Consider the following 144179-nt stretch of genomic DNA (forward strand, 5'->3'; position numbering starts at 1 on the left):
ACCCACCTTCCCTTGCCAGAGAAGTTTCAAAAAAAGCCAGCTAAAATAGAAGGCTTAAATAAGATGCAGAGTCTCGTAACATAATACCCAAAATGTCTAGGTTTCAATCAAATCATTTTTCATACCAAGAACTAGGAAGATCTCAAACTGAACAAGAAAAGGTGTCAACAGATGCTAACACTGACGTGACAAAGACGTTAGAGATGTATGACAAGGATCTTAAAACAGCCATCCTAAATATGCTTCAACAAGGAATCATGAATATGCTTGAAGCAAATTAAAAAATAGAAAGTTGAGAAGAAATATAGAGAGGCTCAGCAAAGGGTAAACAAGCACGAAAAAAGAATCAAATGGAAATTTCAGAACTGAAAAATACAATAAGAGTATAGGGCAATAGAAATTACCCAATCTGAACAATGGAGAGAAAATAGATTGAAAATATAATTAAAGGAAACTTGGGGACATATGGGACTATAACAAATATCTAACATTTATATCACTGGGGTCCCAGAAAAAAGTTTTCTAAATTAATTGGGAGTGATGATAGTAATATCAGATAAAGTGGCTTCAGAACAAAGAAAATTACCAGAAACAGAGAAGGACATTATATAGTGATAAAAAAGTCAGTCCACCAAGAAGATAGCAATTTTAAATGTGTATGCACCAAAAAACACAGCTGCAAAATAGATGAAGCAAAACCTGATAGAACTGAAAGGAAAAAAAAAAGACAAATCCAAATATATATTTGGAGACTTTAACACCCTCTCTCAATAATTGAGAAAGCTATTAGACATAACAATTAGACAGAAAATCAGCAAGAATATTAAAGAGCTTAACAAAAACAACAAACTGGATCTAATTGACATTTATAGAACACTCTACTCAACAACAGCAGAATACACATTCTTTTCAAGTGCCCACAGGATATACACAGATAAACCATTAAAAACCAAAAAAAAAAAAAAAAAAAGCAAACAGACAAAACAAACAACTTCAACAGATTTAAAACAACTGAAATCACAAAGAGTATGCTCGTCAAACACAATGAAGTAAAACTAGAAATCAATAACAGAAAGATAACAGAAAAATCTCTAAATATTTGGAAACTAAAAAACATGCTTCCAAATAATTCATGAGTCAAAGAGATAGTCTCAAGAGGTATCAAAAAGTACATTGAGCTAAGTGAAAATGGAAATAGGGCATATCAAAATTTGTGGCAAAACTAAGGCAGTGCTAAGACAGGAATTTATAGCACTAAGTGCATACATTGGAAAAGAAGAAAAGTCTCAGATCAATAATCAAAGCTCCCACCTCAAGAACTTAGAAAAAGGAGAGCAAAATAAGTCCAAAGCAAGTAGATAGAAGGAAATAATAAAGAGAAGAGGAGAAATAACTATAATTGAAAACAGTAAAACAGTGGAGAAAAATCAATGAAAGAAAGAGCTGGCTCCTTGAAAAGATCAATAAAACTGACAAACTTCTGGCACAACTAACAAAGGGAAGAAGAGAGAATGAGGAATGAAGCCACGGATATCACTACAGACCCTGCAGACATCAAAAGGATAATAAGAGAATACCACAACAACTCTACACACATAAATTGACAACTCCGATAAAATGGATTAATTCTTTGAAAAGAACACACTACCCCCAACTCACCAAATATTAAATAGATCATTTGAATAATCTTAAAACTATTAAGGATATTAAATTCATAATTTAATTTTAGAATGTCCAAAAATGGACTCTCCAGGTTTGGATCACTGGAGAATTCTACCAAACGTTTAAAGAATTAACATCAATTCTCCGCAATCTCTTCCGGAAAATAGAAAAAGAGGAAAAAGTCCTGAACTCATTTTATGAATCTGCTATTACCCTTATACCAAAATCAGGTAAAGATAGTACCAAAAAATTTTTTAAATATAGACACAAAAAGCTTAACAAAATATTAGCAAATAGAATTTGCAGTATATGAAAAGAATTATTCACCATAACCAACTATTGGTCAATATTTGAAAAACAATTACTGAAACCTATTTTAACGGCCTAAAGAAGAAAAATCACAGGATATACCAATTGATGCAAAAAAGGTGTTTGACAAAATTCAACACCCATTCATGTTGAGAACTCCCAGAAAAATAGGAAAGGGGGAAACACCCTCAATTTGATAAAAGTATCTACACGTAATCAACAGCTAACACTATACTTAAAGGTGAAAGCCCAGTGTATGTTTTTCCCCTAAGATTAAAAACAAGACAAGGATGTCTGATCTTTTCCTTCTTATTCAGCACTGTGCTAGAAGTTTTAGCCAGTGCAATAAGGCAAGATAAGGAAATAAAAGACATACAGTCCAGGAAGTAATATAAAATACTGTCAGCATTTGCAGATGACATGATTATGATTTTATACTTTAATAAATTCCAAGGAATCTAAAACATACAAACAAACAAAAAAATTCCAAAAAACAAACCTAAACCTTAGTAAGTATAGGTGAATTCGGCAAGATCACAGGATACAAGATAAACATACAAAAATCAGTTGTATTTTTATATGCTAGCGATGCACACGTGGAAGCAAAAGTTAAAAACAGTGTCATTTAGAAAGACTCAAAACAGAGAAATATTTAAGTATAAATATAGCAAAACATGTATGGGAAAACTATAAAATGTATGCTGAAAACTATAAAATGTTGATGAAATAAATCAAAGATCTAAATAAATGGAAAGACATACTCTGTTCATGGATTGGAAGACTTAACATAATAGGTCAATTTTCCCCAAAATTAATATACAGGTTTAACAAAATTACTATAAAAAGCCAAGTAATGTTTCTTCTGGCTATAGATTAGATTATTTTAAATTTATGTGTAAAGGTAAAGGAATTGAATTAGCTAATGCAATTTTTTAAAAGGAGAGTAAAGTGGGAGAAATCATTCTACCTGATTTGAAGACTTATTATATAACTACAGTAATCAAGACCATATGGTATTGGTGGAGGTATAGACACATAGATCAATGGAGCAGAATAGAAAACCCAGAAATAGACTCACAAATACAGTCAATTGATTCTTGACAGAGGTGCAAAAGCAATTCAGTTGATTTCAACAAATGATACTAAAGCAATTGGACATCCATAGGGAAAAAAATCTCAGCCTAAACCTCACAACTTATATAAAAATTAGCTCAAAACAGATCATGGATTTAAATATTAAATGTAAGACTATAAAACTTTTTGAAAAAAAAAATAGAAGAAAATCTTCAGGGTCTAGAGCCTGGCAAAGGGTTCTTAGATTTGATGCCGAAAATCTAATCCATAAAAGAAAAGATCGATATATTGGATGGATCTTATTAAAATTAAAAAAAAAAATGTTTCTCTGTGAAAGACCCTGTCAATAGGATGAAAGACAAGCTATACACTAGGATAAAATATTGTAAACTATGTATCCAATAAGGACTAGTATCTAGTGAGGAAAAGTATATACGTATTATATATATACACACATATATTATATATATATATTTGAGAAGTTCTGAGAGTATATAAATTATATATAACACCATTATATATACCATTTAATATAATATAATATATATACACATCACCATATGGTAATGGAATGTTCTGTATCTCAGTTGTATCATCATTAATATACTGGTTTTGATATTGTACTATAATTTTGCAAGATGTTTCCATGGGGGAAACTGGGCAAAGGGTACATGGGATCTCTCTGTATCATTTCTTACAAGTGTATGTCAATCCACAATTATCTCAAAATAAACAGTTTAATTTAAAAATAATTGTTTGCAGCATTGCTTGTATTCTCAGGGAAAAACTGGAAACAGCCTTCATGTTCTTAAGAAGGAGAATGGTTGTCTATAATGTCAGCTCCATAAAATGGAATATTATGCAGAACCTAAAGGAAAAAGAAAAAAAATTCTCTCTGACCTGAAAAGCTATGTTGCAGAACTCTTTATATAGCATGGTACCATTTATATTAAAATGCACACACACACAAATAAAATAAAATAAGATAAAATAAAATGCACACACACACAGAGTGTGACTGCTGTGTAAATACACACACCCTGCATTCTCAATGATGGTAATATTACCAAGAAGGGGTTGAAAATTAATTTTTGGGGAGATGTATATATATAAAGCACAGATATACATAGCAGATAAACAGTATATCTACAGTATTAAGATACTTCATGGGGGAGGGGAGATGTGTTTAGTATTTTTTTTAATGTTTAGGAAAAAAAAAAAGAGAGAGAGAAATTCTTTAGGGGGACAATAGTGAAAGAACAAGTTAAGAACTAGCCTAGACCAGCATCTCTCAACCTCAGCACTACTGACATTTTGTGCTAGATAATTCTTCATTGTGTAAGGCTGTCCTGTCATTGTAGGATATTTAGTGGCATCCCTGGCCTCTACCCACTAGATGCCAGTAGCACCAACACCCAGTTGTGACAATCAAAAATGTCTCCAGACGTTGCCAAATGTCCCTGGAAGGCAAAATTGCCTCCGGTTGAGACCTATTAGACAAAGGACTGGAAGTCACAGATCAAACCCCGGCCGTGGGGCACGCAGTGCAGCAGTAGTGATGGATCCGTAGTGCTTTCATTTTTGACCAGAGAATATATTCAGAGCTTACTTGTGTCATTAAAAATTAATTTTTCAAAAATTGCTCTAGCTGGGAAATGCAGTCCTAGAGAGGAGAAGAGACCTGGGCAGCCCTTGGGATTTGGATCTAATCTCAGCCCTTCCCCTCCCTGCTCTGGGACCACCAGCAAGCACCCCCTGTCCCCAGAGAGCCTCTGTTTTCCCCAGCTCCTCTTGCACACACACCCCCATGCTGACACTTTTCACCATGCCCTCCATTCTCCATGCTTTGCGTCCAAACCTCCATGCTCAGGCAGCTCTCTATCAGGATGCTGTCTGCCTCTCCTCTGCCTGGAAAACTCTTACTTATCCCTAAACTCCAGTGTCCTGTCCTCCGGGAAGCGCTCATCACCTCCCACCAGCATTTAAAGGGCTTTCTGCTGTGACGCCACAGAACCATCCCTCCATGCAAGACACACACACCATGCCTGGCTGTTTACAGAGCATGGTGGATATTCCAAATTGACTGCCCCTTCCCATCCACCCCTTGCCACCTTGTTCTCAGCTGGGTTCCTTCGCCCTCTGAATCTGGTTGGTTAAGCAAATATGAGGCAACAGCTAAGGATGGAGTGGGGAGGAGAGTGAGGTGGGTGTTGCGTCTCCGGCTTCCTCCCTGCTGGGCCCCCCCTTTGGTAGTGCCTGAGTTCCTTTTCCTAGGGACACAGCTCTGGCAGGGCTCCAGTAACCACTCCTTCCTCTCATCCTCTGTCCCCTGAGGGTGGTAACGACTCCCCTGGTTCTACACCATCTCTTGTTAGCACCTTAACCTGGTCCCCCACCCTGTGAATCCTCCCTTCACTGAGCCCTCAACAGTTCTCGAAATGTTCCTGACGAGGCCCTGATCTGACACACACATGCATCCCCGAAACTCAACTATGAGCTCCCGGGGCACGAGAGCTGTGTGATTTCATTCTGTTTGATTTTGTTTTTAATCTCAGAACCCCAGTGGTTGGCAGTGATAAGACCTAGAACATGGGCAGGGCTCAGTGAAAGCTCACTGAATAAATGGATGGAAGAATAGATGGATGGATCGACTTACCGATGGATGGAAGGACAAATGGGCAGATGGACAGATGGACCAGTATATGGATGGGAGGACATTCAGACTCTACTTTTGCAAACATTAGTATCAGCTGAAATTCCTTGAGTGCTCACAGCTTGTCAGGCATGGCACCAAGCCTTTTATATATGTTCACTCTACTTCTAGGACCAGCCTATGAGGCAACAGTATCATCATGAGGAAAGAGAAGCTAGGAAAGGTTAGGTCACTTGCTCAAGGTCACAGCTGGGAGGTGACAAGACTAGGATTCGATCCCACCAGCCACCAGGGCCTGCAATCCTGACAACATGGGGATGTTGCTGGGTGACTGAAGGACCCCAACATCTACCACTGTCGCAGGGATGCTCTCCTGTCCCACGCCTGTCCCCCCACCTCCAGGCCCTGGGTGGCCCCTGCTCTTTTCACAGTGGGCCTAGCTTCAGCACGCTTCCTTCCGGGACCACTCCCTACCTCCGTCCACCCTGAGTGTCTCTGAGGATGTCTGGTTTGCACGTGTGGGGCCCAGAGAGGCACCAGGCCCCTTCCACTCCAGCTGGCAAGCCCTTGTTTATCTCTTGAGCAGGCAGGAGCTTTACAGGTCTTTGAGTTTCTGCTCAAAGGAAAAACCTCCTCCCCGGGGAACTGCTGGGCTTATGAAGAACAGCCTGGGGCACTTGCTCGTCCTAGAGGTGAGTTTCATCCTAGAGGTAAAAAGCACCGGCTTAGGAGACACGAGGTATGCTCGGTGATCCTAGCTCTGGAGTGTTGCGCTGGACCCTTCCCCTCTAAGCCTCGGTAAACCAGGACTCCTGGTGCTTTCTGGCTGGACTATGGTGAGGAACAGATAGAAGGTCATCCAGCTAAACTGCACAGGTAATAAAGAGTCATCATCATCACTCCCTCAGCCTGCCTTGTCCACCTGCTCACATTTCCCCAAACATTTCTGCAGAACCGTTTGATTTGGCCATCTCTGTGAGGATTGCCAAGAAGCCTTCCTCCTCATTCGGCAAATTAGGAAATTGAAATACAGAGAGCTTAATAGGCCTGTCAGAGGTCACGCAGCTGGACAGAGGCAGAGCCAGGCTCTAACCCCAGAGATGTCTGCAACTTCCCTGCACCCTGCATCCCCCACTGCACCTGGCCCCTGGCTCAGCTCTGTGGTGGAAGCAGCAGGCGTTCTTTATTTCCTTCATTAGTTATGCATGGCACGTTTGGAGCAGGGCCCTTGGTGATTAAAGCGCCTCGGGACAGAAAAGCCGAGCTGAAACACGAGTGAAACTATTAAAAGAAAAACAAAACAGCAGCATCAACAAGGATGTCTCCAGGCAGAAGCACAGGAGTGCCGCTGAGGACATGACCTCATCCCAGGCGCTCAAGGAGCCTGGTTTTCATCCATTTTGGCTGTGTGACCTTGGACAGGTGAATTAGCCTCTCTGAGCCATAGTGTGCTGGGCCTTGATTTCCAGGGCAGTCGGGAAGTATGTGAAAAGATGTAGGTGAAGCTATAAGCAGAAGACCTGCTACATTATAACTTTAATAAGTAATAGATTTCTGTTCTTCTTTTACATTCTAAAAAGCTATTTTACACACATTTTAGGGAAGGGCAAGCATTCAGGCTCTGCAGCAGGCGGTCTGCAATGCAGCCTGGCTCCAACTCTAACTGTGTGATGGGGGAGAAGGTTATATAACATTTCAAAGTCTCGTTTTCCACGTTCTTTAGATGCGGCTAACAATAACCTCTACCCCTAGACCTGCGAGAAGTTTAAATGTGATACCACATGCAGGGGCTTGTCACAGTGCCTGACACAGGACAAGTACACCACAACTGTTATTCATATTTTCCATCTTCCCAACGTGTCCACTTGGTAGTCGGGATATGTATTATTGCCCCTTTTTGCAGGTGATGGAAGTACGGCTCAGGGAGGTGAAAAAGCTTGACCAGGTCAAAAAGCCAGGAAATGGCAGAGCTGGGACCTCTGCACTGGGGTCCTGACTCTACATCAGTGAAGATCCTGACAAGAACCCTAAGGTTGTTTATTCCACAGGATCCTGTGTTCTTGGTCAGCTCTGCCCAAGCAGAATGGACTGGAAGTCACCTTGTTTAAAAAAAAGAAAAAAAAAAGCTTAGTACACAGCTTTGGGCTGAGCTGGTTTCAAACCCTCTTCATAGCTGTGTGACCGTGGCTGGCACACTTAGCTTCTCTGGGCTTCATTTTTTCTTTTTTAACTTGGCAATATAATTACTGCTTCACTCCTTGGGGTCGACACGAACAGGAAATGAGGATGGGTGTAAAAGTGCCCAGCACCGTGCCAAAGACACAGCGAGGCCTCAGAAAATGCCATCATTCCCTCCTGCCCCCACCAGTGCATCTGTTATTGCCTCCCCTGAGGCTCCTGGCACCAGCTTCATTCCCAGCCAGAGGGACCTGAGCGACTGACAGAACGTGATATTCTGGGTAACAGAGCAGCTTCGTCTCCATCAGCCTGCTCCAGCATCCCAGGAACCTGCCACAGCAGTGTCCTTCCACCTGGTCACTGGCGGCTAACGAGGCCACAAGGGGGGGTGGGAGAGGCCAGTCCAGATGCCCCAGGTCCTGCATCTCTCTTTCTCTCCCTCTGTCTTCCTCCCAACTCTGACTCTTCTTTCATTCCCCTCATCCCCCTTGAAACTTTCAAGGAATCACCCTAAGGCCTCTGATGATGATTCAAAAATTATTAACATCCAGGAAGTACAAGATGATTTAATTCTACAAACTCAGTGGATTCTTGCTCTGATCGAGGGACACTAAGAATACCAAGTTGAATAGGACACGGTCATGCACTTGGGGAGCTCCAGAGAAAAATGATGTATCAACAGAAGTGTACAAAACAGGAGGATGTCCCGTAACAAATAAGATTTATAACAATGGCCATTTATTTATTCGGCTCTTTATATGTGCCCCTGTTGAAGGTCACAGTTCAGGTTCAGAGGGGTTGTGAGTATTGCCCCAGGTCACACAGCCAGGAAGGGATAGAATGGAAATTCAAACCCAAGTCTGTCTGGTCTCAAAACTTGGGCTCCTTCTACTTCATCAAGTTTATCTCTGACTATCCAAAACACAAAAGAAATAGTTGCCATGCAATGTGGAAAGTGAAACAGAGCACAAATGACACAGTGAATGACTTCGCCTGGGGAGGGGGCAGGAAGCCCTACACAGAGCATTCTCACAAGCTGGGTATGGAAGAGTGGTGATTGTGTATGTATTGCTCTGTATCTGTGTCTATATTTCTACTTTTCTATCTCTGTATCTATGTCTATCTATTATCTGGTCTCCCAACATCTAAGCTCCCTGCACTGTGTATGGTGATTATAATTGAATTCACACAGCTGGGGCTGGGAGTTGACTGGTTAATCAAAAAAGTCCATTAGAGCAGGAAATAATTTAAACAACAGAATATCTGCTGCCTGGCTTAGTCTGTTCAGGTTGGTATAACAAAATACCTCATGGGATAGCTTATAAACAACAGAAGTTTATTTCTCACAGTTCTGGAGGCTGGGAAGTCCGAGATCATGGTGTCAGCATAGTCATGTTCTGGTGAAGGTTCCTTTCCTGGGTCATAGCAGCACCTTCCGGCTGTGTCCTTACATGGTAGAAGGGGCTGGGAGCTCTCTGGGGTCTCTTTTATAAGAACACTAATTCCATTCATGAGGGCTCCACCCTCATGACCTAATCACTGTCGCAAGGCCCCACTTTCTAATACCATCACACTGGGCATTAGAATTTCAACATATGAATGGGGGGGGCCTCAGGACTCAAATACTCAGACCCATACTACTGCCTAAACATCTTGTTCTAACTTAAAGCATGTAAATGTACATGTATCTGAACATATTTAGACGGAAGCCTGAGGCCTTTGAGAATAGTCTGTTGATAGAATTCTGCATCTCTTTCTCCATAAACTATAGCCATAATATGTCTCACATTTATACTTCAGGCACCCTCAAAATGAAAGAAGAAAAAGCAACCTGAGTGCCGACACCTTCTGGAATTTTCTGCTTATTTTCCTGACACTTTACAGGTCTCTCACCCACACATAACTGTAAAAAAAATTTTTTTAGCAACTGACCTTTATGGAGTCATTCAACTTCATTCAACTTACTTCTCATAGAAATGGAACTTTCTTCCCTATATTTTACTTGTATTGAACTCCTTATTGTAACTGTGTTATTTAGTTAAATATGATGTGGACTGATAAAGTATGAGTGCACAAAAGAGAAAGTGGTCACTCCTATGAAAGCTAAGTTGAATGCTTTGGAAACGCTCCATAAAAATGAGTGATTTCAAGGTAACAAATACAAATGATTCCTGCTACACTGCAGCTCAACTGGCAGAGCATAAAGACTTGTGTCAACTCAACTGGAGAGTAAGCTATTGGCCTTGACTTTCGCCCGCCACCAGCTTCAGGGAATAGGGAAGAGTCATTTATCGAGGCAGATGGTTAAGTGGAAGCCAGATGGAGACCATTTTGTACTTCTGAGCCCCTTCCCACGGCGTCCATGTAGGGTGGGGACCTGCCCATGTTCTGGCCTGGTCCTTGCCCTCCTTCTCCTCCCAAAAGGAAGGAAAGAACTAGCAAGACCCCGCAAACACTGAACAGCCTAGTTTTACTACTGGGTAGGGCCACTGTGCCGGAAATGGACAGCTCATTGTCACAGCCATCTCTTCTTCTCTCACTTTCAGAGCTCTCCTCTCTTGTCTCCTGTCTCACACTGGTGAGAGGAAGTCGTAAGAGCATATGTTGTGAGAGGATGGAGAGAGAAGAGGATCTGGTAGAAGAGGTGTCTGGGAAGTGGGCAGGCATCAGTCTGTGAAGGTCTTGGATACCAGGCTAAGGCATTTGGACTTTATCTTCCAGGCAATGAGGATTGATTGAGGTTGAATCTGTGCTAAAGAATGGTCACTTGAGCGGTTGACATGGAGAATGGAGAACTGGAGAAGAAAGGAGGCAGGGAGACCACAGAGGAGGCTGCTGCAGTCACCAGGGCAAGAGATGATGAGGCTTAAACTAACATGGGGAGGAAGGTGGGGATGGGGGGGACCATACCATACCTAACAACGGATTAGACATGAGGAATGAAACAGAAAAATCTCTGATGATATCCAGGTTTCTGTCTTGACCAACTGTCACCACCCTGTCCCCAGTAAGATGAGGAAGACAGGAGGAGGATCAGGTTTGCAGTCAGAAAGATGAACGTTTCTGTGTAGACCATTTAATAAGCTTGAGAGGCAGCCAGAAGTTTTCCAGAGACATTCAGACCTACGGAAGAGATGACATCTTAGAAACGGATCGGTTCTAGCTGCTTAAATCAAGTGAAAGTCACACTCTGCCTTGAGGGTATTTGATTGTTCTTACTCAATTCAATAATTGGCAGCAGAACAGGTACAGTGGGAAAAGCCATGGTTGTGAGATCATCCTGATCTGGGTAGAAATTCCTAGCTCTGTTGATATGCATTCCATGAGGCTCTGCGTATGTGCAATTTCGTGTCTCTGAGCCTCTATTTCTTCCTCTATCAAGTGGAAATAAATAAAAATACATCTTCATGGACTATATTGAGAATCAAATGAGATCACGAATGTAAAGCCCCAAGCTAGTACCTAGCACATAGTAGCTGTTCAATAAATGGTGCTAACTAGTAATTAGTAGTGGTATTTTAATTGTAATCTAGAAAATGGCATCTATTATTTTATTAACCCTATAGAAATCAAAGAGTTGTAATTCTAGAGTGGTGGGTCTAGTGACTCCAAGGGGTTTAAGATATTTATTCATCTCAGTTCAACAAGATTTTCCAGGGCTCCCCTGGGTGCTAAAAATTTAGGATGAGCTTCCAGAGTTTGCCATGTTTCTCCCTGCTACACACACACATCCAAGGAGACAGTCACGATCACCAAGGGGGTTCCTCCCAGTTGCGTAAGAGTTCTCAAGGGCTGAGTTAAACAGACATTGCACGCTGGGCACTGGGCACATAGAGAATAGTCATACCAAGCCAGTACCCTGTGGGCTTAGAGCCCAGTGCTGGGCATCAGTGAGTCTGGAATGAGCTTTTTCTCCAGGAACCAGTGTCCACCCCCGCCTCAGGCTCCCTGCCCATGCACAAGGCTTCTAGACCATCTGTGTCCCTGAGAACATGCTGGGCTCCTGACCCAGGCAGCAGCTGGTCCACTACCTGCTGCCCCTGACCAGGCACCTGTCCAACTCTGAGGCAGTGAGGACAGAGAAATAGAATCTGAGAGCTGGGAAGGAACGTGGAAATCATCCAGGGCATGGAATGTGCATCTCACTGAACCTGGAGCCAGAAAAACGTTTGATTTTCAGTGAACTTGGCCCTCTGCAAGCTCTGCAGGTAGAGGCAGGCACTTTTCACTTTGAGCTTGCTTCCTTATCTGTAAAAGGGACAATATTATGTCTCACATATATTAAAATATCTACCTCACAGGGTTATTGTACGGACTGTGTAAGAGATACACTATTAGAACGCTTGATTGGAAATGACAGACATTCATTGAATTCCAACTTAAGGGGAAAAAACAAGGAGGCATTATTGGTTCAAGGTGTAACTGAAAAGTTTGAGTACAACTAACTTCAGAAGCCAGGTTCTCAAATGACATCATCAGAAATCTCTCTCTGTCTGTGTCTCCGTCTCTCTCATGTTTCTATCCCTCTCTGTCCCTCTGTCTCTGTCTCTCTCTTCTACTGTCCTCCAAAATTGCTTTATTTTCAGGTAAACTTTCTCTTGAAGCAGCTCTAGACTTATATTCTACCCGCAGAAAGAGAGTGTTTATTTACCAGTAGTCTTAAGATTGGCCTTTTTGGGGCTTGCTTGGCACATTTTAGATTAAATGTCTACTCTTCAACCAATCACTGTAGCCAGGGAAATACCATATTCCCATCAGCCAAGTTTAAGTAGTGTGTCCAGGTTTGAAACCCTGGATTATGGGTTGGCTCAACTCCACCCAGTTAACAAGGACTGATCATGGAGAAAAAAAGTACCCAAAGGAAAATCAAGATGCTACTATAGATAAAAGGTGGAACGATACTGGACATGTCAAAACAACAGACCAATAGACATGTGTAGGCTTTGTTAATTTTCACCAAATGGGGTTAATTTTCATCCTCATCAGCATCATCATCATTATTATTATCACTGTCATTATTAACATTTTTGTCATCACTGGCATCCTCACAGGTGCATAATAAATCATACCTGTGAGCCATCGCTCCCCATGTAGCCTCTTCTACAACTATTCTGTACCTAGAAGAAGGCTCTTGGCACTCAGACAGGGTTTCTGAGAACGAAAGACTCCCCTGCTTGCCTGTCCCCTGAAACTGTCCAGCCCCTGCTTTCATCTTTCTCCATGTCCTGAGAAGGATCCGCTCCGCATGTGGTCTCTGCTCTCACCCAGCATCAGATACCAGCTTTTACTCTCCTCATATCCTCATAGCTGAGGCCCACTGACCACCACTCTACGGACCCAGTTCTGTTCCAATTCTGGACAAATCAGGACGTTTGAAAGAACCCCAGCCCCATTCTCTAAATCACATCACACACAGTACCACAACATTAGGACTTGTTTTCATCACTGGAATTTATCCTTGGTCCTATATCCTGAGTCCCTAACTGACAATCTGCGTTGGATGAGTATATCAGCAAACTTTTGGTTACAAATACCAGAAAACCTCATTCAAATTGACTTTTAAAAATAAAAGGAATTTATTGACTGATGGGTGTTAAAAAAATTCAGAAGTATTTCAGGCTTCAGGCAAAGCTAGATCCAGCAGCTCAGTGACATTACCAAGGATCTGGTTTCTTTCCCTCTGTTAGCTCTATCTTCTGCAGTGTTGACTTCATCCCAAAGCTGTTACCCTAGTATTCCCAAGGTAGATTCAAGTAGCTTCCTGGGCTGTATGTTCCACTTTTACGGCCAACAGGAAAGAACAGCTCTTTGTCACAGAATTCCTAACATAATTCTAACAGATTAATTCTGATTGTGTCAGCTTAGGTCCAAAGCCCATGCTTGGTTGGCTTAAGAGAACCATGGTGGGGTCAATCCCAAGCAAACCACATGTCTGGAAATTTGGGATCTTATTACCATTAAGGAAGGGGGAATATTGCTGGCCAGCCCTCCGATTATGTCCATTATTGGATATTTTAAAGAGTTGTGCTCAAATTGTACCTGGAGGTGAGCCCAAGCTTTGCCTATATTCTCAGAGACATCCTGCCGTCTCCTTTCACTTAAACTCTCCTTCAGAGTTGGGAGACAATTAGTTGAAATTCTTTATCTTGAGTCTGGGTAAAGCATATATTGAGTTTCTTTGTACTCTTGTTATTTTTCTGTAAGCTTGAAATCATTTCCAAGTAACATTTTTTTAAAAAAATCTATAGTGCATGACCCATGTTTTGCCCCCATAGATAAGATTCGTGTAATCTTGATATTTGCTTTACCTTTGCTGAGGGGATGATAGAAAAGGGGGGTGGGTATTCGACAAAGTTGTTCAGAATGTTGGGCGCACTGGTCTGGGAAGAAACTTCCAAGCTTTGGTTGGTTGGATGTGTATAAAGTAACAAAAAATCAAAGCCTTCCAAACAAAGATTAAGGCATGGGACCTCAAAATAAACACCTCCAAAGTGGAGTCAAAAGTTACTTTAGCAGGGTCGCATCTCCTGTCTCGGTTACCCCATTGCTTCATATGGGATGTGGGTTGATGAAAAGGGGCTGGCTTGTTTTCTCCCTTTCCCAGTGGAAGCGTTTATAGCAATTGTACTGTGCTTGCCTCATCATTTGGGTTGGGGGAGGAGGCATAAAACTTGTCTGTTTAGTTCACCAGTTTTTAGATCAAGAAGAATGGCACTCGAGGAACTGTACGAAGACACTGCAGCTGAGGCGCCTCATCCACACCTGAACCTGATTTAGATGACATGCTTCTAAACCTTGAGCCTGTACCTGACAACGTAATTGATGAGATTTAGGGAAAGTACTAGTAGGAATGAAGGTAATTTACATATGGGGAAAACATAAATAGTTTCTGATTAGGGAGCAGACCATGGTGGTTTTAAAACATGGCCCCCAAATTCTCTGACATTCCTCCCATCGAGAGTTGGATCTATGTCCATTCTCCTTGAATCAAGGCCAAACTTGGTAATTGGTTGAACAAGGGAGGACGGCAAAAGTGGCACTATTTGACATTTGAAGCTAGATGAGAAAAGGCACGCAGCTTCTGCCTGGTTCTCTTGAGATACTCACTTTTGGAATCTAGACAAGAGGAAGGCTGATCAGCCTGTGGCACGGTCAAGTAGAGAGATATTGGGGCACCAACAGTTCTCAATCCCAGCTGAGCTCCCAACTGACCATCAGCACCAACTTGCCAGCCATGTGAGTGAGCGATCTTGGGGGTGAAGTCACCAGCCCCAGTCAAGTATCCCCAGCTAATGCCACATGGAGCAGAGACCAGCCTTCCCCACAAACCCTGCCCAAATTGCAGATTAGTGACCTAAATAGATGATTGCTTCTTATCAAATCACTAGGTTTTGAAGTGGTTTATTATGTAGCAAAAGTAACTGGAACACCATGCAAATGGATGCAAAGGCACTTCAAAAGAGAATAATTTTGGTATCAAAGTATTAAGAGACACCCTTGGGAATATTTTTTTAATCCATGAATATTTGTTCAAAACTAAGCCTCTTGATAAATGTACTGCAAAAGTCAAGTGAAAAATAAAGAAGGTTGTAATGAGCTGTCCAGTTGTACTGAAAAAAACAAAAACCCTTAAATTCAACACTTGATTCAATTCTTGTTTGTCCTTAAAATCAACACATAGCTTCCATTATGACCTGTGTTTTTCTAAATATAAGCTCTTGTTAATTTTATTTCATTTTTAAACTCTTGACAAAGTCCAAATCAAATCTATTATCCTGTATTTACTGCAAAATGGTAGTCCCTACTCGAAGTGGTTCATATTGAATGGGATATTTTTTTCTGGTCCCCAATTATTCTTGGGAAACCAAGATCCTCTTCAACTGCCTTGCCCATACCATGTTATTGTTGTGTCCCTTGGCTACCAGACTTGCGTTTTCCTTAGCACCAGAAGACCCCAATCTTCCAGGATATCCTGCCACTTCCAGCCTGCCCATCCTTCAGTATATGCCCACCTCCTTGTACCCACTGAGAAAGGACATCAGGGACAGCTGTCTCTTTCCACAACCCCACCATGCCCTGAACTACCTCATACCCTGCCTCCCACTCTGCTTTTCCATTTGTCTCCACCTCTTCAGTTCTTTGTCTTTCTTCACTCTCTTCTCTGTGCTGTCCTAAGCTCTCCTCTTCATTCCAGGTGTCTACTTGGATTATACCAGCCTCTTCCAGGGAATAACCCAGACCAATTCCATCCAGTCCCCAACGCCAGTTCACAATGCTGACATTTCTGCCAGATTGGCCCCACTTATCACCAAGAGAAAGAGGTAGCAGTTAACCATGGGTTCTCAAGGAAAATTGAGATTGACAAACAACTTGCCTTGGGGCAAGATCTTGGGACAGGAATCTTGTGAACGGGACTTCACATTAGGAAATTCCAAATCCAACCTTTTTTCATCAGACATTGGGGGCTCATAACCCACTATATAGTGGTTAGAATTCCTTATGTTGAAAGTATCAGAACCTCCAACTCAAACTGGTTTAAACTATAAAGAATTTCTTTTGTCTCACATAACCAAAGAGGGCAGAGGTTGGCCTAGCTTCAGATAAGGCTTGGTTCAGCCTCTCAAGTGATGCCACAAAGAATCCAATTTCATTCCATCTCTCCTCTCTGCCTTCTGCAAAGGTATCTTCATCCTAAAGCTGACTCCTCTCTTGTCAGAGGATATCTGTCAGTATCTCCCAGAATTACTAAATTCACTCACCAACAGCTCCATACAAGTCTCAGAAATGAGTCTTTATTATTATATTAATTCAGCCCCATCAGAGAGACCATAATCCTTCCCCCAACATTCTTCCTGCCCCCTGGTCCCCAATACATACATGTACACACACACACACACACACACACACACACACACACACACACACACACTGAAAAGCATAAAGGGATGTAAAGCAAAAAATAAACACTTGTCCCACCTCTCAGAGAATCCTGGACATATTAGTATATGCTTTTCCACCTTTAAAAAAATATATATATATATACAAGCTAGGTAGAAAGAGATATAGATTATATATATATATATATATATATGTTTGTACACAACAAAAATGTTATACATAGTTTATACTTAACAAAATGTTTACTATATGTTTACTTTTAAACATATAGTAAAATGTTTACTTTTCCTCATATTAATTAATATTCATTTACAATATAATTTCCAATGGTACCATTTAATTCTGTCCCTTGTATCAGCACTTCTTACAGGCTTCCTAACCACCAGTGTTTTTATTTGGAAGCCCTAACCAATGCCTCAGTCTGCTATTGTCAAAAAACTTTAGAAAATTATTGTTAATTTTATTAGTCTTGATAATGGCATTATGGTTAGACTTAAAAGGAAGAAAACCTTTTTATTGGTAAGAGGTACATACTAAGTCAAATGATAAGATTCTAGGACTTGCTTTAAAATATTCCAGGAATAAATAAAAGGCAGGGTGGGGGGAGGTGGAGTGGGCAGGGGGTTAGAGGTTGCTGAACAAGAGAAAAAATATTGAGTCTTATTGGTCCCGGTTGGCTGACTTCAATTATTTCACTGGCTGACCCTTGTGTAACTTCTGTAACCAGGGAGATGAAAGACACTGTTGAGAGACAAGATGAGAAATGAAAGCTACTCTTATGAAGGGGAAAATGGTTGTTGGAAGGCTAAAAATTGACTCCAGACCACAAGTTCCACATACCTCCTGGATAGAGGGTGTGTTAAAGGTACTTAATTGCCCCCAAGGCGGTGATAACAATTTGTGTCTGCACACCTTTTCACATTTCATCCATTACCTCCCTGGAGTCTCACACTTCCTCTTCCTCTGAAAGGTAAATACTAGTAACCCTGTTGTCCATATGAGCAAACTGACATTCAGGCCAAGAACATATGACAGGTCAGCAGTGGAGATGTGACTTGAACTCCTAAATTCTATATTTTTTCATGATAATGCCACTGACTTCTTGCAAGATAAGTTTCTAGAAAACCAAATTCAAACCTGCCCCCAAATGGCAAAACATGGTCCAGGCCTAAGTTTTTGGTCCCCCACTCAGTACACAAATATATCCACTAGGACAGCAAGTTTTATGTTGATGATTCTGAAAACTCTGAATTCCACCATCGGTGAGTCTAGGGGATGATGTGTCCCGCCCTAAGGCTCCCTGACAGCATTACTCTTTCAGTTTCCCTACTTGTTTGGGTACTCCATTGGACTCCAAGGCCTTTCTTCTGTTCTTGCCTTTCTTCATCCAATGTTTATTGAATGTCTACTTAAACCCAAAGTCCTCACCATAACAGTCAAGCTCCCCCACCTCTATTACTCTCACCTCCCCTCCAACCACTTTCCCCTTGCTCACCCCAATCTAGCCAACTGGATCTCCAACTGGATTCCCATTCCTCAGATATGCCAAGCACACTGACACCCCAGGGCCTTTGCAGTCCCTGTTCTATGCCCACATGGCTTGTTCCCTTGCTTTCTTCAAGCTGCTGCTTAAATAGCACCTTATCAGTGAGGCCTTCTCTGACCCACCAGAGAAAATATCAACATCCCCAGCTCCCCCCAGTTCCATCTCTGCTTAAAATTTTTCCATAAAAATGTTCACAACAAATGTCTTACTCATTTATGTGTTTATTGTGTATCTCCCTGCCCTTGAGAAGGTGAGCATTTCAAAGGCAGGGATCATATCTGTTCTGTTCACTGATGAATTTTAAGAAGCTGGAACTATTCTTGGCACATGGTCGGTGCTCAGTAAATATTTGTTGAAATAATGAATGCTATCAATACATCCATCTAGCCATACTCTTTTGCCTTTAGGGTTTTCCAGACGTGGACGATGCCAGTCTAAGTGTCTTCTGATGTCAGAAGACCCAGATGAGACTCTCCAGGGGCATCTCTGCAGAGCCCTTCTTACTCTTCAGGTGCTCCTTTTTCTCCCCCATGGCAGTGGGAGGATGGGGTAGTACCCAGAACACCACTAGCTCTGAAGAAACCCTCTCTCATCCTCCCTTTTAACTTCAACCTTTTTATGCCCGTAAGTATGGCCAAACTTGCTTCAGAATCGGTTAGTATATCTTTCTTGGGTGGACTGGCATCTCATGTTGCCTGGGGGTGCTTGTCACCTATATTTTATTTCTGGACTTTGTAGCCTCAGCTGACGTTGAGCTAGAAACAGGCCATTTTAACACATACAATAGATCGTTGAATTTTCACAAGGACCCTGCAACATAGATGACTTTATCTCCATGTTGCAGATAGGGGAAATGAAGTTCAGAGAGTCCTTCCTCTCTGGTCTCTGAGACTGAGGAAACACTCGTGAAGTAGTCTCTCAGTTGCCCCAGAGAGCTATGGATAATGCTGTCCTCAGCCCCTGGATGCCACCCCTATCCAGTGAGTCAGGGTCTGATTATCTGCTGTTTTCTCTGTAAGACTCTGACTCCCACCCAGTCATTAGAACATTCTCTACCCCCAACCAGGCAGTGCCAGAGAAGTTGCTGACCCTGACCACCTGGACCGTTGTCCACCACTGCAATAAGTAGCTTGGTGGGGAAATAAATGGATTTATTAGCTCAAATGAGGCTTGGGGTTATCTCTGGATTTTCTCTATCCTTATGGCAGACACACTGGAGAGGGGAGGGGCTGTGATTTCAGAAGCCAGAGGAGGGGACCAAGTACCTTTGTGACTTGAATTGTACCAAAGCTTGAGAGTTAAATGGGTTTGGGTTTGCATCCAAGCTCTGTGACCTTGGACAAGTTAATTCACCTCTCTGAGCCTATTACATTTCTCTGTACGAGCAAGCAGAGACACGCTCAGAATGTTCTTCCCCACTAGAAGAAGATTACTCTCAAAGTTCTGGTTTGAAGGATTTTACATACTTTTTTTTTTTTTTTTTTTTTTTTTGCGGTACGCGGGCCTCTCACTGTTGTGGCCTCTCCCGTTGCGGAGCACAGGCTCCGGACGCGTAGGCTCAGCGGCCATGGCTCACGGGACCAGTTGCTCCGCGGCATGTGGGATCTTCACGGACCGGGGCACGAACCCACATCCCCTGTATCGGCAGACGGACTCTCAACCACTGCGCCACCAGGGAAGCCCCCGTTACATACATTTTAATTCTACATGAATTACTTCTAAGCATCTTATCTCCTGTTGCAACCCCTCAGCAACATCTTGAAAGAGCAAACTGAATTACTATTCAAAACAACAACAATAATAATAGCAGCCAACATTTACTGAGCTCTTTTATATACAAGCACTTTACAGGCAGATTACCATTTAATCCTCCCAATAATCCTAAAGCATAGATTCTATTTTATTGTCTCTTTACATATGAGGAAATTTGGTTTATGTGGCTTGCCCAATGTCACAAATTTGGTGAGGGGTAAGACCAGGCCTAGAACCCAAGTTCTATTCCCCAAAACCAAATTTAAATCCTCTGCTAAATGCCTAATTTGCATGTGCCATGAAGTCTGTGGAATATTCTGATATGGGCTAGAAGTGGCTTCATTAGAGTAACTTTTATGCAATCTGATTAAACTATTTTTTTGAGCACTTACTATACTTGTCTCTCTGAGTCCCTGTTTCTTCATCTGTAAACTGGGGGTGATAACACTTCAAATGGCTGTTTTGGATTGAATGAGATATAATAAGTGAATTGAATGAGATATAATAAGTGTTCAAGAGGGCTTTCCTGGTGGCGCAGTGGTTGAGAGTCCGCCTGCCGATACAGGGGACACGGGTTCGTGCCCCGGTCCAGCAGGATCCCACATGCCGCGGAGCGGCTGGGCCCGTGAGCCATGGCCGCTGAGCCTGCGCGTCCGGAGCCTGTGGTCCGCAACGGGAGAGGCCACAACAGTGAGAGGCCCGCGTACCGCAAAAAAAGAAAGAAAGAAAAAAAAAAAAGTGTTCAAGAAATATCAATGTTCCTTCTTTTCCCCTCAAAAATTAATATAAATTGATTTGATGAAATAATGACGCCTGGGATTTTAAGAACATCAATAAAAATAGGAAAATAAGTAAGGTATAAAATTGATAATGTTGGAAATTTTCAGCCTATCTATTCAGTGTGTCACTCAATGCTACAACTTTTGAGATGCTGTGCACTGCACTGACACAAGAGTTGGATGACATGAAAAATAGAGTGGAGAAGGTGTCATTCTCACTGAATCAACAGACATCCATTGTGCCAGTTTCTCCAGCACTGTGGGCTCAGAGGTAAAAGTAATTGACTTGCTCTCATGGAGATTACATTCTGGTGAGAGAAACAGAAAAAAAATTAATGTTTCTAAGAGCAATAAGTGTTATCAAAATCAAAACAAGATAATCATATAGAGTGTAACTTGGGATAAGAGGGGCTATTTTAGAGAATGTAGGCAGCTAAAACTTCCCGGAGAAAACATTTGTACAAATGCCTGAATATTGAGGAATACTCAAGAGCAAGAGGATAAGTGGTGGAATAACAGGATTTGAAAGATAAGTGGGACCAGACAATGTGAAACCTTAAAACCTATGATAGGAAGTCTGGGTTTTATTCTGAGTTCAATAGGAAAGATGTATTAGACGTGTAGGAGGCTAATAACTTGATCTGTTTCATACTTTTAAAAGCCACATTGGACCCAAACAAATATGAACACTTGATTTATGACAAAGACAGCATGCAGAGCAGTGCAGGGGAAAATGATCTTTCTTTTAACATATGGTGCTGTGTCAATTGGGTAGGCATACAGTCAAAAAAAATTAATCTTAAACCCTACTTCCTACCATGCACTAAAATCAGTCCTATAGGGATTGTAAATCTAAATATAAAAGCCAAAGCAATAAAGATGCTAAAAGATAACAAGGAGAATGTTTTCATGAACTTGTATAGACAAAAATTTCTTAAACAGAACACAAAAAGCACTAGCTGTAAAGGAAAAATTGATAAATTGAACTACAGTAAAGTTAGCAACTTTTGTTTGCCGAAAGGTACCATCAAGAGAGGAAAAGGGCAAGCCACAGGCTGGGAGAAGATATTTGCAATATATCTAGCCTTAAAGGATTCTTACCCAGAATATAGAAAGAATTCCTACAAATCAATAAGGAAAAAACAGATATCACCATAGAAAAATTGATAAAAGATATGAACAAGCACTTCACAAAAGAAATTTTCTAAATAGTCATTAAACATGTGGATAAGTACTTCATTAGCCATCAGATAAGTTCAAATTAAAACCACTACATACTCATTACATACATAGAATGGAAAAAAGTCAAAGTAGACTGACAATGCCAAGGGTTGGTGAAGATGTGGGGCAACCAGAACTCTCATACACAGCTTATAAGGCATAAATTTGTATCCTAACTTTGGAGAATTGTATGGAAGTATCTACTAAAGTTGAATATATACACACCTCACCCATTTATTTCATTCATGGGACTATAAAAAAAACTTAGATGTATCAAAAGATCTATACAAAATTTGAAAACCACTCAAAAATCCATCGACAAATTGAGATATAGTCATACAGTGGAATACTACACAGTGATGAAAAGCAGCACGTTGCTGACAAAGGCAACGACGCGAATGAATTCCACAAACATGATATTGAGCAAAAGATACAAAACACATGGCGTATGATTTTTTATATGTCAGCAACACCCATCTGTAGTGTCAGAAGTCAGAAGTGTGGTTACCTATGAGGCAGAGTAAGGGCGGAATAACTGGGACGCCATGAAGGGGACCTATAATGTTGCATTTCACTATCTGGGTGCTGGTTGCACAGTTGTGATCACTTTGTGGTAATTAATCAAACTGTTTCCATGATTTGTGTTCTTTTCTGTATGGGATATATGCTTTAAAAATCACTTTGGGGAACAAGAGTGGAACCAGGGAGATCAGTTAAGAGGCTGTTGTAGTAGCCCAGGCAGAAGAGGATGATGGTGTGTGGGTGAGATGCGATGTGGTGGAGAGGGAAAGAAGTAGACTAATTTAGGATGTATTTTGGTGGAAGAGCTTAAATCATTTGCTGATGGATTGGATGCTGAGGAAAAGGAAGAATTCAACAGTGGCCAGTGACCCAAGCAGCTGCGCAGATGTGGAACACCTGGTCCAGATGAGGAAGACCAGGAAAGAAAACAGCACCATTTAGATGTCTTCATATATTACCTCATTTATTTCCCCACCAACCTTCCTTAGTAGCTATTTTTATCCCCAATTTACAGAGGAGGAAACTGGGGGTCTCAGAGATTAAATTATTTGCCAGGCTTACACAGGTCTGGGAGGAAACAGAATGGGAGGCAGTCAGGTATAACGTTGGAGCCTGCAGACCCAAGCCAAACAGCCAGGGTTTGAAGCCTGCCTCTGTCAGGCAAATCTCTTAACTTCTTTATGCTCCATCTGTAAAGTGGGGATGAGTCATACCTACCTCTCAGGGTTAATATATGTCAAGGGCTATAAAGGGACCTAATATAAGTCAGTGGTCTGTAAGTTAGCCATTATCAGGGTCCATGTGGACTTCCCAGAGGGGTGGAGAAACAGAAGGTAAATAGATTTTAGTTCTTGAGCCAAGACTGAGTTTCATTAGCATGGTGATTGCCCTTTAAAACACTGAAACAAATGATGGCACGTAATGTTATTGCCACATAATAGAGACCATCAGGACCGAATTTCAGGAGCCAAAAGACATAAAGTGCATACAACAGAGGAGATCCTGGCTTCGCTGTGCGCTGGTTGCCTAGGTGCCAGTGTGCTTTTCTGTATGTTGGAGAGGGAAATTGTTGCAATTATTTCAGCAACCATTCTGGATAAGTAAATTCCAGCCTTTTGACGGTGCTCAGGGGTAGGGGGCCATAGGTTTTTACCTTCCAGAGTCAGTAGTTCAAAGAATTCTGCACTCTTGGATTAAGTGATGCTTCCCAACACTTCTCTTTTACTTGAATTATTGCAGCAACCTCTAAACTAGATTCCTCCAATTTCTTCCTCTTCAACACATACTTACTGAGCTCCTACATTGTACCAGCTTCTCTGCTAGGTGCTAGGGAACATTAAGAAAAGCCCCAAAATATAGTGCCCTCACGGAGCGTCACTCTAGAGCCATATTTCTGTTAGGAGAAAGCACTTTGCAGATTGTAAAGGACTTATCCAGTGTTGCTCTTGTGAGATGATCAAGGTGATAATGGCAGTTGTTAAATCAGAGCTCTTGCCTTTCAATTGTTCTCCACTGCCTGTAGGATAAAGGCATACAGCGAAGTCCAAACTGAATTCCAGACTCATTTCCCATCTCTCATCCCTTACACCAGCCTTACTCTCCATTCACACCAAACCACTAGCCGTCCCTTAATTTCCATGCCTCAAGGACCTTGAATATTCCATTCCCTCTGCCTGAAATACTCTATGTTCTGTCTGCCTCGAAACTCCCACTTAATCCTTCAAGATCCAGTTTCCACCTCCTGTAACTCCTCCCCACAGATAGTTTTCATCCCTCCTTCCTCTCTTTCTGCAGCACTCTCTACATGAATGTTTCTTAAAGGGGTTAAGATATTACAGAATGACCTAAGAATCATCTTCAAATCCCAGGCCCATCCCTGCTCACCAGACATTCAGGTTCAGTAGGTCTGGGGTGCATAATCGTTTAAGAACTCGGGCTTTGAGTCAGACAAACTCAGGTTAAGTCCCAGCTCAGCTGTTTACCAGCCTCATGACCTTGGCCAAGTTACTTAACCTCCCTAAGGTTCTGTTAGCTCTGAAAAATGGGGAGAGAAATAGGCAGGAATGATAAGTTGAGACAACATGTGTAAAACACTTAGTATAGTGCCTGATACCTGGGAAAGGCTGGACAAATTGAAGCTGCTATTGAAAAGAAGGTCAGTTTATTCTGACCCTAGCAGCATATCCATTTCTTTTCCAACCCATCCATCTCCAGGTTGAGAACCACTGCTGAATATTCATAAAACTGTATTATGATCCATTGTTTCTGTGCCATGTCTTACTAATGTGAAATCCCGGAGGGCAGAAGCCATGTCTTAGTTCTAGAGCCCCAGTACATAGCACAGTACCAGGAATAGCATCACCACTTACAAGCTGTGTCATCTTGGTCAAATGAGTCTTACTTTTTCGGCTTCAGATATTTTTGATGTTGGGGAGAATAATACCTGCCAGATAAGACTGTTATGAATATCAAATGAGACTTTGGATGTGAAAGTGCTTTCTATGGTATGGAGAAGGGAGTTGTTGTGAAAGGGGGCTGTGATTCAGGCCTGTCATCTCACAGCCACATGTCTATGGCTCTCCACTTCCTCTTCTTCCCCATCCTATGGAATGTCAGTGTGACCTTCTTTCCTTAAACATTCTCAGTTAATTTACACCTAATAGAAGTTTGCACAATGACCTGCACAATAGCTCAAACCTTTCCAAGGGGAATGGGACTATAGATGCATTGGGGTGAGGTAAGTGCCCCTCAGAATGCTAACCGCTGAGAATACTGCATGGAGTAAGACATCCACGATCTTTGCCCTATTAGAGTTTCAATCCCAGCTGAGGGAAAGTCAATGATCAGCAAGAAAACATACTAAGAAAAATGAAATACACAATGTTAAAGAGTAATTCAGAAAGCAAACATTAGATGGCCAGAAAAGGCCTCCTTAGGAGGTGACGTTTGAGCTGAAACCCAAATGACAAGGAAGATTCATCCAGGTGAAGATCAAGGTTATGAGGGTCCCAAACAGAGAAAACAGGAAAAAAAAAATTTTTTTTAAAGCAGCTTGAGGGACTTCCCTGGTAGCTCAGTGGTTAAGAATCCATCTGCCAACGCAGGGGACACGGGTTCAAGCCCTGGTCCAGGAAGATCCCACATGCCGCGGAGCAACTAAGCCCGTGCACCACAACTACTGAGTCTGTGCTCTAGAACCTGCGAGCCACAACTACTGAAGCCTGCGAGCCACAACTACTGAAGCCCCAGTGCCTAGAGCCCGTGCTCTGCAACAAGAGAAGCCAACGCAATGAGAAGCCCGTGCACCACAATGCAGAGTAACCCCCGCTCGCCGCAACTAGAGAAAGCCCACGCACAGCAACCAAGACCCAACGCAGCCAAAAATAAATAAGTAAATTAAAAAAAAAAAAAAAAAAAGCAGCTTGGTACAAAATGGAAGTTACTGTAGGTGGAATTACTGAGTCAAGGGAGAGTTGATGGAAGGCCGCCATGTGGGGCTTTGTAGGCTGTGATTTTTTAAAAATAAATAAATAAATAAATATCTTCCTTTCCTTGCTCATTTGAATATACATTCATACGTTGAATGAATTATATGTTGAATATATATTGAATATATGCATATATATTCAAATGAGCAATCACATGAAGGAAAGGAAGCTACTGTGACTTCTGTTTCTCACATGTACATTCACTCAGCATATATAATTCAATGATTCAACAGTTCTATTGTGCTAGGAGATGGAGATACAAAGATAAAACATGGAAGCAGCTTTTATGAGCCTGGCGACAGAGGATATAGATACGTAAGTAATTACAAAACAATGTGACAAGTAGTCTAGTAAAGGAATTTAGAGGCTGAGGGAGCTTAGAAAAGAGAGTGATTGTGCCTTAAGGGATTAGGGAAATTTTCATTGAAAATGAAGACACTTTTACTTGCAAATAAAGCATAAGTAGTAAGGGGGAAGAATGTTCCAGCCCAAAGGAGCAGCAGGTGCTAAGGCACTGGGGCGCGCCTGTTCAGAAGGAGTGGTCATCTGTCCTGATGGGAACACAGCTGGAGAGGAGGCCCTGGGTCTTCCTGGTAAAGGGTCTTTAAATGGCACACCAAAGAGCTTGCATTTTATTATAGATACACGATATATATGGAAGGTTTAGAAAGCTCTCTCTAGGGAATGATAGATGATGGACTGGAGTTAGGTACTAGAGGCAGTTTGACCACTGAGTGGAGTTTGCAACAGAGCAGGTACAAGATATGCATTTGGTCACTGGTCACAGAAATGGAGAGGGAGGGAGAGATATTTCCAAGGCAGGATGCCCTTTGTCCCTTAAGTAACAGGACCCTGTTAGTCCCCAAACTTCAGGGCAGAAATGACTGTATGGGGAATTCCCCCATGCCTCCCTCTTGGTTTCATACACCTCTGCTGGCGCCCTCTCTCGTCCCCGTCGCCAGCCCCCGCCTCCTTTTTCAGGAAGCTTGGGTCTCCCTGGGAGCGGGTCTGCCCTTGGGGAAGGCCTCTCGGGTCTGTGCCCTGCAGCCCGACTGACATTCGGGTCGGATCGAAGAGGGGCTCGGCGGCCCCTGCGTGCACTTGTGCTAGCCCGGGCAGGAGGGAGCGCCTCTGCGGAGAAGCCCAGGAAGTGGGGGAGGGAGAGACGTGCCAGAATCTCGGTCCCGGGCGCCCTGGTCGGCCGCGGAGGAGCTGCAGCCTCCAACAGGTTCGTAGAACGCGCGCTCGCTCTCTGTCGCTGAGCCGCCACCGCCTCCGCTGGAGCAGGTTCGCCGGAGGCACCCTAGCCATAGGCCCCGCGCTGCGGAGCTCCCTGAGGGCGGCTTCCTCCGCCCTCCTTCCTTCTCCCAGTAGCTCTCAGCTGCCGCCGGCTCTTCCGGGGCGAGGAGGAGGGAACCCCAGGCTCCGTATCGCTTCAGCACCGCCTCAGGGACAGCTCCCGCTCCCAGCGTGGCACCCTCCCCGGGTCAGCACTTGCACAGGCGGACAGCGGCCGCCCGGGCAGCTCCTCTCCTCTTTCGGTTCTGGTTCAGTACCATGGCAGCGGAGGACAGTCCCTGGCCCCCTCTGGCTCCGCTCCCCGCGGCAGCACCGCGGCGGCGGACAGGTCTTTCCGGGCTCCGGCTTCCCAGCGAGCCGCGAACAAAGACAAGGGGCTGGAGCCTCCCGCGCTCCTTGGGAGTGGGTGGTTGACTCGATGGGGGGATTTCGACTTCCCCCAGAGCAGTGTCAGGGGCGAGCTGGGGAGGAGGGGCCTAGTCACATTCGCGCGTCTCTGGCTTAGGTCTGCAGTTCACCAAGGCCTGGCCGTGCAATGGCGGGTCCCAGCTGGAAGTCGGAAAGAGGGTGGGAGGGGAGACAGGCACGGAGGGGTCCCGGGCTGCAGCTGGGCAGGCTAGGCCTAGGCTAGGAGGAAGGAGTGCGCCGCCCCCTTTTTCCTCCAAGCCCCCACCCCTAGCTCAGGACCACGGACTTCCTTCGGAGAACCTAACACAGATGCCTGAGGCTGGCAGCTGCAGTCACTGACTCTGGCTGTCCCCGGAACATCCCTAGAAAGTGTGAGCCTGAGTTTCCGTGGGGGGAGGGGGCCGAGAAACCGCGGGGAAGCCTCACGAAGCCGGCAGCTACATACTCCCCCTCCCTCCTGCCTAGGGTTCCGCCCCCACCTCCAGAGTGAAACCCGCAGGGAAGGAAGGGAGAAGGAGGGGACCTGGACAACAGGTTGTGAACACGGCTGGGCTCTGGGAGGTTGCAAGTAGCAAGCGAAGAGGTTGAGAAGCTGGGAGGTTCCCAAACAGGGAGGCCAGTTCAGAGGTAGGAGACCAAACGTGGAAAGAGGAAACGTTTTCTCTGCTAGCTGAAGCTGGGAGGGCCCTTGGATCACGTGATCCTCTCGCTCACTGATGGTCTCGCCGGGAGATGGGAAGATTGAGCTTAGGGGGCAGAGGTAATGTGCCCAAGGTCACTCAGCAATTTAGTAGCAGAATTGAGCCTAAAGTTCAGGCTCCCAAAACCCTGGACCTGTTATGTAAGATTCATAGATAAGTCTTAAAAATCCCAGATGCGCAGAGGAGTGCAGAGTAGTTTCAGTTCTGAGTCCAAATCTCAGCTCTGTCACTTACTGGCATGTGACCTTGGGAGAGCGACCTTCTGAGAAGACAGGTTAATAGTATCCACTTGCAGTGAGGATTTAACGAAATACCTATGTAATGTAATTAGGGTAGTACCTGGCAAATAATAAGTGCTCAAAAGTAATAGCTACCGTTCCTGTTATTATTCTCTCTGTAAACATGTTCTGAGGACTCTTATGTGCACTGGCTGTGAACTGGGGAGATAGAGAAGTGTCCTGAAAAGGACACAGACCAGCACAGGAAGCAGAAAGGAAAACAACTGCAATATGATGTGATACGTGCTATACTCAAGGTGAGTACACAAGGCTCTGAGATCACAGAGGCAGGAGTGATGAACAGTGAGGGAAGGAGGAATACTACCTTGGACAGATGGAACTGTGTGTAAAGGCCTAGAAGTGTGAAATCACAGCCACCAGGGTGATATCACTGTGCCAGAGGGTCCTCAGGGTGGGGACTATGAAATGAGAGTGGAGAGAAAGCTGGAGTCAGTCTCCAAAGGGCCTTTTGTGATTAAATATTTCAAACACATTTTTTAAAATAGAAAGAATAGTATAATAAAACCCTACGTACCCATCATTCAGCTTCAACAGTTGGCCAATTTTGTTTCATCTATACTCACTCTCGTCACACATACACGTACACACACACAGAGAGACTTATTTTGAAGCAAACCCAAGACATCGTATCATTTCATGCAAAAGGATTTTTAACATCAATAACGACCTCTGCCATTCGAATGCCATTCCACCTTGGAAGTCACTAACTCAAATCATGACCTTCTCTCTTCAATATGTTCTGAACATTCCTGTCCTTAGCAGAAAGTTTTGAGAGAGGCCACACTACGGCGATAAGCCACATGCATTAGAGAAACTATTTCAGAAAAAGCAAAGGGTACGTCAATCCTCAACAGATTTTACCAAGCCAGAATGATCTCCACTACCTACACTGGGGTTAGAGGCCAGTGACTAGTGGCAAGGCTGATCAAAAGACAGATTGAGCCCCATACAGAAAAAGAAAAGTAATCTGAATCATAAGCTCAGGAATATAGAAAGTGTGAAGTCATGGAAATCAATGATTTGGAAATCGTCCAACCCAACAGCTACCTTTTACAGATGAGGGAGACAAGGGTCAGAGATGGGGAGGAACGTATCCAAATGTCCACAGGACCAAGACAGAGTCAAGACTTTGAACTTATAATCAACTGTTCTATTCAGGTCACCATTTTGCCTGGAAGATTAAATGTTAGACTTTCTCAGCCCCTGCACTTGGGATGCCATTTCCTTCCCCATCTCAAAGAAGCTGGAAGGAAGAGACAAAAGTGGTTCTCAAGAGGATGACGATGTGTGGAAGTAGGTCTCTGAGGTACCCTGACAAATTTCCCTTCTATATCCTTTTGCAGAAAGTTGAGGACGGTGGTACCTCTCTTCTGGCTGCTTCACATTAGCAATGGATCTGCAGTCAGACACCCAGACCTTATTTCTGTGCATTTCTGTCCATCCTGCTTGCTTTAACCAGAAGCACGTGAAGCCTTTCTTTTCCCATTTGCCCTGGATTTGGCTACACGTCCTTCTAGGCTACAGACTGCCACTCCTTTGAGGTGTTAAATGAGGCCCAGGCCCTGGCAGGACTCGGAGCTCTTGTACCATCCTGGAGCGTGATGTATCTTCTGTTACTAATGAAATGTGATGGCCGTGATGGGTGTGTGTGCTCCCATTGGGCTCTGGGCACTTCTCAAGTCAGCATTTTTGCTTTTCAGGGATATCCCTGCCTGCAAAGTGGTGAGGACAATATCTAACAAGTTTCATTGAGTCTTAGGGGGACAAATTCAAACGTGTGTAAGAAGTTCTAAGCATCCCTGATAAAGAGAAGTCAGTAGAGAATAGTCAATAAAATTGCTTAATTTCTGAGAGTATGATTGCAGGTAAGACATAGGAAGGTGATAAAGGTAGTGAATTTCAGCTTGTGAAATTCTCTCAGCTTTTAGCCTGAGATGAGACCAATTTAGATAAATTATATTATATTATCTGGGCTTAGTCGAATTGTAGGATCCCAAAGGGACCTTGGAGAGCAATGTAATCTTCCTTCAACACGTACTCATTGAGTGGCTATGATGTCAGGTACTGTTCCAGGTGCTGAACGAGACACTCCAGACCCCTGCTCTCATGGGGTTTACAGACTTGCAGTAGACACTGTCCTTAACAACAATTAAAAGGTAAATATGAAAACATTTAAGTAAACAAACAAACAATAGGGGAAGTCTGTCTGCAATGGTGACATGGAACTGAGGTCCAAATTACAAAAAGTCAGTCACATGTGGATGTGGGGTGAAACATTCCAGGCAGAGGAAATAGCTTTGGCAGAGGCGCTATTGGCTATTGAGAGCCTGGACAGTTTGGGGACAGAGAGGAGGCCAGTGTGACTGGAGCAGAGTGAGTGAGGAGAGTGGCAGCAGACGAGGGCGAGGAGGAGGCAGGGACCAGACCATGCAAAGCCTTTTAAATGCAATGGATTGTCACTGGATGGGTTAATTAAGCAGGTTTGATTTTACAACTGCCTCTGGTTGCTGAATGGAGAGTGGATGATATGGGGATGCTGGGCTGGGCAAGAGCGGGTAGGAAGTGTGAGTTGCAGCCTCCCCCACTGAGGTGTTCATCATCCAGCAGAGAAGACAATACACAAACCAGAACAACAGTATTCCAAGGGAAGGGCTGCTGTGGGGAGACATGTGCAAGGCATTCTGGGAACCAAGAAACAAGAAGAATTCATTCAGCCTGGGAGGCATGAGGGAAGGCTTCCTGGAAATGACCAATGGCTGTTGAATTGTATCTAGAAAAGGAGAGTAGTGGGGCTGGTGTCCAACACAGACAGAGAGGTAACATAGCAGCAGTGGAGTGCATGGAGTGAGAGCCGGGCTGCCTGTGTCCAAATCCCAGCCGGACCATTTAGCAGCTGCGAGCACTTAAGCAAGTTACCTACCTCTCTGTCTCAATGTCCTCATCTTTAAAATGGAGATGTTGAGAATCACAACACATTTCAAGGTGTTTCTGTGAGGATTCAACAACTGAAAATCTGTGAAGCATTTAGACAGCGCCTGGCACTTAGAAAGTGACAAATGAGTGTTGTTTAAATAAACATGGAGCAGAATGGGGGTGGGGGAGCAGGGAGCATGTGCTGAGGAAGGTAGACTAGAGGCCAGCGCTGAGGCGCCTTGAAGATCAGGACAGAGATACCCATCTTGCTTTTTTTTTTTGCAACGAGGGGCCATCAAAGGCTCTTAAGCATGGGGATTAGGGGTAGTGAATAAGCTAAACCCCAAAGGCCCAGAGAGAATAAGGACCTACTCAGAGTCACACAGCCAGTTACTGGACACCGTCATCTGTCTCCCCTACAGATCCATTATGGTAGGAGGGCAAGGGCAGTACGTATTTTGTTCCCCCGTTGCAGCCTCGGGGTTAGAAGAATGCCTAGGATATTCTCAGTAAATATTTATGGAGGCATTGCTGAATCAAGGACCGAATAAGTCAGGGAAAGTCAGAATCCTTGAATATACTCAAGAAGGTCAGTGCATTTTGGATAGCGGAGAAACTGCTCTCAGGAAAATAGATCAAATTCCTGGAGCTGTTGACTGGGGACCTTCCAAACCCTAGCTTCTCCCTCCTGTGACAGAGACACTGCCGCCCACGCTCCTCCAGGTGCCCCCTCAAGCAGCAGCGAGCATTGCTGTGTAGGGTTCAGAAGTTAATCTTGGTAAAGTGCCTGGAAGATGAGAACTGTTCCCCAGACATTCAGCGTGGTAATTGCCGGTGAGAAGAAAATGTATGTCTCCATGGGCAAGAGGCAGGACTTTGTGTTCCACAAAAACCAGCCATTAGAATTCCTGTCTCTGACTTGTCAGATTGCTGGGACGGCCGGGCGGGCAAGTAGGGTCTTGCTGTTCAAGCAGCAGATGACAAGAGACTCAGAGGCGCTCAGATCCAGCTCTCACGTTGCTGACCGCCTACTCCGAGCCAGGCCTGGGACCAGGCGCTTCTCCAAATTGGAGAGAATCCTATAGCCCCAGCACTTCCAAGCTGGGTGATTTTGGGCAAATCCCTGCATTTTCTGAGCTTCAAGTTCATCAGATATAAAATGGGGATAATACAGCCGGCCCGCCTGGGTCATTTTCTTTTGATTCTGACACTGTGGGGTTCGGGTTGTTACCTCGTTTCACAAATGTGGAAACTGAAGCTCAGGGTATGGCTCACTGATCCCTCAATACTCACGGAGCACCTATGATGGGCCAGTAACTATTGCAGGAGCTGGAGAGACAATGAAGAAAAAGATAGACAAGATACAGTCCCATCTCTTGCAGAGCTCACATTCTAGTGGGGAGACAGGAAACAAGCGAGTAAACCAATATAATTCCACCAAGTTATATAAGTGCTAGGAAGGAAATAAAAGAGAAAGTGTGCTAAGGAGGGTCGGGGATACTTACATAAGGCAGGCAGGGGAGACTTGAAGGAAGGGGCATTGAAGCTGACATCTGGATGGGGAGAAGCAGCTGGCCATGAAACACATGTCCAGGCAGAAAGTGCAAAGGTCCTGGAGTAGGAATAAGCCTGACGAGGTCACAGAACAGAAACCTAGTCAGTGAGGGGGAGGGTGGTAGAGAAGAGGACAGAGAGGTTGACCAGGGCCAGAGCAGACAGGGCCTTGAAGACTCATTGAAACAGAGGGGTGACGGAATCTAAATTCTGACTCACTTCCCTCCATCACCACACCAGTAAGGGACCTGATGTGGCAAAGCGCACATCAGAGTGATCTCCTGGACCCCTTCAGGCCCGCAGTCCCTGCTGCCACCTCCAGAGCAGGTCAGCCAACGGGCAAGCAAAGTGATGGATTCCCCCGCTGGGAAATAAATCCATCAGCTGGCTGGCTGTCGGGTGGGCACCACAGTGCCTAGCAGGCAGCATCCTAATGCCATGAGGCAGGAGAGGGAGGGAGAAGATACAGGGCCGGCCAAGAGGAAAATCCCAAGATGGAGAGAAGAGATCCTGATGTGGTCACCTCGTTAAATTTTAAACGGTCAAGTTTTGAAGCCAGGGAGTCTGGCTGAGCTCCTTCCATACATAACCATGTGGGCCCTCCATTTATCTGGAAAATGGGAATAATAATAATAGCAAGTATCCTAATGATTGTTGTGAAGAGCATTGTCGTGCTGAAGATCAGCACAGTGCTTGGCACACAGTAGGTGTTCACTAAATGCTTGTTGCTGGTGGTGGGAGGGGGAGGAAAGTGGGGTTCCATATGTCATTACTGCACACAGCTCACGTGATGAAATAGGTAACATTTGTATAGCTCTTTGCCATTTACAAAGCACTTTCAGTCATACCATTTCACCTGACTCTCAACCCTTTGGCTGAGATAGCATGAGATTTACTTACTTTACAGAGGAAAATAATCTAGGCTCAGAAATGTGCAGTGACTTGTCCAAGTAAGCCAGGATTTAAATTCCTGGAGTCTAACACTAAAATCCATGCCAGCAACAGAGCATCCAACCAATAACCATGGAAAAGATTAAAAACTAGAATAACTGGAATAAGACAATATTAGACTCTAGAGATGGTGCTGTCCAATCTCTTTATTTTACCAAAGGGAAAACTAAGGCCCGGGGAAGGGAAGAGCCTTGACCAAGGTCACAACGACAGAGCACCAGCCCTGGGGTCAGAACCCAGCTCACAAGGTTCCCAGTCCAGGGTCCTGTCCAGTATCCAGACCCACGTCCCTCATCTGATAGGCCTGTCTCCACCTGATCAACCAAGTGTGCCGGCGGCCAGGGGTGCAGGGCTTGTTCCCTGGGCAGGTCTAGTGGACAGGAGGTGTCCCACCTCCTCCTTCCACTCCAGCCCAATCAGAGGACGAGAGTGCAGAGGCTGCAGTTGCCAGGGTGAAGCCTGCAAGTTGCTAGGACAGAGTTTGGGAGCAGTCAGGTGGCAGAGGAGGGCTCAGCTGGGGCCGGGGCTGGGCCAGAGACCAAGACCTGACAGTGCTCTTCTTGGAGCTGAGGGAGGACCCCTAACTCTACAGGGTGGGTCAGTCAAAGGCGAGGTTGACTCTCAACAGACAGCCCCTCATCTCTGCCCTCGACACACCACCTAAGCCAGGAGACCAGGTCGTTTCTCCCTGTATCCTGTAGCTCATCAAACACAAGTCCTGCTGCTTCCTCCTCCCATGCCCCTTAACCCCGTCAGCTCTGGCTCCAGAAGGAGCTCTCTAGAGCACAATGCCAAGCGCTGCAGTGCCCTCCATCACCCTTGGGGTGAAGCCCACACCCTGCTAAATTTAGACCCTGAAACGGGTCCCAACAAACACCCAGCCTCATCTCTTTCCCCAAGGCTCTGGCCAAACCTAATCCTCCGAATGCCTGGGTACACCATGCTCACTCCATGCCTTTGCAGATGCTGTTCCCTCTGCCTGGGAGACCCGTCCTGTTCCGCTGTCCTCTAAGCCTCAGCTCCAGACTCACCCTCTCAGAGAAGCCCACCCTGCTGCCTCCTGGCAGTGAGGCACCTCTGGCCAACCCACCTGAAGGTGGGTGTCACATCAGATTTTAACTATCCACTTTCCTGTTTGCGTCCCCATTAGGCTAAGAGGTTTTTACATCTCACTCCTAGACTTAACCCACGTTACAAATGTGCAAAATCAAGACTTCTCGGAGCCTCCGTGCCCTCCTCTGTGTGATGGGGATTATGACCCTGGCCTTGCCAGGCTAATGGAGTATTAGAGATTTTGGATGTGAAGAGCTTAACACAACACAAGTACACTGAAACTGCTGTCACTGTGCTGTTGTTTACGTCAATACCACTAGCGCCAGCACAAAGGGCTCACTTGTAAACGTCTGCCACATGGGTCCCTCACCTGCTCAGTGAGAATAATCACCACGGCTTGAAAGGGCTCTAGAAAGAGCAAAGCCCCTTTCAAGTGTCAGCATAATAATTCTGATAGTTAACACTCTTGATTCCCACAAGCCCCTAGACCTGTGTCATTCCGACGTGCTCATTCGCTGAACAAAATTTATTAAGTACCTACTATGTGCCAGGCAACATGCTAGCTCTTTGGGACTCAGCAGTAGGTAGACACGAAATACTTAATTGCAACATCTACCTTTCTTTCCTTGCCTTTTTTTTTTTTGAAGTATAGTTGATTTACAATGTTGTGTTAATTTCTGCTGTACAGCAAAGTGACTCAGTTATACACACATATACATTCCTTTTTATATTCTTTTCCATCATGATTTATCCCAGGAGACTGGATAGAGTTCCCTGTGCTCTACAGTAGGACCTTGTTGTTCATCCATTCTAAATGAAAGAGTTTGCATCTACTAACCCCAAACTGCCAGTGAAGGTCAGCCTCCTGACTCGGTACGCGCAGGCCCTTGCCTGAGCCCAGGGAGGCTGCCGTTTGCTCAGAGATGTTCCTGGTAGCCAGCAGGCTCCACCTGCATACCCTCTTCCTCTCCACCTCCCCCGCGTTGCCAGTCTGGAAACAGTAACTCTGCCCTGTTTCCAATCCAGTTGCTGGCTTTAAATTCAAATACTGTCAGCTCCCTCAGAGCAGGGAGCACACCTGCCCTTTTCACTGCTGTGTCACCAGCATTTAGGACGTGCCCTGGCACAGTCATTCAGCCTCTTATGTACTCATTCATTCACTCACTCAACAGATATTTATCAAGTCCTGCTAAGTGCCAGACTCTGGGGAACCAGCGGTGGAGCCCTGCCTCGCTGAGCTCCTATCTTAGTAGAGGGATTGGGGGGCGGAGCAGAAGACCACCAGTCATGGAAAGGGCCTTGAGTCAGCTGATCTGTTGGAATCCCTGACCTGGGGCAAAGCCCCAGGCCCCACCTCCGTTGATGAGATCAGGATCTCCACCTGGTGAGTCACGGTGAGCATGGTTATGGAAGGAAGAGAAAATACTCGAGGCGGAGGTGACAGGCGGTGCTCAGGTCCCCGAGCAAACATTGCAGGTCCCTGCAGTTTCTGAGGCCTTGGCGTCCAGCCAGGAGAGGAGCTGACTGCAGCAGGGTAGAAAGGTGGGGCTGTGGGTGCTCATCTGTCTCCACACTCAGCCCCGTGGGAAACTGAGCAGATCATTTCCCCTCTCGGCACTTGTGTTCTCATCTATAAAATGCGAGTGAAACATTGACCTCATTCTTCCTAACTGTGTGAAAGCAAATGGGGCAAATTTGTCGAGCGCTGCTCGGTCGACAAATATTTACTGGGTACCCGTTGCCTTTTCCGCAATGCTTGGTGCCTCCTAGGAGAAAGCAGAGGACGGTAACTAGGATTTGAGAGGCTACCATATAATAGAAATCTTCACAGACAACATCTTATTTAACACCACCGCCAATAATAATAACACGCACTAAGATGGTGCTTAATTACGACGCTGGTGCTGTTAGTAGCCCCATTTTATACATGAGGCAATTGAGGCTCAGAGAAATGTAATGGATTTCCCCAAAACAAAAATTCAAACCCAGATGTGACTGACAGTAAATCCCATCCATTGACACCAGTCAGAGATCACAGTTAAGCCAGAAAACAGTGCGGTCAGTGGTACCATAGAAGCATTGCCTGAACCAGTGACCAAGATTGGCAACTGCCGTCAGGAGTAGGTGAGGGGGGCCCAGGGGTTGGGTCTCATGCCAAGCAGGGCCCCACCCTGCCCAGCCCTTTGCTGGAATCCAGAGGATCAGTGTGGCCTCAACAGAGTCAAGGGCATGCCCTCAGGGAACAGAGTTGCGGGCATGCCCTCAGGGGGTCTGGGGTTCAGGAAGCCACTCCCCCCGCAGCTCTCTTCCCTCAGCCCTTAACACCCTCTCTCCTCCCCCAGGAAGTTGTGCATCTCTGGCATGCTACCTGCTCTGCTCAGTAACTGAAGTCTCCCCCATCAGAGCTCGGCCAGGAAGCAAAGGTAAGGGTACCACCCACGGTCACACCCATGGGCAGTGTTCAGAGTGCCCCTCACTCCTGGGGAAGGGGGCCATGATATCACTTCCCCTTTGCAGTCGCCAAGAGTACTCCTAAGTGGGAATGAGAAGGGTCAATCTAGCAACTTGTTAGAACGGCATTAGCTTGTGTTACAACAAACCCTTCCCTGTGCATGCTACCTTATCCAGTGATGCTCCCCAAAAGACCTGAGGGATGGATCCCCAGTTTACTGATGAGGAAACTGAAGCACAGAGAGGGGAAACAACTTGCCCGAAGACATACAGCTGGAAGGTGTTTAAGCCTGAATTCCAACCCACTTTTTCTTGTCTCTATCCCCGAGTGGTCTATGCACATTGTAGGTGGTTGGTATTTGTTAGATGAACGAATGAGTGAATTAATGAATTGCCCGAGATCAATGGCAGGGCAGAGCAGGGCTGGAAACTCGCTTTCCTCTCGCTCCCAGTTCCTATGTTTTTCTGCTGAGCTGTGGCTTTCTGCGTTGATGAGGTCAACACTCCCTTCTGCACCCCTACCCCAGGGTCTCAAGCATCTCACGTGTGATGTTCATTACCCCCCCCACCCCGCTGCAGACAAAAAGATGAAAGGTGGACCAGTCAGCCTTGGTTACTCTTCTAGGTGGCCCCCAAGCTTGGATCACACCCAGCATCCCTCATCCATCCACATCGCCTCTTCCCCACCACCCACTACCAGTAATCCAACGTGCATAGTTGTAAACTTGTTTCTTTAAATAAACAGTCTTGAGTTTCATACCAAATAGTCTTTTAAGAGGAGGAACGTCTCCAGGCCACCTCGTATTTAGCATACAGTGAGCCACATATTTGCACAGAGAGAGTGTGTGTGGATATAGAGATCGCCCGATCGCTATAGATATCGTTGCTCATCCAGATGGGAGCTATTTATGATGCTGAGTCACTCGCAGAGAATGCCACTGAGGGATTCCAGGCTGGGCTCAGAGCCCCAGCACCACAGACCTCATGGCTGTTTGCCTCATCCTCACCGTTCACAAATAAGAGAGACAGAGAGAGAGAGTGGTCTCCCATCACAGTGCAGGGACAGAAGGAGATATTTTGGCCACAGTATATGAAGACTTTCTCATAATCAGGTCCTATTTCAAGGATGTCCTTCATCCAGAACACCGCACCCTTTAAGATCATCTAGTCCAATTTCTCCATTGTATAGGAGCAAAAACTGAGATCCAGAGAGGGAAGGAAGTTGCTTAGTGTCACACACAGGTCAATAGCAGATCTGGTCCCAGAGCTCAAATTTTCTGATGGCTATCTGGGGCTCTCTCCCAACCCCCAGCAACCTTCTTTAGCTTCTCTCCAGTGTCATGCCATTTCAGCCCCTCAGGAGCTTCTGTTCTTGGAGACGCTCTTGTTCTTTACTGTTCTTTACAGAAGCTCTTGTTCAGGAGCTTCTGTAAACTTGGAGCTGTCCCTGAGCACTACCTTCCCTGGGCTCCTCTAGGAGCCGAGCTGAGTCTGGCTTGTTTGGGTACCCCCCATGCTTAATGCAGGACCTGCACACACTAGGTTCTCAAAGCTTGTGCACTGGGTGTTATATAAAACCAAACACAGTACCAATTCCTGGGGAACCCTAGTTCTCCATTTGAAAAAGCACCCATTTATCTCCACCCTCTCTTTCTTTTCTCTAAGCCAGTTCTCTATCCATGCAAAAATAGACTCCCTCCCACTCACCACCCATCCCTGCCCAATTCTATAATGAATCAATTTTATTAACAGGCTTTGGGATGGAAACTTAACAAAGGCTTTTTGTGAAAGTCACCCTTTATCTCTGTATATAGTTCACTTCTGAAAGAATTCTGCTAAACTGGTCAAATGGGATTTCGCCTTACATAAAATATTCATTAACCTACTCTTTCCCTCCCTATAGAATGCGTTTGTTAAAGTGATCTCTGTCCATTATGATGGATAGAGATATGGATGTTATTATCCATCTTTATCCATTATTATGGTGATCTCTATCCATTATTATGGATCCTATTCAGTTGTTCTAAGAGACAGTGGGATGAGATGGAAGGGGCCTGGGCTTTGGAATTAGCACTGGGTTACATCCTAGCTGACCTCTTAATAGTTCTTCATCCACAGTGATTGCCGTGAGAATTGAATGATACAATGTCTGTAAGGTATCTTGCACATATAAGTGCTCAATATACGTTTGTGAATGAATGAATTACTCAGGACCCTTGTGACTCATCATATCCTGAAGGGTGAGAGACCAACTAATGCTGCGGTCTGAAGTCTTGAAGTCAGAGAAGTTCAGGAGAGTAGTTTGAGAAGTCTTGTGAAACAGACCCCAGGGAGTAAGCTGCTGTCTCCAGGCCAGAAAGGGATGCTCTTTCTGTGGTCCCTTGTGGAAGGGATTCCCTCAGCTCGAGGAGAATGTGAGAGTTAAATCTAGGTTCCAAATAGAAAACCCCTTGAGAATAAATGTTGTGCCTTGTTAATTGTCAGATTCTAACTTTACCCAAACCAGAGCCTGGCTCAGGTAGTAAGGAATAGACAAAGAGATATGCAGTAAGTATGCATTGAGTTGGGTTGAGTTGAGCTGAGTAGAACTGACTTGTTGACTTGAATTAACTTGAGTTGTTTTGAGTTTACTAATGGACCCAACTCTAGGGTCTACCAAGGGAGAAGCTTCCTAGACCTCAAGCTTAAATTAGACCTGGTCCCACAGCACAGGGGAGACCCTCGTGATGTTCTGGGGACATTCAGAGCCTTCCAAAGATGAAGGCGTCTCAGAGAGGACCAGGACCATAGCCAAGACTGAGAGAAAAGGGTAGCAGTCTTGACTTGGTCAGGGGGCACCACAAGGCTGAACGTCCTTTAGGAATCTTTAAAACTTACTGGAGCTGTGTGGGGATCTTTCCATATTTTTAGGACAACAGATTCTTCTCTTCCGGGCAAACAAAGGACCTTTGGGGGTACACACTTCAGTGGGAGATGGCCTCTAGCTTTGAGGGGGTCAAATAAACTCCACCATGAGGGGAGAAGGCAGGCAGAGGCCAGGAGTTAGGCAGAGCCCCATACTGCAGGTGCTAGCACAGTCATAAACTGGTCCTCCTGTTGGAGTGAGGGCTTGGGGGTCTGAGTGAGGTATGATTCTAACTCTAGATTTTCATCAGGTAGTGGTTGCTAAAGGGAACAGTGATCCAGGAACCATAGTGGGGAATCAGACAAGACCTGTGGCATCACAATATTGAGGTCAGTCAGCACCGCTGGGGCTCACTTTGCTGGCTCCAGCTCAGTCACTGCCCATCACAGGATACAACCAGGCATCCGAGAGAAAAAAGAACGGAGGGTTTAAATGAGATTCAGGTGAGCAGTGGCTGCTCAAACCTTTATTGTATTCATCTGTGTCTGTGTGTATCCCTCTCCCACACAAGTTTGGGAACCCATCAGAGGCACAACATCTATTCTTCTCAGTCCTCCCTGTGCCAAAAACTCTGGGTACAGGTTAGACATCAGTGTTCAGTGAATGAATAATTAGGTCAGAGTAAGGCTTACAGTGGAAGATTTCAAGAGGGAAAGATGGAAAATTTCAAGATTTCAAGGTGGCAAAAGTCCAAAGTAAGGATGTCTAGCCAGAGAAGATAGCATAGATTCAAAACCTGCCCCTCAGCAGTGTGGCTGCAGGGAAAATTGGACTAAATGGAGTCAAGACAGGGTGGTGGAGTGCAGGCTTAAAATAATGTTCCCCAGAGACCCAGACTCCTGAGACAGGCTCTCAGGGGCCATCGTAGGATGAGTTTGAGCAAGAGAAGTTCCCCCAAAACAACCCCATTTAAATTTAAAAGTTGCAATTTTATCTCTTTTATATATTGGATTTCCACACACATTTTCATTTTTAAAGAAATCTTTGGATCGAAAAAATGCATCTGGAAAGCACTAGTGTTGAAATAGCCTAGGCATCTGGAGTTAGGCGGTCTGCATTCAAATCTCAGCCCCAAGGCTTTCCACTTATGGGACTTCAGGAAGGGACCCCTTTGAGCTTCCACATTCTTGTCTATAAACCATCCTTCCAGCAATGTGTGAGCATTAACTAAGATGCTACAGTATTTCCCAAAGGCTGGCATGTGTGTGATTGATGGCGTGCACAGTGGTTTTAGGTGGTATACGGATGAACATTTATCATTTGAATAGCTCACAATTGACGCATGTTAGAAAAACACAAGCAGCACATTAGACTCCATGATTTATGGAAATAATATAGCTTTTCCTTTTAAAATAAAATCCTGTGCTTTTTGAAAGGCAAATTGATTTAAAGAAAAACACTAAGTAAATGAATAGTACTAATACAGCCGAAATCATGAAGGTGGTACATGAATGACTGAAATGTGGGAAAAACTGAGATAACCTGTGTAAAACACGTCTCACAGTGTCTGTCCTTTAGGAAGGGCTCAGAAAGTTTCGTTCTTGTACCCTTCTCTCCATCTTAACTTGCTGGGATGGCTGAGCCTAGAATCAAGCTCATCCCCTGCGGCAAAGTAGAGGCCCAGGCCTGGTCAGTCTGGAATACGGTGTGTGGTGGGCGTGGGGCAGGCAGCAGTGGTCAGTTTGGGGCAGACAGCAGTGGTCAAGGCCAGGAGTGGTCAGGTCCTGGCAGCCAGCTGGCCACAGGATCTTGAAGCAGGCAGAGGCTGCTGAAGCAGCATCCGCAGGCATCAGCCATGAGTGGTCCATGAGATCACTTTGAAGAGCTATTCAGGAACAAGTCAAATACCACTGGGAGAGAGTTACTTCCTTTGTTGGTTGATTCCATCAAGGAGAAAGTCTCAGTTGGAGGTTAGCATCTCCTTGAGGCCCCTCTAATACTTGCTGATCTTCCTTTTCAATACAGAAGCCCAGCCTTCAGTTGGCAAGAGTATCTAGCTAAAAATGAATAACAATGTTGTATTTTCCATGTATTTATTTATTTATTTTTGCGGTACGCGGGCCTCTCACTGTTGCGGCCTCTCCCGTTGCGGAGCACAGGCTCCGGACGCGCAGGTTCAGCGGCCATGGCTCACGGGCCCAGCCGCTCTGCGGCATGTGGGATCTTCCCGGACCGGGGCACGAACCCGTGTCCCCTGCGTCGGCAGGTGGACTCTCAACCACTGCGGCAGCAGGGAAGCCTTCCATGTATTTATTTTTACCATTACCTTCCACGTATAGGACACGATACAGGTGTCCTGTTCATGAGAATGATCTCATGTTCCCTTTTCAAATATATGTATTAAAGATTAAAAAGTGAGTGTGTTACTTTTGTTCAGTATAAAGTGAATAATAGTACAAGCAGGATATGTACATAGAAACAGATAAAGGTGGTCCTTGACCAAGAGGAAATCCATCCTGGCAGAGGCACAGCTCTAGAGAGCCCATGCTGGGCCCACAAGCAGGATGTCTCCCGACTCAGCCACAAGCTTTGGGGCAAGTTTTGTCCTGGGGAGGGCAAACAAGGCCCCATCCTAAGAAAGAGTCAGATTGCTGGGCTCCCAGACCCTGAGCTCCCAGAATGAACTGGAGGTCCGGGGACCAGGGCAGCGACAGGCCAGCAGTCAGTATAGTCAGGCCAGAGGGTGGGTCTGGAAGGGATCCCAGGCCTCTGGTTTCCAGTGAGGTTGGGCCTGCAGAGGATGACCCAGTGGCTCCAGCAGAGAGGGAGGAAGGGGCTGAGGATGAGGAACAGGCAAGGTCTGACCCCACAGAATCTGGTGTGAGCACAAACTAGTCACACCAGCCTTTGAGAGGGGCTGTGTATGAGTTAGGGTGTGTTGGTAGCAAGCAACAGAAACCAAATCTGCCCCACTCAAGCAGAAGCAGGGGTTTTTAAAAGATTATCAGAGAGCACCCAGAATCAAAAGGCGGGCTGGTGGTCAGGCTCAGAAAAGGAGAGAAACCAGAGCAGACCAGGAGTTTGGGAGCAGGAACTGAGGACTTTTTTTTTTTTTCAAAGTTCCTCTTTGGGATACATCAGCCACAACTGTTTTTTCCTCTTTGCCTCAGTCTTCTCATGATTCACAGCCCCAGGAGGAGCACCAGGTAGCCTGGCACATGTCCTTTGTCCTCCTCTTGGCCAACAGAGAGCATGGAGGCTTAATTAGACTCCCTCCAAGTTTGAGCACTGAGGAACGGGTGGTTCCCAGAAAGAAAATCAAGGGGCTGTTACTAAGAGGAAGAGGAATGGATTCTGAGTAGCCGAAACCAGCAAATGTCTACTACAAGGATCTGGGAAGGGGCAGGGAGGTGCAGGCTATGTGGTCCCCTGGGCCTGACTCTCTGGGATCATGACTGGGGCTTCCTTTCTCCCACCCTTGGCTGGACCAGGGTCCATCCCACTCTGGGGCCAGGAGTCAGCTGAGGCACGGGCCTCTCATGCTTCCCGCGAGGGGCTCCTGGATCCTCTCATGGTCTGCTAAAGGGAAGTGGCTGGACAAGCCTGGTCCGTGGCTCTTCAGCCTTTTTGTAGCCAAAAAGGATCTGCTGGGCTGAGAAAGTCTAATGAGAATTGCTCGCTCAGGGCTTGCAAACCCAACTGTCTGCTGGCTGGCAGAGAGCAAATGCATGAGAGTAACTGAGGTGACCTGGAATATGCATGCCTGTCTAAAGGGGATGCAACTGCCAGCTCCAGCCAATCGTTGCCATACAAGCACATGGACCCACCCAGTGTTGATTAATAGCCTGATTTTTTTTAAGTGAAGCCCCAAATCCAGAATTTCATGAGATTCCTCCTTTCTAAATATTGCTAACTACCAGAAAAACATTTTAAATATTGTGCTGACCGAACAGTAGAAACCACCAGTTTGCGGCCATTGGACTAACTCCTATTCATCCACTACAACCCAACTAAGAAGTCACTTCTCAGCTGGGAAGCCTTCTGTGACTTGCCCCTCCCTCTACCTTGCTACCCTTTCTTGAGCCTCCTCTAGACCCTTTATTTTTTCCTGTCACAGTACTGACACTCTGCATTATAAAAATTCATTTGTTTTCATCTGCTGTCTCCTCAAGGATGAGGACACCCACCACGTCTTATGTCTCTTCCCAGCACAGCGCCTGACACATACAAGGTGCTGTGGCATTGCTGAAAGGGGAGCTATGGGGACTGCATTTGTCAAGGTGGCTAGGTTTTTCAATGGTAACAAATCACTCCTGAAATCTCTGTGGCTTAATACAGCAAAGGCTTGTTTCTCTCTCATGTGAAGGCTGCTGTGGGAGCAGCAGCTCTCCAGGCAGCTTCCTTCCAAGCGGTGACTCAGAGATCCAGGCTAGCTCCATCATTAAGGAGCAGGAGAAGAGAGCCAGGGAGAACTCACATCCACTCTTGTATACCTCAGCCTAGAAGTGACACTCATTGGCTCTCTTCACAGCCATTGGCCAGAACTAGTCCCATGACCTGTCTCACTATAAGGGCCTGGAAATATGGGTGGAACACAGCCAGGGCCCATCATTCACAGGAAACTGTGGAACTCTTACAGTCAGCGCATGGAAGAACCTTTTAATTTGTGACATCCAGAAAAGTAGGAAAGAAGTAGGGAGAGAATTTCATTAATTGAGCTTTCTACCTTTTCTCATTTTTTCCAATCAGTAAACACCCGGAAAAGAAAATCAAACTGATGGAAAATAGGGGTCAAATGCTAATGAGCAACCCATTTATAGTGAAATCACACTGGCTCTTTGGTATCTCATTTGAGATCCGTGAGGGCCTGGGAATAATTGCAGCTGCTCAAAGGGTCTCTCTTCTGTGATTAAATGCCAATGCATTCAAGAATCGTGACCCTCGCTGTCACCCTTGGCCAGAAACTCAGCCAAGGTGAGTCAGTGGGCACCCCCAGAGGCTCAGAGACACACATCATGCCTTCTACAGGCTGGGCACAGTACAACCGCAGATGTTTCCTTGGAATGGAATCACAAGACGGTAGACATGCTCTAGAAAGAGGGCAAGCTTGAGAACCAGAAAGACCTGGGTTCAAATTCCAGCTCTTTCCTAATAAGTCAAACTCCTAGCAAGACTCTTCACTTCTCTGAACCTCAGTTTCATCATCTCTAAAATGGGGACAATAGCACCTTCCTCCCAGAACAGCTGTGCACAGTCTATGAGGTTACACGTGTAAGGGGCCTGTTGCTCAGTAGTACCTCAGCTGACATCATTTCTTTTTCCCCACTGGGTTGGAGGGACTGAATCTAACCTCCCACCAATAGCACTCCTGAGTGCAGTCAGCCTGTTCCCATTTGCACGCCTCTGGTGACAAGAAGCTCACTATACACCAGCCCCCTGCCCACCACCCCCAAGCATCCTGCTCCATTTCTGAACCACTCCAATGGTGTTTGTCATGAGAGGATATGATGTCCCCGGGGACTAGAGTTTGAGGGGAAGGTACCTGGCCTAACTCCCCTCTCTGGATAACTTATCACTGCCTCGGCCCCCAGGAGCTATCTGGGGAAATTGAGTGTGGTGAGAATGAAGGCAGTGAGGGGTTCAGAGTAGGGGAATATGTGTCCCTTTCCTGTTTACAGAGAGAGAGGACACAGAAACCCATCACATGGGAGACAGGATCCCAGAGAAGAAAATCTCTGGAAGACTGTCACAGGACAATGATGGGGATCCAGCCTGAGATGAAATGAGGGAAGCTACAGGGGAGCAAATAGGAGCTCAAAATAAGGGCTCCAAAATAATTTATTCTGCAAACATTCACTGTTTGTCCACAGTGCTAGGCCCCATGTGAGCACCGGGGTCAGAGACAAGAATCAGCCATCGGCCCTGATCTTGGGGGAGTGGGGCAGGCATGTGATGATAATGTTAAAACCATAGGGGGGTTGCTGAGATAAAGGGAAGTGTGGAGTGGGGACTGTGAGAGCTTAGAAGAAGGGTACCTAGCCCACCTGGGGATGGGGTGTTTAGGAAAGGATGTCGAGGTGGACAAAAATGGGGAGAAAGGATGCCAGGCAGAGGGGCAGCATGGGCAAAGACACAAAGATGAGAAACAGGGCTTCCCTGGTGGCGCAGTGGTTGAGAGTCCACCTGCTGATGCAGGGGACACGGGTTCGTGCCCTGGTCCGGGAAGATCCCACATGCCGTGGAGCGGCTGGGCCCGTGAGCCGTGGCTGCTGAGCCTGCACGTCCGGAGCCTGTGCTCCGCAACGGGAGAGGCCACAACAGTGAGAGGCCCATGTACCGCAAAAAAAAAAAAAAGATGAGGAACAACCTGGCCTGTGGAAAGACCTACCCACTGTCCTTTACTACTTAAGGCAAAGAGTGATGATGGGGTGATCAGAGCCGGCAGCAGACCTCCTTGAATGACAGCCACAGAGCTGGGACCCTGCCCCCAACCAGGAGGGAGCCATGGAAAAGTGGGAGGCTTTGCAGAAAATTGTTATTGAAATACAATTTACGTTCATAAAAGTGGTCGTATCATATATTTACAGCTCAGTAAATTTTCACAAAGTGAACATACCCCTGTAACCAACCAAGAAACAGACACTTACCAGCATTACACAAAGCCTTTTTTGCTCCCCTTCGCAGTCACCATCCTCCCAAAGGAACCACCATCTCCACTTCTAACGGCATTGCTTAGTTGACTTGTTTTTGAACTTCATGTAAATGAAGTCATGCAGTGTTTTTGTCTGACTTCTTTCAATCAACATTATGGTTGAGATTCTTTCCTATTGTTGCATCATGTTGCATTCTTTCATGGTGTTCATTCTCATTGCTAAATTTTATTCCATTGTGCGTCTGTGCCAAAATCCATTCATTATTCTAGTGCTGATGGACACTGGGGTTGTGTTCAGCTTGGGACTCTCATGAAAAGCGCTACCATGAGGATTCTTGTACATGTCTTTGGATGAACATTTATATACGTTTCTGTTGGGTTTATGCCAAGGAGTAGAATCAATGCATCATAGGGGTTGCAGGTTGCCAGGGGAGAACAAATGTTTTTTTCCAAAATGGTAGTCCCAATTTACACTCCCTACTCTACTGTATGAAAGTTCCAGTAGCTCTCTATATCCTCACCAACATTTGACGTTTTCTGGCTTTTCCATTTTAACCATTCTGGTGATCGTACATGGTTAAAATGGTAGATGTGATTTGCATTTCTCTGATGACTAGTGAGGTTGAATACCTTTTTGTATGCTTGCTGGCCATTTGGACATCATCTTTCCTGAAGTATTTGTTCAAGTTCCTGGGAGGGGAGAGACAACATCTACATTTCATTTCAGAAAGTCATCTTGGGTGGCCAAGTGGGGCAACTGGGATTGTAGAAGTAGGTTCTCTGGGACCTCTGGCTAATACCAATGGCATCTCACTTAGATGCTGGGCTTCCTCTACTTCCTCTGCCTCTGTAGATGCTCATAGCCTCCTTGAGAGGTCAAAATTGTTATCAACATCTCACAGATGAGGTGACTGGGCTTACATGACTTGCCCAAGATCTCACAGTGGTGGCCTCAGACCCTCAGTTCATTTCCTCATCAGTCTCAGACCAGAACAGGAAGCTGTGGGGAAAAAAAATAGAATAGAAAGAAACAGAAAAAAAGGTAAAGAAACAATTACAAAGACATCTATCTCACTCATGTTCCACAAGAGAAAATTCTCCCTCCCTTTCCCCTCTTCCTTCCTCCTCGCATCTCCCCAAAAGTCCAGCAGAGATGAGCGGTCATCAGAAGCCTGGTGTCCGCCAACCCCAATATTGTGTTGGATGCCCAGGAATGTGAAGGGAGGAATCAGGCCAACCTGCGTCAGATCCCGGCCAGCCACTGCTCACTGTGTGGCCCAAGACCAGTCATTTTACCTCCCTTGGCCTGAGGCTTTTGTCTGTTTCAGTAATCCCTTCCTCAGAGCCTTGTGGAGAGGAGTCAGAGAGCCAGCTCCCTGCCTGGCTCAAGGTGGCCCCTGGTTAAGGTGACATATGCTTGTTCCTTCCCTTGACCCTTCCAGGACTGGGGGTGGAGCACCCCATCCTGCCCAGGGCCCAGTCCTTTGGGCTCCTGCCTCCCTCAGTAGGAGGGGGAGCATCCTTTTGTCTCATGCAGCCACAGCTGGCCCCTGGAGAGTTTCCTCACTGCTGGAGAACAGGTGTATCAGGGGCAGGAAGAGTGTCCCTCCCTCCAGGAGCTCCATCTCCCCACAGCTGCCCACACTCAGGCTGACAGCCACACAGTTAGCCCTAGAAGGGCCTTTCTCTTCCCAAGGGCTCTCATCTCAGAGCCCAGACGCCTTTATTTGGGGAGCTTTGCTTGGTAAAGTGCTTTGTCAATGCCACCTCCAAGCAACCCTCCCACCCCACCACACACATGCCACGCAGTGCCATCCTGCCTGTCCTTCCGTTCATAGTGAGCATTCCAGGCACTGTGCTAGGCACTGGGACATGCACAAGGTCTCTGTCCTCATGCAGTTTCCCCTGCAGGAGGAGAGATGGATAATAAAAAGCAGATGGATACAGTAAATAAGATGGTGCCCAGGGCCTTGGAGATGGGAAGGGGGAAGCTTTGATGGAGAAGGGCAGCTGGGTAACCACTCAGTCCCAGAGCAGAGTGGGGAAAGTCACAGGTCTGCTGCCTGCAAGGGTATGTCCTTCTCTGGTTTCGGCTCCAAACTCAACTCCTGGAGGGAAGGGTCACACCGCAGCCACCGCCAACATGTAGCACCGGGAGGTCCTAGCTGCTGCTGACCCCCAACTACTTTGCCCCCTTCCCTCCCTCATTACTGAGCCTGCCTGCTCCTCACAACTGTCTGCCTCTCCTGTCCCCCAGCGGCAGGGAGAGGGGTCACAGGACCTCGTTCTTAATCCACCAGCTTTTCCCCACCCATCCCATAGATTTATCCTGCCAACTCGACTGGATTCAGAGCAAACTGTGTCCTTTCAGGAGGATCCCCCAACAAAGCAACAGAGGTAAGGCCAACTGAGCCCCAGTCAAGGCCAGCAGACCCTCCCAGATCTCCACACCCAGGACTCTCTCTCCATCTCTCCTTCTCAGGCTGTCCCTTCCCTCTGTCTTTTACCCTTTCACTGACTCATTCTTTATCTGTGTGTTTGTCTCTGTCTCATTTCAGTTTTCCCCTCTATCTCCCTGTCACTCTAATTCACATCCTAAATGTACTTGTTATCTGGGCATTAATTTACTTCAAATACTGATTTTTAAAAAATGCATTGAGCCCCTGCTGGGTGCCAGGCATGGAGCAAGGAGCTTGGGTCTAATCAAAGATGAGTAAAGCACAGACTTCCCTGGAAGGGAGATGAGTCATGTGCTTAAATAAGTGAAATGGGGAGGCTGAAAGTGACCGATGTTATAAAGGAGACACTGATGGGAGCTGAAGAGCATCAAGGAGAGGGGTTCCTGGGGACTTCATGGAGGAGGTGACTTTTTAGTCAGACCTTAAAACATGGTCATGCCATGGAAAGTAGGCTGACCATGGGGAGGAAGGTTATCTCCCACAGACTAGTTACTCAGTTCCCTCTCCTCTCAAATCAAAATCCTACTCTCCAGCATCCTTATTATTTAATCTCCAAGGAATCCTGAATATAGTATGGACTTTGTGTCTGAAAGACCTGGGTCTGAGTCTCACTGACTTAACATTCTGAGCTTTCATTTCATCATTTGTAAACAGCCTCCTGGGGTTGTTGTGAAAATCAAATAAGACAAAGGATGTGAAAATGCTTTCCTATTGTTAATGAGGCTCTTTACTACTAATGAGGGCTCTTCTGACTGCAAGCTACAGAAAGCCAACTCAAAATGGCTTAAAGTAAAAAAAAGGAAAAGTCTGACATGGCTTACATCAGGCACACCTGGATCTAGGTTTCAAATGGTGACCTCAAGACTCTTTCTACATCTCTCGACTCTGCTCTCCTGTACCTTGGCGTCACTCTCAGGCAGGCATTCCCCCTCAGAGTGGCAACACAGCAACAACCCTTCCACCAGCTGAGTGACTCCAATGGAAATAGGATACCCCATTCCCAATGGTTCCAGCAAAGTTCTGGGATTGAATCTAAGTGAACTGATTCCTAACCCATACCTATAGCCAGGGCTGGGTCACGTGCTGACCCCTGGAGCTGGTGATGACGTGATCCTCCCACCCAATCCATAAGGACCACAAGTGGGAAGGGAATAGGTCCTCCCAAGAGATGCTGTTATACTGTTACAAGTAGGAGGGGTAATGGGTACAGGGTGTCAATTCACTTAGGTAATAGAGACAAAGAACACAGAGGGAAAGAAGATTTACTCCTTCTTATCTCTCAGGTCTCAGCTTAGTTGTCATCTCCTCCAAAAAGTCTTCTCTGATCCCCCAAGGCTGTATTGGGTACCACCACCACCACCACCACCACCATCCTTGTGCTCCTGCAGCACCTTACACTTCCCTTATCATCATACTCATCACATTTATTAGAACTTTCTATTTACTTATCTGTCTCCTTCACAGTACTCTAAGTATTGGGAAGAAAAACACGGTGCCTGTCTTGCTCTAGCCCTCATGTTGACAAATGTTAGACACTTAGTAAATGGTGGATCGATGGATGGATGAGTGGTTGAATGTAAGGATGATGGATAGATGATTAGATGGTCAGATGAATGAATAATGGATGGATGGTTGAAGTGAATAAATGAACGAGTGGTTGGATGAGAGGATGGATGGATGGATGAGATGATGGATGGATAGATGATTGGTTAGATGGATCAATGGTTTAGGAGAAAACTGGTAAGACCATTTTGGGATGTGCTAGGCCTAGGTTGCCTGTGAGCAGAAAGAGATGTCCCTCAAGCTGTTGACAGATGAACTTGGAGTTCAGGAGAGAGGTCTGGGCTGGAGATAGAGTTTTGAGAGCTATTAGCATGGAGACTGTCATGGAGGCCATGGAAGTGGATGAAGATCACCAGAGAGGAGGCAAACGGTGCATCCAAGGTCACACATCACATAAGTGACACTTGGACTCAGGGCTGTGTGGTGTCAATGTCTGCTCTCATTCCTTCGTTCCAAGGCAAGCTGGCCACTACTTGAAGTGGCAGCACAGAATTACCATCTCTCCTTTCTCCCCTCCCTCCCCCTCCTCAAACCGCTCAGCCAGAAGGGAGCAGCTGCCTGGGAGGACAGAGAGACAGATTATGTAAACTGTGATTGCCACCCACAGGAGGAGGAAGAGAGTGAATAGGTATTGAAATGCGCTTTCAATAATGCATGTCCTCCTCCACAAGGCCTGGGGCTCGGTGGAGGGGAGAAGAGCCTTAAAGGGACAAAGCCTCTGGTCCCTCGCGGCAGCACCCACAGACCCCAACCACACAGTCCTCTACCCCAGACATCTACCCCAGGGGTCCTCAACCTTTCACCATCAAGGACACGTTTTTTACCCCTCCTGGTCCCAGTAGATTTGAGCTTTTAAAGATTCTGTTTCCCAAACACACTGCATTTAAGTCATGATTAATTCATTTCCCCCATTTTTTATTAATCAAACACACCTAATTGCCACTCAGCGTTTTGTTCAGCAAGAGGTAAGTCATGAGGTGGTATCATTCCAACCCAAAGCTGAGAAATAGGACAACAGTGTTAGCCAGGCCCACCTTGCTGCTGGAAAAATGCCTTCTCTCCCCATCCCCCATTCATTACTGTCTTTGGAAAACCCCAGACTGGAGAACAGGGATTCTGCCCAGCACTCTCATTTCACAGAAGAGAAAACTGAGACCCAGAAAGGTGAATGGACTTGCCTGAGGTCACAGGATCAGTGGGAACCGAAGGCTGAGGCCTGACCTCTCCAGTTTCAGCTGGCTTAGGACTTGGCAATGAGACAGGGATCTGAAAGTAAAGATGGCAGGGGGAGGAAGCCTCACAGCCAGCACCTTCACTGCACCCCTACTATGCACCTAACCCAGTAGATATATTCTCCTACTGTGTTCTCACACAATGGTCCTGAGAGGTGGGATTACCATGCCCCTTTGTGCATATGATGAAACTGAGCATCAAAGAGGCTCTGTGGGTTACATAATCCACTTGGCTGGAAAGTGAAAGATCAGTATTCCAGTAGGTTCGTCCACTGACTGTGAAACTCACACTCTTTCTACCTCACTGGCCTGGCTAGGGGGAAAAGAGGCAGTCATTCAGACTGGATCTGAAGTTCTGCTCACCACTCACCAACCATGTGTATTTGGCTAAAGATCTACCTCTCTGAGCCTCCATTTCCTTACCTGGGGAACTAGGATAGCATCTTATTCCTTGGGTGATGGTGGAAAGTAAGAAGAGATGACAAGGGTTCAAGATTCCAGCACAGAGTTTGGGGTACAGCATTTGGAAATGGCCTCCTCTCCTTTCCTCCCCCCCCTTTTTTTGTTAAAAATCCTCTGAGTTGGCAGAAGCCAGGGTGAGAGATCTGATTGCTTATGTCTTTGGAGATCTTCTGGGCTGGGGATTAGGAAAGCATTGCCCTGTTCTCTCCCTGTTATCAATTAAATGTACTGTCCTCTTCTGGTTCAATAGTTCTAAGACAAGAGCCAAGGGTAGGACCAGGCTCTCTGCCTTCCGTGTGAACGCTCCCCTGGTCATCGCCATCTGTTTCCACGTCTGGTTTGGGGGCATCAGGTCGAGACGTCTTAAAAACTCCCCCCACCCTCCTGGAAAGCCCATTTATTCCCCAAGGCAGCCTAATGAAGGTGAAGTGGAAATCTCAGCCCCCAGGAGCTGGAGAGGGTAACCTCCCGGACCTGTCATAATTGTTCCCCTGGACAAGGTAGAGGTTGAGTAATTGACTCCCTGGTCCCTCCCACCCTGAAATGGTTTTAAATGATGAAGTTCAACAAACATGATAAGTAGGATGGAGCACTAAGAATTCCTTGGGCATTACACAATGTATCAGAGGATTACGAGGCTCCTCCCTGTGCCAGGAGTGAGCTGGGTGTTGAGGGCTCAGGGATGAATGGGACCTGGCTCTGCCCTGAAGGAGCTCCCAGCCTAGATGGAGAGATAGACACAAAGACAAGCTAGGACCACCAGGCAATTTAGGGATTGTGATAGAAGGATGTGCAGGGTGTGGGAGCCCAGGAATGTGTGTGGCTGACTTGAGTAGGGAGAGAAGCGTGGGGAAGCTTCTGAAGCTCAGCGTGAAGATCGACCTTTATGCTGAACCTGGTATAAAAGGCAACTTCAGACAGTGGGACAGATGGAAAGATAGGACCATGTGAAAGCATTTTAAGGAGGATTCTAGGTTGAATAAATGGAAGGGGATGGACAAAAGGAAAGGCTAGGTTGGGTCAGACAGTGAAAGGTCTTGAATGTCATTGCCAGTGGACTCCAGGCTTTGGTCGTGGAAAGCCATGGCACAAGAGTGTCTGTGGTCAGACTAGCATCTAAGAAAGATCTGTTTGTAGAAAAAAGATCCACAAGGACAAAACCAGAGGCAGATGTACCAAAACACGAGTGACAGTTCATGCAAAAATCAGAGGGGCTTGAACTGGGCTGGAGAGGTTTTGTGGTGGATGAATGGATTGAATTTGATGACCATTTGGATGTGGGGATGAGAGACAAGAAGGAATCTCTCAGGAAGACAGCCTGCTTTTTGGACTCTACCTGCCCTTCTACTCTGCTTCGCCAACCATTGTCCAGGCCAACCCAGGTTCCCAGGGAAGCTTGGAGAAGGATGGCTTTCTGTCAGCTGTCTTCCAAAACTGAAAAGGAAGTTTACCACTTGTACTCTCCTACTTGTCAACACACTTCCAGTTTCACGTGAAAGAAACTCAATTCAGTGAGACTTTAGCTACTATATGATTCCTACCATATGACATTCTGGAAGAAACGAAACTATGGAGACAGTAAAAAGATTAGTGGTTTCCGGGGGTTAGGGGGAGGGGGGATGAATAGGCAAAGCATGAAGGATATACAGGACAGCGTATTTATTCTTTTTGATATTATAATAGTGGATACATGTCTTTATACATTTGTCAAAACCTATAGAATGTACAACACCGTGAGTGAACCCTAATGTAAACTATGGACGTTGAGTGACAATGATGTGTCAATGTACGATCATCTATTGTAACAAATGTACCACTGTGGTGGGGAATGCTGATAATGAGGGAGGCTGTGTATGTGTGGGGCAGGGAGTATATGGGAACTCAATACTCTCTGCTCAATTTTGTTGTGAACCTAAAAGTGCTCTAAAAAATAAAGTTTATTAACTTAAAAAGGAAAATAAGGAGACTTCCCTGGAGGTCCAGTGGTTAAGACTTCACCTTCCAATGCAGGGGTTGTGGGTTTGATCCCTCGTCAGGGAGCTAAGATCCCACATGCCTCAGGGCCAAAAAAACCAATACATAAAACAGAAGCAATATGGTAACAAATTCAATAAAAACTTTAAAAATGGTCCACATGAAAAAAAAAGAAAAAAAAGACAAAAGAAAAAAAAGTGACTTTAGCAAAAAGGGAAATTTATTGGCATATGAGATGAGAAGTTCAAGGGATGATTGGTTTCCACCACAACTGAATCAGGCAGCTCAGATGATGAGAGCAGAGCTCAATTTCTCTCCACATCTTGGCTCTTCTTTCCTCTGTGTTCAGCTCCCCTGCAGCTCCAGACTTAGATCCCACTAGCTTAGCAACCCACCATAGAAGGAGGCTTCCCAACAACTCCAACAAAAGTTCCAGAGCTGAGTCTCATTGGCCTCTTATGAGTCACATGCCCATCCTTGAACCAATCACTGTAGCCCAGAGGAATGGGCTGCACTGATTGGCCAAACCCTGGTCATGTGCCCTCTACTGGAGTCTCAGGCTGGGGGCTCAGCCCACCTAAACCACGTGGAAGGAGATTGGGGAAGGAAAGGAAATGGAGGTTCCTTACCGAAAAAAAAGGGAAATGGATGCTTAGAATACAAAACCACCAGCTATCCTCTTGATCTCCTTTCCATAGCAGCCTGGAGCTATCCAGAAGGGCCACAATGCTTTCCAGAGTTTGGCAGCCATATTATGGTCTCGTACCCAGGCCTGCTCAACACATCTCTAAGGTCTAGAAGATGAATGAGCAAGGAGATGCACTTGACCTTTTGCACATTCAAAATAACAACCAACTGAAACTATTCATTCATGTAGCCGTTGGCCTCCTGTGTGTCCTGGGCAGCTCTGAGTGATGGAAAGACTCAGACTCTTCCCCAAGGAGCTCATAGTCTATTTTAGGTATAGTTCTCTGATAATTCAGTAGAGTCTGACTTACACTCCAAAAATTACATTTCACTGCATAATTTTTTCTGGCACTTGGATGCTTTTATTTGCTTTTAGATTAACTGCCTCACATGAAAATCACAAGTTGAAAAGGCCTTTAAAATTCCCCTTTTACTTCTGAGTAAATTTTGTCTTCACTCATAAAAAAAAAATCTAATTATTATTACATTTATTGAACATCCTCCTTGAGGCAGCCTCTGGTGTTTTCATGGCTTTTTTCTTTGGAAATCTGAATATGAGCCCTGAGAAGCCGTGTGGTCCCTTCATGGACTGAGGGTAAAAGTCTGTCCTGTTAGAACAGGGGCAAAACTGGAACCCAGACAACATAATACTGGTGGTATGTGATCTCTATTGTCAAGTAGCTACCTGTGGAAGTAATGCATGTTGATCCTGAGGGCAGAGGTTCAAGTGGCTGGGAAAAAAATTTTAGCTCAATGTGAATGAGAAATATCTAAGGACCAGAGCCATCACGAAATGAATAAGCTGCCGTATAAGGTAGTGAGCTCCTTATCCCTGGAGTCCTGTAAGCAGGGACTTTTGGATGGGAAGTTGAACCAAATGATCTCAACCTCTTCCAACCGGGAGATTCCTGAACCACGGGTTGAGTTCTAGCTCAGTCATTGTCTTGCTGTGTGGCCTTGGGTGAGGCCCTGCCCCTCTCTGAGCCTCAGTGACCTAGATAACCCCTATGTTCACACCTGCCTCTGCACACTCAGGCAATTTCTGTTCCATGTATATTCCAAGGCTCCTATTGCCTGAGAAAAGCAGGCCTGCAAACCTGTTGGTGTGAGGCAGCTTCTGTTCCTAGAAATGCTGTGATTCATAGCCATGGGGACAGGCAGGTCTGGGGAAGGAAACCAGCCACTGGGGCAGGATGCATCCCCAATACACCTGACTTGGCCTCTAGCACTGCATCATCTCTCTGTCCCAGGATTGACCCTCAATCCACAGACAGTCTTGGGCACTGGCCTTGCCCCACCCGGTCAGGTAAAGGACAGCAGAGGCTGATGCAGAAATCAACATCATGGAGGTGGAACGTTCATTCTATCTTTTCATGAGCGGTCTTACGTCTTCTCTCATTTGATTTTTACAGCAGCCCTGCAAGGGAGGCATTACTCTCCCCAGTTTGTTGGGGATCTGAAGCTCAGAGAAGCTGACAACTGTCAGAGTCCAGCCAGCAAATAAGCAGTGAAGAGGGCACCGGACGAGGCCTACCTGTCCCCGTGACCATGTTTCCTCCCCAAGGATGCTCATAAGCTCACCTTCCAGAAGGAGGCATCAGCTCCTCCTCGGAAAGTGCCCCTTTGCCAGGAGAGTTGGTAAGAGGCAGATCAGAGCCTCAAATCCCACTGTCAGTGTTTGCCAAAGGATGGTGAGCATTAGTTGGGCCTGGAGCAACACCTGCCCTCTGAATTCTGCTGGGCCTTTTGGAGAAGTCACTTGCCTTCTCTGAGCCGACTTAGTCCCTCCAACACTAACATTCTAGGATTCCATGGTCCAATGTCTCCTCACTCCCAGGTCTCCATCTGGGTGGGGATGATGTCTTCTGGCCATATACAGGCTGACAGAGTATTTTCCACGGCCTGTCCACCCTGAGATGACCCTGAGACGTGGACAATAGAGGTCCCTCTGTACAGATGAAGAAATGAGAGGCTGCGTCTCATGCCCAAGGGCACACAGTCAGGAAGGCACAGTGCTGCGAATGAGGCCCAGACCCTTAACGCTCTGATGTTGACCTCCCAGAATACGCAGAGACAATTCAGGGCCTCAGCGGGGAGTAAAGTGGGGAGGGAGGCAACCAAGCAGGGGAGAGAGGACTGGACCTATATTCTGTGGCTTAATTTTCACAACTCATGAGAGAGAGAGGTGATTTGTCCCATTTTTCAGTTGAAAACACTGATGCTCAGAGACACGAAGCGATTTGCCCCAGGTCACGAAGCCAGGGAGCAGCAGAACCCAGGTATAAACCACTACCTCATGCCGCCAGGAGATGCATGATGCGCCCACCCAGGGCTGCTGAGCCAGTGGCCTTCGTCCAGGAAGGGGAAGTTTAGCAGTGAAGCACAACCTACCCCCAGCCATCCAAACACCCTCAGCCTTTGCCTCTTGGTCACAGGGCGTGACCAGGGAGACTGGGAGACACGCGGGAGGTCTCTTGGGCGTACCTTTGCACACAGCGCCACAGGCAGGCGAGGAACAAATAAAATCCAATCTCTGGAGTCCTTATTCCCCGGAGCTTTCCTGGAAAGAGCAGGAAGCTATTGGTAAAAGCACCATCCACAGGCGGTAACCTGGGAGAGGGGTCCCCAACCCAATCGTCACCCCTGTTGCCCAGGAGCGACATTTATCCTGCTCACTGATCAGCTAAGAGGCCAGCAGCTCCTCCCCCTGGCCCAGGCCTGGGAGACAGGGCAGGGGGACATGTCACCTGCCAGGGGAAGAGATGAGCGTCAACTTCAAATCATCCCCACCCTACCACCTGGAAGGGGTCTTAGATTTCCCCAAAGGGAATGTGTATGTGCTTGTGCTCACACACCCATAGGTGTCAATGAGGTTTTGTGTCTGTTGAGTATTGTAAAGTCGAGTCTTGTGTATCTGGGGGTGGTGTCTCTGTGTCCTGTGCACGTGTGACATTTAGGCGCATGGGTGTCTCTGTGCTTGGATATCAGCATGTTGATGTCACTGTGTGTATGTGTGTCTGAGTAGGGCTGTGTCTGTTTGTTTCAGTGTGTAGGTGTGTATACACATGAGTGCGTATGTGTGTCTGTCAGTCTCCAGGAAGCCCAGGAGGTAAATAGATATAACTTTAGATGCTGGAGGAGCATAAGCTATCTCTAGAGCTCAGTCCCTTCTTCCCCACTCTTCAAGTTACAAAAGGAGAAATCAAAGCTCAGAGAAAGGAAGGGGTTTTCCTGAGGTCAGGCAGCAGCAGAGAGGACTGCAACCCGGGTCCCTTCTTGGCTGTCAAAACCCATCTACCCAGACACTCCATACAAGCTTCATTTCCAAGGTCAACAGCTGCTCCCTCCCTGCCTCCATGCACGTAAGGGCCAACTGAGGCCATCATCTCCACTGGGCTTTGAATTGGCTGCTGAGAAGGAAGAGGTACCTAGACACAAGTACATCTATTCCGGGCTCTGCGTAGAACATTCACTAGTATAATACACCTTTGCTGTGGGGAAAGAGTATGAGATGAACGACTGGCTACTGAAGCCTGAGAGATCCCAAGAGAGGCTGGGTGGTCCCTGCCCTCAAGGAGTCTGCAGGAGGTCAGGCAGGTAAACCAAAAACTATGACCTGGAGTTAAAAGTGCTTACCTGAGGCATGAACAGATTCCTGAAGGATTCTGCACAGAGACAGGGGCAAGTGATTGGGCCCAGAGGGTTGAACAAAGCTAGTGAGGAGGTGACATTTGAGTTTGGTGACATTTGAGAGAGACAATGTGGTATGTCAGCAAGTATGTCAGACATTGAAGAGAACAGGCACTCCAAGCTTGGGGCACAGCTTACGCACAGGTATCTTATCAACTTCCTGACACTTTATTCTAGCGGGATCCAGCTCCTTCCTGGACTATGCTAACCATCTGATTAGTCTGTCCTCCATGTCTCTTGTCTCTGCTCCTGTCATCTCCACCATCTGGAACTTACTCATTCTTTCAGCAAATGTGTCCGGGTCACCAAAAAGCACCTGGCCCTGAAAGTAGTATGGGAGATACAGATGGGAATTGAGCACAGTCCCAGTCTCTAAGAGCAGGAGATGGGAGTAGTTAACAGTCAACCAACCACAGCTCCTTGTTTTCTATGTGCTTGGTCCTGTGCTCAGTGCAGTAAGGGATGAGAAGACCACGGGGAAAAGGAAGGAAGCTCACTGAGGGCATTGCTGTGCTGTGTTGTTGAGTCCCCGCAACAGCACAGAAACCTAGGTCCTGATGGCCCCATTTCTGGAAAAGCAAGTTGAGGCTCAGAGAGATGAAATGACTTATTTGACGTTGCACACAGTGTGCAAAGTCAAGCCAGGTCTGTGGGACTCTGGAGTCTGGGTTCTTTCTGCCAGGCCCAGCTGACTGCCTGCATAACAAGGAACATGGGCTTTGGAAACTGCTGTTTCTGCTGTTCTTTCATTTGTAGCCATCTCTTTACTGGGTCCCGTAAGCTTTCAGCTATGTTCCTTTTGAAACTATGCAACCCAGACTGGGACTTGAACCCACGGTCTTTTAATTGACATCATGCACCTGGTCTCAGGACTTAATGAAGCTCAGGTTCTTGACGTCTCGTCACAGAAAGAATTCAGTGAGAGACAAAGTGATAGGTAAGAAGTGGATTTATTTAGAGAGACACACACTCCACAGATGGAGTGTGGGCCGTCTCAGAAGGCGAGAGTGGCACCAGGGTATGGGGTTGTCAGTTTTTATGGGGGTGGATAATTTCATAAACTAATGATTGGGAGGGGTATTCCAGCTATTTGGGGGATGGGGCAGAGATTTCTAGGAATTGGGCCCCCACCCACTTTTTGATCTTTAATGGTCGACCTCAAAACTGTCATGGCAGCGACACACATGGTGAGTGTGTCACTTAGCTTATGATAACGTATTACAATGAGCATAAAATGAGGCTCAAGGCCCACTTGAAGTCACATCTTCTGCCATCTTGGACCTAGTTAGTTCTAACCTGTTTTGTTTTGTTTTGTTTCTTTTTTTTTTGCGGTACGCGGGCCTCTCACTGTTGTGGCCTCTCCCGTTGCGGAGCACAGGCTCTGGACACGCAGGCTCAGCGGCCATGGCTCACAGGTCCAGCCGCTCCACAGCATGTGGGATCCTCTGGGACTGGGGCACGAACCCGTGTCCCCTGCATCGGCAGGCGGACTCTCAACCACTGCGCCACCAGGGAAGCCCTCTAACCAGTTTTTGTCATGTCCTATAGCAATGTCATTCTTTTAAAGGCTGTGCCCTTCCCCCTTCCCTCCTGTTTCACTTTTGGAAGTACCAGCAAAGTCAGCAGTAGGGCCCCAGGCAGTAGGTGGCTTGCTTGCCCTTGGGCTCAAAGAAAGTGGGATTGAACATCCCCCCTCCAAGGAGCCAATGTGGGCCCAGCAGTGCTGAAGTCAGAGTACAGGGGGAGGACTCAGGGGACATGGCTGGACCTCCTAGTCCTCTGTGCCTTCTAAGAAAGCATCTCTGCCCAGAGCTCTTCACTTCTCAGACCAAGAAAGGAAGTGTGCACTGAGAGGACCCAGTAAGGCCACGCACAAGAAACTCTCAGCATTCTGCTTGCTTGGAGTAAGTTCTCCATAACATTAGCTGAGAAAAAAATGGCTAGACTGAATGTCAGCCATAACGTTTTGCAGGTTTTCAAAATCTGTTTTATGACTGAAACTTCACAATCTGCCCTGTGATTAGGATTTGCCGCCTCCATTTCACAGATGAGAAGCTCTGCCTGTGTGGAGGTGAACAAAACACAGCCCTCACCCTCAGAGAATCACAGTCAAGAAACATGAACACACAGTGAGACTCCAGGGTGCTCAAGCCTGCAATAAAAATAAGCATGGAGGGGGAAGCACAGGAGCACATGAGGGACTCCTTTTCCAACATGAAGAATTAGGGAAGGCTTCCTGGAGGAGGGGACATCTAAACTGAGACCTGAGGATGAGTCAAAGTGAGGCAGGCAAATGGGAATAGGAAGGAATGGTAAGCGATAGAACAAAGCTTCTAGCCCAAAAGCCCAAGTTCAACCCCGTGGTCTCTTAGAAGCCTTGGTTTAACATTCCTTAGATGAGTGTGGTCTGAAAAGGTTTGGCAACAAGAATCTGGGGTGGGGATGGGAGACCAAAGAGGGGATAGCTGATTCCACCTCCAAAGTCAGTTGGTCCCCATACTGTAGGGGACTCTCTCTACCCCGCCCTGTCATAGCCGTCCCCTTCTTTGGAAACCCTACTCAGACCCTGGGCTGGGCTGCTGCCTGCCTTCGGGTGCCTGCTCCAGTTTTCCTGTATCACGTCTCCTTTCCTGGTGAGCTGTGGACTCATCAAACCTAGAAGCCCAGGCTTCGGCAGTGTACCTGGCTCCAGCCCCCATCACAGATCAGCACTCCTCCCTGGAACACCCTCACTGGCCACAGTTTCGGCACAAGATTTCGCTCAGGGGTAAATCCTAAAACATTTTCCAGACCAACAGCATCTTGGCATGTCACTGAGATGGAGGGGGAATGGCTGGGTCTGGAGTCAGGAAGACCCGCCTTTGAAAGGCAGTTTTGCTACTTACATAGCTCGGCAAGTCATTACACCTCTCTAGGCCCCAGTGTCCACACAAATATAAAATCAGGCAATAACATCAACTACACAGAATTCTATGAAGAGTCAGATGAGACAATGCATGTGAAAACTGCTTGTAAACTGTTCAGAGGTATATGCACATGTAGGTGTTATTATTGCCGTGATTGTGGTCGTGAATAGCGATAAATGTTCATTCATTCAACAAGCATTTATCAAGGGCCCATGTGCCAGCCTCTGTGCTCAGAGCTGGAATCTAACAATGAACTGAGTAGATGCGGGGTCGGCCCTCAAGGACTTCACCATCTGTGACAGAGATAGACACAGACAAGTTCAAAATAATATGATTTGTGCTTGGGTGGGGGAAGGCACAGGGGTTGAGGGTAGCCAGGACAGTCAGCTAGCTCAGCCTGGGAAATCAAGAAAAGTTTTGCAGAGGTGACATCCCAGTGAATAAGCTAGGGCAGGGTCTGGGAAGAGAGCTCCAGATAGAGGCGACAACATAGGCAAAGGGCAGGAGGCAGGACCAAGGGGTCAATTTGGGACACCACAGAGTGAAAGAAGAAGTTGAAAATTAAGCAGTGCATATCCACTTGGAGATAAGATCGAAGTTAACTATATTATGTTGATGTCTTTTAAGCGGATTGCAAATAACTTGTTGATTTTTTTAAAAAGTAAAAACACAAAACCACGACACATAAGTTTAGATCATATAACAATTGTCAGAGCCTGGTGCCGCCCAAAACAAGAATTCAGGTCGCAAAATATTGCCATTAATACCAAGTGTTTGTCTGTCAGCTCCAAGTCAGCTGGAAAGGCAGGACCTCTTTCCTTGTAGTGTCCACAAAAGTCCTAGGTTTCATTCAGATTGGCTTGCTTTAGGTCACATGGCCTCCCTAAACTAGAGGGATGCGGTGATCTGATGGGCTAGACTTTGGTGGACAGCAGGGCTATGGTAGTTCCCTAGACAATATAGCAAGGGGCTGTTATCAGAAGGGGCACAGGAGAGAGGGAGGTAAAGATAATGGTAGGTAAAGACAATGTACGAAATTAGAAGTTCTTTCCCTTTCTATTCTTTTTTGAGAAAGCTCAGAGTCATCCCAGCAGGCATTCCAGCTTCGGGTTCCGTATTTTCTCTCATTTAATTGGATCCTTGCTGTGGCCCTTCTAGGAGGGTATTATCATTCCCATTTTACAGATCACGAAATGGAGGCTTAGAGAGGTAAAAGCCCGTACCTAGGGGCCCAGATATTAGAAGGGGAAGATTCTGGATTTGAGCCCTGGTGTCTCCAAAGCCCATCCTCACTGCACGTCACCAGGCTGCCCTGTTGGTCCCTCTGCTCACCAGGTATTTCTGGCACATTTTCTAGCCCCGAGGAAAACTTGAATGGTACAGCCTTCTTGGCTGCACTGGTTTTCCTGCTCAGGTCATTCCCCTGCAACTTGGAATCCAGACCCGCTTGTGAACACTTGTGTTCTGGGCTCTGTTCTCCTAAATGAATAGGGCAGGTGGAGAGATGGAGCCCAGAAGTGGGACTCAGCCAGGGTGAGTTACATGTGGATTTTGTCCAAGCCTCCTGCCTCCTCCTACTGTCCTCCACAGCCCGAAAGACAGAGACCTGGGGCAGAAGACAGGAAGCAAAGAGTAGCAGTCATTCCCATATGGACCGCCCTTTAGAAGTTACGAAGCCACTGTCTGAGCTGATCTCCAGCCTGCAAGGCGGAAGAGCAGATGCCAGTGTCATGCCCATTTTACAGATAACATGGTCCAGGCTGGAGGAGAGCCCAAACGTTGTGGAGCCATAGCTTGTGTTCAGATCTCCAAGATATCATGTCCCAGGGTTTTTCAATTCTCAGAAAACCTCTCCGGAGGAAACCAGACCCAAGCTTGGGGTCCTAAAGGAGTCGAGGGGAAGGGGACCATGGTTCATTGTGTGCCTACAGGGCCCAGGTTCCAGAGCTAGCGCTTTTCCACCTTGGGTCTCATTCACTCCCCACTCCAAACCTGCAAAGCAGGTAGCATTGTTCTGAGGCGTGGAGAGGAGCTTTGACCTAGCCAAGGCCAGGCAGCTAGGAAGGGGAATTAAGACCCCAAGCCCTGCTTTCCCATGACCTTCACTCGGCTTTTAGAAGAAAGACCTCCCTGCTACCCACAGCACGATACCCTGGGCTCCCACATCAGGTAGGGGCTAATTGGAAGGCAGAGCGCTGCAAACTTCCCGCTTGGCGCAGAGCAGCCCCGCCCTCCCCCTCTCCACCTGGAGGCAGGGCCATCTGTTCCCTTTTGTCGGGATGCAGGGGAAGATGAAACTAAATTTAAATACTAATAATACTTAACATTTGTCTGGAAAATGTTCTGCACGCTAATTGCTGATTAATCCTCCCCAGGCCCCAGAGAGATTCTGTCTGTATGTCCCCATTCGGCAGACAGGCTGATGGGACCTGGACCAGGAGGCTGGAGGGTGGCTTCAGGGCTCACTGGGCAAGAGTGAACCTCCATCTCTACTCAGCAGGACGGGGGTGGATGAATAAATTCATCCAATTCATTGCTGCTCCACAGCTAACAATAAAGCCGAAGTTGGATCCAAATTGGCTTGGCCGTCTACCAGCTGCTTAATCACGGGCAGCCCATTCACCTCTCTGAGCTTTGGTTTCTTTATCTGTAAAATGGGAATAATGTTCCCTTTTGTTTCCGTCAGTCACTCACCAATGTGAGTCCACACTGAACGTGACAGACAAGGTTCCTGATCCCTCGTGGCCCACAGTCTGGCTGGGGAGACAGATCAAGCAAGATAATTACAGCTGGTGATAGTGAAGTTGTTAGGAAACAATTTGTCAATACATTCTTTTAAACAATGATACACCTCAAAATTTTTCTGGGTGATAAAGTTGAAACCGCACAACTCAGATGGGATTTGAACCCACTGTTTTTTAATTAAAATCGCTCACCTGGTGTCAGGACTTACTGAAGCTCGGGTTCTTTATGTCTTGTCACAGAAAAGTTAGTGAGAGACAAAGTGGTAGGTAAGAAGTGTATTTATTTAGAGAGATACACATTCCATGGACAGAATGCCGTCCATCTCAAAAGGCGATAGTGACCCTGAACTACAGGGTGGTTAGTTTTTATGGGCTGGGTAATTTCATAGGCTAATACGTGGGAGGATTGTTCCAACTGTTTTGGAGAAGGGGTGGAGATTTCCAGGAATTGGGCCACCGTCCACTTTGGGGCCTTTTATGGTTGGCCCCAGAACTATCATGATGCCGGTGGTTGTGTCATTTGCATATGCTAATGTATTACAACGAGCATACAATGAGGCTCAAGGTCCCCTGGAAGTTGAATCTTCCACCATCTTGGACCTAGTTTGTTCTAACCAGTTTATGTCGTATCCTCAAGGGCTACGTCATTCTTTTAAAGACCGTGCGTTGTCCCTTTCCCTCCTGTTTCAAAGTGACTCCTATTTTTCTTGCAACGTTCATCTAGAAATCAGAGATATGTTCCCAAACTGGAGGAGGTGGCCACAGTGGACGGAATCATGGGCCCAGGAATTTTGCTGTGGCTGGGAACACCCTAACATATCCTGGCAAATCCAGGGCAACAGCAGCTCTCCACCCTTACGTTCCCAGGTAGGAGATGGCTGCTTCTAGCATTTTCCACATCTCCCCTCTTTTATCAGTCACCTTTACGCTTCCCCAGGGCTTCCAGAGCCAGGCCTTCCTTGTGGAGTCGGAGGCTGGGGCCACATGGTTTTCCAGCTGTGTTCTTTGAAACCCCAATATTCCACAAGAGGCCTTGGGGGCTAACTCAGGGATGAGAAGGGACCCATGCAGGGGTCTCCAGCCCCCCACCCCCACCCCAGCCAACACAGCTGCATTCCAAACGTCTTATCTATTTTCAAATTTATCTGAAAAAAGGATTCCATTTCTTTAAAAGAGCTTGAAAAATAGCCATCTTCGTGGAGATGACTTGGAGTCAGGAGACGAGGACTTAAATTCAGACTCTATCGCTTAACAGCAAATGACCCCTAGCAGGCTGGTTGCTTCGTCTATATAACGGGGTTTCCATCTGACCAGAAGAATGATATCACATGGAGAGCAGTGCTTGGCTCAGTGGAGGGACACAAAAAACATATTTAAGCCTGAATCTTTTCCCCTGAGTGTTTAACAAGATAGAATAGAGCTAGGTTACAATGTCCAACTTCACCACCAGGTGAACCCTACTTGAGAAGGTCATGAGATCCGCAAAACAAACGCACACCTTAATTTATCAAGGCTGTAACTTCAAAAACTCTGTGTAGCCCATTCATTTAAAAATAGGAGATGCCTCTCTCTTTAAGAGCTTGACGTCTAGCCTTCCATGCAGGGTGAAAAATCAGCACGATTCATGGCAGGGCTAAATCGAGAAAGCCCGCACGAGCCATGCTGTCCCAGTGACAAGGTGTGCAGTTATTCTGAGACACGGCAGGGCTGAGAGGGTCTCGCCACTTCTTTCCTAGTCGGTGCCAGAGAAAAGGATGAGCGTGGCCAGGAAGCAAGGAGATTATCTTGCAATGATGTCTCGGAAATAGCCCCTGCTTCCACACATGTGCGGAAGCAAGAGGGATCACATGTGGTGTGACAAGACTTCTTTCTATAGCACGTTGAGCTCAAAGAACCTCCTCTGCTCTGGACACAAGGGTGTCATCTCTGGTCGTCAGTACAGTTTGACAGAGGAAACCGGGGCCTGGGAAAGTGGGTAACTTACCAGCCTCCCGCACAGCAGATGGTGGAGCTGGGATTCAAACTGAGAACTCTCTAACTACAGAGGTTCTTTGAAAGTGGAGATGAGGAACGTATTGCATTTTATCACGTGAATGATTCAAGAAGCAGAGAGCTTGAGGGGGCCGATGAGACTCAGACAGTGGCTGCTGGGCGTCCCCATTTCTAGGAAAGCTTCTCACCCTATACCACAGCCCCCCCCATGGCCAAACGTAACCCCAAAACTGCAAATTTTTACACAGATACAAACACTCAGAGGTACAGTCAGAACCCATGGCTACACAGGTGCGTACCTTGTGGAAACCCCCGGCAGGTGCACATAGGCTTACCCACGTGCTTATGTTGGTACAGACTCAGTGACACACAGAGGCCCGCCCAGGGAGCAGTCACATACGTGCATGGAGACAGCACATACACACAGGAGACACACACCAGGAACACACAGCCTGAACCTACACGTGGAAACGACTGGAGCATGGAAACGCTGTGTGCCTGTCCCTGCTCCAGACAAAACCCTGACTTCTGATCCGTAGATTCCAGGTACTCCAAACCTCCTCCCCACTCCACCTCTGCCCCTTGCAGCACCAGAGGATTGAGGTCCCGGCTCAGCAGGGACACAAGGGCACCTCTACTGCAGAGGTGGCTCTCAGTCACGTCCAAGAGCCATGGTGTCTCAGGGCCATGGTGTGGGCTGTCAAGGGGTCTCCCTTCTTTGCCTTAGACCAGAATGGCATGGTGATTAGAAGCACAGAGTGAGTGAGAATCCAGGTCACCTCCTGCCCAGCTGTGAGTGACCTCAGACTAGTCTCCCTTCTCTCTGAGCCTCAATTTTCTCATCAGCAAAATGGGGCTATGATACCTACCTTGCAAGGTTTTAGTGAGAAATGAGGTGAAGTATGTAGAACACCTAGTAGGAGCTGAATACGTTTCATTACCTTCCCCTTGACCTTGCCCTTCCAGCGCTCACTGCTCAGTGCAGCGGACAGATCCACACCTTTCAGTCAGCCACAGGCATTCCTCCACTTGTCTCCTCTTTCCAGGAGCTCAGAGAATTATGGAGAAGATAGAGGTCCAAACTGATAATAATTGTCTAGCAGGAAGTGGTGGGAAGGAGGGGACACAGGGCGCTCTGGGAGCTGGGAGGAAGAAGCGGCAGTGCAGGCTGCCCAGAGGGGGCGATGCTGGGGCTGCCTTGCAGGATGGTGCTACAGGGCCACATTACAATGGAGAGCAGCAGGCCTCCTGGTGCCCCTCGTAATCATTTCCTCGACCACCCCCACCGTTGCTGCTTAGTTAGCACCTATATGTGCTATGCACTTCACGTACGTATCCCTGTTCAATGAATCAATGCTCGCAACAATACAGCCCAGAAGCTGTTATTACCTCATCTTCCAGAAAAGGAAACCAAGAGAAGGGATGGGACCTTCTCAAGGTCACAGAGATCTGGGCCAAGCCTGACTCCAAACCCTGAGCTCTTCCTCTACGTTCCCCTCTCAGCTGCTGTCGCAAAGGGACCCCCGTGACCTGACTGTCTTCCTCCCCAAGTTCACGGGAAGCCACAAGGCATCCTCCCGACCTGACATCTCTTCAAACACTCAGTGCATATGGAAGGATGGCCATGGGGCCGGTGCCCCCTCGTTCCCCAGCCCTGCTCTTCTGGCCCCTCTTGGCCCTCGGCCTCAGTGGCCCTGCTTGCCCACCTGCGATTGCCAGATGGCTCTGCAGTGGCCCCAGCGTGGCTCTGGCCTTCTGGGATTTGAGGCAGCCTTTCCGAGCCCGGGCATCTGCTAGCGCTGCCTTTCTTAGACTCTCTCACTGTACGTCTGACTTGTGACAACCATTTCACAGAGGAGGAAACTGAGGAAAGTAAGACCAGAGACCCCAGAAATGAGGGCCAGAGGCCCTGGGGAAACAGTGGGTCTGAAGGTCTAATGACCCTTCTCCTTATTGCATTCAGGGAATCAGGAGTCATAGCTCCAAACAGCAAACAGCCCACAGGCTGAGCTATGACTGAACCGGGCTTCCCAGAGAATGGCGAGAGAGAGGCGAGCTGCCAGCCCAGCAGGGTCAGCCAGCCAGCGACCGGGGAGGTCAATGGGCTGGGCAGATAACATCACTGTCTGGCAGGCAGTCTCTGAGTCAGTCGGGCAGGGGCAGTTGGTCAGACGACGACAAGCCAGCCCTGGCTCACACCCTCCTCCGAGTCTCCCTCTCTGCCTTTCCTGGGGGCTTTGGGAGGAGGCGCCAAGCTCAGATGTACATATCTTGATGACAGCCTGACCTTCCTCGGCTCCTGATGGGGCCCTAGGGTATCAGCCCGCTAAGCCCTGAGCTGTGAACAGTGGCCCCCAGGAGCACACACTGTGTTCTCTCTCTCTGTCCTGCCCCCCCCACACACACACACATGCTTACTGTGTAATGTCACACACATGCACTTATAGAGTCATGCCCACCTACACAAGCACACACCCAGGCACACACATGCGAGCACGCACACACATGCATGTACACACACATCCTCACCACAGCACACATGCCACCTCCTACCTGTTCATATTTTTGTAATGAAGGCACTCAGGTTTCCCTGCCTAAATCTGTCACCTAAAGAACTGAAGAAGCCTTTTAGGAGAAGAAGGAGGTCACTCCTCACCAGCAAGGGGTTAATGAGAGATCAGGAGAGCAAGACAGGGGTGGCTGCCTCTGCAGGGCCCAGCAATAACCCTTCAAAATTATAGGGGGCCTCTGGGCAAGCCAGCCATGAGAGGGTTTGCAGGAGACACAGAGCAACAGAGGGCTCCACCCTGCCCTCTTTCCCTGAGATCTCCGTCCACTGCTCCTCACACAAGCGGTGGTCAGTTTTACTGCGTCCTCCCCTGCGGTCGTCTTGCCTGGTGTGGCACAGTCAGCATCGCTCTTGACCTCGGTTTCCTTGTCTCTAGGACAAGGTTAATGAGCCTTGTTAAAAGGAAGTGTGGGTTTACATGCAGTGCTATCTCGGGAGAGTTTTGCAGACTGAAAGCGCTGTCCAAATGGCAGTTATTAGTGGCCAGCTGGAGGTCGGGGGCGGGGCAAGGAGCAACAACGTAGCCAGTGGGTGTGTCACAATTTTAAATCTTAGTGGGAAGGCGGCAGTGGGGGTGGGGAAGGAGCACCAATAGAAATGGGGGTGCCCAAGATAAATAACAAGGTCCAAGCACAGGCAACTATATTTGAATATCTTGTAATAAACCATAATGGAAAAGAGTATGAAAAAGAATACGTATATATAGAGACTTCCCTGGTGGCGCAGTGGTTAAGAATCTGCCTGGCAATGCAGGGCACATGGGTTCAAGCCCTGGTCCGGGAAGATCCCACTTGCCGTGGAGCAACTAAGCCCGTGCGCCACAACCACTGAGCCTGTGCTCTAGAGCCCACGAGCCGCAACTACTGAGCCTGCGTGCCACGACTACTGAAGCCTGCGTGCCTAGAGCCCGTGCTCTGCAACAAGAGAAGCCACTGCAATGAGAAGCCCGTGCACCACGACGAAGAGTAGCCCCCCGCTCGCCGCTACTAGAGAAAGCCCACGTGCAGCGACGGAGACCCAACACAGCCAAAGATAAAATATATTAATTAATTAATTTTTTAAAAAAGAATATTTATATATGTATAACTCAATTACTTTATTGTACACCAGAAACTAACACAACATTGTAAATATACTTCAATTTTTAAAAAAGAGAATAGTGAATTAATAATAACCAAACAAAAAATTCCTGTAATTTTTTTTTTAAAAGTCAGATTATACGGGTACTCAGATAATCCTGGGTCATATAAAAAACGATTTCTCATTCTGAATTTTCTTTAACATGAAATAAAATATCTGCTGTTCAAAAAAAAAGAGAAAGAAATGGGGTGCGCAGAAAGGCAAGAAGCTTCTGTTTTCTTCATCAGGAAAGTAAGTGTCTATCTCACAGAATTGGTCATTTATTCATTCAACAAACCTTTATTGAGCTGCTGCTATGTACTAGGCACTGGGGTTACAGAGGCCACCAGAGCCAGACAAAGACCTGCCCCAATGGGCTTCTGTCTACTGGAAGAAGACTGTCCACAAGCACGCAGATGACGGTCCCATTTGACAATAAGTGCTTCTTAAAAAGTAAAATAGACAAATTATCACCCATGACTAGGAGGGTAGCTTGTTTGGTAGGAAAAATCAGAGACGGCCTCTGAGGGGGTGGCCTGAAATTGTCTTGCCAGCTGAATGAGAAGCCACCAGCCATGTGACGAAAAAGGAGAACAGCCCAAGCAGAGAGAACAGCAAATGCAAAGGCCCTGAGGCAGGAATGAACTTGTCATACTTGGAGAAATAGAATGATACCCCATGAGGCTGAAATAAAGTGAATGAATATAAAAGGGGGAGTAGAAAAGTGCATTTACGGAGGACAGAAGGGACCATCATGTAGGACATTGAGGATGACCAAATGGGGTGTTTGTCAGCTGCAGGTGCTAAGAAGATGAATCTGTGTTTGGGGGCTGGATTATACCCTAAACATTGTTTCAATGCAGGAGCCCCTGGGGAAAGATCGAAGAGACTGGCACAGACACAGAGACAAGGTTTGGTGAGCTTCCAGACACCCCTCTGCCTAGAACATCCCCTAAAATGATCAGTTCTTAGAGAGGGAAACCCCAGGCGAACCTGACCTGTGACTCCCGGAGGCCTTGCCAGCGCCCATGACTGGGTGTGGCTGCGGATTCCACGGCCAGTGGCTCACTCTCCTGAACGTTTTCTCATTTTAACTTGTTAACCACCCTATGCGAGAGGCAATAGCAGATCCCTTTTCTGGACCATAAATCTTAAGAGGCCAAACATTTCTCAACACCTTCACTGTCTGTCTCTCCCAGGGAACAGCAACAGCCTTCTAACCCACCTCCTCGCTTTCAGGTCCCTACCCTGAACTGTTCTCCACACAGCAGCCAGAGAATTCTCCTTAAAAGGCAATCAAACCTGTCCCTCCCCTGCGTATAACCCTACAGGGATCCACTACTCTCACACTAAAATCCATAGTCCTCTCTGGGACCCTTCTGGCCTTGCATGGCCAGGCCCTTGCTGGCTTCTCATGGCTTGTTTGCCCGACTCTCCCCCTGCTCCCCCAGCTCCAGCCACACTGGCCTTCTGTCTACTGCTCCAAAGCACCAAGCTCATTCCTGCCCCAGGGCCTTTGCACCTGCCTTTTCCTCCCCTTGGCAGATTATCCCATCGTGCAAATGTCACCTCCTCAAGGAGGGCTGATCTCTCTAGAATAACCCTTCTCACGGCCCCTCCCCACACCCTTGTGTTAACTTTCTTCAGAGCGTATATCACTGTTTGAAATAACCTTGACTTTTGTGTATTTAGGCATTGTCTGTTGCCCCTGCTAGACTGAGAGCCTCCTAAGGGCGAGGCTCTCATTGGTAGGGCCTGACACACTGCCTGGCACAGAATGAGAGCCCAGGAAATATTTGTGGGATGAATGGATAGACGTATGTCCAAGGTCACATGGTTGTATGACCATGTGACCATACATGGTTGTCAAGTGACAGAGGCGTGACTTGCACCGACAGAGGGGTGACTTTGACCCTCTAAGGCCAGAGATCTTCTCAGGGCCCCAGGACAGGGAGGGAACTCGGGATGGGTGGTCCTAGTCGCAGGTGAAGGGAGCCACTTGAGACGTCATCCTCTTCAGCCTGAGTGATACAATGGCCCGTCTCCTCGCCCACCCCTCCCCCTCCTAAAATCACTGGGACCAGACCTTAATCATGGACAGCAATCCTCCTGCCATGTGGTTCCCGTGGCTCCCTCCTCCCTTCGCTTTGAGGCTTGCCTTGCAGCTACTCACTGCTGACCACGCCCCACGCACACCTCAGCCTGGTGCCAGGCCAGTCCTCCCCAGGGGTGGGTACAGGGCCCAGCACCGGCCATTGTGTGCCCCCAGAATCCCAGTCTGCGACTCTACAGGACAAGCAGGACACACCAATTCTCCACCCCTTGGGTTCCCAGGGGCTCAAGGGAGCATCGGTCAGCCCTGCGATGGTGTAACCAAGCCACAGGGTTGAGAGAGGAGCCCGAGGACTCAAGCTCCAGGCTTCTCTGCCCCCCTCTAACTGTGTGACCTTGGGCAGGGCATTCCCTCCTCTGAAGCTCAACTCCCTCATCTGCAAAAGGAAAGCAGGGTGGATTTAATGATCTCTGAGGGATCTTCCAGCTCCCAAGAGATAGAAAGGGCAAAGCAAATCAGTCCACCTCTCTGAGCCTCATCTTCCTTGTACACAGCATGGGGAGGGTACTTCTTATCTTGGGGGACATTGAGATGAATCTAGGAGGCAATGATGCCAAGGACACAAAAGGAGACTCCAGACAGGACCCTGAGTACAGAAACAGAGAGACGCGGGGCTGGAGGGGGCTTTGGGTACCAGTGGAGGAGATGGGCTCATCCCAGGCAATGTGGGACCACCGCAGGAAGTTTCTGAGCAGGGGAGTGATATGATGTGAGTATTTTAGGAAGATTCTTCTGGCAACACAGCACAGGTTGGATTGGAAGAGCTGTGTGGAGGAGGGTGAGTCGCATTTGTGCCTGGAAAACGCATATAAATGAGGCCCCCCTCTCTCGCAGTCCTCCAGCATCCGAGGCAGTTCGAGAAGCACGGCTAGGGCAGGGGGCTTCCTCCTCCCTCACCCAGATTGCATGTAAGGCCCCAGGGCCGAGGGCATGCTCCAGGGAAGCTCCAACTGGCTCCACTTCTGAGCTGCATTAGCCCCTTGGCAATGATAAAGCACTTTCTTGCACATCACCTTTGGCCATGTCGGTCCAGCTCAGCGCTGCCGTTGAAGCTGGAGAGCTGGGATTTGGACGCAGGGCTATAGGACACCGAGTTCCAGTGCCCCTCCACGCAGAGTCACAGAGACTCCGGGGGAAAACGGGCTAGTCCCTAGAAACCTGTCTGAGCCTCAGATAGGCATTCCTCACCTCAGTCCAGGGCAGGATTAGACAGAGTGGGAAGCCTTCCTCACCCTGAGGCCCTCCACCCCAGAAGGGGCACAAGCCAGCAGATACAAAAGTTGCCCAGACCCAGACGGGCCCCATTACTTGGTACCAACCATGACGGAGTTAGCCCTGGCTTCCCCAGGTCCCACTCATCAGCAGGGGAAAGAGAAGGGCACAGGCAACCACCGTGGAGGAGAGGGTGCTGCTGGCCCTGCCTGGGACCCCCCATCCCCGTGGATGGCGGTGCCCTGTGAGGCTGAGGTCTTCTTGCTGTCAGTGAGTTTTCTGGCCAGGGGTGCTGGCAGCTGCCTCACAGGGCCGATGATCTAATGATCACTGCTTATTCATTCAACAAACTGTCTTCAGTGCTTGCTTTACTGCCAGGTCCTGGGTACGGTCCTGGAGACCAAGGGACATTTAGACAGATCCCTGCCCTCAAACAACCCATAGGCTGGTGGTGGATGTCGGAAGTTGCAGGATAGTAAGTGTGCAATTGGAGGCACACAGCTGGCTGCAAGAGACAGGGGTGCCTCATCCAGCCGGCGAACTCAGGAAGGCTCCCCAGAGCCCACCCAGCCTGCTCGGACAGCTGGGGGCCACGGGAGCCAGGTACAGAGATGGGCAAGGAAGAGGGAGGAGTGTCAGGGCCCAAAGACAGAATGGACAGATTGCCGTTGATGGGCTCATATGCCCGTCGGTCAGGAAGTGTGCCCCGATGAAGCGGCGCTGAGCTGAGTCGGCCAGGGATATAAGAGCCAGGTGACAAACAAAGGCGTCCCAGGCAAAGGGAGAGGCAGGTGCCCAGACACAGAGACAAGAACGAATGGGATGTTTTCAGGAAATTGTAGTAGTTCAGTGTAACTAAAGGAGAGGTGGTGGGGTGTGGAGTAAGATCCTAGAGGGTCACAGGGACTAGATGGCAGAGATCCTTGTTCACCGTGTGGAAGAGGTAGGATTTTATGTGGAAAGTAGGGAGGAGCTCCTGCGAGCTTCTGTGCAGTGGGGTGCCACTGATCAGATCTGGGGCTGGGGGTGAGGGTACTAGAGGGACCAAAGTCCAGCTAGGGAGCTGGGACAACAGTCCAGTCTGGTGCAGAGGGTCTGGTCACTTAGTAGTGGTCTGGTGACAAGGTGGACGGTGGGTAAAGGAGGCTGTGACTCAAGGGGGCCGCAGGCAGCAGGGTAAGGACACAGGCTTCAAACTCCCCAGACCACCAGCTTCTACCTCATGCTGTCCAGGCCCCTCAGCTAATGGGACCCGTGACCCCTACCCAGGGCTACCTGGGTGCTTTGTGTACAGGTTACTTAACCTCCTCATGCCTCAGTTTCCTCATCTGTAAAGTGGGGATGTCATGTGCCAGTAAATGGCAGGGCTGGGATTTGCACCCTGGCTGTCAGCCCCAGGGTCCACATTCTAAACCGCCCTCCTGTCTCCTGATTGTCCTCGTGTCGCCAGTGGGTGACACAGGCGGCGGGACACAGCAGCGAACAGAACAGATGAGGTTCCTGCCCTCGTGGAGATTTTATTCTAGCTGGAGAGGCAAGCAATAACCACATAAACAAATGTACTTAAACAAATAAAGATAAAATCATTTCAGACAGTGGCAGATGCCATGAAGACCATTTAACAGAGATAGGAAGTGGCATTTGAATAGAATTTAGATAGAGTAAAAGAGGGGCGGTCTCTTTAAGGAGGGGATGTTTGAGACAAATCTGAATACCTAGAAGGAGGCAGCCAGGTAAGGTTGTGGGGGAAAGGTGTCCTAGGCAGAAGGAACAGCAAGTGCAAAAGTCCTGGGGCAGCAACAAGCTTGGCAGCCCAAGGAAGACAAAGAGTGTGTATGACTGCAGTGGAGCTAGCAAGGGGAGAGTGGTGGGCTAGAAGGCAGGGGGAAGAGGGCCCACTCACGTTGGGCCTTGGGGAGCCAGGAGACGACTTCGAATTTCATTCTAAGTGTGGTGGTTTTGTTCCAAACTAATGGAGGGTTTTAAACAGAGGCAGGCAGTGATCTAATTTGCATTTTCTCAGGATTCCTCCGCATACCAGGAAGACTGTTGGTGTGTTTTAACGCCAACCAGCGTTGCTGTGCATGCGGCAACCACATCCACGTTTCAGCAGGTACCAACAGAGAATACCAGTTAGCCAGTCTGCTCCTTTGGATAGGGCTGACCTGTCCGATGTCACTAGCCACCTCCAGTTGGCTGTACGCAGCTCGAGGTGACGTTCTTAGTCATCGGGCAGGCCAGCCACCATTGAGCCAGAGGAGAGGGATGGACTTGCTGATTCCATAGGAACGCATGATGGTGAGTTTCAGAGCACTGGACCTCAGCCTACATCTTCCTAGGACTATTCCCACAAAATCCCAGAATCTTCCTTAGGCCTGGACATATCTATCCCTCACCTCATGCACACGACCTCATGCAATGCAGACTAACCCCATTCTAGAGGTTGGAGGTGCAAAGACAAATAAGACTTGACCTTGAGGGGCTCCCCGCCCGGTGTGGGAGATAACACATGAGCAGAGGCTCTGGCTGAGTGAGGGGAGCCTGGTCCGTGAGATGAGGGAAGGCTCCTGGAGGAGGAGTCCTGTGACGTGGGTCCTGATTGGAGACCTTATAGGAGAAGCCGGGCTTTGGTGCTGCCCTGGGCCGGTTCACGTCTCTTTCCGACTGTGTACCTCCTGCAGGTCCCTCAACCGCTCCACGGCTCCGCTCCTCCTGGGAGCTCCCTCCTGGCACCATTCTGGTCATGAGGTGACGTGACATGTGTAAAGCACCAATTACAGTGCCCTGTAGTGCCCTCTCAGTAAACGTGAGCCCCTCCTGGACTCTTAATAAAATCATCCCTTTAGGGGGAATGGACCTGTGACTCTCAGCATCAGAAGCGTGGTTTTGCACGCCTTCCGTTTGCCACATGAATCAGGGGTTCCCAGTGCCCCACATACACGCATGCTACCCTTGGGGGCTGTGCTGTCTATGCAGCGGCCACAACCACTGCAGCAAGATACGTCAGATACGCATCGTGAGAGAACTGCACTGATGCTGAAGAAAAAACTCAAGTTTACATATTTTTTTAAGCAAAAATTAGAGGAGATCCAAAGATTTCCCTATAATAACGTCACACCCAGAAGGATAAGGGCAGAAAGATTTGCTGCCACGGGGCCAGAGGTGGGCGAGAGGTCTCCCGTGCTGCACCACTCGGGAAGACTCCGGCAGGGCTGACATTTGGGCTGGGCCTTGAAGCAAAGGCGGGTCTGGATGGATAGAAAGAGTGAGCCAGCAGGTGCATGAGTGGGTGGCAGACAGAGGCAAGAAAGCCACAGCAGGCACAGGGAGCATCTGGAGTTTCTCTTTGGCTGGGATTTTCTGGATGTTAGTGGACTAGGCTAGAGCAGAGGTTAGAAAGGTAAGCTTGGGCTGTGCTGTGGAAGGACCCTGACCACCAAGGCAGAGCACTTAGGCTCCAGCCAACACAGCCGCATTTCCCAAAGCACGTGCCTCAAAACCCCCCTTGCCTTGATGTTCCACACGGAAAAGGTCCGTGACCAAATAAGCTCTAGAAATGCCACACACTAGGCCACCTCTCTGAGAATCATAATCCAAATAGCACATCAAAGGCCCTGAAAATTCCTGCAGGGAAATATCTGTTTGACTTCATTTAGCCCAGCGGTCCCCACCCACTTGCCCAAGGGCTGCCTTACTCACAGAACCCCTGTTCACACCTGCACAATCCACTTGAAAAATGCCAGTGGAGAAAGGAGTGAGCTGCCAACTGTTTCGAGCAGGGTCAGCGCTGCGTGGTCAGAGCTGAGCTCACAGAGGAGCTATGAGTCAGCCTCACGAAAGGGACGTGAACGAAAGTGGTGCTGAGGGAGCCAGGCAGAGGTGGGGAAACACGTTAGGAGGCTGGGCCATGGTGCAGGGGGAGCTAATAAGTCCTGAGGAATCCACAGGGAAGGATGGAGGGAGGGAGGGAAGGAGGGGGAGAGGGAGGGAGGAAGGGAGGGAGGTAAGAGATGGCATGGGGTGAGTAGTCCGGACTCGGACCTGGACGTTCACGCTGACCAAGGCTTTGGACTTGAGGAACCAGGGAGATGGCAGGGCTGCCACCTATGACAGTTCTGATGGGAGATGAAGGAGTCCAGTTTGAGGCACCTTGCATGGGAAGAGCCTGTGGGCTGGTGGCTGTACCACTCTAAAGCCATGAGCCTGTTTTCTTGTCTCCCTGAAGCTACCCTCAGGTTAAGGAGTCGGAAGGAGGTCCTACATCCTCTCTTCCATAACTGAGCACTCAGTCAACTCCCTGCGGTTTAAGTGGGGAGCCCCTGGATGAAACACTCCAATGCCATTCATTCCCTCAGTAAATATTTGTCAGGCCCATCCTGGGCAGGCCAGGCTCAGCCCAGTGCCGCAGAGGTGACTCTGCCCTCTCTGAGATGAGTGGCTGTGCAGAGTCACCAGACAGGCAAATAAGAGCTACCTGGAAGCCTGCACAAAGTCCCGATGGGGCAGGGACCAACTCTGCCCAGAGAAGGAGGCATGTGTCCTGGGTCGTGAACAATCATGAGAGGAGGAAGGGCACCCTTGGCAGAGACAACGGCAGTTCAAGGTGCAGAGGAAGGCTTGGAGAAGGGGAAACACAGGGCTGGAGTGAGATCTCATCCCAAGAAGACCCTTCATGGCCTAGACCTCAGGTTTCCCACCTGTGAAATGGGTGTAACAACCCCCATTTTAGCTTCCTCTGCGAGGTCCACAGAGGAAAGCCTGTTGACACTCCTTCATCCACTTCCCAGGCCCTGTACAAGCCACGGGGGTCACTGAGATGAATAAACCTCGAGACCCAGGTGGGTTCCTTCACGCCACTGACAGATATCTATTTTTTACCTCTGGTGCTGCGGAGGTGGTTATTGTTGGGAACAAAGCAAGGCCTGTCCTCAGCTCCCAGGGGCCCGGTTCCAGATGTGCCCATCTGGCAGCCGCGCTTGGGTCCTGGCAGAAGTCTGAGGATCCATGGGCCGCTCGGGAAGAGGCAGATGTATTTTGACAAGACTGCAGCAGCTTCTACCGTATCCTGAGTCAAAATAAGCCCTTCTCATGGGCAGCCCCTGGGACGGGCTATTTCTGCACCACATTCCTTTTTCCCACATGGGGGGATGTGGGTGGGGACTCAGCAGCAGCGGTTCCAGCTAAAAACAGGAGCTGCCTCAGCTGGAGCTCATGACATTCCCCTCAACAGAGGCATCAGCTCGCTGCCTGTCCTGAACTCAGGAAGTCTTTTGTGTGGGATCAGACTCAGATAATTCCCCCCGAGGGTATGGGCAGTCTAACCTCAGGAACACTCCAGCAACCCTCCCATCCCAGGGGGGTCCCAAATCACAAAAATAAGTCTTTCCACGTGTACAGAACTTTGCCAGTGACAGTGTTCTCTTGCCCATACAGCAACTTGATGAGGTGGCTGCTCTTGTTCCCATTTTAAAGATGAGCAAACTGAGGCTCAGAGAGGTGACCTGACCCTGGAGGGGATGAAGGAGAGAAGATCTGAGTCCAAGGCTGTCAGAGTCTCTGGTGAAAAGAAAGAGCCTGGGAGAGAGGACATGGAATTGAGGCAAAGGTGGCTGCAGAGTTTCTAAATTTCACTGGATCAGGATCAAAGGGCAGGAAGGCATGTCACCTGAGTCCCTGTTCACTGTGATGGGTACCATGCAAAGTCACTCCAACAGAGAGCAGCTCATTTTAATCACCCAAACAGTCCCGGAAATAGGATTTGTTATCCCCATTTTCTGGATGGGGAAACTGAAGATCAGAGAGACAAAGTGCCTTCCTGCTTGGCTATAAGGAAAGCGGTTTCAACCTGGGGTCTTGCATCTGGCAACCAGGCTGCAAGGTCTTTGCTTCCTTGGTGCCGCAGGAGCTGAGGCCAAGGAGGACTCAGGATGGAGGGGAAGTGAGGGTGTTCCAGAGGAAGCAGGGTGGGTGGTTAAGGTGTCTGCCGGCGTTTTCCGTGGCACAGAAGCCTGGGTCCCTCAGTGACTGCAGGTACTTCGGTAGGTACCAGTTTAAAGAGCAAGTCCTTCACTGAGCTTATTTGTCCTTTGCAGTTCTCTTTCAATGTTTCCATTAAGCCTGTGAGACAGTCTCGGGCTGAGTCCTTACAACTCTCCAATATCATCCCCTCCCTTTCATTGACCTGAGACTCAGGCAGCTCCAGGCCCCCAGAGCACAGACCTGGACAGCTGGATGCCCACACATGGTTCCTTTTCATTGCGTGTATGTGTACTATTACCCCTCTGCAAGTGGCACTGGTTTTCCGGCGTGAAGAGGCAAGATGAGGTTTCCTTTTTAAATAAATGTAATGAAGGGTTTTATTTTTGCAAGTGAGTGGAATTAGAGAGTGATGTTAAGTAAATAGCAGAGGTGGTATGTAGATGTGACTAACCCGTGAAGGTTCTACTCCAGGGAGAGAGGCTGGCACAGGCGGGCTCCTCACCTCTGGGCCGGGCCTGGCACCAGCTCCACGTGGCGTCGCCAGAACTCACTGGTGGGACCCCTGAGAAACCGGCTCCAGCACCCCTCCTCCCACTGAGCATGAGGTCTTCTTGGTCCTGGGCCCCAGCGCCAGCACAGGCCAGCGCAGCTTTGCTGACAGATGTCTGTCTGCTGCCCCCTGAGATGCACTGGGGAGAAGGGAAATTGGCCCTCAGGGAAGAACCATGAAAAGAGAAACTTGGAACCTCAAAGAGGCAAAAGTACAAAGCAAGCAACTGTCCACCTGACCCCTTCTCCCACCAAGATCCAAGTTCAACCTTCTTGAAGAGAGCAGAGTGGTAAAGGGAGGTTCTGGAAACACACAGCCAGAGCTCAGGTCCAGCTGCCTCGCCTGTGCTGGGTGACCCTGAGCAAGTGGCTGCACTGCCAGCCAAGCCCCTCCTCTGCAGAATGGGATCGTCGCAGGGCCCGCTTCCTAGGGTTCTTGGGAGGGCCACCTGAATTCAGCCAGGTGAAGAATTTATAGAAGCCCTGGCACGTGGCTTGCACCCCATACGTGGTGCCTGTTATTCTATGTTAGGCACTGGCTAGGCAATTTCCAGATGTTATGTCAAGGCTGGCATCAGCCCTGCAATGTGGGCTCAGAGAGGTGCAGTGCCTTGCCCCAGGTCACACAGCCAGGAAGTGCTGGGGCCAGGGGAGGAATCCAGGTTCTCCAGCTTAGCCTGGTGCCCTTACTACGGCACACCTGAGCTTTCCCCCGACCCTCACTTCCCTGCCCTTAGAGTCCCCCCATCACCTCACTGCTCATCCCTCCCTTGACCTTCACAGTTAAGATGCTTTTCCTTTCAAGAGGGCACAGCCAGGCCTCCATCTGCTGGGTCGACCTTTTAGTTCCACTTCAGCCTTTCTGCTACTCCTGCTGCTTTCCAACCCCGCCCGCATTCCCCCATTAAAGTCACTAGGAGAGCGAGTGCTCTTTTCATTGCATGAGACCGAACCTCAACTCAAACTGGAGAAGCGAAAGAGGCCATATAACTTCTCTGAGCCTTAGTTTGCCCTTAAGTATAGCGGGGTCATAATAGTATACATATACAGTTGATGTAAGGATTAAATGAGACGACGCATGTTAAAGCCTCAGAGCTGTGCCTAGTAGATAGTAAGTGCTCATTATTAGTATTATTCCTTGTATTGTTGTTGTTATTATCATTACTACTCCTCGAGGGATGATGGTCAGAGACACTGCCCCAGTTTTCACAGAACGCACTGTCTAGTATGGACACAAAGATAAGGAAGCATCCCAAATCACAGGTACCCTATAATAGAGCAGAGTGAGGGAATTTTGCAGTGTCAGAATGATACATCACTGCGGTCAAACAAGTGCACAATGGTCCGCGGCCACAGCGGGAGTAAAAAAAACTGCACAATTCATTTATTCAGCAAACATTTACCAGGCGCCCACCACGGGCCAGGCACTGTGCCAGGCATCGGCGCGGCAGCAGTGGCCAAACAGACATCATCTCTGCCCCCGTGCGACCCCCACCCAGTAGGAGAGATAAACCTGGAACAAATCATTACTGAAGTTCAGTGGAGCTAAGAGGAAAAAGTACATTGTGCCATAAACATTTCTACCAGGAAACAGAGCTTAGTCTGAGGGTGTAGATGGGGAAGGCTTCTTTCCCAGAGGAAGTGGGGATTAAAGGGGATCAGAGGAGAAGTGGGGAGGGCAGTTGGATGAGATCTGGAGAGTAGAGATTACAAGAGATATTCAGGGGGTAAAACCAGCCTTCTACCATAAGGCAAAGTGATCAGGGTGCAGTTTAGAGTCGAAATGCCTGGGGCCTAATCCCAGGTCTGCTGTGACACCTAAGCCAATATAAGAAATCTCTCTGAGCCTCAGTTCCTTCATCTGCATGATGGGCACCAGGCCAACTACATCGTTGGATTAAATGTAATAATATACATGGCGTAGTTAGCACAATGCCAATCGGTCCAATTTTAGAGATAGAAAATGATAGAAAAGTTAAAGTTGTGTAAGGGCAAAAAAGGACTGTATTAGTTCGTGTAACTGAACAATTCAAGGGCAGTTTTCAGATTTCAGGAAGGGCTTGATCCAGGAGTCATGCAATATCATGAGAGCCCTCTCTCTCTCTCTCTTGATCAGTTCTGTTTCTCTCTGGTTTGGCTTCCCCCTTAGGCAGGCTCTTTCCTCACCATAATCCTGAAGCTCCAGGCTTATATTTTCTCAGCTCAGTAACTCCAACAGAGGAGAATTTTTCTAATATTTCCAAAACAAGCTTCAGGACTGAGTGTCCCTGGACCATCTTAAGTCACATATCCATCCCTAAATCCTATGCTTGGGTTATGTACCAATCCCTAGAGCTTGAGGGAAAGAGGACTTGAGGACTCCATTCAAACCACATGGCCAGAGAACAAGAGAAGGGTGGATCCTCAAAGGAATACTAAGAGGCTGAATGGAATCAAAGCTACAGGACAAGCTAAGATAGCCCATGTCTACCGTAGCAAATACACAGAGACACAGGGTGGCCATGCTGCAGCAGTCGGTGACACACTGACAGTGCTCAATAACCACTCAGTGTCTCCTCAGCCTGAACCAGCCATAGAATGAGCCCCATCTCCCAGGCGGACATCCCGATCCCAGAAGAGCAGAGGGGAGTGCAGACTCCAGGACCAGATAGGTTGGATGCAGATCCCGAATGGCACCTTCCATCTGCATGACCTTGTTTCGTGTCCTCTCTCTGCCTCTTTCCTCATCTATGAAATGGGCATAACAGTAATACCTCGTAAGGTTGTTGTGCAGCGTAAACAAGGTAGTATGTATAAAGCACGTGGAACGGCAGCTACAGCACACCGCAGCTCAGTCAGGTTAGCTCCTATTATTACCATCATTCCACAGGGGCTCAACCTCAGGGGTCTTGTTGATTTATACCTCTCCACAGGTAAAACCCCTTCTCACCTCTTCCGGAACATCCACCAAAAGACAGTGCAAGGCCACGTTCAACTTCTCCCTTCCACTTGGTGAAATTAGATGGAAATACGAAACTTTGGGGCAGCAGGAAATCTGAGTAGATCCTGCAATCTGGTGGGGTCTGCGGCCAGCCCTGAGTTAGAGGGAGCTCTTAGGAGGAGGCATCAGAGACCCCTGGACCACCCATGTCCTCCCAGTGACCAGCCTCCCCCCAGGTTACAATCTCTGTGGAGGTCTGCTCAGGAAGCCAGCTTCTTCCCAGCCCATTTCCAAGGCGTTTAGCAGCATCCTCCGTCTGTCACCTGCTTGACCCTGCAGGTGACCCAGTGTAAGGACCCTGCCATCCCCTCCCTGAAACATCTAGGAGGAAAAACTGATGAGAGTAGGAATAAAAGAGGAAACTCACTTTCACGAAGCACGCTGAGTATGTCCCACACTCAGCTGGACCCTTGTTTACAGGTCCTAAATTAACCTTCATCATGACATTAGTTACCATCCCCCGGCCCAAGCTTCAGGTGAGGAAACTGAGGCTCAGAGAGGTGAAGTGACCTGGCCAAGGTCACACAGCTAGTGAAGGAAGAACCCGGGGGCCCCGCTCCAGGCCTTTAGATGCAACGTCGCAGCTCCCGCCACGCTCAGCACTGAACCGTGCCGGGAATCTAACAACCGGCAGCCCAAATCCAAAGAGAGAGCAGGTTTCCAAGGAGAAGGAGGAGAGGTGTTGGGAACATGCAGTTATTTACAGGATGCAGTGTGGGTTGCTGCAGGAGAGAGGGAGGTTGACTGAGGTTGACTTGCCCAAAGTCCACAGTCGGGATAGGAACCCAGTTCTTTCCATGCTGCCCTGCCCTGGGAGAGACGATGTGGAAGGCAGTACACCCTAAGAGGTGTGGGAACTCACTTACCAGGATCCCGGAATGCTCCATGCCAAGGCCTGGGAGCTGTGTGCCTGAGGCGGAGGTGGCCAGAGCACACCCGCACCCTGCTTACCTCTCTCCCCGAGCAGAGGTAGCACCACACTTCCCAGTTCCCTGAAGTCAGTGAGTCCAAGATACTAGGTTCGGCCAACCAATGGTGAGCAGAAGTGTCGATATCAGTGAGAACACTGGCCAGAAACATGGAACACTTCACGTGGGCCATTTGAGCAGAGCTTCATGAAGGTGCAGGCAGGACAGGAAGGTCCCACAGGGACAGTGCAACTCCCCGGGGCCAGCTTTGGTGGGGAGCCATCGCCACCTCTAAGCCTGAAGGGCAAGGAGGGAGTCGTTGCCAAGCCTGGAGAGGGTACATATGTGGAAAGGACCGCTTAACAGAAGCAGTGGCCTTCAGCCAAGGGACACTCTCATTTTGCTCTTTTCTCGCCTCTAATCCCTGCCAGTAACTCCCATTGATAAAACCCAACCAGAAGCCCAAGGGCAAAGGGAGCCTGTTGATGGGTCCATAGCAATGAGCCTCCTGGGCCCAGAGCTGGGTGGGGAGGGGAAGAATGGGTCTGAAGGAGCAACCAGGAGCCAGCCTGGGGCAACCACTTCCCAGCTGGGGCTGTGGGGACCTCTGTGATACTCCAGCTCTCCCCTCCTGCCACAGTGGCCCTGGAAGCCGCACATTGAGTTGGTGGCATCATCAGATGGTAGAGCCCTCCATGCGCCTCATCCACCTTGCACAGAATCTTCCTCTTCCAGCCACAGCCCAGTGTGGTCTGACCATTACAGTCAAAAACAAAACAAAATAAAACAACAAGCTAAAGAGAGATGTCCTAGAGGCATTGCAAGGAAAAAGGCATCTTTTGGAAAACCTTTAAAAACCGATGACTTAGAATCAGGAAGCTTACCCAGGTCAGTGAGGCCTTGAAACGATGCATTCCAAAGACACCCCAAAAGTCACCTTGAGAAGGACTGTGGGAACAAGAATCAGAGGTCTTTCAAATCCATCAAATGGAAAGAGGTCAGATAAAAGACCGACAAGATGCTCAATGATCACAGTTCTGGGAGAGAGCTCAGAGATGAAAAGGAGAAACCCGGAACATCTGAGAGAGCCTCGGCCTCAGGCTTGACTAGGGAGAACCTCAGGGAAATTCTTGCTCCCAAATTGCTTTTTGGAAGTAGAGGTGCCAAAGGCACGGCTCTGTCGGACAAATGTTCCAACCCCAGTTGACAAACGAGACGCAGACAAATCACCACAAAGGGATGGCAGCCGTCCAAGAATGCCGATGCCACTCAAGGGTGAAATTGCAGCGCTCTTGGCCAAAAATATGTGCATTTTTGAGGGGATGTGGATATATGAACTGGGATCTGTGGATCTGAAGTTTGAGCTTTGGCAAAGCTTTGAGCAAGGACCCACATGTGAGTTCCTTCTCTCACTTAAGTCAACATTACCGTGGGGACCTTGTTGCACAGGTGAGGAGGTGTCATAGAGACAGAAAACTGGGACCAGGATGATCAGCTCCTTCTTGGGATGTGAGAACATTAAACAGAGGGTCTTTTCAGGGTCAGAGCCTGCTTGATTAGAAGTTTTCTTTTTTTTTTTTTTAACATCTTTATTGGGGTATAATTGCTTTACAATGGTGTGTTAGTTTCTGCTTTATAACGAAGTGAATCAGTCATACATTAGAAGTTTTCTGAAGGAGGGGGCATACAGCTCCAACGTTACAGATTCCAGCAGGTGACAAAGGTAGAAACCTCATTCAAAGCAACTTAAGTAGAAAGATGGTATTTACTGGTCACATAATGGAAAAGTACATGAGCAGATGATGCATAAAGGCACACTGGGATCTGGACACTTAAACACTGTCATCAGGAATTTGTCTCCTTCCCTTCTCTTGGCTCTGTTCTACTCTGTGTTGGCATCACCCTCAGGCAGCCTCTCTCTGGGTGGTGACAAAAAGGTCCAGCTGCTCAGGCCCACTTTCTGCCAGCCTTACAAACCCCATAGAAATAGAAAGCCTATGTCTCATTGGTTTTCAGCTAAAGTCCTAGGGCTGACTCTCATTGGCTTAACTTGTGTCATGTGCCAACCCTGAGCCAATCACAGTGTCCAGAGCTAATAGTCATCCAATTGGCCAGCTGTGGGTCTAATGCTCGCTCACCCATGGGAGTGGGATGTGGAGTCAGCCCCACCCAGACCACAAAGCCTAAAAGCGGAGGAGAAAGAGATGCCGAAGAGATACTAAACAGGCCAAAATGTGTGTCGGCACAGCAGACAACACCAAAAACATCCCAATGCCAAATACCAAAGCATGGAAGGAAATCTTGGGGTTATGTGTATGGACAAAGAAATGCAAAAAAAAGGGGACGCAAGTACAAGATTTAAAGGAGGAGGCCAGCACTATAATTGGGGTCTGCGGCCCAGCAAGGAGCCTAGGTCTCCAAGTTCCCCGACCTGAGATGGGGACCTTAAGGCCCACAACCATTTCAACCCCCAGAAGCTAGGGCTATGCAATGCACAAGTTTTGCCTCTGGAAATAGTCGTCGAGCATTCACAGTGAGGAAGTTCACTGTCTGATGTTGGAGATTCAGGGATGAGCAAGACACAGTCCTCGCCCTCAAGCAGCTTACACCCCAGTAGGCGGAGACAACCAAGGATGTACAAATTAATAGAGGAACAAAATGAACATCAGAGGCGTGGAGTGCACAGAACAGGGAGTGATCTGTAGGAGAGGAATCATGGTAAACAGGCTGGCAGAGGAGGTAGAAGGCAGGCCAAGGGAGGCCCCCACGGGTCTGGACTTGCTGTAGGCAATAGTGAGTCATTGAAGGTTTCTGAGAACAGGAGTGACACAGCAGGAAGAAGTTTCATCATCTTAATGGAGCCAGACAAAGCCCAGAGGAGAGTCACAGAGATGATCAAAGGGCTGGGGACAGGCCTGTGGAGGGAGACGACAGAGTGAGGACTGGAAAGATGAAGGCCAAGCAGAGCCTTGATCTAAGTCAGGCAGAGGAGCACACCGCTTCCTGACGCTAGACCAAGACACGGATGGAGCCGCACCATGAAGTCACTGAGAATGTTGCTTTGTTTAACTCCCATTGAGAAAGTGAGTGTCACACATACAAAAAATGTCATTTATATAACTGTGATCCCCACCCCCCGGAGGGGGTGTAGGCTGGAAATGGGGAATAAATCACTAATAAAGAGGTTCTGGTAGAGTTCTGAGCGGTCATCGTAAAGGAAGACTGAGGGGCACCAGGGCGTCTCGGGATGTTCCGTATTCATTCACGAGAAGACCACTTCCTGAGGGCCGGCTTTGAGCCTGGCCCTCCTCTAGGCTCTGAGGCCAGAGACAGGAGCAGGCTTCCCCTTGTCTTATTACATCATAGCCCTACCACCTTCTGAAACAAGCCAGCTCCCTGCGTGTTTACTGGGGCAGCATCTGCTTCCCCCATCACACAAGACAGAAATTTGCAGGGTTTTTTCTCTCCATTGTATCCCCAGGACCTAGAGGAGTCCCTGACCTGTAGTGGAAGCTTAGAACATATTTGCTGAGTGAATGAATTCCTCACGTTCGGTGAGTCCCCGTCCTCAAAGGGTTCAAACTCTAGGGAAAAAGCCAGACAACAAAGCCAACGTCAAGTGTAAAATTTCATTTCAATGGTGCTACAATGAGAGGTCCATGTGGGAGCATATAGGACACCCCTGACTCAGCCCTGCTTCCCAGAAGGGATTCCTTTATACTTTAGCTGAGCCATGATGGTCAAAGTAAAACAGAGCAGGTAAAGCTCTTCTGGGAGCAACCAGTATGGGCAAAGGTGCAGAAACACCAGGTGGCAGCAGGTACAGGAGTGATGGAGCATAGGTGGCTCTTAATGGAATTGGAGAGAGCGGTTCTGATCCTGGAGGGCCTTAAGGGCCAATTTAAAGGATTTGCGCTTTCTTTTTGTGCCAGTTAAGATCCTTTTGCTTGTGAGAAAAGACAAAACTAAAGCCACTTAAAGCAGCTTTAAGGACAACAAAATGGAAGGGGTGGTTATCGGCTCATAAAAATGACAAGACCTAGGAGAGCTGTGGGCACAGCTTGATCCAAGGTGGAGACAATGTCACCAGGCTAGGGTTTCTCCCTCTCCTCTTCTCGGCTTTACTTGCTCTCCGCATTCTGAGGCTCCATATGGTAGCTCCTGGGAAGCCCAATTCATAGCCCAGTGAAGCTGAAAAGAGAGTCCATTTCCCTCAGCTCAAGCAGAAGTCCCGGAATTGAGTCTCTCTGGCCCTGACTGGTCTGATTTGGGTCATGTGACCACCCCTGAACTGATCTGGGGAGCCATGGAGACCTAAGTGCTGATTGGCTTAGCCCAGGTCATGTGATCCATCCGCGGCTCCAAACGAAATACGCCGGTTGGCTCCTCCCGAGCTGATGCCACACGAGGGAGTGGGTGCTAGGTGGCAAAAGAAGCTGTGACCACCATGTGTTTCAAGGAGGAGAGTGATGCAGCTGGACCCGTGTTTTAGAAAGCTATGATTCTCCTACGGATTTAGAAACCAGTTAGAAAGTCAGTCTGAAGACAAGAGCAGAGGCAGGAGCCATGGTTAGATGGCTGGTGTTAAGAGTCAGGTGGAAGCGAACTGAGCGGAAGGGAGAAAAGGACTGTGACAGAGAGGGCTTTTTTTTTCATTTAAATCCTTAGGACAGAGTTCCAGGGCCCTGACCTACAGCCACCATCACTTTTGATCACCTCAGACTTGGAACGCCCAGCCCCATTAAGGACCAGCTTGTGGCAAGGTCCCCATATAGGTGCCCTAGCAGGGTCACCTACACTCTGGGACCAGTTGCCCCAAAGCTGCAGATCCCGGCTTGGCTGCCAGCAGCCCACCTAATCCCCCTCTAAAAATGTGGCCACCTGTAGAGACGTACCGAGCTCCAATACTGCTAATGCTGCCACTTCTCAGCTGTGTTACCCTGAACGAGGCCCTTAACCTCTCTGAGTGTGAATATCGCTATCTGAATATAAAGTGGAGATGATGACATTTAGGGTAAGGGACGCGTTGGTGTAGGGATTAAATCAGTTAAAGATATGAATCACCTACCACAGTGAGAGGCTCAGTAGATGAAAATTCCTTCCTCTTCAAACCTTTCAGCTTTTCCCTGGTTTCATCTTCCCGACACCTCTCCAACCCCCTGTTTGTTTGCCACATAAAAGGTGGTTTTGTTTTATTTTGTTTTTTCTGGCAGAAAGAAACAACTGGAGGTTGAGTGGCATAGACCAGCCATTTTTAGATTTGTGGGTAGAAAAAAGTCCTCTTGTTCTCAGGCCGGAATCTAAGCTCCTCTGGACTTCCTTCAGGCGATTCCCATCTGGGGACATGATACTCCACTCCCTTGTGTGGTGGAGAGGAAGGAAGGAAGCCCAAAGAGGGGGTAAAGAAGTAGAAGAGGGCTTCCCTGGTGGCGCAGTGGTTGAGAGGCCGCCTGCCGATACAGGGGACATGGGTTCGTGCCCCGGTCCGGGAAGATCCCACATGCCGCGGAGCGGCTGGGCCCGTGAGCCGTGGCCGCTGAGCCTGCGCGTCTGGAGCCTGTGCTCCGCAACGGGAGAGGCCACAGCAGTGAGAGGCCCGCGTACCACAAAAAAATTTAAAAAATAAAAATAAATTAAAAGAAGTAGAAGAAACATCGCCCACCCCTAGTTTCCTCTAAACTTCAAATTCTTCTTTCTCACTCCAACTTAAATGAACTCAGGGGACTCAGGAGGCAGAGTTCTCTGGCAAAGAAGATCATAAAAGTAGGCTTTGTCTAATGATTGCACAGCCCCAAACTCCAGAATCCCCGCCTTGCTCAGGTGTTGGAGGGAAAGAGGATTAACACTTGCTGAGATTGTGCTGCGATTCCCTAAACATTGTTTTATCTGAGCCTCACAATCACCCTGGTAGGTTGGGATCATTGACCCATTTCACTGAGGAGGAAGCTGAGTCTCAGAGAAAAACCACACTATCTGGAAGGGGCAGAGAGCTGCTGAGATTTCACCCATGTCTCTATATGAGCAGAGCTCATTGCTGTCTCCTCCACAGTGCCTCTGAGATGACTCCGGCATCCCCAGAGCCAACCTCCCTGTCCCTTCCCTGCTTTGGACTTCCAATCCCATCTGGCTTACAAGCTGTGTGTTTTTGATTCTCCTCCTCAGAGCTGCCTCTTCACTAGGATAGCACTTAGTGTGTTGTATTATCATTGACTGTTGGTGGGCATCTCTCCCCGCTCACTCCTGAGTGCTTCAAATCACAGGCTCTGATCTGAAAGGATCTTGAGCGTGTGAATTGGTCCATGTGTTATCTCTCTGTGGAGTATTCGCCTCTCTTACTGTGGAATAAAGAGGGGGAAGAGAAACTCCGAAAGTTCTTATACATCTTTGTCTGCCTAGGACAGTGTCTGGTGTGTCATAGGCCCGCCACACAGGTTTGATAAATGAAGATTTGAGTGAAAGGAGACCTACCACATAGGGTTGTCATGAGCTGAAAGGGCTGAGATCTATAGCATCCTTGGAACAGTGTTTGGCGTACTGGATGTGTTTTAAGAATGTAATGCTGAGTTACAACTGGGAAGGAATACTTACCCAGGAATTAGGAGTTTCATTAACTTGCTGTGTGGCATTGAGAAAGTCCCTTCCCATTTCTGGGCTTCTGTTTGTTCATCTGCAAGTTGGAGACACCGGATTAGATGACCAGAAATATACCTTTTCAGTGCTGACTTTTTATGCATGTTTCATCTCCTCCCTTCACTTCAACTCCTCCCAAAACATACACACACACACACACACACACACACACACACACCCCACGTGCATTCCCGTCAATCTCCAAGACAGAATTCTGCTGCCTCTCTGCCCTTTCTGTCTTTCATTTCCTTTGACCAGAAGCTCCATGAGCTTATTAAACTTTGTTGTCCATGTTCCTCAGCTATGCCTGCTTTAGTAAAACAGCAATAATGTCCCCTGAGATTCATTTTATTAAAGAGCAAAATCTGCTTTGTGGGCCAGAGTGTGCTGGTCCTAAATGGAAAGTAGAAGTCATTTCCAGCTCTCTTGCTCCATAAATGCAGGGGTTCTGCTAGCTGCCTTTGCACTGAGATGGAAAGAACATTTATCTTCACAAATGTAGGCAACACCATGGAGGCAGCCCTGCAAGGGACAAGGGAAAAAGCCTTCCATTCCAAAAGGTGCGGCGAGACCAAAAAAGAAAAGTTCTTCCTAGAATAGGAACAAAATTACACGGCAGGTTCTCTTCTAACTCCACAATTCTAGACATTAAGATTCATAGGATTTAAGATTCTAAAGTTGTGAGGGAATGTGTGTAATTAGTTGCATCTAAGCTTCTATTAGTCCTAAAATATTATATGATTCCATGATTAAGTATTTTTTCCTACAAGACCAGGGTCCTATGATTCTCAGATTCTATTGACCCAAGACAAGGGTCTTTCAACTAGTGGGTGTATCCAAAACACCTGGGGTCTTGGTAACCGATGCAAATTTCTGGGCTCCCATCTCCAAGATTTTGGTCTATCCACGCGGGATGAGCCCCAAGAGTCTGCAATGTTTTTAACATGTCCCCCCAAACCGCAGTGGATCTGAGTAGGAGGGGGCCATTCTTGAACATACAGTGTTTAGAGAGCCTGTCATTCTAGATTCTGTGATTCTAAATGTGATTCTAAAATGGCCTTTTGCTTATGATTCTAGCATTCTGGGACTCTTATTCTGTTTCCACGTGCCTAAGGACAAGATTCCAAGGTGTAGAGATTATCTTTCTGAGCAAGAGTTTCACATGGGGGAGGGGAAAAGAGACCAAGTGTCATGAGGTTGGAGGGACATTCTAGAAGGGGGACTTCCTGAAGGCACGGAGCAAACGTTGATGCTGCACCGATTTGCCTGAGCAAGTCCAGTGCTAGGACTCAAATGAAGAGGCTTGGTGAGGGGCGTTGGCTGGCTCTGGGGTGATATGAGCATCTGGGGTCATCAGGAGGAATTCCGGATGGACAGGGAGATCTAACCATGTCCTGGAGAGTTGGAAGGGCTGAGGTTGGAGGAGGGGAGGCAGAAATCACAGCAGAGAGCTCGAAAAAGAACCAGTGGCAAGAGAGGAAGGAGTTATCCCCAAAACATCCCCCCCGTGTCTGTGTTGGATGGTAGGGGAAATGCAGACTGGTTTGGCAGACATGAAAATGTAAGGTTTCAGGAAAACTCAGGCTGAGAGGGAGTTAACTGTGTGGGGATGTCCCTGGGTACAGTGTGTGGGCTGAAAGAAGACTGCCTTGACATGCTAATGAGTGCTTGGATGTTGGAGGGTAGGGATGAGATGAAGGGTAGCAGAGGACCTCTAAGGAGCTTGTAGGCAGATGCTGGGCTGGGGAGGGGCTCTGAGTTGGGGACAGGGTCTGGAATAGAGAGGGTTTCCTCAGGAGGTTCCCACACCCACTCCATGTACCACCGATGAGTCAGGATTCAGATGAGGAACGTGGGACCCTCTTTCTGAAAACAAAAGTGGAGAATGGAGAATCCAAAGTTCTCCAGCTTCCCAGATGGGGCAGGTTGGGTTGCCAAGCATTTCTCTGGCGGTGGGAGCAGGGGGAGAATGGAAGAGAAAGGATCAGTAACTCTTGGCGATACATTTAGCCTGTATGTCTGCACAGTGGTGATGACACATTCTGGCTGCACATACAAACCCCTTCTGCCCCACACAATGACAATGACACATGTGCCAGCCCATTGTGACACACTTACACCTGCACCCTTACCACCAATGATGGCAGCATTTCAAATTGATGCTAACACACTATGCGTCATCTCTCATGGACAGCAACACTTAGGACGTGCACCATTGCACAGAAATGGTGATATGTCCCCAGAACTTTTGCATCTGACACAGTCTAAGTAAATGGCACCCTCTGTGGCTGCACAACCTGCAGAGCTGCATCTAGTACCCATGCCTTACACCCCAACCATCACGCAATGCCATTAACATATTCCACTGTAACTGCAACCTACTTAGCTCTACACCCAATAACATTCACACCAGAGTCACTTCATATCGGGAGGGATACACCACCGCACACTGAGAGTCACATGGTGTCAAACCCACGCTTGCCCTACTAGAACCTGTATCCCTCCACATGGATGCTGCCCGCTCCCACCTGCACGGCCCCCAGAGGTGGGCACACACACACAAAGTCACCTTTGCACACCAGTGGTTTGCCTTCACGCCGTGTCACCGCATGTTGAAGGAGACAGACTGGGACCCTGACCTCACAACCTGACAGTGATGGTACCATAGCCTTGTTAGTGACAAGAGGGGAGGCACTCGTCAGATGAGCAAGGTGGCCTAGAGCCCTTCCCTCTGCACCACCCCCATAGTTCTCTTTCTGCCTCTGGCACACGGCCACCCCCACAAACCAAGACCGGCTCTGCCCCTGCAGGCTCAAGCTAGAATGACAGGATGTGGAGTCAGCATCTGGAGCATTCAGATGTCTCTATGCACTGACCGGCTCAACTCCTAGTTGAGGTCAGGGCCAGCCAGCGAGCTCTTCCTCATCTCCCACATGGCAGCCAGCGTGCCCTTTGGACGGAGGCGGCTGCGGGGAAGAAATAGGTTGACCTTTGGACAAGAGCCATGCTCACTGATCACATTTATAGTCTGTGACAGCTGTCATTCCTCACACACCCTTCCTCAATCCTCACACAAAGTACTGACATTAGCTCTCTTGATTGGCTTGTTAGTGAACCTTCAAGGCATGTATGTATCATTTTAAAAATCTGGCCCCCGGCCCCAGCCCACAGGGCTCATCAATAAAGGTGGAAATTCAGCGCCAGCCAGGGTAAGACACCGTAAGCAGAGCCGCATTCAGATCTTACCAGGTGTCTCTTAGAAGCTGTCTACAAAGCAGGGTCTGCAAGGGCCAGGGCTCAGCGTGGAGGGTGGCGACTTGCAGCAGGCTGGATTAGAGATGCAGGAGACGAAGGAAATACTGACAACCCACATGACACGAAGACCCCAATCTGAGTGTGAATTCATGGCAGGTTTTTTTTTAAGTGAGAAACTAGAGAACAGGGAAGATGATAAATGTCAATGTAAAAAAAAAAATATCGGCAGAGCAAAAATTACATTTCCATAGGCTGTGGGATGTGTCAGAAGAGAAGCAGCCCAGCCTGGTGGAAGGACCCCAGAGCTCAGTGTCATGCAGGCATGGGCTGGAATCTTGGATCTGCCAAAGACTCACTGTATCTCCCTGGGCCTTGTCTTCCCCATCTTGAAAATAGGGGTTTATGTGAACTAAAGGAGAGAATGTAATTTATGCAAAGCACCAAAGTGAGCACCTGAGACACAATGGGGGCCTGAGAGTTGTATGATTCGTCATATTATAATCAGTAAGAAATGTTTATAATATTTAGCAACATTTCTGTAGTTATAAAACAGTATTTGGGAACCATGTCCAGGCTGGTAACACTGAACAGGAACAAGTATTTATCTTTTCACTACCTTTTTTTGACAGGAAGCATCAGTGGCTCATGTCATCCCCTAATTGTTCAAAGGATAAAGCCACCAAAACATGACTGAGCTGTCCTTTTGTTCACCAGGAAGATTTTCTGCAGCTAGACATGACTCATGTCAGCTCATGCAGTTCTTAATAGGCTCATAGAAACTGGGGTTCAAAGGGTGCTTTAGCTGTCACTGACTGCCCAACTGCCATCTTCCAGGGGTAGGGAACTCAGCACCTCACATGAGGCAGTCCGTGCTATGGTTGGACAGCTCCAGCCGGTAGAAGGTTCTTCCTCTCAGAGCTTCTGTCTGCCTTCCTTTACCTTTCCTCCATTGCCCCAATTCTGTCTTCAACACTAGTAAAAACAGTAGTCCTTTTCTTTCCTGGCAATGGTCATTTATTCATTCCACAAGCATTCTTTAGCTCCTGCTTTATCAGGCACCAGGCTAAGTGCTGGAATTACAAACTGAACAAGACTTGTCAGTCCTTCAAGGGCTAATCCCCCTTCAGCATTCTCTACTCCAGGTAAAACAGCCTTAAATCCTTCCACCATCCCTCATTGAACCTGATTTCCAGACACCCACCACCCAACCACTTCCTTCTTTTCTAACTGTACTTGAGCCTACTAAAGTCCATCTGACAGTGTTGTGTCCAGAACTGAGCTTAGTATTTTTCTGAAGGCTAAGTTGGATTTTTAGCCCAGCTTAGTCAACATCCATGTCAAAGGCAATGCCCATTGTGGAAAAACCCCAATTGTAACTAGAGTGCTGCCAGCCAGGTCCCACTCACTGAGCTTCTGTTCTAGGAGAACAGGGAAGAGGAGGGAGGAGGAAAGAGGCGGACTATGGCTCTTGAAATGACGGGATGTCAGATCTCCCTTCCCAGAACTCCCCTCAGGCATTAGTGGCAATTCTAAGTCACTCTAATCAAACAGCCTCCCCTCTGCCCCTTCCATTAGTGTCTGCCTCTGGAAAGGGAAGAAAAATTAAAAATGAGCTGACAGGCCAACACAACACAGAAGAGAAAACTCAGCCATAAAGGGAGGGACTCCCCTACACCCAGCCCCACAGCCTGTAAGGGGAAAACAGAGATGAGCTTCAGAAGGTGACTCTCTAGATGAGGAAGGTCGGTCCACCAATGACTTCTGATTTGTGGGGAGTCCCCCATTTTGAGGCCTCTGCTGTGAAAATGTATAAAGGAATAGTCCCCCCTTGTTGGAATAAAATCATGCCTCCTTCCTTTCCCAGATCCTGTCCTTCTGCAGCTCTTGCCGCTCCCTTCTTGGAAGGAAGCCATCGCCTTACAGAAGCAGGAGTCATCTCCACTCTGACATAACCCCTGATTGATGCATAAACTCCTGCAAATCTTTCAAAGGCCTGGTGCAAGGCTCCTCCTCTCTGAAGCCATTTTCCTACACATTGGGCTGGATTAAAGGAAGCATTTTAGAGCCAAGAAGATGGCAATCAGAATGGAAAGGCTCATTAGGAGAGAGTCATAAAATGAAAAATGAGTGTAAGCAGAGGAGGAAAGGCCGGGGTGAAGGACAGATGTTGCCCTGCCTCTTGGTGGTCCCCTTTCTTCCCAGGGCAAAGGAGAGAAAAAATGGCCTTCTAGAATAGGTTTTGCCAAAGAATTCCTTATTCTTCACAGGATATCAGATCTAGAAGGGCCTAGCAAGTGACTTGCCCAAGGTCTACAGCAATTTTGCAGCAGTCTCCTCCCTCTGGGTCCACGTGGAATGTTCCTGAACCCCTATGGAGGCCTTGCCCACATGACGCATCAATGTTTTCTGAGTGCTCATGCGGAAGGACAGGATACTGAGGGGCTGCAAAGATGATCTGACGGTGGTCTTGTCATCCTGTAGGAGCTCACAGGCAAGAGGCATGCAAACAGAGGAAAAGGGGACCCTGAAACAGGGGTGTGCCTGGGGGTGGCAGGACCTCTGAGGATAGTGTGACCAGTTCTGCCTGGAGGAATCAAAGTGGGCTTTCCTGAGCAGGCGATCTTGTATTTCTGCTTTAAAAAAAAAAAAAAAAACCTTCCCTCCATCCCCTGACCCGCACTGCCCCTCAGAACATTGAAGCAGCAAGCTTGTGGTCCTAAGAGCTGTGGCCAGGATACGCAGCTGCAGGGGGGATTGCTGTGGATGTCTGGAGGAGAAGATACAAGAAAAGGTGGAGGAGGAAAGGGAGTGGAGATTTTTTTTTTTTTAAGAGAGGGGAAAGGAGAGAGAAAGGGAAAGGGAAACGGAGGGGGGAGGCGGAAGAGGGAGAGAGGGAAACAGGGAGGGAGGGAGAGACGGAGAAAGGGAGGGGAGAGGGAGGAGAGAGAGGGGGAGAAAGGAGGAGGAAGAGGAGAGGGGGGAGGGAGGGGGAGGGAGGGAGAGACAGAGAGAGAGAGAGACAGAGAGAGAGAGAGAGAGATTTGAATTTCCCATCTGGAAAGGGAGAGGTAGCACGTCAGGGTCTGGCTGACGGGCGCGATTGGAGGGCGCCTCCGGCAGCCGCCCGAAGCAGTAGCCGCGGCCCCAGCTCACCGGGCGGAGTTGCACGAGGCGGCAGCGGGAGCTGGAATAGCAGAAGGAACCGCCTCGTTGAGTTCGGCCGGAGCCCTGCAGTGGCTCAGACGGTTGCGAGGACCTCCAGGTCGGTGCTGGCCACGGGCCGGGAGGGCGGAGCCGGGCTGTGGGCAACAGGGTCTGGGCTCTCGCCTCCAGGCCGCAGCGCAGCCCGGGGAGCTGCAGGGTATGGTTTTCGGGGGCACAGCTCCCCAAGACTGCCCGGGCGCGAGAAAGGGAGGCTGCGCGGCGGCAGCAGGGACGCTCCAGGGCGCGCTCGCCGTGGTGCTGAAAGGACAGCTCCCCGCAAGGGGGAAGCGAGCAGGCGGAGGGAAGGGAGTGAAGCGGGAGCCAACTGGGAAGGAGGGGTGGGGCCCCGAGATGGAGACCCTCGGGCAGAAGCCCGAAGCTGCCCGGCTCCCGGGGAGCCAGGACCGCCCCGAGGGCGGCGGGAGACTCAAGTCTGAACCTAGAGAACAACTTCGAGCTCTTGGGGTAGGGATGGGGGGACGTCGATCTAAGCTACTTCAGGTTGTGGTTAATCTGGAGCCCGCCAGGGCCGTCTTCGCCTAGGGAGAGGGAGCCGCCCCTGAGGGGTACAGTTCGGGTACCGGAGTGAGTCAGAGGGCGGTGGGAGTGGGGCGGACAAACCGAAGGTGCAGGGGAGGAGAACCTAAACGTTGACTGGGGGTGGGGGACGAAGAGGACTCTATTTGTCATGGAAGGAGGAGGAGCGGAGGTTTGGGCTGCACCTGTCAGCTGCCTGGGGTCATTAGGAACGATCAGTTCTTCGCCCTCGCCGGCCCCACTCTGCCCCCTCCCTCAGCAAAGTTTGAGACCAGGCCAGGTCTTGAGGTTGGAGCTCTAAGTGTTGGGGGGGAGGGGTGCTCTCAGTGGCCAAACGTGAGCTCGAGGCAGAACTGCCGGCTACGTTGATCTCGGTGGGGGACCGATAGAGGGACACCAGGATTCCTGTCCCCCTCTTCTGCCGGGAGAATACGAACCCCCCGCCGCTTCCGCTTTTCTGCAGGAGCCAGTCCCTTACCCACTCCCATCCTCCACTGCTCCTTTCCCTCCCCAAGTGCTTCTCCCTTCTAGAGGCATGGGGCGGGGGAGTAGAGGGACATCCCCTGTCACTGCACCGCCATTAGCGTAGGGTCCCCCTCAAAAGGCAAATGAGTGTTGAACTGACTTGCAGTGAATATGGCCTGGACATGAGCTATTTAAAAAAAAGACAACAGATAAACAGCCACAAGGACAAACCCTGCAGGTGCCCGAGTCTGCTTGTCAGATGGTGGGGTCCAGTCCTGAAAACCTCCTGGGGCTCTGATGGCCAAGCCTGAGGAGGTGCCTCAGCTGCCTTCGGGTTAGGATGGGTTAGGAGGGAGCCTGAGAGGGGAAGCTGGAGGAGCATCCCGGGCACGCTGAAGGCAAGGAAACCTGGTGCTGCAGCAGCATCCCTCCCCCACCCCTCCGTGTGTCCCCTCCCCCAGCCTAACGTCCCCACTACCACCACCACCACCACCACCCTTCCCGTGCTGGGATAGACCAAGTCTTCCCGCAGACCCGCTGAGGAGCGCCTCCTGGCGGTCCGGCCAAAATCCTCAACTGCACGCAACCTGCTGGACCTCAGCACTCCTACAGGCATATGGCAAAATATCTACACACACGCCTGCACACACGCTTACGCAGAATCACAACGTTGCCTAAGTTCAGAGTTAGACACGCAGGAGCATACCTTGAACGCGTACACTCTCACATACTCGCTGACACACGTTAAATTCAACCCAGCAAATATGTCCTGAGGCTCTACCATGAGCTAAGAAATGTAGATGCTGGGACAGGAGAAAAGCACACGATACAAGCCCTGCCCTGGGAAGAGTTCAGAGTGACTGGGAAGGGAAAGACACAGAGCTGGACAGAGTGCATGAGCTGGAGGCAGGCAGGGCTGTCCTAGAAAGCGCCATGGGTCTCAGAAGAGGAAGACTCCATCACATCTCACCGAGGAGAGATTTCATGGGAGGAGTGATGTATGAAGTGGACCTTTGAAAACTAATGCTGCTGCTGCCGCTGATGATGACGGTGGTGATGACGATGACAGCGAATATGTACTGAGCACCTACTATGTGCCAAATGCTGGGCTGATCACATTTGCATTATTTCATTTAATGCTTACAACATGCATTGGGTATAGACATTATTGTCTCCATCTTGCAGATGAGAAAAGATTAAGTCATTTGCTCAAGGTCACTTAGGAAGTAGTGGGGCCAGGAACTGAACTGGCAGAGATGAGGTTAAGAGGTTCCAAGGATGTAGAAATAGCAGATGAACAGATGCCCAGGAGTTTTTGGAAGGAATATGTGTGGAGGTATAGCTGATAAAGAGCCACATACAAAGGATAGGAAATGAATGGTGAGGCAGGCAGATGTTAGACTCTGCAGGACTTGAAGGTCAGCACAAGGACTCTAGCTGGTTTAACCAGGCCATGGGGAGCCACTGCAGGATGTGTTTGCATGAGCAGATCTGCCCTTTAGGAAGATTAATCAGACAGCCTTGCGGAGGATAGATGTAAGGTAGGGGAGGGACAGAGTTAGAGATTATGCAAAAATTCAGAACCTCGAGGCCCTGACCAAGGCATTAGCAGCCATAGGAGAGGGGATGTGTGGATGCAGGAAACACTGTGGAGCTATAATCTCTGGACCTTCTTCCTCAGCACCCCGTCCCAATTATAACTTGCCAATTCCGTGTGTGGTTTTTGCCCAGCATCTACCTCCCCAACTGACTGAATGCTGTGAGAACAAATGCTATGACTCCCTTGTTCCCTGCCACAGCCCCAGCACTCAGAACAATGCCTGGCAGAGAGTAGATGCCCAAAGCATATTTGTAGTGTGAGTGAATGAATGAATGAAGAATTCCCTGACTGTGGAGTTTTCCACTGAGGCAATTGGAAGAAGGAATGCTGGAGGAAAAGGTGGCTGGCGGGGAGGGGAGACAAGGATGAGGTTGATCTTTGGATAGAATGAATTTAAGAATATCCAGCAAAGAGTTAAATGTGCAGGTTTGGGGAGAGGGAGAGGGAGAGGTCTGTGACTGAAGAAGTGCATAAACCAATAAGGGTAGGTGAGATTTCCCAGGTAGACAGTGGGAGAGGGAGGGGCAGTGGGAGGGGGAATCAGCAAAAAAGAAGACCATTGGAGAAGTAAGATGATGACCACAAGAGTGCTGTGTCATATGGCATTCAGGAAATTCAAGAAGAAGGCTGAAAAAAGGCAGGGTGGGTGAGAGGGAGGTAAGGGGTCTTCATCGGCATCTGATACTACAGAGGGATGGAGAAGGAGAAGGAGGGCTGTGAAAACATTCCTGGGTCTGGTGATTAGGAGGACTCTGGCAACTCTGAGTAAGGCAGCTTCAGCAGCAGTGCAGGGGCTGCAACTCTCCGATCTCACAGAGCCAGAGGGTTTGACTGGGAGGTGAGGAAGTGATGACACCAAGTGGAAACTACTGGATCATGAAGCTAGAGGGCAGAGATTAAGAGAAAGATAGAGTTCGGAGCAGGAGCTGGAGAAGGAAGGGGATAAAAGAGACGTATGGAGAAGAGATTGAAGGTGTGAGGAAGAGGGAGTAAAAAATGGATCAAGGAGAAGGTGTAAAGAGGGAAAATCTGGAGCTCAGGCAGATGGATTGGCTTCAGGGGGAAGGAGGGAGACTTCTTCCTTGGGAGTTAGGAGGGGAGTTAATTGTTTTGGTAATGATAACAAGAACCATTTACTGAGCCCGCATCATATGCAAAATACATTTCATAGATTAATTCTAAGCCTTCAAAATGGTATTATAATCCTCGCTTTATAAAGAAGAATGAGACTCAGAGAGGTTAAGTCAATTACTCACTATCACACAGCTAAAAAGCAGCAGATTCAGGATCTGAGTCAGGTGTGCCTGACACCAGAGCTCACAAGCCTTCCGCTGTACCACACTACATAAAGTGACATGGAAATCACCTGCTGAGAGGGATGGGGTAGGAGTAGGTTGGGCCTTAAGAAATTGGTTAGTGGAATCTCTCGACAGGGTGAAGAAATTGCTTAACAGCTAAAAGAGCCGTGCTGGGAGTCAGCAGCAGGACCTTGAGGTGGACCCAAGAAGTTTGGCTAAGTAATCCCAGGAGGCTGGGAGTAAGAGGCACCTGGAGTGACAGGATGTAAACATGGAGAAGACTCATCCCTTGAGTAGATTACTTTGCATGCGGGGGCTTGGGGTTGGTAATCAAAGTTTTCTGAATGAATACAGGAAGCAGAGGAGTCTGGAGAAGGAGGTGGTTTGGTGACAGAGAGGTGGCATGTTGAGGTTTTTTTTTTTTTAACATCTTTATTGGAGTATAACTGCTTTACAGTGGGGTGTAGTTTCTGCTTTATAACAAAGTGAATCAGTTATACATATACATATGTTCCCATATCTCTTCCCTCTTGCGCCTCCCTCCCTCCCACCCTCCGTATCCCACCCCTCTAGGTGGTCACAAAGCACCGAGCTGATCTCCCTATGTCATTCGGCTGCTTCCCACTAGCAATCTATTTTATTGCAGCTCTATTTACAATAGCCAGGAGATGGAAGCAACCTAAGTGTCCATCCTTGGATGAATGGATAAAGAAGATGTGGCACATATATACAATGGAATATTACTCAGCCATAAAAAGAAACGAAGTTGAGTTATTTGTAGTGAGGTGGATGGACCTAGAGTCTGTCATACAGAGTGAAGTCAGTCAGAAAGGGAAAAACAGATACCGTGTGTTAACACGTATATATGGAATCTAAGAAAAAAAAAGGTCATGAAGAACCTAGGGGTAAGATGGGAATAAAGACACATACCTACTAGAGAATGGAGTTGAGGATATGGGGAGGGGGAAGGGTAAGCTGTGACAAAGTGAGAGAGTGGCATGGACATATATACACTACCAAACGTAAAATAGATTTCTAGTGGCATGTTGAGTTTGAGTGGTGCTGTGGGACATCCAGGGCAAGGCAGGCAAGAGGGAGGCAAGTGTATTTCTTGACTTATTTATTGCCTGTTTCACACACACACACTCACAGTACACACACTCCCAGAATGTAATCTGCACGAGCACAGGACTTTGTCTGTCATGTTCACTGTTATATCCCCACTGTCACTGCCTGACACATGACAGGTGCTCAACTAATACTTACTGGATGAATGAATATAGGGGTCTGGTGCTCAGATAAGACATCTAGCTATCATCAGTGTTAGCAGTCATAAAGCCCCTGGAAAGGGTGGTTCTCCCAGGGAAATATTAGAGATGAAAAGGAGATAAGGACTGAGGTCAGAGTCCTGGAGAACACACTTCTGAAGAGGCAAGAGGAAGAAAAGCAGCAGCAAAGGAAGGGAGGGGAGAAGGAGCAGTAGGAGAGGAGGGAGAGGAAAGAACTGAGTCACAGAAGCAAGAAAAGAGAGAGGTTGGAGGATACAGTGGGGTGGCTAGCAGTTCAAATGCTGCAGAACTGCTTCAGAAGAAGAGCTGGGAAAAGGGCCCAGAAGATCATCTGGTTCAGGAGAGATGCTTGCCAGAGCAGCAAGTTAGGTGCCCTGTGGACCAATTTGAAACATCTCAAATTAGAGTCCTGCGTCCTCCACAACCACCTGGCAATTCCTTGAGCTAAATGTAAACACAGAGGAGGAACCCAAGAGTTCCTGAAACCATTTGGTTATTATTCTTTTCCTGTTCTTAGAAATGCCGTCTCTTTACAATGTTTTTAGTCAAATGAAAATATCTTGATTGACTGAGCTGAGCCACCTTCAAACTCAGAATTCTAGATCAGGGTGGGTCCTTCTGCATTTCCTGGAAATCCTGTTCCTTTCTGGCATGTCCTCATAAACATGCAATCAGCAATAGCTGACATTAACTAGCACCTGCTACACACCAAGCACCTGACCAGTATCTTCTCTTCCCCTTCATACATCAGCACAGGGTAGACTTAATACTCCCTCATTTTGCAGGGAGCAAACTGAAGCTTTCCCAGGGAGCCACAGACAGTGAGGGTTGGGGGCCAAGATTTCAAACCAGGTGTGACTGATACCAAAGTCCCTGTGGATGGTTTTCTACTCCATCATGACTTTCCTGAAAACAACCTATCAGGTGATCTGATCACGTGGAAGTCCTCAAACTCTCAGGCCCCATGGTATGAAAAGATCTCAGTCTGCCAATATGTTTTCTCATTTTGAAAGAAACGAGGAAAATCCATCATCAATAAACAGCCAGTGACCTTGAACTCAACTTGGTTGCAATATCCAGCCTGACTCCTCTGCCACCATTTCCCAGGACCCCTTTATCCTCCTAGCAAATCAAAAAGACCCCAAGTCTATGTAGAATGAAAGTCCTGGGGGAGTAGGCCTGGCCCAATTTGACCATCAAGGTACATGACACTTTGGCTGTTAGATCCCCATCCCCATGGATATCCCCCTCCATGCTTGAAAAAGGATTTGCGGTAGTTTTGCCTATGAAAGCACCAGTGAAACTGAATGGTTAAAATAAAAAGGAAGTCTCTAAGAGTTAGAGCAACTGGGTTCAAATTCTCAGGGATGCTAGAAGAATGGAGTAAGAAAGAGGCCAAGTATAGAGGGAGGCTCCAGGCCCGCTACCCTTCCCCTCCCACTATGGTTGGAACAGTTCCATTTTTATGTATTTTGCATATTGAGATTCCCATTAAGATTTTATTTGGAGAAAATCTTCTGAGGCAAAAAAATAATAATAAAAACTGAAAGTCGGTGATTTAGGGAGAGGGAAATGAGGACAAACATAAGCTGAGTGGTTATGAGGCCCAGTGCTTGGTAATTTAAAGGCCCTTAGCCCCAAGAAGATTATTGTGTCTCCAACCCCCTCTGTGTAATTCAAAATAAAAATCAATATTAAGCTATAAAACTTACATGTTTTATGCAATGAAAATAACTTATTTCTCCATTTGTCTAATTTCAGAAGTCTGGATATGTTCATGTAAGCTGGCTGTTCTCAATTTTTCACCTACCTCTTATTTGCTGGGGCCCCGAGCGCAAGCTCACTCCTTCTAGGGCTTGATGCAGTGGTCCAGGCTGGAATTCTCTCCAGTCTCCACAGTATCCCTGAGAAAGGAGGCACAGCCATCTCTATCTCATAGAGGAGGAAACGGGGGCTCAAGGAGATTGGATAACTTGCGTGGAATTCCCATGGCAAATAAGGAGTTAGGGTGGCATTAGAACCCAGCTCTGCCTCTGTCCAAATTCTGGGCTTTTTCCAACATGCCTGGCTTCGATCAAATTAAAGCAACATGGTCAAGATGAAAATTTTAAAATAGGGATCAGAAGCCATTTGGCAGCACACATGTGCCTGGCACATAGCAAGTGCTCAGGAAACAGCCCTTTTCCATCCCTTTCCATGCGATACCAGGCACTGGGTCTTGGCCTCTGGCTGATGGTACCTGATGCCTGAACCAGGGTGACCGGTCGTTTGTCCAACTCCACTGCCCTGCCTGTGCAGAAGCTTCTCCCATCTAACCCCCAACTCTTCTTTTGACAGGTTGCCACATCTCCCCAAGCCAGGCCTGCCTGAAGTGCTGCATGCAAATTTGGCTGCTGGCTAGGGCACATTAAACAGAGTTGTAGGCATGGACTTTGTCATGAAGCAGGCCCTTGGAGGTGAGGCCCTAGCCCTGCATCCCATGCCCGCTACCCAATCCAGACCCAGGTGGGAGGGGCCTCAGCACACCAGGCCCCCCCCATCCCCAGGCTTGCCTCTATGACCCTGTCCTCTCCCTCCCCAACCCATCCCCCACAGGGGCCACCAAGGACATGGGGAAGATGCTGGGCGGAGAGGAGGAGAAGGACCCTGATGCACAGAAGAAGGAGGAGGAGCGGCAGGAGGCACTTCGGCAGCAAGAAGAGGAGCGCAAGGCCAAGCACGCACGCATGGAGGCCGAGCGTGAGAAGGTCCGGCAGCAGATACGAGACAAGGTCAGCACCACCCTCTTGCCCATCCTGGAATGTAAGGGGTTAAAAGGGTCTCCCAAAACCTCGGGCTCCCTTGAATCCCAGCTCTCACCTTAGACCTAGTTCTCTCTGAGTCTCACTCTTTTCATCAGAAAAATGCGTGTCAAGGAACACCTCCCTCAAGGACCGTTCTGGGGATTAAAAAAGGTAGTGGATATAGTAAGTGCTCCCTAACGTTTGCTGCTACAGGTCCACAACCTTGTACCCAAAATCCTGGAGACCAAACAAGTTTGGAGCCCAGAATTTGGGGATTTTGGGAAAGTACTATAGCGCCCTGAGCACTGTTATGTGGCACTCCCAGTGAGTTTGCAGCTGCCACCCTATGCCAAACAGCTCAATACTTGTCTGCTCATACTGCGATAAATCAAGGGTATGAGTAGGCTTCCATCAATTCCAGTCAAGTTTTGTCACCAAAATTGGGCCCAAAGCCTGTGGGAGAACATTCAGTTTTCAGATCTTGGAGGATTTCAAAAGAGCAAAGAAATTATGTGGGCAGGTATTAATTTTAAAGGAAACCCCAGGCACCATCTCTCTTTTATTAAATACCAACTGAAGGCAAGCACAATCCCACAAGGAATGTGCCCTTATCCCCATTTTATAGATGAGAGGACCCTTGGGCTCACAGGGAGTTCCCATGAGCTGCCTCAGCCACATGTGCATGACCTTGAGATCCAGCTCTCTCCTTGCCCTGTTCATGCTCCTCTCCACCCTTCCCCTCCCCAGTATGGGCTGAAGAAGAAGGAGGAGAAGGAGGCTGAGGAGAAGGCAGCCCTGGAGCAGCCCTGCGAAGGGAGCCTGACCCGGCCCAAGAAGGCCATCCCGGCAGGCTGCGGGGACGAGGAGGAGGAGGAGGAGGAGAGCATCCTGGACACGGTGCTCAAATACCTGCCCGGGCCACTGCAGGACATGTTCAAGAAGTAACCGGCCCTCCCACCACATCCCCACTCCACTTGTTACTTTTTTTTTTTTTTTTTTTTTTGGTTCTTTCTTTTCTTTTTATTCATTTAAGTCTCAGTTCTGAAGGGGAAAACCTCAGTTGGCCTCTGTCCCCCTTCGCTGGCCAGGGGCTCCTCCCCCTCAGCACTCTTCACACTCCCTTCATCCCAGGGTATCCAGCCTCCACCTCACTCCCAAGTTGCTTGACAAGAAGAAGACAGCTTTTCTCCAGCAGGGGGTATTGAACCCAGTACAGGAAGCACTGGGGGGCCCCCTCCAGAAGCCTAAGGTCTGTGCTGGTGTGGTAATCCCCATACATTCCTTCATGCACCCCACTGCCAGGAGGACCACTGTCCCCAGCCAGCCAAAGTAATGACACATTCCAGCCCTGCCCAGCATGCTGACCTTTGGCCTCTAAACCCCAGTGGGCCTCCAGGTCAGGGCAGGGGCATTGAGTGGCCTGGCTCTGAGGAAGGGAGTCAGGGTAAGTCTGTCCTGTTAGGGCCTAGCCTGAGGCTGGCCTGTTCTGTTCTGGCCAGGCCTGGGTCTGGGCAGGAGGCTGGGGCTCTCCTTCTTTCCTCCCTCTGATGACACCCAGTCTAGGAGCATTCCTCTCCCAACCCCCACCTGAAGAGGCCTAGCCCCTGCCAAGCCAGTCCCTCCAAATGGATCCTCTATGGACTTTAACTCATCTATGGAGGGGCCCCAGGGTAAGGCAGCCCCTTGTTTCTTCCCCCCACTCCACTTAGGTCCTGGAGCCCCACTGCCAGGCTGGGCCCGGCTTGCCCAGCCAAGGGGCTGCCCAGGCCCCCCAGAAAATACTTGGAGCCATTGGGCAGCGATGGCCCATGCCATGGGACTCCCCCATTGGTGCAGCCAGGCTGCCCCCCTTCTTATCCACCCCTCTTCCTCACCTCATCCTGTTCATGTGCTTCCAGGGCCCCACGGTCCACAGGAGGACCCTTCCTGGCCAAAGCCCCAAACTTTTTGGGAAAAGCCAGTCCCCAGTTGACAGAGGGCATCTGTTCTTTCATCTTATTGGCCAAGAACAAACTCTCCTCTGGGATGTGTGAGACTGGCATTTGTTCCCCCCACCCCGAATTGTCAAGGCCTCCTTCTCAGTAAGCTGTGTGAGAACTGGGAAGCCATGGAGCAAATGAGAGAGGAAAGTGTTTGTCCAGGCATGCGTGAATGTACATGGCAGAGACTGCATCAGCAATTGTATGCCCAGAGATTATACATATAAGCCTATGATTAGAGTGTCTTGAGATTGTGTGTGTGTGTGTTAGTCAACATCCCTGTGTGATGTATGTTAGGAAGCCTAGTGTATGTATGCTTGTTTGAGGTGGTATGTGTGAGTTGAGATTGTGTCATATGTGTGTACTAACCATCTCATATGTGTGTTAGAACTTGCATGTGTTAGCTAGTATCTGCATTTTTTTCAAAAATAGCATGTATGTCAGGAGTGATGAGAATGTGTTAGATGTTGTAGAAGTATGTGTTTGAGAGAGTTGCCAGATATGCTGAGACTGTTGTGTGCATGTGTTTGGCTCTGAAAAGGCAGTTGTGTGCAGGACGTGTGCCTGGGGAGAAGGAACATAGGTAAGATGACCCCTCTTGGTCCCCAAACCACTAGTCACAGATGGCCACATCCAAGAGGAGACCTTGTCCTTGGCCTAGAGTCCTCCTGCCCTTGGAGGGTTCCTGCCTGAAGTCCTCAGAAGTCCACTGGGACAGACCCAGGCAGTGCCCCAAGAAGCCATGCTGGGCCCCCACCAGGGCCTACCCCAAAAGCAGGGGATAGGAAGGGGGCGACTTGCCTGTCCCGAAGCCCCTGCCCCATTGGCCCCAGTTTGCATTCTGCAGGTTTTCCATTTTAGTGAATTTATGCTTTTATTTCAGAGAGAGACATGGGTCTTCTCTGTCTGTTTCCAATAGTTAAAGCCATATCAGTTAGACTGCAATACTTTAAAGATGAGACAAAACAATCCATATGTTTAGGGAACTAGAAAAGTCCCCTGGTCTGTCCCTTCTCTGGGGAGCAGGGCCTCAGCAGCTCCAGCTCCCTGGACTTGCCCTTCTCCCCCGCCCACACCCCCTCCCCTGTGCCCCTGTGTCCCGTCCCCCCAGGGGGCCTGTGTCTGTGTCTGTACCTGTTTCTGTGATGGGGAGCCACCTTGCACCCCTGTTGTCTGCTTGTCTGTTTGTATCTGTTATCCCGGGCAGGATGGTCATTCTCAGGAGCCCCGGGGTCCTGGGGCAGAAACAGGCAGAGCCCAGTCCTGGGCCCCAGGCCTCCCCAGACCCTGTGTGTAGGTCCTACCTGGACACAGGGGTGAATCCCAAGTGTTCAGAAAGCTCTCCCTCTTGACAGGGGCCCGCAGACCTCAAAGGTGGTACCAGGGCACAGAGAGTGCCAGATGGACAGTGAAGACCGAGGCCCAGGGAGCTTCAGATGAGCAGGCCCGAGGAACCCCAGATCCCCAAGTGACATCCCTCACAGTCTTCACAGCCCCTCTGCACCCCCAGAGCAGGCTCAGGGCTTTTCCCATATGAGAGTGCCTTCCAGGCTGGCTGGCTTAGTCTGGTGCACATCCTGGACTCCTTTAGACTCCTCCAGCCTGCTTCTGAGCAGGACGACTGGAGGTTTTCCTGGAGGCAGGGACAGGGGGAGAATTTCTGCCTGGGGCATACCACCATAACTCTTGGGTCCAGGGGAACACAATGACCATCATTCCTGACACAGACCTTACTGTGGAGAGAGGCTAATATGTGGCCCAGAGAGGATGTCATGTGCAAACACACTTGTGGGAGCACAAAATATTTGTGAGGTGTTCGAGCAGGGAAGGGATGGTCACATGAAGTACCTGGGGTGGGAGGTGTATAAGGTGGGAGGGGGAAGAATGTGTCACACACAAATGGGGCAGTGTGCATGTGACACACTTAGGAGGTGGGGCAGGGAGGGAGTGGCCCCAGAATTCAGCATGCACTCACACAACATACAAGGGAGACATCCCCCAGCTAGGAGAACAGGAAGAAGCAATCATTGCATGTGGGTGAAGACAGAACAAAATGCCCGCTTGCCAGGGACGGCCACTGCTGTGCTGTGTGCCTGGGAGCGGACCAGCAGAGAGAAGGGAAGTGCTTCTCTGGATCTCCTGTGCTGGGCACTGGCAATGTCCAGAATTTCCACACAGGTACATCCTCTGCTCCAGGTCCAGAAAGTGTCCTTAACTACAAAGGTGTCTCCTCCAAAGGCAAGCAGGAGGTCCAGAGACCCTCCCAGCTGTGAGAGAGGGAGAGAGCCAGAGAGAGAGAAAGGGAAATAGAAACAGAACAGAAGTTCTTCAGCCCAGGTCCCTCTCAGGTGGGACAGCTGGTGGACAAAGCAACCTCCCCGAAGGCTCAGAGCTAGAGTAAAATGGGGTGAGCCACCAGCCCCGGGAGCCCCTGGTACCCAGCCAGCAGGGTTGCCCACCACCACCACTGAACTGCTCCATCCTTCTAGGTTCCTCAAACCCTTGACTGCACAGGGGGCTGGGGGTCAGACTGGCTCAGATGACGGGACATCTCTCAGGCCTGAGGACATGACTCCCCCCACATGTCCCCTGCTCTCCTCCCCACTCCTGTGCCCCACCCTCTTCACTGGAAAGAGAATGAGAGGTGCTCCTGCTGGCCCTCGGGTGGGGATGGGGGTCCTACTGAGACCCAGGTGAGGACGACCATCCTGCCTGCGTGGGGGAATCCATTTCCCACTGTGCCGTGTCCTTGTTGCTCTGCTTCCTTTAAATGTGTCAGTGCCTGGGGGGAGGGGAGGGGCAACCCCCATGCCCCCCTGAACCTGACCAAAAGCCATGGCTGTTGCTCCCCCTTTGTACGACGCAGATGCTAAGATGTACCAAACCAACCATGACAACAAGCAAAAGACCTTGTACAGCAGCTCTCGGTCTGTCTGTCCTCTTCTGTCCGCCGGCACTGCCAGAGCTCCATGGGATGCCAGCTGAGAGGAGGGGGGCCAACCCACAGAGCTCAAGAGGTCCCAGAAAACCTTCAGTTTTACCCTTGCTTCTGGCCAGGACACTCTGGCAATGACCCCAGAAACCAGCCAAGGCTAGAGTTAGGACTGGCCCCAGAGATTCAGGGCCACTCACGTCCTGCCCTTCAAAACCAACTGACAATCCCAGGAACTGGTAGTCCAGCTAACACCCCACACCCTGTCTCTGGCCACCCTTCCCCCCAAGCCCCGTGAGTGTGGCATCCTGACACAGAGTCAAGTCACACGGGTAGGCAAAGGTCCGTCATTGGTTGTCTCGCCAACATTGATGGAGTTCCTACCTCTGCTAGTCTGTGTGCAGGAGGCTGGGGACACAGAGAGAGGATGCATTGCTCCTGGACACAGACACATCCCAGACCTTGTTGAGGAGTCAAGAATAGACCACACTCGGCTGCCCCCCACCATCACCGTGCCTTAAGCTAGGCCTCTTCTCTCTGCTTGCATAGGCACCTCTCATTCCCCACACACTGCTCTCCTAGCCTGTATCTCTTCCCTTCCACCCATCCTCTCCCCACCACCCCATCCCACCGAAAAGACTTATCTAAAATTCAGACGTAACCATGTCCCTTCTCTGCCCAACACCCTTCAATGGCTTATAGGACAACGTCAAAATTGTCAAAATGGGCCTGTGTGATGTGACCCCAGCTGGCTAGTTCCAAGCCCACCTAACTGCTCCAAGCTCCCCCAGTCCCCACACATACCATGTTGTTTTGTGTTTGCCTATTCTGTCCTCTCTGCCTGAAATGAAAGGTACCCTTCCCCTTTCTGGTGTATTCCCAACTTCTCAAGATCCAGCTCCAATGTCACCTGCTGTGTGAAGCCCACCCTGACATAGCCCTGTCCCCCCGTCCACAGCAGAGTTTGTTGCTGTGTTCGCACAACACAGAGCATCGTGGCTGAATGCTCAGACAGTGCTGGGTTTGCTGGTGGGTTCTGTCACCTAGAAGAGTGATCTTGAAGGAGCCACTTAACCCCTGTGAGTGTTTTCTTGTAAGTGAGATGGGATAAGAATTGCTCTGACCTCCACTGTGGTTGTGAGGCATGAATGGGGTGCTGCCCGCATCCTCTTAGCACCATGTGCCAAGCATTCAATGGATGGAGGCACTGTGCAAATTATGCTCTAACTGGGGTCCCTGCACATCTCTCTCACCAACTTGAGAACTCTATAAGGGCAGAGCTGGCTGGTACCCCAATGCCTCCCAGCATCTACCACAGAATCTAGCCTACATTGGGTGCTCAGGAACCCCAGTGCTGACTTAGCCACATGATCAAGCCCCATCTCCTTTGCTTGGTGGCCACAGCCACTTTTCCCTTAGCTCTCTGCACTTACTGGATAGTGCAAGAGAGGAAAACCGGACCCCTCCCTCTTCTATGCGTGGACATCACCTCTCCTGCCTGTTCTACCAGAACTTCCCAGGAGCCTGGGCTGGTCCACTATGGGTAGCATGTCCCCTGGACTCTTGGAGTGTGCAATGGGAGGCTGTATTAGTTATCTACTGCTGCATAACAAATGAGCACAAACTTAGTGGCTTAAAACAACGCATGTTTATTACCTCACAGTTTCTGTGGACCAGGTGTCCAGGAACAGTTGGGCTGGGTCCTCTGCTTCAAGAGATCTCACCAGGCTGCAGTCAAGGTACAGGCCAGGGCTGAGGTCTCATCTGAAGGTTCAGCTGAGCAAGGACCACTTGCAAGCTCACGTGTTTGCTGGTGAGATTTAGTTCCTGTTGGATTGAGGGCCTCATCTCCTGGCTGGCTGTTTTCCAGAGGCTGTCCTCCATTCCTTGCCATGTGTGCCCCTCCATTAGGGCAGCTCACAACATGGCACCTTGTTTCTTCGAAGCGTGTAAACCAAAAAGGCAATAGAGGGCGTTGGCTAGTAAGATAGAAGTGTTATGTAACCTGATCCTGGACGTGAAAGACCATCACTTTTGCCATATTCTATTGGTTAAAAGTCACAGGCCCCAACTACAGTTACAGGGAGAGGATTACAGAAGGGTGCAAATACTGGGACAGGGATCGCTGGGGCCGTCTTAGAGTCTGCCCCCAGAGAGGCTGAGGCAACTCCTTCCCTACAAAGGAATAGGAGTTGAGCAGGGCCTCAGTGGAGCCAGACCTCAAACGTCTTCAGGCCCAGATGGTGGCAGAAGTGTCTCTGAGCTGGGCAGGGGCCAATGGCAGGCTCCCCTAGGGCTTCTGCAAGACTGAGGCCATTCCCAGAGCTGGAGGTTGGGCTCCAAGGGCCTTCCTAGGCTGGGAATTGGAGAAAAAGGGCTGATGAGGGCTTCAGGCTTCCCTGGGGGTCCATCTGTGTGCTCCACCAGCATGCCAACCACTGTCCCCCCAAGGTCCAGGTCCCTCCTCAGTAAACAACCGAGCCCCAGGCACTCAGGTGATTCCTTGCTGCCCCCGTCTCCTCTCATTTACACTCAGTAGCACCCCGAAGTGTCCTGGTGGGAAATGCCAGCATCCTCTCACTTTGGGTCCTGAATGTCTTCTCCTAAAAGTCAGTTAAATCGAACTTACTGAGTTCCTACCACTTGCTAGGCACTGTACTAGGCACCAAGAACACCACTCAACAGCCCCTTCCATCCAGGAATCTACCCAGGCAAGTAAACAGACCAGTTACCCATCTCACCACGTGCAGTGATACAGGCAAACTCGGGGCACTTGAGGAAGGCTCCCTGGAGGAGGTGGCATCTGAGATGAGTCTTAAATGAAGAGGATTCAACCTGGTGGAGAAGGAGGGCACTCAAGGCAGAGAGTCTGGCATAGTCTGACATGGGTGGTGGGAGTAGGGGAGGAAGAGGTGGGGGATGTCTGCAGGAACTTGAGTTCTTGGTGAAAAGCTGAGAGCCTGGGGATGTCCATTGGGGTGGGGGCGGGGACAACACATAGTGGAGCTTGGGCTCTTCCTGCAGGTCTTGAGCAAAGTGTGACATGATCAGATGTGCAGGTCGAGGAAGGTCATTAGGGCTGTGAGGAGGATGAACTGGGAGCCCAGGGAGGAGCTGGTGCAATGTCAAGGTCAGAGATGGTGAGGACTGACCTCAGGCAGTGGCAAAGGATTGGGGAGAAGTAGGCAGATCAGAAGGCCATATAGGAGGGCAAATTATCAGGACTTGAGGATTGAATGGGAGGGTTATGGAGGAAGGAGGGGTGTAAGCCAATGCCTGTGTCTCCATATTGTGTGGTTCCATTCTCCAAAATCTAGAACATTGGTAGGAGATAGATTTGGAGGAAGATAATGACTCTGGTTTAGGGCTTCTGGGTTTGAGGTGCCTGCGGAGAGTCCAGTAGGGAGTCTGGAGGGCAGGAGAAGCATAGACCATGTGCTCAGTGGGATAGCCCTCAAATGGGGCGACGTCTTGACCATTTACTTCACCACAGGGATCAAAGCTACACGAAATCAAGAAACCTGGAATGGGAAGAGGATTTAAAGTCAAATCCATCCTCCCATGGAACTCAGGAGTCCCTCCTGTGCCATCTGTGGTAGAGGACACTCTACTTGCATTCCCCATAGTGTGGGAGAGCTCCTTACAGTGGGACAGTTCCCTTCTTTCTCCAAAACTGAGAGCTGCCAGGAGGCAGGGAGTTAATGAAAACCCCTCGGCATCCCATTAATTGACTGCAAAACCCTGCTTCTAGACCACTCACTTAGCACTTGTAATTAATTGGGGCTTCTTGCCTGATCTGAGAGGTGATTCGATACCCCCCAAGGGCAATGTTTTCTTAGCTGGTATCCTCCAGCTGGAGCTGTCTCTACACATTGGCCTCTCCATAGTGCCCTGGCTATGAATGCAGACTCCTGCCCTTCCTTCCTCTCAGTGTGAGCTCAGGCAGGGCCCTTCCCCACTCCAAGCACAGAGCTGAGTAGTACAGGTACATGGTACAGGCTGAGTGGCTGGGGCTAGGGCTAACATTACCACCTCCTTGGACACCAGGTCCAGGGGATCCATCCTGTCCTGGGACAGGCCCAGTGGTCTCCAGCCACATTAACTCCCCGCTGCTCTCATAGTAAGAGGCATTTGGCATGACCTTGTCTACAGGAGGGTCAAGGCAGCCTACCTTAAAGTACAAGGGGGCGTGGGGAGGGAGCTTCCACTTACTAGGCCCCTGCTACATGCCATCCACAGGGCTGATTGCTTTAAAGGCACCACCTCTGCTCATCCTGACAGGAATCTCTGAGGTCAGGATTATGCCCATTTTGCTCATGGGAACACTGAGGCTCAGAAGTAGAGGCTTATAATGGGAATAGGCATAGGCTTTGGTTTTCAGACAAACATGGCTTTGAATTCTGATTCTTTCTGTCTGGTCTTGGGCAGATGGCTCAATTTGTCTGAACTTTGGTTTTCTTATCTTTAAAAAATATATATATATTGAGTATAATAATGCTTAACCCCACTACCACAACCAGGTGGTAATTCTGAGGGAATTAAATAAAATAATGTCTGTAGGTCCCCTGGCACAGTGCCTGGCATGTAGCAGGTACCTAAAAAGTGACAGCCATTACTACAAAATGCTACTACTACTATGGGCAGACTGATGAAGACAAATAAGAAGAGGAGGAGAGGAAAGGAGGGAGAAGACACGGAAAGGAGAAGGAGAAGAATTAATTCCATAAAAATCCTCAAGTCATCCAAAGAGTAAATTGGGAAGCCTGGATTTAAAACCAAATCTGTCTCATGTCTTTTCACTGTAACACAAGACAATCTGAGAGGCAAGGGTCACAAGTGAGAAGGGAGGCAGAAGGGAGTAACTGCCTTTTCCAGGAAGCTCTCTTCAGCTCAAAAGACACCTAGCAACATGGGTAATTTGCATAACAAATTACCCCAAACTTAGTGGCTGAAAGCAATGAACATTTCCTTTCTCTCACAGTTTCTGTGGGCCAGTAATTCTGGAGTGGCTTGACTGGGTAGTTCTGGATTGAGGGCTCCAGTGAGACTGCAGCCAAGATGTCAGCTGGGGCTGCAGTCTCATTTGAAGTCTTGACTGGGGCTGGAAGAGCCACCTCCAAGACGGCTCAGTCACATTGCTGGCAAGCTGGTGCTGGCTGCTGGCAGGAGGCTCCCTTTCCAGGCGGACCTCTCCTGAGGGCTTCTTGAGTGCCTTCACCATATGGCAGCTAGCCTCCCCCAGAGTGAGTAATCCACGAGAGCAAGGTGGAAGCTGCGACATCTTTCATGACCTAGCCTCAGAAGTCACCCACCGTCACTTCTTCAATATTCCGTTGGTCACACAAACTAGCTCTGATTCAATGTGGGAGGACACTACACAGGACATGGGTACCAGGAGGAAAGATCATTGGAGGTTGGGGTGGGGGGGTCGGTGTGTGCATCTTGAAGGATGCCTACTTCACAATGCATACCTCAGCCCACCTTCAGCCGCCAGTCAACTAACACTCCTTCATTTTCCCATCCACTCAGCAAACTCTTCCCAAGGGCCTCCCCATGGTCAAACACTGGGCTAGGCACTGCTTTTCCAACCTGAATCTGTCATGGTCACCGGAGCTCAGAGTCCAGACACACACCAACACACAGCAAAGCCCTGTGAACAAACATTTGGATTTTTCCCTTCAGTCCTGGTTTCAAGCCTGGCTTGTAATGTTGAAGTCATTTGACCTTGAGCACCTTATTTTACCCCTCAGGGCTTCCATACAAAAAGATAATAATATCTGCACTGCCCAGCAATTGCAACAAATGCATTAAAATACCCAGCACATAACAAATTCTCAATAAACGATGACTCATACTTCCAATATTATTACTTTAAATAAATGGAGATTGCACTCCCAGATCTGGACAGCAGCCCCATCTAGGCTTCCCCTGCCCCCCCCCCAAGAGAAGATTGGGCTCTTGGATCCCAAGGTTGCCCCCTGAGTCCCGCCTGTCACCTCCTCCCAAAGGCCTAGCTGAGCCCTGCTGTGGCTCTGACAGCCAGAGGCTCCCTGGTGCCAGCCCTAATCAGAAGCTCCAGCCGAGACCTCAAATTGATTTGCCATCATTTAGCTGGGAAGCAAGAGCTCTTCTTGACTCGCAGCCAAAATCCATTCTGTGATAGCAAAGTAATCACCTACATGGCGGTGTCGGGAGACTGTGATAGAGATCTAGGACAAAAAGTCTCCATCCTACCCCCCAGAACCCGAGCCTCACTGCAGCTCGTCTCCGGTCCCCCTCCCTCCTCCTGCCTGTGTGCAGGCTGCTGTGTGTGTCCTCGCAAGGAGGCACGTGCCCCCCGCCCCACCCCCACACACACACACCCGCGCTGCATGTGGTCTAATGCGGCGAGTGGCTCTCAAATTTTGCAGAAAGTGCAACTACCTGGGGATCCTTAAAAAAATGCCGGTGCCTGGCTCAGTCCTCCAGACATTCTGATCCAATCGGTAAGGGGTGCACCCTGGGCACTGGGGTTCTTATAAGTTCTCCTGGTGGTTCTAATGGACAGCAGAGTTGGGGGAACTGCTAGTCTCATGCACACAGCAGTGGCTTCACCTAGATGCACGTCCCTCCACATTCATTCAGTCACTCGCCAGTTGTTTATTGAGCACCTACAATGTGCCAGGCACTGTTCTAGCAGCTGGAGACGCCACGAGGGACAAAGTTACGGCCCTCATGGAGTTGGCATTCTGGTCAAAGAGGCAGATAAGGAACAAAAGAATAAGGAAAATACATAATATGCTAGATGAGAATAAAAATGCTTGAAAGGTGACATGTGGCCAACGTCACCTTTGTATGACACCTGGGTCACCCACACACAAGCTTATAGCAGCTACCCTGTCTACTGCTGACCAGCTTCTCACCCTCAGCCAAACCCAGACTGAGTCTCCACCTCAGCTATAAATGACCCCAACGCTCACAACGACCCCAACCCTGGCCACACACTAAGCCCTGACACCAGACACAGGGTGAGGTTTAACCCCAGTGGCAGACAAGCCCTAAATCTTAGTAGTCCCTGGCCATTTGCTCAGGCCCCAAATTCTCCCATGAACCCAGTACTTCATGTGGAAAATTAAGCCTCTCTAGCCCAAACTTAGCCCTACTCTCCGAAACTTTCCCTACGCCCCACCGGGTTTTCTAAGGATTCTTACTACTAGAATCTAGAGGCACAAGAAAACAGATGGACTAAACAGATGGGAAAGGCCCCTGAGTGGTAAGCTTGTTGATGCTGGAAGGTCCCTTAGAGAGCATCCCACCTCACCCCCTCATTTTACAGTCAGGCCCAGAGAAGTTAATAAGTAACTCGCTCAAGGTCACACAGTGAGTCCACAGCAGAACCAGAATGGGAACCCAGGCCTCCTCTCAATCCAGTGCTCTCTCTGTCCTCCCTCCCTCAGAGAGAGTAGGGAGCATCACTCATCTGGTAAAACAGCTCCCAGAATTTCCTTTGGGAACCCACTTTTCCCCTGTTCTCTACCCAGGGTTTTGGTCAAATCCAACCCACGCAGTACCAAGTATTCCCATGGCCCTGTGGTCAGTTGTGGGCTAGACTCAGGAGCCAGACGAGGCAAGGCTGAGACCAGGCAGCTTCTCTGGTACACTTGAACCTGGGGACTATGGGGCGGGAGTGGCTGCTGCCATGTGGTCATCTCACGTGGGCTGAGGACTAAGCCAACCTGGGACGGAGAGGAGATTTGACAGATGAAGAGAAAAGGAGCTGCAGGGACATCCTCTGACCCCCTACCAAGCCATACCTAGAGGAATTCCTACCTATGCTTCTTTTTTAGCTTCATGAGTCAATAAATCCCCCTTGTGCTTAAAACCAGTTTGGGTCGGGGTTCTGTTACTTGCAAGCCTGACCACTACAGACAGGAATCCCTTTCTGGCTCTCCCAGCAACTCTCTTACCTGCATCAAAGCACCTGCTTTCTGACCCCACCTGCCCTTTGCTCTTGGTGTCCCCAACTCTTAGAGCTTCACAGAGCATGGTCCCTAAATGCACATGGTACTGCTTCTCCCTTCCTCCATATTGTGAGGGGCAGAACAGTGTCCCCCCAACAAAGATGTCCACATCCTAATCTCTGGAACCTGTGAATGTGTTGTTACTTTAGACAGCAAAGAGGAATTAATCCTGCAGATGAAATTAAGCTTGCTAATCACCTGACTTGAAAATGGGAGATAATCCTGGATTATCCAGTTGGGCTCAATGTAATCACCAGGGTCCTTAAAGAAGAGGGAGACAGAAGGGAGAACCAGAGACATAGCAGCATGAGAAAGACAGCCTAACATTACTGGCTTTGAAGGTGAAGAAAGCGACCACAAGCCAAGGAAAGCGGAGAAGGTCCCAGATGCTGGGAAAGGTGAAGAAATGGATTCTCCCCTAGGGCCTCCAGAAGGAGCCTAGCCCTGTCCACATTTTGATGTTGGCCCAGCGAGACTGAGCCCCATTGGATTTCTGATCTCCAGAACTGTAGGAGAATAAATGTGTGTTGGTCAAGCCGCTAAGTTTGGGGTGATAGGAAACTAATACACACATCAAAGGACCCTGATGTTGCGTTAGAGAGATTGGTCAACATTCCATGTCTTCCTGTAGCCCTGGTTGAGCATTTACCATATGCCTGACTCTAAGCTGGATGCTGGGAACAGCAAGACCAACCAGACACTTGACCCCAGCCTTCCAGGCCCCCGCAGCCAGCATGGGGACGGGGGACAGATCTGTAGTCAACTCTGATGGGCAGTGCTAAATGCCATGATGAAGAAGTGTGTGGGATGCTATGAGACCCCACAGTAGAGGCACCTAAACCTGCCGAAGATGGAGAGAAGGGACATGCTCAGGGAGTGTTTCCTGGAGGAGTCAAAAGCTTAGCAGGAAAAGACATTCCTGGCAGAGGGAACAGCAGAATCAAAGGCTCAGAGTGTGAGGAAACATGGCACATTGTGGGACCTGGAGCATTCAAAGGGTTGGAGGGGTATGGAAGCAGAGGCTGCACTAGGGGCTGGGCCATATAGAGCCCAGAATGCCAGGATGAATATAGACTTCATCCACAAGTGTGGGGAGCCACTGAGAATTTTAAGCAGGAGAGAGATATGGACAGGTGGCATGGAGGGTCAACCAGAGAGGCTCAGAGACCAACATGGACACTCCAGGAAAGAAGGAAGGGTGTGTGAACTAGGGCATGGCCATGGGGAAGGGAGCAGAGAAGGAGACACTGGAGAGCTAATGAAGAATGGAACAGGACATGTGTGGCTTGCTGATGGCAGGCCCAGTAAGGAATGGAGTTGAGAATGACTCTGCATTTCCTTTCCTGCTCTAGTGGGAGCCCTTCTCCAAGATGGGGTGCCACAGAGGCAGAGCAGACTTGAAAGGGTTGATGAGAAGAGGTAGAGTCAGTGGAACCTGGAAGTAGTCCCAGGAGATGTCCAGGAGGCAGCTGCTCAGCAGAGTCTGAGGTGGCAGGGGGAGGGGGGGGACATTTGGGTCAGCACAGATGAACTTCAAGGCCCTACTAGCCAACAGCCCAAGGGCATGGTGGGAAGGGAGAAGATCAGAGGCCTGGGCAACTCAGTCACTTAACAGATTTCTCTACAATATGGGAGCAGGAAGACGCCTCAAGACTACAAAGAGAATTGGCAGGATACTCAGAGACAAGTGGGACAGGGACTGAGAGTCCAGTGGACACTACAGCCCCCAGCCCAGGAGCCCCCAGGATGGCAGTGCACCTTGGAGGTCCTAGGGTCCAGATCTGGGGTCAATCCACCTCCCGGCCCGCATCCAAATATGCTTAGGACACCATCCCTGCTGCCAAGGAAGTGCTGGTACCATGGTGACAGGTTTAGAGCCTGGAGAACCCTCAGCCTTCCCCTCATATAATGAGCAGAAGGGGTTCCCTGGTCTGGACAGAGGCAGAGGCAACCTCATCCCACCTCCCGCATCTCCCATGGATGCTTTCTTCCCGCCTCCGCGGAGCTCGCCATCTTAGCCAGCATTTGATAACGGGCTGCCAAGTCCCCTGGGGACAGACTACTGACGCTGCCTCCCGCCTCCTCCCTGGCCTGAGGCTCTGAGCCCCAGCCTACTCCCATCCCTCCTGTCAAACCTCCCACTTCCCCATTGAAGCACTCAGGCCTAGGGGTCTCCATCTGGCCCCCAAATTGCCAGGCCTTTGATGACAAAGGGAGCTCCAGGCTCCGGGAGAGGCCTCAAAATGAGGAAACTGTCTGGGGCAGGGGATCCTGGAGCCAGAAAGTCCCTGCCTCATGCTTGAGTGTCCTCAGAATATTTGCTGCGTGGCTGCAGGAAACAGGAAGCAGAGCCCACCTGCCACGTTTCTGGGGGCATTGGGCTATAAATGGGTCTTTGGCCCCCAGCACCTAAGGAGTCCCAGCCTGGAAGAGCCAGGGCTTGGACATTAAATGGATGTCTCTGCCTCCCAGTGTGTGACCTTGGGAGAAGCTTCCTAACTTCTTGGAGCCTTGGATCTCTCGTACGTAACATGGGGACAATGATACCCCTCTACGCAGGACGGATGGAAGGAGGTCATATATGTAAAATACTTGACACAGGGCCTGGGGCACAGAATGTTTGCAATAAATTATATGCCAGAATGTTTCAAATCGCACTCTGTATCAAGGACAGGTGTCCAATCAGGATGTGGCTGTTGCCCTGGAAACATAGGTTTCTCTGTACAAAGGGTCAGTGGAGGCTGCGGGACTGGACTCCCCTCTCTGGCTCTCCCTAGGCTGGTTCCCCTCCCTCTAGAGGTTGGTACTAATTCGGAAGACCCTTTTCCTCCTCTTGCTTAATCACTGCAAATCCCTGGAGGGCTTCATCAGGCGGAGTCGATGGTTGGGTCCATAGGTCATAGAAGCTCAGATCCTTCCATTCAGCCTCCTTACTCCAAACTATAATCCGGACAGTGTGGGGAGGAAATAGAATGCTACCCACCCCATCCACGGGGCTGACTGTGACCTTGCCATTACACTAGCAAGGGCTATGGTACCCCCAGGTGTGCTGCCGGGACCCTGATTACCTTCCCTAAAGGACTTCAAGGGCTTTCCTGACCACCCAACTTCCCTCAGTCTGGGTCATACGAGACCCATGGACAGGTCTGTCTCCACAAACCAGTCTGTGAGCTCCCCTGGGGTTCTGTGAGGAATTCCCACTAAGTTTGCCTGCAAGTCATCTCCCCTTCCTCTGGGTGCAGGACCCCAGTGTTACTTTGGAGAACCACTCCTCCTGCTCTCTCAGCTCCCGTAGTTCTGCATGCCCAGGTCTGATCTGCGAGAGGGCCACACCCTCTGGCCATTTGATTGGTTCAGCGGTGGTCCTGTGATCCGGGTCTGACCAGTGAAAGGACCCCATTCCCCTAGGCACAGTGATGGACTTGGCAATGGCCTGTGACCCAGGTCTGACCAGTGAGAACCCTACCTGGGGCTTTACCTGGAACCACCAGGAAAGAGGCTCCATCTCTGCTGTGCTGTGGCTGAGCTGGCCCAGTAAGAGCCTTGAGCTGCCAGCAGCCATTTACCACCTATTGAGGAAAACCCACCTGGGAGGGCAGCTCACATAGAGGAGCTCAGAGCTGAGCTATGGTGAGAGACACTGGTTCGAGCCCTTAAGGCAGTCTCCTTTCCTTCAGAGAGCAAGGCCGCCCCACATCCCACAGCAACCAAACTTATAAACTCTGAGCTGCAACGTGAATGAGTCTTGGGAGTGACAGCACTCACATTTTGAAATGAGCATTGACCATCAGGCTCAGAGTCAGACAGAACTGGGTATGGGACCCAGCTCTGCATTCCTGCGTGCTTAACCTCGGGTAGGCCACATCTTCTGTATGAGAGGCAGTTGTATTCTTTTTGAAATGGAGTTAATACCTGAAGGCAAGCCAGGAGACCCCACACTATTTCTTTGGTTAGAATGTACTATGTCCACCTTGTGAACTCCTACTTAGCCTTCAAAACCCCACTTATTGTCACCTCCAAGCAGTCTTATCATTCCCTCCACTCTGCCCGCACAGAGATAATACGTATTGAGTGCTTACTATATGCCATGCATTGTGCTGTTGCATGTAACGTGCACAATAATCCTAAAAGATGGGGACTAAAATACCCCTATTTTGCAAATAAGACATCAGAAACTCAGAGTTTAATTAACTTACCCATGATCATACCCTCCATTCTGGTTGTAGCATTGTCCAGTTTGCTTCATTCTATTCTCCTCTCCCCACCCCCAACAAGACTCTGAACTCCTGGACCTTGTACATCCCTGCATCCCTATCCACTCACCCCAGAGCCTCTACACCAGACGGAAACATCCACGCCCATGCTGACCACCAAGAAAAACTCCTATTTATCTAGCCATTTTTCTCCCAACCTGCTTGGCCCTGACATTCACTGAGTGTTCCCAGGACAGACTGAGGAGAGTGAACTCTAATGTCCCAGGGGCCCACTGGGTATGTAAAGAAGAAAGCTGGTGGCAGGGAGACTTCAGTTAGTGGAGAACCGGCCCCTCTGGGTGGCCAGCGTCTCTCTACAGATTTGGAAATATCTGCTGGATACATCATTAAGTGATCTAAAGCAAAGGCAGGACCTATTATAAATGAGAGTCGAAAGAATATCTGATTCTTATTGTATGTATTCCTTTAACAAAACTGGAAGGATACCCGAGAATCTAATACGAGGGTTTATTTGTTGTGAGGGGTTGAGAACAGAGTGGATGGTGACAGGTGTGGGAGTTTAGACTTTTCATTCTATTCCGTTTTGTACTGTTTTGATTTCGGAACTCTAAGAATGTATTGTCTATTTAAAATAAACAAATAAAAAATGTTAAATATCAAAAGAGGATAGCCCCACTCATCTCCAGCTGACTGTTGCCACGCAAAGATGTAGGCCCTGCATTACTGGAGTTTGCAATTATTCAGAAGAAAACAGAATACAGGAGTTTAATGTGAAATAGCCCCATTTTTAAATGTTGGTGATTACTGTATTTCATCAATACAGCACATATTTTCACGTGGTAAAATCGCTGAAGTTGGGGTTCATCTTGCAATTGCTGGTATGTCAGCGTTCGTGAGCTTTTCTTCCTTAATGGCACATAAAACAGAAGCACACCTTGCAATCAGTGTTATAGTACGTTGGATGAAATAATACAGTAATGGTAACGTAAATACATGTTTTAAAATATTTACCAGCCAAAGAGAGCATACCCGAGGGCCAGATAGGCTCGGGGCTACTGGACCTGACGCCCCTCAGCCATCCAGTTCTGTGCTACCTTGTCCCGCGAACACAGTGGGGCTGGCTCCTCGGCCACCCCTGGCCTCTCACTGGAGAGGGGCCATCAGCCACCCCCACCGGGGCTCAGCACTGGGGCTAGGAAAAGCACATGCTAAAAAATGTGTCCTGAATAGGATGCCAGACTGTCAGAAAGAATGATTTAGAGACAAATTGGAGTTGGAGGTGGCCTCTCAATCCACCCGCGTTCGACCTCGGTCCCTGGATCCAGCCTGACATTTCCCAGAATCGTGGCGGGTGGGCCAGGCAGCCACACACGTTTCCCATGTGAGACACATTCTTGGACTCAGCACATGCCCCTACATAAGCAAGACCAGTCTGATGCCCTTCATCCTCTAGATAGAATGAAAAAGATCTTCCCAGGTGCAGAGGGCATGGATACCTGTTTGTGTTTTTGTTTTTGTTTTTAACTAGCATCTCCCTTTTATTTTGCTCACAGTTTCTCAGTTTTCCGTTGGGAAACCTCCTCTCCCCAACTTCCCACCGAGAGGGGCTGGCCTCATCCCCCTAGCTCTAGGGATGGGCACATGACCCAGGCCTGGCCAATGAGTGTCAGCTCTGGGATTTACCCTAGAACTATTCATCAGTGGGTGGGATGGGGGGGTGTGTTTGACTGCCAATGTTGCTGAACTGGCAGGATGTGGGCCTGGAGCTGTTGGGGGCCATCTGTAGCTCCACACAAGGCCAGACTGCCTCAGACTGAAGCCAACGCAGAGGAAATCAGGACTTTGAGATGGAGAGACAGGTATGTGAGTGTGGAGAGAGAGATTAAGACCCAGCCTGATAACATCTTTTGAGCTCCTGGATCCATCCATTCCTGAAGTCTATGCCATCTTCCTAATTATGTGAACAGTGCATTTCTTTTATTACTTAAACTATTCTGAGTTGAAGTTTTATCATTTGTAGATATCCTCAAATATCCACCTGTAAGGTATGGGATATTTTACGGAGTCCTTATCAATTAGCCAAACACCAGCTAAGGACTTTTTCATCTTTATTTTACAAATAAGTGAACTCCTTGGGGTGGATACTGTGATACACCACTCAGGTACCCCTTTAAGAATAAAGGACCTATTACCTCAGCTGCAGAAAGTGCTACCATCAGATAACCTTCAGCTACCAGCACCTTCAGGGACTGCCTCAGGAGAAGAGGATCTTCTCACCTAAGGTGACACCCTGTTCCCAGGGCTTCCCACATCCAGTGACTGACCAACATGGGGATGTAAAAGCCAGGCCGTTTTGCCCCAACTCAAGACAGCTCTAAAGGTCTTCAGCACATACCACCTACAGAACTCACCCCAGGGTCAGCTGAGGCCTCGATTGGCAGAGTAGGGGAACCCAACTTCCCTCTCTGCCCAATCCTGCTTCTGTCCCTTCCCTTCCGCAGGTGTTGATTCTAAGAATAATTCTAATTAAATATCCTACATACTGAATTCTGTCACAGAATCTGCTTTTGGAGAGCCCAACTTGTTACACACAGTTGGTACCAGAAGTGGGTCAGGAAAGCAGACACTGGGATGAGAGTTCAGAGCTGAATCACCTGCTACCCAGCTGGCAGTGCCAACCCGCCTCACAGATAGCCCCCGGCCTGGGTGATAAATTAAGATGGCAGCCTGGGAAAGAGAACTCATTAACTGGTGTGATACATTTGAGAAATATGGTGGAAACAGTAATTATCAGGACAATTGAAATGGGTGGCTGTTAAACCCAATTGATCTGGAAAAAGATAACAAAGAGCAGAGTGTGGTTAATCAGCAATTAAAAGCTAAATGGGAGTGTATATATGTCCATGCCACTCTCTCACTTTGTCACAGCTTACCCTTCCCCCTCCCCATATCCTCAAGTCCATTCTCTAGTAGGTCTGTGTCTTTATTCCCGTCTTACCCCTAGGTTCTTCATCTTTTTTTTTTCTTAGATTCCATATATACACTACCAAATGTAAAATAGATAGCTAGTGAGAAGCAGCCGCATAGCACAGGGAGATCAGCTCGGTGCTTTGTGACCACCTAGAGGGGTGGGATAGGGAGGGTGGGAGGGAGGGAGATGGAAGAGGGAGGGGATATGGGGATATATGTATACGTATAGCTGATGCACTTTGTTATAAAGCAGAAACTAACACACCATTGTAAAGCAATTATACTCCAATAAAGACGTTAAAAAAAAAAAAAAGCTAAATGGGAAAGCCAGAGGCCCTTCCACTGGCATTTAGAAAGACTGTCATCTTCCTCCACAACAGAACAGAGAAAGTGATAACTTATTCCAGGTTCCGAAGAATGTTTGACTTCAGCCAAGGTAGGTCTGCTATGCCAAGGTCAGAGCCCCAGTTAGGAAAGAGTGGAGCCGTGACACATGGGATGGGGACATCTGAACTGATTCTTCAGATTCCCCTGAACCCTCTAAGCCTGCAGAGGGCTTGCCCCTCCCACCCATTCCCATCCAGCACCCCACTGGGGGCTAGCACTTCCTCCTTGCTCAAAGACTGCAGAGGCCACGTCCGCACTCAGGATCCGCCCCACTTCTCCTGCTGCCATTGGGCCAGTAATTAAGGTTAAGTCGCAACAGAAACTAGCCCTGGGCATGTTGGGCCTGAGATGGAAAGATGGGCATTATACCCCAAAGGGGGAGCAGCATGGGACTGGATTTGGACAGAGGGTGTTTGATCAAGAGGGTCAGATCATAAGGTTGGATAAAGGGAGTGTTTATCAATTTGGGAGCCCTCTGCCAGGATGCAGGATTTAATACCCTCACAAGTACCCCAGGAGATGATACACACTCACTACTGCATTGGCTCCTAGAAATAGTGGCCCACATGAAATGAGAAGTACCATGGCAGATGGGGGAAGAAGGCATTGAAAGGCTCAGAGAAGTGGGCACGCCAGAGGAGATGTACTATGTAAGACTGGAAACCCTGCCCCACCTCCAGAGGCTGGTGTTACACGGGGTACCCAGAGGACACACTGCTCAGCCGGGCTGAGGAGTGTGCTGGTGAGAGGCCCCCTGCATCACTTGGAAGTTCAATGATGGCTCTTTCGTGTAGGCTGGGGCTGGTGATAGGAGATGCTGTTACATAACTGGGCTTGCTCACAGTGATGGGGATGATAGGAACCTGCAGAAACAGAAGCTATCCAAAAGCAGGAAGAGGCAATTTTGTGAGGAGTGGTAAGGTAGAGAGGCAGACAGGGGAGCCTGGCCTGCAGAGAGTTATGGCGTTACTAGAACACGGCATCCCTAGGGCAACACAGATAGGCAGCCAACAAGGGTACATCTGCAACTTCAAAAATATCAGGGGTGGGTGGTCAGGAGGCTGACAAGAGTCACCCCAATAAAAAATAATAATCCATTCCCCAGTTTCACACCTGAGCAGATTTTTGGACCTGGAACTCATTAGCTGAAAGAAAGCCCATGTCCCCAGGAGGAAGGACCCCAGTCCTTCCCCAAAGTTACTCAGATAACTGAATGCTGGGGGAAAGGTTTACCCAAGCATTTCTAGGACAGTTGGACACAGAACTGAAATTCACACTGATACCTGGGAAACTAAGCATCATCGTGCTCCCTACTAAGGTGGCCAGGTGATAAACGAGTTCTACCCCAGGACCAGCTCACAGCGGTTCCAACGGCATCCCCCCACTGTGGTCTCCAAATGCAAAATTAGAACAGACATATTTAGTAATCGGCACACACCCCCTTCTTACCCTATGAGGTAAGAGCTGTCATGATGGGAAGGATGAGTGGGGGCTCTGAAACTGCCCCTTCTGGCTAAAATAGTAAATCAAAAATAGCATCTCATCCCCAGGGGATGACAAAGATTAGTGCCATTCAAAAAGATCTAAAGGATGCAGGGTGGTAATTCTTATCTTCATTCCACGTAACTCACCAGTCTGGCCCCCATGGAAACTGTAGAGTACCAGAAATGCAAGAAGTGGCGTTCCCAATTGCAGGTGCCTTGCCAGGTGTGACGCGGCTGCTAGAGCAGATTCATATGAACTCGGGTACGTGTTACGAAGCCATTCATTTGCTAAATGCATTCTGTCTACCCCAGTCAAGAAAGAGAGTCAGAAAGAGTACACGTTTACAAGGAACAGATGACAATATACATTCACTACTTTCACCAGGGCTCTGTCCTGGTGGTCCAAGGAGGTCAGGACCATTCAGCCACGCTGCAGAATGTCACGTTGATCCATTACTCAGACCGCATCACGCAGATCGGGCTGATGGACAAGAAGTGCCGGCATACTGGAGGCCAGAGGGTGAGAACGAAAACTAATACAGGTCCAGGGGCCCACCACATCAGTAAAATTTCTGGGAATCTAGGGACCTGGTAAATACTGGGGTATACCTCCACGATAAAGGCAAATGATTTCACCTTTCGTCTCCCATCATAAAGAAGAAAATACAACACCTGATGGATGGGTCTGGAGGCAACAGCATATTCCATTAGCTGGGACTACTGCTGCCATCCTATATGCCAGTGACATGGCCCACTGTGAGAAAGTACTTCACAAAAGGTTCCAGCTGCTGGTATCCTCAGCCTTATTGCTTGGGCTATCCAACTTAGCATATAGGAAAGGCTGCCCCACGAAGTATGGCAACCTCCAAGGAGAGAACCACAGTGGAGACCCTGGGGACTTTTAAGCAAGTGTATAATTTACAGCAAAGAATTATACACCTTTTGAAAAAAAAGGTCATGGTGTGCTCCCGAAAAACAGGGCACCCAATCACGAGACACCAAGCGATCATGTGGCCAGAGCTGCCCCTCATGAGCTGGGTCTGTCAGACCCACCAACTCAGAAAGTGGGCACATAATGAACTGAACGTGAGCAGGATTTGAGTTCACAGCACGCTACACAGCAGGTAGAAAGACCCCTGTCGCCCACCACGATTGCACCAGCACCCTCCGCTCGTATAAACCGCCACATCAGGGATCTTGTGCCACCAGCTGAAGAGGAGGACAAAACCCGAGATTGGTTTAGGTCAGTATGTGGCAAATGACTACATTGGGCCCCTCCACCATGGAAAGACCAGGAATAGAGATACGTTTCAGGCATAGACTTGTCTTTCCCGCCCACGGCTCTCTACCCAAGGGCTTATGAAATATTTGATCCAGTGGCACGTGAACCCACGTAACATTACATCAGACCAAACAACCCACCTGAAGAGCGATGACCTGGGAGTTGTGGGAGTGGGCCGGCCCACGACCGCGGGATCCACAGATAACATCACACACACCACCACCCACGAGCTGCGGCCAGATGGAGCGGTGTAACAGGGTGGAGCTGAGAAGCAGTGGAAAAGCCAACTCAGAGACAATACTTCATGAGGCTTTGGCACCATCCTCCGAGATGCAGTGATCACTTTAAATCAAATCCCTTGTATAATACTGCGTCCCCTGTGGGTAGGACACATGGGTCTAAGAACCAAGGGGTGGAGGCCAAAGAGGCCCTGCTTCCCATCACTCTCAGTGACCCACTTAGGGAATCTGTGCTCTCCATCCCTTAGCTCTGGATTCTGTGGGTTTAGACACCCTCCTTTCCAAAGGGAGGACACTTCTGCCAGTGGACACAGCGAGAGTCCCTTAAACTGTAAGCTACAGCTGCTTCTTTGGCGCTTCAGGCTCCTTGTGTCAGGGGACCAGCAAGCAGGAAGAGGAGTCTCCAACCTGGCCAGAGCGACTGACCTTGGTCATCAGAAGGCCGTCACATTTGGGGACAAGGAAGGATATGTTGACACCTAGGTGGTCCCCTTGGTGCTTCCTTGTTCATTTGGACAGTAGATTGACAGGTGCAGCCACCCCAGCCTGCAAAGAGCAGGGTGACCAGGGTCTCAGTCCCTGCAGAGATGAGACCTGACAGTGAGGGTTAGTGGGGGGGGGGGGCTGCTGAGGAGTGTCGGTTGCAGCCCTGAGACCACAAAAGCTTCAACGAGGGAGCTGTAGTTCATCTACTAGCCTCTCCCTTCAAATTCCCCCCCGAGGAGCATCTCCCAGAAGTGGTCCAGGACTGGCCTGCAGCGGGCTCTTTCAGGTACCTCCGAGGTCTCCCCGCAGGGACAGAGGACTTATCACCCGGCAGCGGGCGGCCACTGGCAGATGGTTGTCAGCCCCTCCCACTTCATTCCCGGGGTGGGGGGGACCTACACGCAATGACCGATCGACACACAGGTGCAAAGGCCCAGCACTTTTGCCTCAACTCAGGACCCCTGAAATCCTGTCCTCAGAACTCCCTGCATGGCCCTCTGAGCTTCCATTGAGATGGTATCATAGGTCGGCATCCCCTTTTGCCCACTCCTGTGTCTGTCCTCCCTTCCAAAGACATTGATCTCAAGAGCGTTGCCTAACAACCCCCTGCGTGCTGCATCACAGAGACCAGCCCAAGGTCATTCCCTGAGCTCGAGCGGCAGAGACACACGGCAGGAGTGCTGTCCTGGCCCAAAGCCGGTGCCCCTTCCTCTAAAGCATCGGGTCTCTTTTACCCAGAGACCCAAAAAGTCCACATGTGCAGCAGCCAGAAGGGGAGACACCGAGCAGGCCTCTTCATGGAATTCACAGCATCCAGATTTGGGCTAGGAATGTCAGTCTGATTACCTAAGCTGCTGCATGGTGACTGGTGGTATTGCTGAGTCCCACTCAGGGGGTGGGGGCGGGCAGACGTTCAGGCTCAGTTTCCTCAACTGCAGTAAGGATACACCATCAATATTGTGGAGCTTCCAGGTTTGCACGGCTCCTGAGGAACTAATTAGCCTTGCTGCTGATGCAACAGGAATTCACAGCGGGCAACTGGCCTGCGGAGGGGAGGAGAGGCTAGAACATCTCGTTTTGACAAATGGCTTTTGTTTACCCAGGACTGGCAAACAAATGCTTCAAGACGTGGTTAATCACCTAAAAATAACAGTACACATGTTCCCTCTGAGGAGTGTGCCTTGCTAACAAGCACAGGGGCCATGGGGTGCTGGGGAGGGGGGAGGTTCTGTGCTCCCCTTCCTGCCCCCCACAGCCCTGTGAGAGCACCCCAAGGCTCTGGACACACATCTTCCTACGCCCCACGTCCAGCCTGCCACCCCGCCCCTTCAGTCCCAACAAGCCAGCCCTCCCTTCTGCAGCCCCGGCCCTGGCCCCCAGCTGCTCTCCTGGGTCAGGCCTCACCACTTCTTGCCAGGACTGGCACCCCAGTCTCCTCACTGCCCTCGGCCCCACTCTGTCCAGCTCTGTCCTGCCCCGAAGGGGCCCCCCGCTGTAACACACAGGTCTGACCACAGTGATCTCCTGATTAGAACCCTCCCTGGCTTCCGGTCCCCGAGACCATGCCAACCTCATTTTCCCCAGCTTGACCCAGCCATCAGTGCTCAACCCCTCCCGGTGCCCCGAGCACACCCCAGACTCTCAAGCCTCCAGGCCTTTGCAGATGCCTGTTGTAGGGTCGCTTCTGTCTACAGTACGCCTCAGTGATTTCAGTCAAGGGCATGGCCTTGAATGACACCTATGCTGGTGACAGATGAATGGCATCTTCTCCTGCATGCCACGCCCATGAGTCCAACCTCTTAACTCCATGTCTCATCTTGGTTGTCAAGTAGGCATCTCAACAATGTGTCCAAACATGCTCACACACACACTCACACATATGCACACAAGTGCACACTCATGCATGCACACACATTTACACACATGCACCCACCTTCCTCCTGCTATTATCTCAATGTTTCCAGTTGCTCAGGCCAAGAGCCCTGGGGTCCCCCTTGACTCCTCTCCTCCTCTCCCATCCCCCAACCAACCCATCAGCAAATGAGCCAGCTCCATCTTCCAAACCCATCCGGACTCACCCTCAGCAGCTCCACACTGCCGTCCCATCTCACCTTCGACAGGTCCCCTGGCTTCTACACCTGTCCACCTCAGTCTGGTCACAACATAACCCCCAGGATATCCTTTTAAAACTGGCCACGTCCTGTCCCTCCTCTGTTCTAAACGTTCCCGCAGGTTCCATCTCAGAGTCAAGCTAAAGTCTTACAGTGGCCCACAGTAAGGGTGGCCAAACTTAGCAAAAAAAACATACAGGGGCTTCCCTGGTGGTGCAGTGGTTGAGAGTCCGCCTGCTGATGCAGGGGACACGGGTTCGTGCCCCAGTCCGGGAAGATCCCACATGCCGCAGAGCAGCTGGGCCCATGAGCCATGGTCGCTGAGCCTGCGCGTCCGGAGCCTGTGCTCCGCAACGGGAGAGGCCACAGCAGTGAGAGGCCCGTGTACCGCAAAAAAAAAAAACATACAGGACACGCAGTTAAATATGAATTTCAGAGAAAGGCAAAATTTTCCTGGGACATACTTACATTAAAAAATTATTGGGACTGCCCTGGTGGTGCAGTTGATAAGAATCTGCCTGCCAATGCAGGGGACACAGGTTCGATCCCTAGTTCTGGAAGATCCCACATGCCGCGGAGCAACTAAGCCCACGTGCCACAGCTACTGAGCCTGCGCTCTAGAGCCCGTGCTCCGCAACAAGAGAAGCCACCACAATGAGAGGCCCACGCACCGCAATAAAGAGTAGCCCCCGCTCGCTGCAACTAGAGAAAGCCCACACGCAGCAACAAAGACCCAAGGCAGCCAAAAAAAACTTTTGTAATTATTTATTGTTTATCTGAAATTCAAATTTAACTGGGTGTCCTGTATTTTTCCAGCAGCCAGACATAAAGGCCCGGGATGATCTGAGCCCACCTCCACGCCCCTCCGCCACCCTCCCCCTTCCCCCCCTGCATCACCCCCACCCTCCCCTGCAGCTCTGGCTGGCTTTCCCCAGGGCCCCTCATGCATTTCTTCTGCCTCAGGGACGGTACCCTCCGCCTACAGGGTTTCCCCCTAAATCATCTTTTGGCCCGCCTCCCTGCCTCCTCTGGTCTCTGCTCAGATGGAACCTGTCACCAAGGCCTGCCCTGACCACCCGATACCAAATAGTGAGCACCATCGGTGCTCTGTCCTATCTTCCTCCACAGCCCATGTCCCCTCCCACCAGAAAGCCATCTCCTCAAACGCAAAGATTTGTCTGTTTTGTTCACGACTATATCCCCACACTTAGCACTGTGCCTGGTACATCGTAGGTCCCCAGTAACTATTTTTGGAATGAATGATGTCCTTGCTGTCCCACCCCCAGGCGGCCTGGCGACTCCTCCTCAAACTGCAGGGACACCTGCTGGGCCTCTCCTCTGCCAGGCTCTCCTGACCACACGTGGAGGCTCCAGGCAGGGAGCGTCACCCCTCGCCTGCGCTCCCAGCGGCCGGGGCTGCCCGTTGTCACAGCACAATCCAGCCCGTCCTGGTTGATACATTCCCACAGCTCCAAAGAACGGCAGGTATGTTGGCCACATTTCCTAAATTAAAAAAAAATGTGCCAAGGATGAGCCACATGGTAATGAGGACCATGAGACAGTAGATTTGAAATATCTGGAGAAAATCCAGGCTGCAGAGTCCCTGAAATCAACAGCTCTCCTTACCCTATATTAGAGCCATTATCTCTCCCCTTATAGGCATCCCCACTAGTCGAGGGAACCCACCAAGGTGAGAATCGTGTCCCATCCCCCTTTTTATCCCCAGTGCCTGGTCGATGTGAGCACATGGGAGGTGCTCAGTAAATGTGAATGAATAAATGAAGTGCATATGTGAGTGAGTAAAGGATTAAATAGCTGGGCTTCCCTGGTGGCACAGTGGTTGAGAGTCCGCCTGCCGATGCAGGGGACACGGGTTCGTGCCCCGGTCCGGGAAGATCCCACATGCCGCGGAGCGGCTGGGCCCATGAGCCATGGCCGCTGAGCCTGCGTGTCTGGAGCCTGTGCTCCGCAATGGGAGAGGCCACAACAGTGAGAGGCCCGCGTACCACAAAAAAAAAAAAAAAAAAAGAATTAAATAGCTTAGGAAACAAAGAGAATTCTAGTCTAAGGCTCTCTGTAGGGGCTGGTTTGAGCCCTATCCTCCCTAAAGGTAAAGCGTCCTGCTGTTTAGCGCTGCTGAGGAAAGAAGGAGGCAGGGGGAAGAGGTGAATATGCCGTTCCTCTCTCTGGTTCACATCCCACAAAGCACATCCATGGCGCCATCCTCTCAGCAGCCCTGAGAGGCAGCTATTATGACCTCCTGGTCCAGATGGGGAGACTGAGCCCCAAAGAGATGGATCCGTTTGCAGAAGGTCACACCGTGAGGGGTGAGAGGAGACGGGGCTGGGGTGCACGGCGCTGCCTCGCCAACTGGCCCCAGGTTACGATGACCATTGGGGAAGGGGCGTTCTGTTCCCTGGATCCTTTTTTTGCACAATCCACGGAGGCCCCCTGAGCAGGAAGGGAGGACAAGTCAGAGTGCACGAGAGAACAGACCCTGTGGCTTTTCTCCGGTCTTCCCGCCGAGCGTCCAGGGCACCTGGCCTGGCTTTCCACATCTACATTGTTCCCTTCTGCTTCTTACCATGGTTCCTTGGGCCGCACCAGCTTCAGAGCCAGGCCGACGCAGGCGCCTGCCCTGAATCACCACATTTGTCTCAACATTCTTTTGATATTAATATCATTCTATGCTAATGAATCCGGCCCATTTTGTCCCAGCAGGAGCCTCAGATGTCTGCTGATTAATTTGTGCAGAGCTCTTGGAGGGAGGGGAGGGGAGGGGAGGGGGAAAGGGAAGAAAGGAGAGGGGAATGGAGAGAAGTGTGGTTTCCAGAGTAGAAACAGGTTTCCTCTGCTCACCAGAGACAGCTTCTTAAGCCTGCAGCCAGTTATGGGGCATAAACTAGAAGGCTACTCCCTCCCTGGGTGCTTAATGTCCCCAGTTCAGGAGGAATGAGACGTGCGGGCCCTGCCCCAGGATGCAAAGGAACCCACTGGAGGGGACCGGAAGGCTGGGCTTCTGCCTCATCCCAGCCCTGGCCAGTGTTGCCTGGGGGCAAGCGTTGGCCTCCCTGAGTCTCATTTTCCTCATCTGAGAAATGGGAGCAAAGATCCCAGGAGAGCACAGTTCGTTTAAAGCTCTCAGGTTTGACAACTTGGCTTCCAATTCCAATTCCCCCATGTAGGGGCCAGGTGGCCTCGGGCAAGCCACTTAACCTCTGCATAATGGGAGAGTAAACAGCAGCTACCTGAGTTGCAAGGAGTGAATGAGCTCCTGAAGGTGCAGTGCTCAGCCTGGCACCCAGCAGGACCCAGTGCTCGATGACCTGCAGCTACTGTCCCCACGCACAGCGATAGTCAACTGATGAGGCAAAGCCCTGTGACTCCACTCAGTGGAATATTACACGGCTACCAGAAAGGATGCACAGAAGACAGTGTGGCCCACGGAATGCCCATGTTCAAATGCCTCTGCACTATACCTATTTGAGATAATCTTGTCTCCCTTTCACAGAAGGGGTAGCCAAGTCTCAAAGAAGGGACTTGATTCGTCCCAGGTCACAGAGTTAAGTACACAGCCGAGCTGGGAATCAAAGGCAAGGAAGACGAGCCTCGAAATGAAGACTCTCCTCTTTGCCACGATTCCTGCACATCAAATTTTAAAAATTGATTTATCTAAGTCATGGGCCTGCGGGCATTTCACTCTGGTTTCCATCCATGTGATTGTGATATTTTTGTGCCGTAGATAATCATTTTTTGAGGCAGATAATAATCCCTGCCCAGTACTCCCCACCTGGCTGATGTGCAGATCAAAGGAGCTAATGGCTAACGGCTGCGTGAGGGCTTTGGAAACAGGAAACGGCTAGGTGCAGGGAAGCAACGGTCAGCATCATTACAGGACCTGGGTGGCCTGGCTTAATATTACACATTCATTCATTCATTCATTCATTCATTCAACAAGCATTCGTAATGCCTAAAGGTACAGGTTCTAGTCTTAGAAGATACAGGAGTGAACAAAAGAGATGACACTCCTGCCTTCTTGGAGCTGACATCCTTGTGGAGGAGACAGACAATAGATAAACAGATATAAGTGTTACAGAGGAGAACAAAGCAGGATAAGGGCAGTGGGGAGTGAGACTCTTTTGTCTATAGTGTCACAGAATGCTTCTCCGGTAAGGTGACTTGGAGGCTGACTTTTAAACAAAGTATGAACGTAAATCATGATATCGAAAGGAAATGCATTCCAGACCTAGGAAACAGTAAGCGCAAAGGCCCTGGCCAGCAATATATGTTTGGTGTTCAAGAAATAGCAAGGCCAGTGTGGCTAGAGTGAGTGAGGGGAGAATGATAAGAAAGGGGGTACAGTGGGGATGCAGAGGATATAGGGCCTTGTTGGCCATCATAAGAGCTTCAGAATTAATACTGCTCAACTTGAAAGATACAGTTTATCGTTTCCTCATTTGTTGTATTATTTACATTGCCTTTTCCTTCCAACAATTTCCCATTTCTGACTAGATAAAATGCGTTGGCATGGCATTCAAGGCCTTTCAGAGTCCCCCAGGTAACTTTCCAGCCTCCAGTCTCTTTGCTCCCCATGCCCCCCTTGCAACCCTTCCATCCCACCTCTATGCCTTTGCCCGTGCAGTTCTCTCTGCCTGGCTTCACTCAGGCTCACACTTAACAAATATTTGCTGAGCACCTACTAGGTGTCAGACCCAATGGAAGGTGCTGGGGAAATGGGAACATTTGTCCCCACCCCTGTTCTTCTGGCATCTAGCAGAGACGACAAACATTAACCAGGAATGTGTGGGAAATGAGTATGTGATTTCCACGAGCTGCGGGGCCATGGCAACGGCTAACATAACCACTACTAACAGGGCCACCACTCCGGGGTGGGAGGTGGCCAGGGAGACCCAAGAATGAGCAGGAGTCAGCCGGGGGCAGAGGTGAGTGAGAAGGACCCACCCCTAGAGAACAGCCAGAGGGGAGGGGAGAGGAAGAGTCCAGCCTCATACAACCCGGGGGACCAGTTCAGGAGTCAGGCTTTTATACTGAGGCCCGTGCAGGGCTTGGTGGCCAGAAGGCTCCCCTAACTCCCTGCCTGGCACATCCTCTGCTGCCCAGCTTCCTCCCGGGCACCTGAACCAGGCCAGGAAGGGAGCTCAGCAAACAGGCAGCGCCCGCCCGGCTTAGCGCTGGGTAAACAGGACTCTGCCCCACACCTGCCGCCTCGGCCCAGCCTGCAGCTGCACAGGGATAAATATTTGCCTACAGCCCCATCTCTCCTAATGAGTATTTGGGCATCTTCCAGGCAGACCTGGCCCCAAGGGAGCTGGCAGGAAAGGGGCCAGCATCAGGCGACCCCAGTGTCTCACTATCTGGGGTGCTGGGGTGCAGGACTCAGACCCGGAAGACCCACAACTAGGGCATCCCTGAAGGACTTCGCCTGTGCTTCAGTGGGGTCTCAGGAAGCCTGATGCCTGGAAGCCGAGGACAGAGACTGCAGGAAGGGCAGCCCACTGCTACGTCTGGCCATAGAGTAGCAGCCAATGCCCTCCACCCTCCTCACTCATTTCCACTCCCTCTCCTCCTTCTGAATACAATGCTAGGGATACATTAATTCTACATCAGGTAGGGGAGAGGGAAACCAGAAAACTGTACCCCTCCTCTTTGTGCCTTTTGAATGCTTCTACCTCATGCATTATTAGGTATGCAAATGAGTAAACTGTAAGGAAATATATGTTCTTTTTTTTTTGGTTATTTATTTATTTGTTTGTTTGTTTTACACTAGGTCCTTGTTGTTTACCTTTTTTTTTTTTTTTTTTTTTATCGCAGTGCACGGGCCTCTTACTGTCGCGGCCTCTCTCGTTGCGGAGCACAGGCTCCGGACGCGCAGGCTCAGCGGCCATGGCTCACGGGCCCAGCCGCTCCGCGGCATGTGGGATCTTCCCGGACCGGGGCACGAACCCGTGTCCCCCGCATCGGCAGGCAGACTCTCAACCACTGCGCCACCAGGGAAGCCCCTGTTTACCTATTTTAAATATAGCAGTGTATATATGTCAATCCCAAACTCCCAATCTATCCATAAATTCATTCTCTGAGTCTGTTTCTGTTATGTAAATAAGTTCATTTGTATCATTTTTTTAGATGATCATAATTTTTAAAAAACCAAATTGTAAAGAAGAGTGAATCCGTTGAAAATAAAAGTCCCCTGACCCTCCGAACCTGCTTTCCAACTGAACCTCATCTTAACTTGGGTAAGATTTCATTTTTGTTTCGGCGTAAATAGCATCGTGTGACACATCCTGCTCACTTCTACCTACATGTATGCCCAGGACACCTTTCCACACCCACACACTCAGGGCCACCTTGTGCTTCTCAGCTGCTGAAATTTATTCTGTAGTTTGGATATACTGTGATTCATTACACAGTCCCCTTTGGATGGGTATTTGTTTCCAGTTTGTTGCTATTACAAATAATACTGTACTGAATGTCCTTTTACCTGCATCTTTGCATACTTGCTGGAGTTGATTTGTAGAATAAATTTCAAGCAGGAGACCAAGTGGCTGGTGCATGCTCACATTTAACAGAATTGCTAAATTACCCTCCAAAAAGGCTGTGCTGTCCTACCCAACCACCACCATCACCAGCTCAGGAAAGCGCCTATTCCCCCATCCCCAGGTATGAACCTTTAGCTCTTTGACAAACTAATGGGTGAAATAGTGGTACCTCATTATTATTTCTATTTCTTAATTATTAGTGAGGTTAGACATCTTTCAGGCGTGTGCTTGTCATTTGTGTTTTTTCTGTGAACCGCCTCTTCATACACTTTGTAGACGTTTTTGGTGGGGGGTGTTCTCTCTTTGTTTCAGTTCAACAGTGTTTTGACACCTACTCTGTGGTGGATATTGTGTTCAACAACCTCTCGTGAAGCAGGATAAAGTATGTCCATGCCCAGGCAGGGGCTGGAAGCAGCAAAGAGTGCCTGTGTGTGGCATTCCCAAGACAAAAGGGAGCAAACAAGCTTTGAATCTTATGAGACGTGAAGCACCTGATTACAAATGGACTAAGCCTCCATTTTCATATCAGTAAAATAGAAAAATACAGTGTAATTCCTGTTCGTTAGTGAAGAAAGCACAAAACAGTTTGTATAAGTCATAGTAATTTCAGGAGCAATTGACAGAAAATCAATCAAAACTGGCATAAACACAAAAAGGAAATTTATTGGTTCATGAATAAAAGCTTGGGCTTCAGACATGGCTGGATTCAGGTGCTCAAACAACATCATCAAACCTCATCTCTCTCTCTTCATTTTTCAGTTCTGCTTTCCCCTGTGTTACCTTCATTCTCAACCTAGATGTACTAAGATGGCCCTCAGCAGCTCAAGACATACCCTGTTGGTTCCACAACCCATGAAGAGTACCTATTTTCCAGCAGCTCCAGCAAAAATCCAGGAATTGGTTTTGATTGGTCCAGACTGGGTCATATGTCCATCATCAAGTTAATCATTGAGGCCTGAGTGATAGATTACATAAGATGAGGGATGGGATGAGTCCTGTATGAAGCATATGGCCAGAGTATGAGAGTGGGAAAATTTGACTGCCATTACTAAAAGAAAGGGCAGGCTAAAATTACAGATGTCACTACACTGGATTCTAGCCTTGCCTCGTCTGTGTAACCCTGGACCAGTCACTGCTTCTCTCTGTCCCTTTAGTTCCTCACCTGTAAAATTTAGGTATTAAACTCAATCACTGATTTTGATCTTTTATAGATCAAAAATCTGCCTCTTGGCATATTTCCATATCCCTGAGCCAGTGACTCACATCCCTCCCCACCACCATCTTACAATTCCACCATGCTAAAGCCCTGGCCTCTGTGGAAGGGGAAGAAAGAGTGTATACCACTTCCGCCCACATCCCGGTGGTCCTCAGCGTCCAGTCACCTGCCTCAATTCAGATGCAAGGAACTCTGGGAAATGCAATCTTCCTTTACCAAGAAAAGGAAAATGATAAAACGTTTGGTACCTCTGCCACAAACTATAACATTTACTTATTATAATGTCAATCGCTGAGAACAATGACGTTGTTTTAATGGATCAAAAAGGATAGGAAATTAGATATTTGATATGGATGATAGATGCAGTCATGTTTCGCCCTCAACACTGACTTTTTAAAGTCCTATCCTTTTTTAAAATTGTAAATATCAAGACAATCCCAGGTTGCAAGGAATACGAGGTGGAAATGCTAGTGACATTTAAAAGTTTGCTTTGCAATTCCAGTATTCTCTGTAATTACACAGAGACAGAAGGAGAAACTTCAGTGTCAAGCTTGCACACGACCCAAGTAACTGAGAGCATAAGAAACTATGCTGGTTGTCTCTGAAATATTAATATTTAGCATGCAACATATCTGAGGAGTTTTGTTGCATTGATTACAATGTTTAAATAATTAAACATATTTAAAATGTGAAGTTCAAGTATTATACTTGTGGAGGCCTCTGCTTTGGAGAGCACAGTGCCAGGTGACCTGTGAGCTTTATAATGCATGCACCTAAGTGGAGCCCTGCTGGGTGTCCTCTGGCAAGACGCTTCACTTCATTAGGCTTTGGTTTTCTCATCCATCATGGGATGCCTTGGCTAATCAAGGCACTTGGCCAGAGAAATAAAAATTAAAAACAAAAAAGTGAAAAGACAGACCAAGATGTGTCACTGTACAATGAAGACATCTGTGACTCAGTTGTCTATAATTTAACAACCTGAAAAGAGCATTAAGTTGAAACATATGAAACTCCTGTTTTAACAGATCAAAAATAGCCGAATGAAATCAATTTCGCATACAATACAGTTGACCCTTGAACAACACGGGTTTGAACTGCAGAGGTCCACTTACACGTAGGCTTTTTTTAGTAGGAAATACTATAGCACTACACGATCCACACTGGGTGAATCCACGGGTGGGAAACTGCAGATACAGAGGAACTGTAGAAACATAGGGTTGACTCTAAGTTATAAGCTGATTTTCAACTGTGCAGAGCGTCCCAATATATGAAAACTGGAAGTCTGTGGTCCTTTCCTAGCCCATAGACATATTTTATTATTTTTTTTTTAAATAAATGTATTCATTTTATGTATTTATTTTTGGCTGCATTGGGTCTTCGTTGCTGCGCGCAGGCCCTTTCCAGTCGCGGTGAGCGGGGGCCACTCCTCGCCGCAGTGAGTGGGCCTCTCACCACAGTGGCCTCTCCCATTGCGGAGCACAGGCTCCAGGAACGCAGGCCTCAGCAGTTGCGGCACATGGGCTCAGTAGTTGTGGCTTATTGGCTCCAGAGTGCAGGCTCAGCAGCTGTGGCTCACGGGCCCAGCTGCTCCATGGCATGTGGGATCCTCCCAGACCAGGGCCCGAACCCGTGTCCCCTGCATTGGCAGGCAGACTCCCAACCACTGCCCCACCAGGGAAGCCCAACATATTTTATTTTAAAAACACTTACAAATTGAGATATTTCATACAAAAAAACAGATTTCTAGTCTCTCTTTAGAAGAAAAAATTCCTACAAGAAAACATATGAGAAAATCTTTGTGATCATGGGTTGGGCAAAGATGTCTTAGCTACAACACTAAAAGATTGACCAATACAAGAAAAAGTTGATAAACTGGACACCATCAAAATTAAGAATTTCTGCTCTTCAAAGATACTGTTAAGAGAATTAAAAGACTGCATACTTGAGAGAACATGTTTGCAAATCAAATATTTGACTTAGAACAATTTGTATCTTGACCATGTAAAGAACCCTGAAATCTTTAAGGCCACAGATTATATGATTCCATTTATATGGAATGTCCAGAACAGGCAAATCCACACAGATAGAAAGTAGGTTAGGGATTGCTTAGGGCAGGGAGGGAGAATTGGTGATGGGAGGTAGGGAGTGATAGATAAAGATATGAGGTTTCTTTTTGAGGTGATGAAAACGTCTTAAAGTTGACTGTGTCGATGGTTACACAGTTCTTTGAATATACTAAAAATCATTGAATTGTATACTTTAAATGAGTGAATTTATGGTGTGCAAATTATATATCACAATAAAACAGTTATTCAAAGAAGCAACTCTTAAAACAGAGCAATGAGAAAAAATTTTTAATGGACAAAATATTTGAGTAGACACTTCACCAAAGAAGATATACAGATGGTTAATAAGCACCTGAAAAGATGCTGAACATAATTAGTCATTACAAAATGCAAATTAAAACCACAGTGAGGGCTTCCCTGGTGACACAGTGGTTGAGAGTCCGCCTGCCGATGCGGGGGACACGGGTTCGTACCCCGGTCCGGGAGGATCCCACATGCCACGGAGCGGCTGGGCCTGTGGGCTATGGCCGCTGAGCCTGCGTGTCCGGAGCCTGTGCTCCGTGGCGGGAGGGGCCGCAACAGTGAGAGGCCCGCGTACCGCAAAAAAAAAAAACACAGTTAAATACCACTACACACCTATTCGAATGTTTTTTGTTTTTTGTTTTTTTAATACTGACAATATCAGGTGCTGACAAAGATACCAAGTAACTGGAAGACTCAGGCATTGCTGGTGGTGGGAATGCAAAATGAGACAAACAGCCACTTTGGAAAACAATTTGGAAGTTTCTTATATTAAACATACACTTATCATGTAAACCAGCAATCTCACTTCTACATATTTACCCAAGTGAAATGAAAACCCATATTCAAACATAAAAACTTGCGCACAAATATTTATAGTGCCTTTTTTGTAATCACCAAAAACTGGAAAATAGTCCTAATGTCCCTCAACTTGGGAATGGATAAACAAACTGTGGTACATCCATTCAATGAGATACTACTCAGAAGTAAAAGAAATGAGTAATACACAGAGAGAGAATTTTTTGGGTTACATAACACTTTATATATAAAAATACACATGCATAATCATTGTTTACCCTAGTACAGCAAGGCAAAACAGATTTTTCCTTTAATCCACAGCTATTAGCCATAGGCTAAATTCATGAATCTCTTTGCTACTGCAATAATTAAAATATTTTTACATTAGTTTTTAGCCGAGATAGTCTTATTTGCTCACTAAATGGACTCAGTTTTTTTTAGACATTAGCATTTATTTTAGCTTTTAGAAATAATGATTTATCAACTTTTTATTGCAGTATAGTTGATTTAAAATATTTTACTAGTTTCAGGTGTACAACATAGTGATTCAATATTTTTATAGATTATATTCCATTTAAAGTTATAAAATATTGGCTGTATTCCCTAACCTGAACAATATATCCTTGTATATTATTTATTTCATATATAGTAGTTTGTACCTCTTAATCCCCAACCCCTATCTTACCCCTATCCCCAACCCTCTCCCCACTGGCAACCACTAGTTTGCTCTCTATATGTGTGAGTCTGTTTCCATTTTCTTACAGTTGTTCATTTGTTTTATTTTTTAGATTCCAGATGTAAGTGTTAACACACAGTATTTATCTTTCTCTGTCTACCTTATTTCACTAAGCATAATACCCTCCAGGTTCATCCACATTGTTTAAATGGCAAAATTTATTATTTTTTATGACTGAGTAATATTCCGTTGTGTATGTATACCACATCTCCTTTATCCATTCATCTGTTGATGGAAGCTTAGTTTATTTCCATATCTTGCCTATTGTAAATAATGCTGCTATGAACATTGGGGTGCAGATATCTTTCCAAATTAGTTTTTTTATTTTCTTTGGATATATATCCAGGTGTGGAACTGCTGGATCATATGGTAGTTCTATTTTTAGTTTTTTGAGTAACGTCCATACTGTTTTCCATAGTGGCTGCATCAATTTACATTCCCACCAACAGTGTCCTGTAAGGGTTCCCTTCTCCCCACATTCTCTCTAACATTTGTTATTTGTGGTCTTTTTGACCACAGCCCACAGATCGCTCTGACAGGTGTGAGGTGATATCTCATTGTAATTTTGATTTGAATTTCCCTCATGACTAGCAATGTTGAGCATCTTTTTGTGTGCCCGTTAGCTATCTGTATGTCACCTTCTTTGGAAAAATGTCTATTCAGATCTTCTGCCCATTCTTAATTAGATTGGTTTTTTTTTTGATATTGAGTTATATAAGTGGTTTATATATTTTGGATATTAACTCCTTATCAGTCATATAATTTGCAAATATTTTCTCCTTCAGTAGGTTGTCTTTTTGTTTTGTTGATGGTTTCCTTTGCTATGTAAAAGATTTTAAGTTTAATAAAGTCCCATTTGTTTATTTTGCTTTTGTATTCTTTGCCTGAGTAGACAGATCCAAAAAATATTGCTACAATTTATGTCAAAGAGTGTTCTGCCTACATTTTCTTCTAAGAGTTTTATGGTTTAGGTCTTCAATTCATTTGGGTCTTTAATCCATTTGGAGTTTCATTTTGTATATGGTGTGAGAAAATGCTCTAATTTCATTCTTTTACATGTAGCTGCCCAGTTTTCCCAGCATCACGTATTGAAGAGATTGTCTTTTCCCCATTGTATATTTTTGCTTTTATCATAGATTAATTGGTCATACTTGTGTGGGTTTATTTCTGGGCTCTCTATTCTGTTCCACTGACCTATGTGTCTGTGTTGTGCCAGTACCATGCTGTTTTGATTACTGTAGCTTTTTAGTATAGTCTAAAGTCTGCTGATACCTCCAGCTTTGTTCTTTTTTCT

General features: G+C 48.4%; 1 protein-coding gene across 3 annotated transcripts; it reads left to right on the plus strand.

Moving 5' to 3' along the window:
- Positions 1–27081: 27081 nt before the first annotated feature.
- Positions 27082–110306, plus strand: CPLX2 (complexin 2). Of its 3 annotated transcripts, XM_030829878.2 has the most exons (5): positions 27082–27310; positions 37603–37683; positions 104962–105080; positions 105220–105395; positions 106155–110306. In XM_030829878.2, the coding sequence occupies exons 3-5, from the start codon at positions 105050–105052 to the stop codon at positions 106350–106352; spliced, it is 405 nt and encodes a 134-aa protein (XP_030685738.1). In that variant the 5' UTR covers positions 27082–27310; positions 37603–37683; positions 104962–105049; the 3' UTR covers positions 106353–110306. The 3 variants fall into 3 exon arrangements, with proteins under 3 accessions (XP_030685738.1, XP_060152615.1, XP_060152614.1); XM_060296632.1 differs by lacking the exon at positions 37603–37683; XM_060296631.1 differs by lacking the exons at positions 27082–27310; positions 37603–37683 and adding an exon at positions 97226–97493.
- Positions 110307–144179: the final 33873 nt, after the last annotated feature.

This window comes from Globicephala melas, chromosome 3 (genome assembly GCF_963455315.2).
Source record: "Globicephala melas chromosome 3, mGloMel1.2, whole genome shotgun sequence".
Classification (NCBI taxonomy): Eukaryota; Metazoa; Chordata; class Mammalia; order Artiodactyla; family Delphinidae; genus Globicephala; species Globicephala melas.

What these genes read in the sequence shown, in the direction of transcription:
- CPLX2 (XM_030829878.2), top strand. Translation starts at nt 105,050, where the DNA reads ATGGACTTTGTCATGAAGCAGGCCCTTGGAG. An exon ending in CATGAAGCAGGCCCTTGGAG is followed by an intron (nt 105,081 to 105,219) that starts GTGAGGCCCTAG and finishes CATCCCCCACAG; the next exon opens with GGGCCACCAAGGACATGGGG. An exon ending in GGCAGCAGATACGAGACAAG is followed by an intron (nt 105,396 to 106,154) that starts GTCAGCACCACC and finishes TCCCCTCCCCAG; the next exon opens with TATGGGCTGAAGAAGAAGGA.